This window comes from Panthera leo, chromosome C2 (genome assembly GCF_018350215.1).
Source record: "Panthera leo isolate Ple1 chromosome C2, P.leo_Ple1_pat1.1, whole genome shotgun sequence".
Taxonomy (NCBI): Eukaryota; Metazoa; Chordata; class Mammalia; order Carnivora; family Felidae; genus Panthera; species Panthera leo.
Window position 1 is genome coordinate 12,126,226 of NC_056687.1, and position 142,719 is coordinate 12,268,944.

At 49.5% G+C, this 142,719-nt stretch overlaps 2 protein-coding genes, 2 long non-coding RNA genes and 1 other non-coding gene across 5 annotated transcripts in view; 3 read left to right on the forward strand and 2 right to left on the reverse strand.

The window, feature by feature from the left end:
- Positions 1–717, reverse strand: part of OLIG1 (oligodendrocyte transcription factor 1) — an 854-nt gene extending 137 nt beyond the window's left edge. The window contains exon 1 of the mRNA XM_042955648.1: positions 1–717. This exon is cut by the window's left edge and continues 137 nt beyond it. Coding sequence (XP_042811582.1) covers positions 1–682 — 682 coding nt within the window. The 5' untranslated portion in view covers positions 683–717.
- A 7,860-nt stretch (positions 718–8,577) lies between these two features.
- Positions 8,578–8,685, forward strand: LOC122199004. The gene has a single exon (XR_006193285.1). It is a non-coding gene; the product is annotated as a U6 spliceosomal RNA (small nuclear RNA).
- Positions 8,686–41,936: 33,251 nt separating this feature from the next.
- Positions 41,937–43,012, reverse strand: OLIG2 (oligodendrocyte transcription factor 2). The gene has a single exon (XM_042903201.1). It carries the CDS (start codon positions 42,950–42,952, stop codon positions 41,972–41,974), a length of 981 nt encoding a protein of 326 aa, XP_042759135.1. The 5' UTR covers positions 42,953–43,012; the 3' UTR covers positions 41,937–41,971.
- A 1,512-nt stretch (positions 43,013–44,524) lies between these two features.
- Positions 44,525–45,517, forward strand: LOC122230390. Its single transcript, XR_006207400.1, has 2 exons — positions 44,525–44,861; positions 45,138–45,517. It is a non-coding gene; the product is annotated as an uncharacterized LOC122230390 (long non-coding RNA).
- Positions 45,518–48,046: 2,529 nt separating this feature from the next.
- Positions 48,047–96,548, forward strand: LOC122230270. Its single transcript, XR_006207365.1, has 3 exons — positions 48,047–48,157; positions 95,209–95,405; positions 96,120–96,548. It is a non-coding gene; the product is annotated as an uncharacterized LOC122230270 (long non-coding RNA).
- The last annotated feature ends 46,171 nt before the right edge of the window (positions 96,549–142,719 follow it).

The window sequence follows — 142,719 nt, forward strand, 5'->3', positions numbered from 1 at the left end:
GGCCGCACGGCGGCTCGTCCAGCGCCAGCGACAGGTACTTGGCCGGGCGCAGCGCGTCGGGAGGCCCCACGGCGCCGGGCGCCAGCAGCACCGAGCCGGGCGCGGCGGCCAGCAGGGGCAGGCCGGCCAGCAGCAGGCGCGGCGCCGCGGGCCCGGCGCCCTCGCCCAGCGCGCGGCGCAGCTCCTGCAGCGAGCTACCCAGCAGCAGGATATAGTTGCGGGCGAGCAGCAGCGTGGCGATCTTGGAAAGCTTGCGGCCAGGCGCGCCCTGGCAGTGCGCCGCCGAGTAGGGCAGGATGACCTCGCGCAGCGCGTCCATGGCCAGGTTCAGGTCCTGCATGCGCTTCCGCTCGCGGCTGTTGATCTTGCGCCGCAGCTGCTGTTGCTGCTCCTCTTTGGCGTCCGCCCGGGAGCCGCCGCCCGCGTGCGCGCCGGGCCCCGCTCCGCTCCCCAGCTGCTCGGCCGGCGCCTCCGGCTTCTCGCGCGCCGCCTTGGGGAGGACGGGGACCGTCGTGGAGGAGGAGGATGTGGAAGAGGAGGAGGAGGAGGAGGAGGAAGGCGGCTGCCGGTAGCCCACCAGCTCGTACAGGGAGGCCCCGAGCTGCACGTCTCCGGGCCGCTGTGGCCGCAGCATGGTCGCGGGGGCCGCGTTCACGCGCGCCTGGGAAAGCGCATAGTACATCTGGGGGGCGGTGGGGGCGGCCGAGGGCGCCCTTCAGTAACGCCCCGGGGTGGGCCCTGCGGCAGGCCGCCCCTCCCCGCGGGCCTGCGCGCGGGGAGTCGATGGCGGGGCAGCGGGCCGCTCCCGACCCCTTTAAACCGGCTTGGGAACCTGCGGGGCCGCGGGTCGCTGGGCGCAGCCAATGGGGGCGCGAGGCCGGGTCCAGGCGCGCGCTCATTGGCCGCCCCGCCTCGGGCCGGCGCGGAGGTGCCGCGAGCCCGGCCCTGGAAGGTTATTGCGAGCGCCAGTGAGGGAGTCACAGGACGGGACCCCAGAGCGGCGGGAAGGGACCGCGCCTTTCCGGGTGAAATGCGGTGGCGCCCGGAGAACGGGTTGCACTGGTGAGGCCAAAGGTCGTGTGCCTACCCCCTCCTCCTCCCTGCCTCTACTTTATTGTGCATATTTGTTTTATTTAATTGCAGTCCTGTATAAACACAACACTACCTTAACCACGGTAACGTACACATAGTGTTGAGTCCGGTCCCATTGTCGGGCACCCAGGCACAGAGCTCTTCATCTTGCAAAACTTGAACTCGGTGCTCCTTAGGCAGCGAGTCCCTACCCACCAGTCTGCAACCTTGGCAACCACCCTCCTTCTGTCTGGGCATTTGACCACTCTAGGTACCTCATTTAAGTGCAATCCTGAAGTATTTGTCTTTTAGTGACTGGCTTGTTTTATTTAGTACAATGCCCTCAAGGTTCACCCATGTTGCAGCACGTGTTCGAATTTGCTTCCCTTTTAAAGGCTAAGTGATGGTCCTGTGTGTGTGTGTGTGTGTGTGTGTGTGTGTGTGTGTGTGTACCATACTTTGTTTACCCATTTCTCCATGGAGGGACGGATGCGTTGCTCCCACCTTTTGGCTTTTGTGAATAATGCTGCGGCGAACATGGGTGGAACGTGTTTTTGTGGTTTTTGTGGGTTTTGTTTGTTTTTGTTTTGTTCTTTGTTTTAAATGAGTGATTTCCTGCCAGGTCTTGAGGACTAAAATCTGGGCTCAAGGACTAGAAGAATCAGAATGGCTGCAACTGGCCACTCCGTCTCCCCGCCCTCGGATGGACAGATCTTTAAGGGACTTAGGAGCTTTGGGGGTCATCTTTCTTTCCTCCCCGAAAGGGACATGTATTCATCCTATCCGTGACTCTGCTCTCTAAGCCTCACTCTTGTTTAAGCAAAAACTCACACAGAAATCAGCCTCTTACCAGAAACAAACAAACAAACATCCACCCACACACTCGTATCTGTTGAGGGTGGGACTATATCTTCCTCTTCCCCGAATAGCACTACTTGGTGGCTATGAATATGACTGCAGCCTTTCGTCACAGCCTGGGGAAGAGGGCCTTGGTATCTAAACCTCTGTCATCTGCTTAGCCCCTGTGGCCATGAAAATCTAAAATAAAACCAAGGTAGCATGGCTTCCAGGATCTAGTAATTCCAGGTGGCTAGAAGCCATCTATAGGACAGCACAGGCAGAGAACATGACCTCCATCACAGGAAGTCCTGCTGGACGATGCAATGTCCAGGGACCAGAAAGAAAATGGGCTCGTCCACCTTGATCCTCCTTGGGGCGAGAAGAGGGACGTCTGTCACCATGGGGACTATTTGCCTGGGCTTGCTGATTTCGGGGCTGTTCCCATTTTCTTCCACCAACATTTGCTCCATAGGCTCACCCTGATTTCTGCTTCCGACCCCCCAGCTCCTGCTCTGCCTGTGATATCGTGTCCATGGATCGGTTCAACCCCAATATGACTTTCTTCTTGAAGCCTTGATGATTTCTCATGTTCCCCCCCCCCCCATCATGTTTTGACAAACCATCGATAGCATTTCCCTTGACCTAGGTTGTTAGGTGGAGATCATCTCTGCATTTGGGTGTGATTGTTTGGAGGGTGGGGACCGCATATTCTCTTCCGTATCCTTCCGAAGTCCAGCCCAGTGCTTTGCAGCTACCGTGTGTCCAGGGGGGCGTCTAGGGATTGGTCTGAAATCTCTCCGGCTCACAGGCTGTCCCTTGAGATGTTCAGACTCCCAGCATGCTTTGATCCAAGAGTTTCCTGTGGGTTTCACAGCGAGGGAAGGAACCTGGTAGGAGCCCCTGACCCTCAGGAGGCCTTGACTTGACAAAGTGTTGGAGAGGTCGCTTGGGAAGAGAGACGGGGGCCTGGGCAGGAAGGAGAGAGACCAAACAAGTCACCTCACAATTTCCAGGCAGGTTAGTTCAGCAGCTCACTAATCATTTGAAAATCATTCTGCTTTTCGAAGCATTTTTACAGACATCCGGTGATTCTCGCAGGAGCCCTGTGAGCTGGGCATTTAAAAAAAAAATCCCTGCTGTAGGGGCGCCTGGGTGGCTCAGTCGGTTGAGCGACCAACTTCGGCTCAGGTCGTGATCTCACAGTTTGTGAGTTCGAGCCCCGTGTCGGGCTCTGTGCTGACAGCTCAGAGCCCGGAGCCTGCTTCGGATTCTGTGTCTCCCTCTCTCTGTAACCGCCCCCCACCCCCCCGCCACTCATGCTCTGTCTCTCTCTGTCTCAGAAATAAATAAACGTTAAAAAAAAATGTTTTTTTAAATCCCTGCTGTAGATGGTGTAACTGAGGCTCCCGGGGGGTAGTGGGTCTGTGGGGTTGACAGCGTGCCTTCAGACAAGAGAGGCAGAGCTGCACCATTAGTGGCTGGCTTCTAGAATTCCCTCCAGCTGGATCAGGCTTCCAGCAAGCCAAGAGGAGGCCATGATGGGGAGGGTTGGCGACTGGGGTAAAGGATGGAGGGCCAAGCCTGGGCCAAGCCAGTATTGACGAGTTGATGGATTCCAGCCAAGCCTCAGAAGAGAGGGCTCACGGGATCATGAACCCTCACCAGCCCCCTCTGGCAGCGCTCATCTTCACCCTGAGGACCCCCTCTTTCCTGCAGCTGAGGTATCATCCTGGCACGTTCCTCCTCCGTCCACATGCTAGGCAGGGGCTCTCGGGCTTTCCCCTGCCAGCAGGAAGAGGAAGTGAATGAGAAAGGGAGATCTAAAGCCTGGGACAGAGTGGCCCATACAGCACCCTATACATCTCCCTTCCAGAGGCAAGGGCGCCCCGGGAATCAAAGAGCTGGAAACACGCATGCCGCCCTCCCCCGCAGAGGGCCTCTCTTTACTGGGGGTGTCCCTGAGGGCTTCCTTGAGCTCTTGACCTCACCACCTTGCTGTCTTGGGAAGGAGAAGTCCCGTTCCCTGGCCAAGGTCACCGTCAGTCGGACATGCTGGTCAGTGAAGTGCTCTCCAGAGAGCCCGACAAGAGAGCTCTGGGTGGCCGTGCGGGCCCAGCATGGGCACAGGATTTGGCGCTTGTTGAAACTGGTGACTTGGATGGCCCCTTCTGCTGGACCGGAGCTCCAGTGGCATGCAAAGTGTGACAGCTGGCAAGGGCCAGCGAGTCATTATAGCTCCTGGCAGGGGCCCCGAGGGCCGTCTCGAGGGGAGGCAGCTGCTGTGGCCTCCCACATTCAGGACATACTTGGGGAACAACTTGCGTCCACCATAACAACCACTCTTGTCTTTGCCTAAAGGGGCCTTGTGTGTGTTTGTGTCGGTGACTCCTTTCGCCCCCAGGGAGGTGTGTGTGTCGGGCTTCCTTTTCCTTGCACAGAAACCTAAAAGGTCTCCCGCCCGTCCTCTAAGCCTGCTGGCCACCCCCGCTCTGGATCAAGAGGCTCGAGCCTTTGGCATGGCAGATAGTGGGGACCCGACCCCCTGTCGTCCCCGGGGAGACCGTCCTCTTGGAGAAGGTCAGCTGAGCGCAAAAGGTTTGTCTTTGCTGCAATGAGCCGTTTACGCTGGCTGGAGCTTGGACCTGCGATCCAACCAGAGGGCTCGCTTCTTAAAGTGCTACTGTCTTCAAAGACGGGCAAAATTCTTCGGAAAGTTGAGGTTTCAAGCGAGTTGTTGAAACACACACCGTCACGATGAGACGTGGCCGCCACCGCTGAAGGCACCGTGTAGCGGGTTTCATCCCAACACAACTGTGCCTGGAACGGGGAAGACAGGGCCGGGGGGGAGGGTGTTGCTGCAGGGAGAAGGGCCCTCAGCTCCTTTCTGGGTGGAAGAGAGTAGCGGTAGAGAACACGGGCAGGAGAAGGTGGATTACCCTCCGGAAGTGTTCTTGGATGGAGCAGCGCTCCTGAGAGACGTTTCGTTCCCTCTCACCTGCCGACCATCTTGGCAGAATCTGTGTTACACTTAGACACGGTTCAGGTCAAATAAAGATTCCTGCCGGGAAAGAAAATTGGAAAAGATAGGAATTTTGTTCATTTTCCAAAGGGAGCGCCGGTTGATCGAGTTGTTACGAGCTCACAGGATGCTCATAGTGACCTACCGTGTCATTGTCACAGTTATCCTCCCTTCCGGCGTGGAAGCACGTAGGCGGTAGGACAGCGTTCTCTGTTCTGGTTAAAATGCCACCTATGATCACTGGGTAGTGTGTGTGTGTTTCACAAATATTATAGGAACATCTATTTTATTTTATTTAAAAGTTTTGTTAACATTTATGCATTTTTGAGAGAGGGAGAGGGGCAGAGCATGAGTGGGAGAGGGACAGAGAGAGAGGCACACACACACAGAATCGGAAGCAGGCTCCAGGCTCCGAGGTGGCAGCACAGAACCCGACGCGGGGCTCGAACCCACGAACCACGAGATCATGACCTGAGCCAAAGTCGGACACTTAACTGACTGAGCCACCCAGGCGCCCCAGTGTTTATTTTTGAGAGAGAGAGAGAGAGAGTCTGCAAGGTGGGGAGGGGCAGAGAGAGAGGGAGACAGGATCCAAAGCAGGCTTCCTGCTGACGGCGGAGAGCCTGTTGCGGAGCCCGAACCCACGAACCACGAGATCATGACCCGAGCCGAAGTCGGACACTCAACCGACTAAGCCATCGAGACCCCCCAAGCTTATTTATTTTTAATAAATATCATCTGAAGGCCCGATTTTAATAAACTTTACTACTTAAGATTATTTCTAAGTCTAAACTTGTGACTTTTCTTTTTGTATGTGGAAAAACGTTGAAAGGAAGGGGAAACAATTAGACGGCATCTGAGTATTTTTCAGACTCCTTTTTAGGAATAAAGGATTGGTTTGGCTGTTGGTGACAGAGCTCAAGCAGATGGACATATGGGATTTGGGGGTTTTATTGATTTTGTATTTTTTTTTCAAACTCAGGGTGACCTAACAGAAATAGAAATCCTCATTGCTTTGGGCAGACCAAAAATATTCTCTGAGTCTCCCCAAAGTCAGGAGCTGAAGCCAAATGTTCCAAAGGCTTCCATTGATACAATGAAAAGAGACAATTTGCTTGGAAGGCTGTGGCTAATTTATAACACAATGTCCAATGTCATGGTTAGTTTTGTTGCAAAAATTTGGCAGTTGAACCTAGAGTCTCAGGCAGCCTGAAAAGATGCGAGCGGTTCTGGCCGCAGCATCTCTCGCTCGCTAGATGTTCCAAATGGTTCAAACAAGCCCTTTCATAGAGACGTGGGGCCAAGTGCGCTCAAAGGAATGAGGAAAACAAAGGTGGCTCTGAAGTCATTTCCCCGCACTGGGTGCAGCCATCCGGTTTCACTCTTTCCCCATTGAACGGGCAGGAAGAGTGGGGATAAAGAGAACAAATAGACCGATGTGTTTGGGGAGAGAATGGGGAGAGGCCGGGGCGCTGAGCTGCTAAACTTCCATTCTAGGGTTTCAGAAAGGAGTGAATGATGAATTATAGAAACCTGAAAGGTAATAAAATATGGGTCACTGAAGCGCTGAGGCCAAGTTCCTAAAACACCTGCAGAGACAGAAGGTTCTGGAAGTCAGTGTGGCCCTGCCGTCGTCCGGGCAGGCACCCTGCCTGAGGCACAGAAGGGGACTGTTCAGAAGCTCACCTGTTGTTTTCCCGTTGGCTCGCAGTCCTTCCCCGGCTGTAAGAGCCAGCGGCTGGATCTGACTCCAGATGAGACCGCCGGGGGAAGAGAAAGATCTCTTTCTCTTGAGGAGACCGGAGCTGGGAGGCCACCGCCTTCCTCTCCAGAAGGCGCTCTGTCTGACCTTGGAAATATTAGCTTGGGTGGTGACGGCTATCCACGTTACACAGGCACATCTCCTCTGCTATAATATTCCGAAGCTTTTCTGCTCAAACTCTCAGCCCCTTTATGTCTTACAAAGAAGAGTCCTGAGCCTGAGGTTGGGGATAAGAGCCAGCTGCCTTAGCTGTACTCCTTTGAGCCTCAGTTTCCTCGTCTGTAAAATGGAAAGAATAGTATTTATCTCCTAGAGTGGCTAGAAAGGTTAGAAGGAAATAGAAGTCACGGGCCTTGTCCAGAGTGGGGCACATAGTAGCTGCTTAGTAAAATGGCCACAGTAGCTGGTATTTACTGAGCACTGGCTATGTGCCAGGTACCCCCCAAAGACACTTCTTTTGTGCTTTTCATTCAGACTCAGGTGGCGTCCCGGTTTTGTGTCCTTTATGCACATGTTTTCTCTGCATCAAGGATCTGGGGGGTTCTAGCCCCTTCGGTCCCCGTGCTTGCTGAACACCGTGGATGTTCTGCTCGTGTGGCTCTGTTTCGGAGACACCGTCCTGGACCCACCAAACCAAAACGCAGCAGCATCTTGCCGAAGGAATTACAGAAGTGTGACTTCAGTCTCATCCCAGACAGCATCTGAGAGAGCTGTAGCAGGCACTTAGAGGCCAGACTGCCTGGCTTTGGCTTGTGTGAGAAATTTGGACACAGAGACATGTAAAGATGAGGGGAAGGATCCTGGTGATGCTTCTACAAGCCAAAGAACACCGGACGTTGCCAGCAAATCACCAGATGCTGGGGAGAAGGATGGGACAGACTTGGAAGGAACGAGCCCTGCTGACACCTTGATCTTGGACTTCTGGCCTCCAGAACCGTGAGACAGCACATTTCTGTTCCTTAAGCCCCACCTCATGTGGTACTTTGTTCCAGCACCAGAACTGACTGCCTAAGCTCTAAGGTGACCCCTCCTCTGGGGCAGTGGGTGGCCAGAGGCCAGGCTCTATAGTCAGACCAGGGCGGGGGGGGGGGGGGGGTCTCCCGCTCAGCCTCCCCCTTACAAGCTTGTGAACTTGGGCAGGCTTCTTGACCTCCCCGTGCAAGGTTAACTCATTTGCAAAATGAAACTCATGATTATACTTCTGTTTACAGGCACTCTTTAAAGCAAAGATTAGATGAAGCCGAAATCAAGAGTTGGATGCTTAACCGATGGAGCCACCCAGGAGCCCCTGAGAGTCTGTGTTTCTAGTAAGCTCGCAGATGAGGCTGATGCCCGTTGGAAGACCGTATTTTGAGTAGCGTGTAGCAAGGACCAGGGTGAGTCACCTGGTCCCAACTAAGAAAATGAGACTATGTAAGAATAGCGTTTTTAAAAGGAGCTCTCTTTCCTCATCACTTGGGCACATGGACGTCTGGTGAGGTCTCCACCATGTTTAAAGCAAGAGCAAAGTTGGCTATGGAGAAAAGGATGGGGAATTGAGCAGGGGTGGCTGCCCTACAGCGAGGAGGTGAGGTGGACAGATACAGATGGATGGACCTTACACCTGGGATTTGTCCTGCTCAGGAGGGAGGTGGTAGATAGATGAGATGTGGGAGGGGCAGGGTAGACAGGACGTGGGTCAGAACATGGGCCAGGCCCTCCTTCTGTGGGGCCCTTCACTCTGCCTGGAAGCCTCAGCCCCCGTCTTCTCAATTGGGCTCTTGGAGCAGATATGAACCTTCTCAGACCACCCATCCTAGTGGCACCCCCTCCCAATGGCCACTGTCACTCCCGCCTGCTTTATTTTCTTCCTGGCACTCGCCAGCAGCTAAAATGGCCTCGTCCTGTGCTCGCTTTGGCAGGCATGCATGCTAAAAGTAGAACCATACAGAGAAGATTTTCATGGCCCCTGCGCAATAATGACCTGTGAATTCGTGAAGCTTCCGTTAAAAAAACGAAAAATAAGATAAGAAATAAAACGACCTCGTCACTTACTTGTCTACTTACTTATGCATGTCTGTTTTCTTCCACTCCGGAGGGCAGACTCTATGGGAGCAGCATTCGCTTCTGTATCCCGGTGCCTTGAACGGGGGATAGGCCCCTCCTTGGTCCTCAGTGAATATGTGAATGAATGAGTACACGGGCCCCTTCTAGACAGACTGACCAAGTTCACTGAATGTCTGTGCAGAGCCCTGGGCCAGGTCCTTTAGAAAGCGTGGGCTCCCTGCCTTCCGGTGATTTATAATCCACCTGGGGATATGAGGTACCCATGTGGACACCTGACTAGCAGCGTCAGATGGCGAGGTTTGGCTGAGCAAAGAGGCCTGCCTCTGGGGGCCGGTGGAGGTCATCAGAGCTGCCCTAGACCAGAGTACCTGGGGTCTTGTTCAAGTGCAGAGCTTGGGTCAGGGAACCGGGGTGGAGCCCGGTTGCTTCTTTGGGACGCTGGGGGGAGCTTCGTTATGATCTAGTGCTCAGTCCATGCTGACGCTGCTGGTCTTAGGACCCTAGAGCAAGGGTTGCTCGAAGCTGAGGCTTGGAGAAAGGTCTGGCAAGCAGAAGGCAGGGCGGCATTAGGGGTTGAGAAGGGGCAGAACTGCCGGGGTAGGAGGGACTGGGAATGCGCTCTGATGGCTGGAATGGTGAAATGGGAACAGGATGGAAAGACAAACCAGGAGCAGGGGGTGTGGGAAGGGCAGTAAGGGAAAGTCCCCCAGCCACCGTCACCACGGCATACACCCCTCTCTGCAATTTTTAGGAGGGGTTCCTAGAAGAATTGAGACACGGTCCCCACCTTCCTCTGCTCTGTCAACGTTAGAACATGTTTTCAGAAATGTTGCAAGCCGGGATTGCCCAACAGGGTCTTGGGGGAGAGAAAGAGCAGGCTCTATGCCAGATGTTGCCGAAGGAAGAGTTTGCGGGCGGATGTTGTGCCTCGGCGGCTGCATGGCCAGTCCTGACCACCTGGGATGGGCACGTTGGCTTCCGAGGGATACCCTTACGCTTAGTTTTTGCAAACCGCGTTCACATCTCTTACCTCATTTTAGCCTTACTGTACCCCTATTGAAGTTGGGAGGGCCACTGCCCATTTCGCAGTTTTGGAAACCGAGGCTCAGAGAGAGAGGGAGTCAGGGCCAGCCCACTATCACTGGATGCAGAGCCCGAACTAAGACAGTCAGGGGAGGATTGCTCCCTGTTTCTTTCCCTTGCCTCCATGCTCACAGATGTGAATGTGTGCACAAGACCCGCAGCCTTCCACCAGAGACAGCCCTCCCCAGAAGTTGTGGACTGACGGTCTCTTGGTCAGCAGAGCTCTCTTGCTGTGACGGGATCCACTCTTGCCAAATGGCTGCTGGAATGCCAGAGTATTCTAGAATTTCCTGAGGGTGGGTTTGGCCTCCATCAGCCCCCCCGCCCTTCCCCCTTGGGAGAGAAAGGGGTGCAGCTGCGGAAACTGGCAGGACTTCCCACATTGCCTGGAGACTAAGGTCAGGGCCAATTTTATGCTCCTTCGTCCCCTATTATGACCTTTATTTCCCTGGCACACGGCAGCTGCTTGTGTCCAACGGAGGCGATGGGAAGTATTACATTGTTCGTAGCACTCCAGAGGAGTAGTAACACCGTACCCACTGACTTGATTCTTCCCGATTCTAACAGCGGGTCCGTTGAAAGTGGTACAGGGCATTTGGGGCAAGTTTTCACTTGCTGTGATAGAGCGGGGACTTGCCTGCATTTCTAGATCCTCGCATGCTCATCAGTAACGCAGGGCCGATGGCTTTTTACCAAAAGAATTGAGGCAGCTCTCACACTTCACATCTAAAAGCCTGCTGTGCTGAGAATACAGGGGATTGGAAAGGAGCACCGTGGGTACCAGCCTGGATCAAAACCGTGCCTCTGGCGGGGACAGTGGCTTCCAGTTTGCTCCCTGCACTGAGCGCGGCTGGAGCGAGCGGGCCACTCCCACTGGCTGCTTCCCCACGCCTCCGTTGTACGCTTGCTCTGAGCGGGTGTAAAACAGAATTGAGGCAGAGGGGCTTGCTCGCTGCTGCTGGAATGTCCCCCCGAGGATGGCGTCTGGGGCACCCCTCTTCTCTGCCACCTTTCCCCTTTACGGAATTCCAAGGCTGCCTCAGGAGTGTGGCTTCAGGGTATGTTCACGGGCCTCTGAAGGTTCACACCATACACACCAGCGGCAAACAGCCCAGACCCCATCAGCCACTTCTCTTTGCAGACATCCGCTAGCAACCTTAATTGTTGCTCTCTTCCTACCCTTTTCCTCTCCAGCTCCTCTCCCCACGATTACACCCAGTCCCAGCCCAGGCCCTGAACTTGCCTCCCAGAGCATCCCTCTGCCTTCGAGCTGACAGAACTCACCCTCTTCAGAAGATTTCTCTCTCCTCTGCGAATGCCCTTGAACCCATCACCGTATGTCTCCGAGTCAGATGCAGGGCATGGGGCATCCGGGGTTGGGTCTCAAGCTGTGTGGCCTCAAAACCCAGCCTCTTCTAAAATCAGTGCAAGAGGACTGTCTACAAACAGGTTCTGGGCCCTGACCAAGTGCCCTGGGTAGGATTCTGTGTGCCCCGTGGACCGTATTGCTCCCCTGGTCTTGAACTGGCCTGTTCCTTCTGCTGAGATGCTGTGTGGACATTGGAAACATCACACTGAGGCTCCATCATAGTTGCACCTCTGTGACAGCCTCTGCCCTAAGGAGGAGATGCTATCTATAGGGGAATTAATTGGTCATCAAATCTTAATCTTTCCAGTTCCCTGTGGTCATGGTCTGAGCCAGAACCGCCTCTGAATGCTCAGAATCAGGCAGCTTGCTCTGGGCCCAGGCTTTAAGGGCCCCACTCCAGTTGTGCTCTGGCTGTATCTCTCTCCATGGGGAGGGGAGTGCCTGGGGCCAAGGGGATGTGGCCCCCAGAGCTCATCCCCTCCCAGGCATGTGCATGAAGCCTGTAGATGGGAGCGGGGAGAGAAGGGAAAGGGATGCAGGCCATGGGGCCTTCTTTCTCCTCCTCCTCTTGGAGCCTCCCATGTTAGGATCAGCCTGGTCCAGCCCTTTAGTTTTCACTGTCTTCCGGACAAATGAGCAACACTCAAGCTTCCTCCAGTGGAAGGAAGACCACTCCAGCCCTAGTTCTTAACAAAATGTAAATCGGGTCAGGTCCGTGCTTCTCATTCAAAGCTTTTGGAGGCTTTCTGACATACTCAAAACGAAATCCAAGGACCCCAAAGCTCTACCCAATCCTCCCCCTGAGCTTTTGTGCTTGGAAACCGGCTGCCATTTTGAACTCCAGCACCTTTGTTAGAGGGCCACATGGAGAGAGAGGCCCTGCGACGACACGGGGCTCTGGCTGCCTCTCCGATGCCTCATCCTGCCACCCTCCATGCCCTGCAGCCCTGCTCCCCCCGCCCAGTCACTGTGCTCCAGCCACACAGCCCCCATGGGCCTTTCAGCAACATCCAACCTCATCCCTGCCTCACACCGTTGCTCTTACAGTTGCCTCTCCCTGGGGCACCCCCAGAGCCACAGGTTAGTCACATTTCTGCAGGTCCTCTCATCCCAGATCCCCTCCCTGCCCTATAGCCCTATAATGACTGGGGCCCCTTTCTCTGTAAGCTTTGTTTTCTGTCCTACGCAAAGTTATATTGCGAATATTTTGTTCTCAGGGCCTAGGACCGTGCCTGGGACTTATAAAGTCCCAGGTAAGTACTTTTAGAATGAATGAGTGAGTGAATCCCAGCCCTCATGTTCCTTCATCGCCTTTATACCGTTTTTCTGCAAAAACAAACATCTCTGCCACACATCTGTTTACAGATACCTTTGCAGATTTGGGGAAACTAAGTGTCCATAGTGGATACGGTAACGGAGCCCTGCTCCCATTCTCTGTTTCTCTTTTCCCATGTGGGGCATGGGGAGCTCCCACTGACCACTATCTTTCTTTCCTAGATTACTACACAGCCTCAGGCAGACAGTGCTTGCCTGCAGTCGGCCTCTGGTTATCACTGGACGCCAAATCCTGCGGGAGGCCGACTCCAGCCTGCTGTGAAGACGGCCAAACCTTTCCCTTTCCTTTGCTGGGCCTGTGCTAGTCCCCACCGAGAATCAGCACACTAAACAGCTTCCCATTTCTCATTTGGGACTTCCCCCTGGGACTGTTGTTATCAGGCTTGAGCAATTGCTTTCATGCTGCAAACTGCTTTTGTTCACTTTTGCACTAGGGAGAATTTTCCATTCTTGGCAGGATGGTGCTGGTCAGTGTGCGTCCTTTGATAGCACTCTTGGGTGGTTGAGAACAAGCTACGAATCTTCAGGGTCTGGAGAAATACGAAAGTGGTGCTTTCAAGCTGTGAAGTGTGGAGGTAGTTTATTCTACCGCAATATGAAATTGAAATAACCCCAACCCTTGTTTGCACATAGCTCTTGTCTGCATATTCTAACTGGGGAAAATATTTCCATGGGCCTGACCCACCCTTGACCACATAAAGCAGGAAGAGCTCTCTTTCCCTTTGGGCAGGGGCCATGGATCCGCATCGGTACTAGATTCCCCTGAATAAAATGGAAAACACAAATAACAGTAGCGGAAACAAGATACGGTTTCCCCCTCTCTCTTATAAAAGAAATCTAGGGATAAGCAGTACCAGGGCCGCTGTGGTGAGTGCCTGTAGCTGTTTGTTCTACTATCTTAGTGTTTGGCTTCTACCCTCAAGATCACCTCACAGTCCAGGGTGGCTGCTGGAGCTCCAGCCATTAGACCTACATTCCAAGTGGTAGGAAAAGGAATGACAGAGGGCAAAAAAGCACACCACCCAGCCAAATCAGCATCCTTTACATAGCCTTTGGTCTCATTAGCCAAAACATATTGATCACAGGGCTAAACCTAGCTGCAAGGGATGCTGGGGAATGTAATCTCATGGCTCAGCCCCCTGTAGCCCTAAATAAAACCAGGATTCTGGTGCCAAGGAAGAAGGGGTGGTAATAAGCGGCCAAGTGAGGATGAAGTTCTGATAGAGCAAGAGGAGGAAAAGAACAGCAAAGTAGAGGGGACCTTGTCCCAAACGGCTGCAGAAATAAGCTGGAACCTCGGAGCTCTCTGCTCCCTCCCACCCTGTGGGCTCTGTGAAGCCTGCCTCCCTGGTCTGCTTGTTTAGCCTCCTTCCTTCTCAACGGTGTCCCGCAGGGACTTCCTGCCATTCTAGCTGCTCCCAAGGAAGCAGGTGCTGCCCTGCGGGGTTCTTGCTCCTGTGGGCCAGGCTACGTCTTTGTCTTGGGTCATATCAGCCTCTCAGCTGCACCTGCTAAGGAAAGGGGCCCCAGTCTTGCAACAGCCTCTCTAGTGCCTTGATTTTGTCTTGATTTTGATACACGTGTGCATGTGCAAGTGTTGGGCTCCTTGTGTGACGTTCTAGGGAAACCACAGTGTAAGGCCACACTCTGCAAGACTCCCCCTGAAGTGAGTTACCCCCCTATTCTTAAACTTCCTGGGCTATTGCTTCTTAGATGGGACACGGGGAGGCAGAGGTGGCTTTGAACAGGAGAGGGTCTCTCTCTCTCCCCCTCTCTCTCTCTCTTTCTCGACCTGGTTCCCTTAGATGTTGAGGGATCTACATGGGCTGGAAGGAGCTTCTAGAAGAAGAAGAAAGATGGTGTCCACCCTCACCCCCAGACGTGGCCTCAGAAAAGCCAGGAAGGCACCCTATTCAGGACCCAAGTTGAGTACGATAAACCGTATGCTGCTTATTTTCTTTCCTCCTTCTGGTATCCTCAGGCTTCTAGTAAAGTCTGCTTGAAAGGCCCCACGTGGCCTCTGCCATTGGGTGGGAACGAACAGAAGACTGTGTGGCCCTCAGTCAGGCAAACATGTGAGCAGAGGAAGATATGGTCTCTGCTCTTGCTCCCAGCTTCTCTGGATGGTGAGCGGTGGGAGGGCAAGTCTCTGCTCTTGATGTCCAGCACCTGCCTCTGCAAGGACCACCCATTCCCCCAGGCTTTGCCACCCATGGCTTGACCTCATGGCCTTCACTCAACAGGCTCGTGTGGAGGGCCTCATGTGATCCCGTGCATCCTCTTCCGTATATGTAATCGAACCTCACATGCGGGAATTTGGGGGGTCATTGCCGACGTCACAAAATTAAGGTCCTAGTAATAACACTTTTTGCATCTTGGTCTTCTCTCCCATCCCGCTAGAATCCTGCCAAGTCACGGGCAGGGCTAGGACTCACCGGCTTGAGTCACGTGGCAGTCGGTCACCTGAAAGGGGAGGGAGGAAAAGCGAGGGAGAGGGGGCCATTCCGGCCAAGGAAACAGATTCTTCTCACAGGCTAACCCCACACATGCATGAAGGGAATGCCCAGGGAGCTTGTCAAGCCCAGCCCAGGGACCTCTGCCCAAATCTGGAAAAGGGAAGGAGTAGGGACTGTACCCCATGCTGTTCCGGGGGTGGCGACTGGGGGCAGAGGGCCGGTGGCTGCTGCCGCCTGCCCGCGAGGCCATCAGGAGGCCAAGGACTGCCCTCTTTTCAGGGACATCTCTGGCTGCCCGTTGGCCTACAAGACAGTCCACCTTCTCCGAGCCACCAGGACCGTTGATTCCCGAGGGGAACACGGCCAGACCCCCAGGATGGCCAGGACCGCCAAGGGTAATGAAACTTCTGCCCAGACATGAATAGATGTAAAGTGACCCACCAGGGGGATAAAACTTCCCTCTCTTTACTGTGGATCGTTTCGGGGAACCCAGCGTTATCTTGAGAACGGCGATTTCATTTAAATGCCAACTTTGGTTGCTAGAAAGAAAGATGCAAGGCATGGGGCATGTGGGTGGTGGGGGGCATGAGTGAACATGTGCCCTGAGCAGTTAGACCCAGCCGGGCCCCATGCTAAGCCTTTTACCCAGGTGGCCTCATTTCATTTAACAGCCCCACGAGGTTGGTGGTGGTATTATTATTCCTCCTTTCTCAGGTGGAAAAACTGAGGCTCAGAGAAGTGAGTTGCCCCCAGCAAGTCTGACTCACGGGAAGGACTTGATCTTTTAACAGTATCGTCCAGCCCTGGAGACAGAAGAGGCTCCCGGGCCACAGCTGGGCCCGATGCCATGGGCTCCCACCCCTTTCCTAGAAAGAAGACCAGGGAGGGACCCTGTTTTCTGGAAATGGCGTCAAACTCAAAGTGAAGAGACTGTCTCCGGCTCTGCCTTGCCCGTGACCTCTCTGGGCCTCCGTGTCCCTACCTGTGAAATGAAGGGCTGCCCTGGGATCCTTCAGGGGTCTTTCTACTTGATGGATCTCTGATAAACTCGTTCACACACAGAGGTGACAACTGAGAAGTCTCCTCGTATTTTTTTTTTTCCTACAAACCTTTGCAGTTCAGCTCTATGGATATTGGAGACAAGCAAGGAAATAGAAAGTTGGGAAATTATTGGTTGGGAGGCAGATGGATGGAGGCCCTTCAGGTAACCTCATGCAGGGGGCTGCCCAGCTTCCTTTCACGTGTCTAAGAGATTTGTAGACATTACGAAGGTTAAACATGGCTAGAGGGTGATCGCTCTTATTAATGGTAAAGACAAAATGGCTTTACAAATCTCTTACACCTTTGGAATATGCCTGAAAACCGAATGGCACAGTTTGTCAAGTGTCCCCGGTGCAGATAAGAAAGTATGGGACAGTGTAGAATTATGTGGGATGGTATAGAACAGAATAGAACAGTGTAGAACACTCTGGAACAGTCTGGAAGAGTAGAGGACTGGGCCAGTCCGGGGGCCGAGGCTCCTGTCCTTCTCTTGGATCGGCCATGTGACCTTCGGAATCTCCCGACCCCGTGTGCCTTGATTTCCTCCCCTGCATGCTGGAGTGATGGTAACCTCACCTGCTGACCTCATGGAGGCAAAGGTCACAATGATGGGAAACGCTGACAGAGCATTCAGAGAGGCCTGCCTTGTTGGAAGGGGTTCATGTTCTCAAAAAAAAGGACACCAAATCCTCCTTTACCCATTGAGGGTTTCTTCTAGGGTAATTATTTAATTCACGAGAACGTTCTCCACAGAAATAGGTACTTGGATTGACAGCCCGTCTATTTTCCTTCGTTCTAGGAGAGTGGCTATCCAAGACTGACTTATCCAAGACAAGAAACTCATTGGAGGCACCAGAGGTGGCATTCTTAAATTGTTCTCATCGATAGATTCTGACAGTTTTTGGCTTGCAGGGGGCGGGGGGGGCGCAGAGTGAAGTGATACCCTCCACACCGCTCTCGTGACAGCTGCTTCACGTTTATTCGTTCTCTGAAACAACTTTGGATAAAATGAAAATCAACTTTTGTTTTGTTTTCATCTGTGTGGAGACAACTTCCCACCCACGGGTCCATCGTGCAGCAAATGTGTTTCTGCCTAGGAGGAAGAACCAATAAAAACGCGACCCTTCGTAAGGTTGGTTCAGCGTTGGCTGATTATGAAGGCATTGCATGTGCCTTATGGATGCTCATCCTTGTGACACCTGGGAAAGGTGGGAGTTTTCCAGAAGTTGAGATTAAGTAGTGGGTGCCAGGTATAACTGGACGGTGGTGGTTAGCATCCAGGGTAGGATCCGCCTGACTCCGAGATCCAAACGCTTCCTTACTCTTTGCCATTCACTTGGAATCAGAGCGTCAACCCTGGGCCGACGCAGGTGGACCTCTCTCCTGGGGGCCTTAATGCCAAAGCTGTCTAGTTATTGGAAGCATTGCCCTGACGCCTGGTTGATAGTATGCCTTTCTTCAGAGATCCAGACTGGAGATTCCTGGATTCCCTATACCCTGTTCTAAAAGGGGGAAAGAAAGCTTGCCAAGGATGGGTGGGAGCTCTCCAGCCTCCGTGGGGCTGAACTGAGGACCGGGCATCACAAGCCGGCCTCAAACCATCTTACTGCTTATGGAGCCATCAGAGGGGTTGTGTGCCCCCCTACCTCATCCCCTCATTGGAGTCCTGGGCTGGCCCCTGGGGGTCCTGGATTCCAGACTTCGGTTTGCCACCACTACCTGGGTGATCCCAAGTCATCACACCTCTTGGGTCGATGCTTCAAGGGGTTCAGCTGTCCTCTTAGGTGGGTCAGGTTCTCACTCTTCAAAATAGGCATATTTTTGGAGACTTCAGGCTCCCCCAGACTAGACCCTGTGTAACCATAGGAGATGAAAACAGACTGTCCCTCTCCATCCGAAACTGATTTCACGATATCTTAGAGGTCACCGTGGATGCTTGGTGGGGGCCACCTACAAGATCGCCCGCCATAATGGCTTGCTCTTTAGCAGCTGATGAAAAGTCAGAGAGTTTCGTATTTTCACAGCGTCCACAAACCCCAATATCTCGTCAGTCTGGGGTTGGGGGTTAGAGCAAATGGTGCTTTCTCATTCTCTCTGAAACAGCGTGTTACGGATGGAATCGTGCCCCTCCAAAAATGATATGTTGAAGTCATCACCCCCGGGACCTCAGAGTGGGACCTTATTTGGAGATTGTGTCTTTGTAGACAAGTGAAAGGGGGCCATTATGAGGGGTTTGAATGCAGTGTCCTTACACGAATGGGGAACAGGGACTCAGATAGACGCACAGAGAAAAGGAAGACAATGTGAAGACACAGGGGGAAGCCAGCCAGCCACCAGGCAAAGGGCGAGGCTGGGAACAGGCTCTCCCTCGCAGCCCTCAGAAGACACCATCACCTCAGACTTCCGGCCTCCACAACTGTGAGACAATGCATTTCTCTTGTTCACGCCTCCCCACTTTGTGGCACTTGGTTGGGGCAGCCCTCGTGCACTAATACGTGGTGTGAGATGGTTTGTCGGCGAAAAGAAATTGAACGTGATTCTAAGAGGGGGTAGTGCCCCATGCTCATGTGGCCGAGTACAGAGGGCACATGACACTGGGGACCCAGGGACATTCCACCCCCCCTCCCCAGTTTCCTTTCCTGCTTTTTTCAAAGAGAAGGTGAGACATAGGCTAAGGCTTTTCCCCACTTGGTAGTGCCTCCCGCTTTCATTAATTTGAAGTTATATTTAAACATCGAGATGTTAAGAATTTAAGTTGCCTTTATTATTTTTTTTTAATGTTTATTTATTTTGAGAGAGAGGGCGTGAGTGGCAGAGGGGCAGAGAGAGAGAGGGAGAGAGCGAATCCCAAGCAGGCTCTGTGCCCAACGCAGAGCCCAGTGCAGGGCTCAATCTCATGACCGTGAGACCACAACCTGAGCCGAAATAAAGGGTTGACACTTAACGGAGCCATCCAGGCACCCCTCAAATTGCCTTTAAAATTAGCCGAGTCTCACCGAGCCTAGGATTGCTTGATCCGGGTCGGGAACTGTCGGGAACCGCCCAAAAGATAAACTGCTTTTCCGCCGCTGGAGTTTGCGACTCCCCAGCCACATCGTTCTTTGTGTTAAAAAACTAGGGTGCATCCGGCCCAGCAGACGCAGACCCACCCTGTTCCCGAGGAGAAAGCCAGCCCTGGCCTGGAAGTTGCAGGTGACAGTCCTGACCAGTCCGGGAGCCGATGAGAAGTTCATAGGCTGTTAATAAACTGGAACCAATCGGTGAATGCAAGCTGACCGTGCCGGGGGCCGGCTGGGGCCACAGGTCCTTGGGAGAACCCACACTTGTGTTGTGTTTATCTGCATATGGGCAGAAGCATGAAAGCCCCCGGCCCCTCTTGGTGTTTGTTACAGTGAATAGACATATGTCCCTCACACTAGCACGGGGAATATCTAATTAAGCTACACAATGATGGCTTATGCCCGGGGCTGTCACAAACAAGGCTCTGTCACTCTCCTCGGAGAACCACAAAATGGGAATTTGCTTTTAGGGCATGATAATGAATAAATTTGAAATATATTAAAATTGATTTAGATCCCACACACCTCCCCTTAAGACAAAACAACGCTAACAAATGCTGTTTTCACAAAAAAAATATTTTAAATCGCACGGGGGTGGGGGGGTGGGGGGCAAGGGGCTGGGAGGGGTCGTGGTGAAGGAAAGCTCCGGTGAGAGGCTGGCTGGTTGAGGACAGTGGTCGGTGTAACTTGCTTTCCCGTTGCTTTCCGTGAACGAGTTAGGTCTCACGGACGGTAGGTTGTGTTTTGCTCCCACATTAATTAACAGAAATGATTGGCATATCCTGCCTGGGAGCCAAAATGTTTGAGTTTTTAAAGGGCTGAATATGTTTTTCTTAGTGTTAGCCTTCCCTTCCCTTACTTTTTGCTATGGATGGGACTCACAAGCAGTTTTTATTTTCTTTACCGCTGAGTCGTTTGAGTACAGCCAACGGAAGGACCGTATCCTGGCGAAGACTCATGTTGCGGCTTTAAAATGGACTAATTTTTAAGAGAGGGACATTCTTATTTTGGTCGAGCACCCAAGAAATGATTTTCCCTGCCTTCCTGCTGCCAGGACCGGGAAAAAACTTTGTCCCCAGCGGGGGAAGCAGGAAGACGGGGAGGAGTCACACGGCCGGAAGGTGGAAAACTTGAAAACCACCTCAGAGAGTCTTTTGTGACCGAGAGCAGGACCGGCTACGTAATTTACAGGTCTCAGCGCAAAATGAAAATATGCGCCCCCCCTTTGTTTAAAAATCATTAAGAATTATGGGCATGCCTGGGTGGCTCAGTCGGTGAAGTGGCCGATCCCCTAGCGGCTCAGGTCGTGATCTTGAGGTCGTGAGATCGAGCCCCATATCAGGTTCAGCTCTGACAATGTGGAGCCTGCTTGGGATTCTCTCTCTCTCCCTCTCTGTCTGACCCTCATTCTCTCTCTGTCTCAGAATAAATACATAAATAAATAATCATTAAGGATTTCAAGACAGTGACAGCAGAGCCTGAAACTAAGTGGGGGGCTCTCCTAAACCCGGGCCCCGTGGGACTGACTACACAGATTGCACACCCACGAAACCAGTTCTGCCAAGAACCATTTTTTTTGTCCGCAACAAGAAGGAAGGGAAAGAGAGGTAGGAGTCGAGAGGAGATATTAAATCCTAAGTTTTAAAAACTTTTATTAAAATTTTTTTTAATGTTTATTTATTTTTGAGACAGAAAGAGAGAGAGCAAGAGAGCGCGTGAGTGGGGGAGGGGCAGAGAGAGAGGGAGACGCAGAATCCAAAACAGGCTCCAGGCTCCGAGCCATCAGCCCAGAGCCCGACGCGGGGCTCGAACTCACGGACCGCGAGATCGTGACCTGAGTCAAAGTCGGACACTCAACCGACTGAGCCACCCAGGCGCCCCTAAATCCTAATGTTTATACAGCCCATGAACCCAGAGAAGGTCTTCAGCTGATAAAAAAAATGGAAAATGGAGCCCCAGTGAATTTTGTTCATCCTCGCTGGATGAGTTTGGGGAGCACGGCAAGACTGCCTACAGAGATATTGTGTGCTTTTCTCGCTCCAGGTCCGACCAGCCTTTTCTTTCCACCCCAGATTCTGTCAGTTCAGAGAACTAGATCCTCCTAGAAACTACACACCTGACGAACCCATCAGAATTTGGGAGACAGAAGTAAAGACGGAGACATCCTGCCTCCTCTACAACACAGAAAGTACACATCTTGAGTCGTGTTCGTCCAGGTGTCGAGACCCGTGGCTGTAACCAGCTCTTGCCTGGCTGAGCAGGTGGGGTGCCGTGGCTTGTCTGTGTCGCGTTTGCTGCATCCGCGTGACACACACAGAGAAGAGGTGGCCGCGAGGTCCCTGCTCCCCTGCCTCGGACCCCTGCCCGCCCCACTCTCTGTGGGCCCCTTTGTGCTGGAAGGCACCCTCTCTTGGCTCTGCCCACGAGCTCACGTCCATGGGAGAATGGGTTTGTTTTCTGCAGGGCAGGGGTGTTGGAAGCAACCTGGCATATATTTGTTTTAATTGTGGTTAAAAAACCACATAACATAAAATGTACTCTCTTCACCATGTTTAAGTATACAATTCAGTAGCGTTAACTATGTTCGTATCGTACAACAGATCACTAGAACCTTCTCACATTTGTGGGGTTTTTATGCCAGTCCCCATGACCCCACAGACCTTGCACAGCAGACACCCAGAGGGGAAGAGGCTATAAATACGGAAGACACTTAATAAATGTCCTTAGATGAACAGGGCCACACTAAGCTGTGTAACTCAGGCCTCGTTTATGACGAAGCCAATTCCCTTGGCCCCAGACAAAGTTTGTGACGTGATTTTGTTGTTTCTTAGTGATTGTCCATTTACAAAAAACAAAAAACAAAACTTGGCAGTCTTTGGATTCTTTACTCTGATTTTTCAGGCAACTCTGAATTTGAATTTCTAAACAATCTCCTAAACGTGTCATATAGAAACCTTAAAACTCACAGAGCCTTAGCAACCTCTCAGCTAGCCCAGGGCTTACTTAGTTCAGTGCCTGGTATACAATAGATGCTTCACAAATATTTGATGAACGAATGAGTGACAGAATGGGGTTTCTGTATTAACGAGGAGAAGGAAGGATAAAGGAGATCAATGTGTGGGATCTCTAAACCTCTCTTACGCCAGTGGCCTCAGCCCTTTGCCAGAGATCCTGGTCCATGCAAAGCTGCTGGGGCATCAGGGGCAGTATGCAGGGACAGCAGGAAGGACAGAGGGTGATCCCAGGACCAGGTGACCAGAGACCCCTGACCTGGGAGGATTCACCTTTGGAATGAAAGGCAAGAATCTTTCTGGAAACAGAAGAGGTGGGGCCACCTGGGGAGGACCCAGGTGAGAGTGGGGCAGCTAGAGAGGAGGCCAGTGTTGCTTAAAAGCAGCTGAGGGTCGGGTGCCAGATGAGGAAGGAGGTTGGGTAACGATTCAGGCGGGGTGGGTAGGGGCTGCAAAGCCTCCTGGGAGGAAGTGTTGCAGGGAGGGCAGAAATCGACAGTGGCCTGGCTTGGGGGCATCTGGAAAGAAATCAGGAGGTGGGGGTGGGGCAGCATTATGAACAAAGCAGGGACAGGCACCAGAGCATCTGGGAACACGAACCTGTTGGCCTCTTTGGGCCAAAATAGAGCGGGACTTGGATGTTTACACACATCCTTTCCAAAAAAAATGAGAACAGAGCCTAAAATCATTTGCAAGAAAACCCTACGATGGCAGCCTAGAAGGCACGAGGTTTGGGCAAAAGAGCACCCCTTACTTATTCAGAAACAGTGTGGCCGTAGCTGGGGCGGCTTCTGCGGCTGAGGCCAAAAGCAATGCAGGAAGAGGCAAAACTCCAACATTGGCAAATTGTCATGTTTTTTGTTATTGTTGTTGTTGTTGCTTGTTTGTTACGGTTCCTCTGCACTAAGGACAAATGGTCCAGGTCCAATGACGGAACAGAAGCTGCTTCTATTTCTTCTAGATGAGTAGGTTGGTAACAGTGGAGCGACTCACAAGGTAGGGAAGCTTCATTGTGTCCTTACACCCCCCAGGACCCGGTGAGGGACATAGGACCCAGCCAAGGAGAGGTATTCGGGCCATACTTGCTTGCCACGGCCTTGGGATTTCCGAGCACATCACTGGTCAAGAAAGTTTGAAAGAACACTTGGAAAGTCGCCTGCTAAGTGAATTGACAATATGTGCCCATGGGCAAAGCATGTCCTTTCCTGGGCCTCAGTTTCTTCATCTTTGAGATGGGGTCACTGGAGCAGCCCAGTGGATCAGAGTCACCGGGTGATTACAAACATACCCATTCGGGGACCCAGCCCCTGGCGGTGCTGACTCATTAGATTGGGGTCCGGCCTAGCACGGGTGTTCGGAACAAACCAACCAACCACCCAGATGATTTTGCTGCACAGCCTGACGACATTTGCGAGGGACGACATTAGGGGGCAACCTGTCTTACTTCACAGGTCGTGTTGACTTTCCTCTTTCCGTCGTCAGAAGGACGGGGGAGTTCTCTGAGCAGAGCACACCCAAGTGTGCACTAACTTTTACCCTCCCCCAATGCCATGCCCAAATCCAGTCATTTTTCAGGACCAGTTTGAATCCTTCCTGAAGCCTCCCCACCTTTCGGACCCGTGGCCCGATCTTTCTTTTTCCGTCTCCTAGAGCATCCGCAGCATATCAGGTGTCTCATGCGGGTAGAGCAGCATTATTCAGTGTCATCATGCACCCTGCTGTCTCTTCCCAGAAGGGCATGGACCTTTTGGGGGGACCCTTGTCTGCCCCCTGCCCCGACACCATGATTGCTGACTGCAGTCGGGCTGCTCTGAGGCGGTGGTGGCCGGGTCAGCCACCATCACAGGATGGCTAATCATCACTTTGCTTGTGTGGGTTCAGCTCAGTTAGCGTCTGGTCCCCCCCGGTTTCCGGGGCAGGGAGCGGCATGAAACATTTTATTCATTTTAGTCACCTTCATGCAAATCTCCTGTGCATTTCTTCCTCGAGACTTCATTAGCCTGGAGGTCAGGGTGAGGTTCGTCCCACGACTTGATTAGATTTCTCAAATTGTCGGTATTTTTGGAAGCTTTCTGCTCTGATCTGGAAGAGACTCTGCGACAACCAACTCTCCTGGTAAGGGTCCCATTGTTAACAATGACCCATTGTTAGTTATAAACTCTCATCCCAGAAAACAAAATGGAAAGGAATGAACGCTCTGAATGAGGAACATACATATGGAGAAAGGCGGGGATGGAGTTGGGGGGGGGGGGGGACAGCACCATATGCCAGATGGAGAACGCCTGCTTCTACTGTATCACGTTTCCTTGTTTTCCAGTCTCCTGATCTCTGCCGTCTCCTCTGTTATTGTCTTGTAGTCCTTTTAAAAAATCATAGTAAGTGTCAGCTATTATGTTGACACGACCGGGCAGGAGAACGCCTGCCTGAGAAGTTTCAGAGAGAGAAATACTCTGCATGCCGTCTCGCATGTTTCTGAATCTGGCGCCTACCCTCCCTTTCTCGAAAGAGTTGCCCTGAATTTCGAAGCGACTCAGCCAGGTGTACTGGCAGTGCCTCTAAGTAAAGCTCTGTTTTATCCATTGGCTCCGATAAGGGCCCTTCTGGATGTTTATGGTGCGGATTAAGAGCAACCGGGCTCTATTTCAGAAATGAGGCTTTTCCAGCTTGTTGGCGGCTCTGAAATAGGCGTGAGGCAGGAGTCTCTATCCGCACAGATGCGCCTGGGCAGAGACTCCTGTCACTGATTTTGCCCTCGCTTTTCCCTTGAACTCTCAGTAAGTCAGCACCATAAGTCACGGTGGGAAACAGAGTGTGTCTTACTAAGATTTTAAGGGGCGGTGGGGGTGGGGGGTGGGGGTTGTTCTCTTGTCACTTGGTCAAACAGATCCGTCCCTGCGCTGAGCAGCCTTTGTGGCCCTCCTTTCTCTCTCCATCCCTTTTCAGGGGAAACTGTCATCTGTTATGCTTTAATTAGGTGTCTCTGAGGATGTGTCAGCCCGTTGCTACTCTCAGGGATTTTAATACTTCCTCCCAGTGTACCGTGCACATCTGATTTCCCCCCTAATCTCATAAATCTCCTTCCACCAAATATTAATCCAGTGGTGATTAGCCTTCTCTGTGCCCACCTCTCACAACAGTGGAATTTTTGTACGGCATGTTCCATGGGAGCAGTGTCTGTAACTGCTTTGAGCAAGTCCTTGGTCAACGCTGTTGAAAATAATCATCAACTAAGGGCAATGGTATCCTGGATTGGAGACCCTCCACTCCTTGGAACAGACAGAGGACATTAGTGGAAAAGCGGAAGAAACCCAAACAGAAGCTGTGGCTCCGTTAATATGTGTAGCAACGTTAATTTCTTACTTGTGCCAAATGCTCCAAGGGACTGTAAGATATTAACATCCAAGGAAGCGGGGTGAAGGGCACGTAGTAACTCTCTGCCCCATCGTGGCAGCTTTCCTGTGAATCTGAAATTATTTCAAAGTGAAAAGTCGACTTAAAAATCAGTATTTTTAAGTAACAGAAAATATAGCGGGAACATGTATACTTCTCACTATGCCAGTACAGCATCATCTCTGTAAGCCTGGGATCTTAAATCCCACGTCTGCGTGATCTCTGGGCTTCTGTTTCCTCATCAGTAAAACAGACGTAAGAAGAGTCCTAGAATCAGTACAGCTGGAAATTGTTCATGAGCCTGGCACATGCTCAGAGCCCAATCAATGTGAACGTTTCTTCTTGAAATTTCACTAAATTCAGTCTATACTTGCTGAGTCATATCCCTGTGGGCTGTCTTTTCATTGGAAACAGTTCCCATGTAGGAAACCAAACCAATCAAGCTCCTTACATGTTTGCATCTACCTTCCTTGGTTTCAAAAAATGTTCCAGAGACATCTAAGCCAAGTCACATACCTTTCAATCTTCTCATTTCTCATGGTTCGGGGGGGCAAAGTCTGTCACTGATAGGGAATTCTAAATAAGAAAGAGGTTTAGCACAGTGAAGGGTTCAGATCCAAAGGCTCGTGTGGCTTTTTCCTTCTCTGCTTTGCTATCTGAGCTCCCAATGTGAGTGCTAAATGGAAGAACAGGGGTTCCCAACTGGGGGCAATTTTGTCCCCCAGAGACCATTTGGCGATGTCTGGAGGCGTTTTTGGTTGTCCAATTGGGAGCGGGATGCTCTTGGCATCTCGTGCCCAGAGCCCAGTGATAGTAATAAACATTCTACAATGGACACGACAGCCCCCATGACAAATAATTATCCAGCCTGAAGTATAACAGCGGTACCCTGAGAAACCCCGAGTAGAGTAGCTAACCATTTTAATGAGCCAATAGCACTTTCCCAGTTGAGGTTGTATGAAGTCGGTCTCCCCTCCACAAAGAATGTGTTTCCCTGTGGTAGATCCTGGGAAAAACAAAGAACTTTCCAGATGGTCATCAAAGACCATGGGAAAGTTTTTGTTGATGGTAGGTATACCTTCTGAAACAGACTTTGGAACCCAAGTCTTCAAATATTCGAGTGAGGGAAGAAATGTGGGCAATTTAACGAGGGTGTCAGCAAAGGAAACGCTATGTGCTTTTCTTGACTACTCGTAAGTTATCAGTGCTAGTGATTTAGGCGGGAGGCTAAAAATGAAGAGGGAAATGAGTTTTATGAAGAGGACGGAAAAAGTCAACAGCGTTGTGGGTGTGGTAGGTGGGTTTGGGAGGAGGTGAAGAATAAAGCATGGTGATGCCAGATGGCTGTCTTGAAAGTCCATAACAGATTGGCCAACATGGCCAGCCCTGCGATCCTTCCAGAGTTTAATAATCTTGAGTGGCACGGAATGATGGTTTTCCTTGCTAATAGAGTCAATGCAAATAATGTTTTATGGTAAAAGACATACTTCTGACTTTGAGGAAATCCTCTGCATTTGGGGCCTGGCCATATTGTATTAGTCTAGGCAACAGAAATACAATCTGATGATGTACCTGGTGAAGCCTGGACTCCTAGAGCATTCTGCAGCCTCTTTCTACACCTAACCTCTCTAGTACAGTAGCCACTAGCCACATGTAGCTATTTAAATGAAAATAAATTAAAACTCAATAAAATTTAAAATCCCTTTTCTCAGTCACACTGGCCACATTTCAAGTGCTCAATGGCCACACACAGCTAGTGGCTACCATACTGGATAATGTAACTATAGAACATTTCCGTCACTGCAGAAATTTCTACTGGACAGAGTTGCTGAAATCTAGCACCTTCCTATTGCTTGACCAGACACTCCATCAGGATGGGAGCTTGCCCAACAGGGCACAGTGGAGCCGTGGTCCATCAAGAGTACCCATTTTAATACACCAAGAGAGCCCTGACCTGGAAATTCAAGAAACACGGAGAGATGGCTGATGGGAAATTGATTCTTAGGTGGAACAAAACGTATAAAGGCAAATCTAGAAAGAGGAATGAATGTGTAGGGGGCAAAGAGTGAATCGGGACATAAGGAAGCACATTTTAAATTTTGATTAGGCAGGGGCGCCTGGCTGCCTCATTGGTGGAGCACGTGACTCTTGACTCTTGAGATCGTGAGTTTGTGCTCCACGTTGGGCGTAGAGGTTGCTTTAAACAAATTTTTTTTTTTGAATTCAACATTTTTGTTAGGCAGAACTAGAAAGGTTCTAGGTCGCCAGTGATCCGGGCAAATAGGAATTTCAGAGTGTGTGACACATCTGGTCATCACAGTTCAGGGTCTGCACCTCGCTTCTATCCTCTTGGGTTTGGGGAGACTGGATTCCCCTGGATTCTCTGTGCCTGACGTGGGTCACGGGTTTCTTTTTCTTTTCCTCTTGAACATACCAGGAGCAAAGGTGTGTTTCAGGGTCAGGCTCCTTTCAGGCTGAAAGAAAAAGACGTGTCCCGGAATGAGCTCCAAATAGGCTACTGATTCTGAGTCTGGCTGGGGCCACACCCCTTCTCCAGCGAGGGTGCAGAAGGCTTGAAGATTGGGGGGGGTAGCTTCTCAAAGGCTGGGCATGAACAAGGGCCCTAAGAACAGGTTGGTTCACAAATGAATGGCTCTGTGGGGGCGGGAGCCTGTCCAGTCCCCCTCATGGGGTGAAGAGAGTCCCTTACGGACCTCTGGACTCTGCCCTGTAACACCGTGTGAGCAGGCCAAGCCCAGAGATCACCGTGGGGTGGAGAGGGCGTGTATGTCTCAGGCTTCTCATTTTAAACAAGGTAATGAATGTAAACTGTCCGAGACCCTACAAACCGGCAAGGGCTATCAAACTCTACTGGTTTCGTTAACTTGAAATTTATGCTTTCTTCACCACTCATGTGGAAATTCATTCCCCTTCCTTTAGAAAATGGATTTCAGTCTGCTATACCTAGCCTATATCCTACGTAATACAAGCTTCAGTGCCCCTCCCCAAAGCTTACCTCTGGCCCCCATTTCACTGGCCCTGTTAGTCTCATGGCCCTTCTTTTTCCGGCTTCTTCCGGGAGAATTCACACGTTCCAGGCTCTGGGGAATCCTCCCTGGTGTTGTCAACGATACCTCACAGACTGACCTGTGCTAACGACTTGCTCTGTATTCCCTCCCAGGCAACGGACATTTTTACGGGGCTTTCTGGAGACATCACGCTCACCCCAACAATGGCTTTAACCCAAGGAATGCTGAGGAGCACACACAGCTGGTGGGGAGACAGTGGGACACACGCCAGCTTCCCGGTGTTCCCCTTGAACATCACGAAAGTTAGAGGGACTTGGAAGACCAGATGGCCCGGGGTTCGCCTCCTTGTCTGTTTCAGAGTCGGAGCATAGAGGTCTGCTGTCCGTTCTGGCTCTCTCTGTGCTTCTCTGCCTCTGTGTGGGTCTGGAGTGACATCTCTGAGGTGCTGCCCTCCCTGGGCTTACTGTCATCCGAGGAGTCCTTGTTCCAAGTGAGTCCTTGCTCCGGGGACAGAAGCAAGGGGAGGAGGTGGGTGGCCTGAGCCTGAGCAGCGGTGCAGGTGAGGAAACATACAGACAGTAACTGACTCCCCCGTCCCGTCTCCCGGCAGCCAACCTGACCAGGCCTTTGCTTCAAGGGGCAGGGGGGAAGTGAGAAGCGCAAAGGCGGTGGCCAGTGTGGGCTTTCTTCCCATTTGCAGAGAATGCAGGGATGGAGGGTGTTAGAGTAGATCTGGTACATTCCACTTGGCTACATGTTTCCAGAGGAGTTTCTCTGGAGCCTTACTTGGTCGTTGCAAAAAGCTGGGTTTTGTTTTCTTTGTGTTTTGTTTTGCTCTGGGGGCGGAGTGACTTTCTCTCTGCAGTGATTCACTGAGATGTGGGGAAAGACAGAAGACAGGCCCTCAGAGGGGAGGGGAGAGAACTTTACAATGATTAAAAGCGTGAGCGACGTCCGTGCACTAACATGTCGGAACAACGGAGCGTGTATCTCCCGTTTGCGCACTTTCAACCGCACGAAAAGAACTTGTCAATTCTGTGACATGGTACCAACCAACCAACCAACAACGTCCCCCACCCCCCCCCCCCAATAATTATTCCTTTACACCTCTGCTCTCACATCAAGCCCTGTATGTGCAGAAGGGACAGGGCCCGCCCCCGCCCCCGCGCCCCGGACAGCCACCATGTCTCCATAGAGAAGCAGTGTTTTGATAACTGGGCCGAACTGGGAAGCACTGGGCTCTGCGTCCTGACCCAGGCAGGCGCGGCCCAGTGTTCTCACAGCCATCTGTTGCGGCCTGTAATGCATGAGCACATTAGCACATGGCCCGCCAGCAGACTCGACATTGTTCTCCTGGCCGAGTTAGTTCAGCCGACCTCAACAAAGGGGACAGTTTTGCATTCGGAATAAATACAACCACTGAGGGTTTTTTTTTTTTTTTTCTCCTTAGGATATTTCATGTTAAGGTTTAGGCAGGCCGTCCGATCTGAAACGTTGCAACCCCTGTCCCTCCCCCTCCAACGTGTTCTCATTCTGCTTGTGACCGTGACAGTGGTGGTTTGTGGGAGCTGCTAATTTGCCACAAAATACTTTTCCTCTTTGGGAGATGCTCCCATCGGAAAGGTTCAGCAAATTGAGTATTGGTTGTGCTTTTTATATTTTTTTTCAATCCAAGGAGTTTGCCTCCCAAAGGATTAGAACAAATCGTCCAACTAGGAATCTGTATAACGCTAAGGGTCAGTCTTACGCCTCAAGGTCTGGATCCTAACTGTGCTCAGAGCTCACCCAAGGAAGTGAAGAAAGCAGCAGAGAATGTTCCGGCATTAGTAAGTTTGCAAAATGTTCCAGCGTTAGTAAGTTTGTTGATCCTATCTGATAAATTATTTCAGAAAACCCCTTCTTTGACTCCTCTCCCAGGACCAATATAAGACCAGCCACCATGACGTAGCTGTTTCTAGCAAAGCATTTTTAGGAAGGCAGACAGAATTCAACAGCGCACTCTGACAGGGGCAGATATTGCTAGTGTTTTCTTCTGTGGGAATCCCAGCGAAGCTTCATGTCTCTTCCCTGCTCGTTAGGAAAGGACTTGGTGGCAATAATCGTCTGTGCCCATTCCATTGCAATAAGTATTTACTGAGTATGTACTATGTGCCGGGCAGTGTTCTACATCAGCGATCAGGATGAACAAAGATCTCTGCCTCATGGAGCTTATATTCCACTGAGAAAGACAGACGATAAACAGTAAAATAAATAAGTAAATAATACAGTATGGGGAAAAAGAAAATGAGCAGAGCAAGGAGGTTGGAAATGCCAGGGTAAGTTTGGAGTATTGAAAAGGAAGGAGGTGAAAACAATTATCTCAATTTACTGAGCTTCCGTATTCCAAACAGAAATGTAAAACATCTTTGAAATAATGGTACCTTCCCTGCATTAAAGTTCCCCCACCTCCAAGTTCAATTCCACTCAGACAGGATCAGCTGACCACCCCCCTTCAATCGGGGTAGGTCTCAAAGCTCTTCAATGCTATGAAAGTGCGTATCTCTTGGGGCACCTGGGTGGCTCAGTCGGTTAAGCATCTGCCTTCAGCTCAGGTCATGATCTTGCAGTTTGTGAGCTCAAGCCCTGCGTCGGGCTCTGTGCTGACAGCCTGGAGCCTGGAACCTGCTTCAGATTCTGTGTCTCCCTCTCTCTCTGCCCCTCACCCACTCACACTCTGTCTCTGTCTCTCTCCCATAAATAAAGATTAAAAAAAATTTTTTTTAAGTGCATATTTCTTTTTTTTTTTTACTTTTCTTTTAATGTTTTATTTATTTTTGAGACAGCGACAGAGCATGAGCAGGGGAGGGGCAGACAGAGAGGGAGACCCAGAATCCGAAGCAGGCTCCAGGCTCCGAGCTGTCAGCACAGAGCCCGACGCCGGGCTCGAAGTCACAAACCGCGAGATCATGACCTGAGCCGAAGTGGATGCTCAACCGATGGAACCACCCAGGCGCCCTGAAAGTGCATATTTCTTAAGTCAGTTTCTTTGGGGGCGCCTGGGTGGCTCAGTTGATTCAGTGTGTGATTCTTGATCTCAGCTCTGGTCTTGATCTCAGGGTCATGAGTTCAAGCCTCACTCTGGACTCTGCTTTGGGCTCCCTGCTAGGCTCTCAACTGAGCCTGAAGCTTACTTTAAACAAAAAGTAAGCTTTTTGTTTCTCGGTATGTTTCCATACTGTTTCTCGGTATGTTTCCACCCTGCCCAAAGCAGCAGATAGGATAACAGGGTGGTAAATGTGTACTGAATGAAAGACCAAGAAAACAGAGTTAGGATATCAACTTGTATACTTTCCCTTAGTTGAAACCTCATGACCTAGCTCAATGTCCACTTCTTATTTTTTTAATTTTTTAAATGTTTATTTGTTTTTGAGAGAGAAGGAGAGTAGGAGAAGGGGCAGAGAGAGAGGGAGACACAGAATCCGAAGCAGGTTCCAGGCTACGAGCCGTCAGCACAGAGCCCGACATGGGGCTCGAACTCACAACTGGGAGATCACGACCTGAGCCAAAGTTGGACGCTTAACCGACTGAACCACCCAGGTGCCCTATTGTCTGCTTCTTAACCATGTCATTACGAGGACCTATATGTGCTACAAGTAAGTTGGTCATTTCATCGCCAAACCAAAGTCGCTGAGAGTCTGGCTGGATACTCAAGAAGGGAATGGCTCACAAAACACTACGTACCCCTGCCATGCTTCTCATTAAGATTTGGCCTCTTAAGACCCAAAGGCAAAGACGTGAGGGGAGTCGGATCCACTGGAGGGCACTGTGCAAGTCCCAGGACTTGCAGTGGGGTCCTCGGCCCAGGGATGTGGCTGGCAGAAAAGGTGTTGGGATCCTTTCTCTGAGTGCCAGGGAGCACTTTGGACTTGCAAAAAGTCAGAGAGAACTGTAACTTGAAATGGCCCTTGCCAAACTTTTCACTTTACAGATAAGTAGATTGGGGCCCAGAAAGGTGAAGCCACTTACCTTAGAACACCCATCCTGCTCAGAGACCTAGATTATCAAACTCCTAGCCCAGATCTCTTTTTCCCACAATAGGTTGTGGAAAGGATGGGAGGAGTGACTCAGAAGTGAATGAAACTATTGACAGGTGAATAGATAAACAGAATGTTGTGCATACTTTCAGAGGAATACTACTCAGCCTTAAAAAGGAACACAGTACTAACACGTGCTGCAGCATGGAAGAACCTCAAAAACTTGCTGGGTGGGGGCACCTGGGTGGCTCAGTGGGTTAAGCATCCAACTTTGGCTCAGGCCACGATCTCGCAGTTCGTGACTTCGAGCCCCACGTCGGGCTCTGTGCCGACCGCTCGGAGCCTGGAGCCTGCTTCGGATTCTGCGTCTCCCTCTCTCTCTCTGCCCCTCCCTTGTTCATGCTCTGTTTCTCTGTCTCTGTCTCTCTCGGTCTCTCTCCTTCTCTCACAAACGTTAAAAACAATTTTTAGAACATGCCGAGTGAAAGCAACCAGACACAAAAGGTCGCATGTTGTATGATTCTGTGTAAATGAAGCATCTAGAATAGGTCAGTCCACAGAGACGTCCGGAAGATTTGTGGTGGTGGCTTGGGACAGGATGGGCACAGGGTGTTACTCTGGAGTAACAAAAGTGTTTTGGAACTAGATAAAGGCAGTATTTGCACAGCCCTCTGCGTGCCACTGAGTCGATGGCTTTAAAGTGGTTAATTTTATGTATGTGAATTTCACCTCGATCAAAGCAAACAGAAAGAGGTGAACATGTAGGAGGAGCTGGTAGGTTACACACAAAATAGGCTACACACAAACCCCCCCCCCACGGGGGGAGGAGGAGCAGATCTGTTAGTGGTGGGGGGGTGGTGATGGAGCCCTAATCGGGCTGGGGAGGGGAGGGGCATGTAGGAAGAAGGCAGAGAGGGTGGCCCCCAGGCTGAGGGGGTGGTCCAGGTGACTGCGGTTGAACAGCCTCTGGTTCTGTGCCTGTGCTCCCGTCCTTTGCGGGAACCCCGGGCTACACCAAGTCATTTCCTTCCTGTCCTGGCTGAGCCACTGGTATCCCAGTATCTTCCTTGGCTGCACTGGCCTCAACAGCTGAGCGAGTTCAGAGCTGGGGCCCCCTCCCCAGCCCAACTCCCAAGAGGCCCTGCCACTGTTCTCCCTGTGGCTCCCAGCTGCAATTCCAGAATAGGAAGAACCCTCCGTCTTCCAGCTGACCCCTGAGGGGCACGGAGAGAAGGACCAGCAGACATGGCTCTGAGGGAGGGGAGGGAGGGGCAGGCTTCGAGGCTGGGGCCTCGGCTTCATGGGCAACTTTCCCTTCGATTAATTCCTCTCTGATTCTGGCTTCTGTCCTTAAAAGGACTGGCGCCGGGTTTCCCCGTGGAGGGTAGGTCCTTTCCCACTATACAAAGACTATTCGGTGAGGACCAACGGAGTACCAGACCCTGGCATCTGAGGACGAGAATGGGGACCTCCCCCTGTCCTAGGAGGCTTGGGAACCAGACTCCATATATAGAACTCAGAGACACTCCAGGCCTCTCCTGGGGTCCCGAGGCATACAGCACTGCCCGCCCCCTGCCCCAAGTCATGCGACAGAGACTAACAGGGATCTTACCTCTTAGGACATTCCAGAAGGTTCAATGAGAGGACATGCCCCAGCAGCCAGGCATGCCCTGTGTACCAGCCCCAGGCCCAGGTTCTCCTTTTCAAGCCTGATGCCCTGTGAAAATGGTACCGGCACCATGCCGGTTTTGCAGATCAGGAAGCTAAGACTCGGAAAGCCCCCATCTCTCGTTCAAGGTCACGCGGCTGGTGGAGCCTGGCGAAGGTAGCCTACTACTACATATCCGATTACTCAGTCATGGTCTCATAGTGCTCAACCCACTCCACCGTGACCTACATATTCATGGATGCTTCCTGGGGGCCCAAGCTCACATCTGAGGGTCCAGATCAGGCAGCAGCCACCTCCTGGCCAGGCCCTTGGGCCCAGGGCCTCCATTCACCAGGGGCTCTGGGAGGTCTTGTAACCTAAGTCTGAATACAAATGTGGCGGGGGGGGGGGGGGGTTGGCACAACAAAAATGCCCCATCAGTCTCTAGGTCTCAATGCCCCCCCCCCATCAGTGCATGATTCCCGGGGGGTTTACACTCCTGTCTCAGTCCCCATCACTCCGGAAACCTCTTCCTTCCCTGCGTCCTCCATTGAGTCCCGTTGTTCAGAGGTTCACATCCAGCAGGCACATCTAGATACAAAGGCCTCCAATCTACCTTGGGGAAGCCTCACAATCAAGGACGGCAGACACTTCCAGAACATTTCTACACTTCATTGAAGAGAAGCTGTCAATTCCGTCGGTGCGCACACACAGAACACCCAGAGGACTTGTCTTCACTCGTGGCACAGTCCCTGTGGGCCAGAGATTCCCAGAGCCTCTGCTGGGAGATGGATCAGGGGACCCAGAGGGCTCTGCACCTGACTTAGCCGCTGGGCTGCCAAGGCCCTTTGGTGATCACACGGCCTGGTTGGCTCTACGGAAGAGGAAACCGGCTCAGAGAGCTCCCCCTCGGCTTCTGAGAGGCCAATCGAGCCCTGCCCCACAAGACACCTTCTAGGCCAAGAAGATTTCTTCTTTTTTTTTTTTTATTTTTTTTTAACGTTTATTTATTTTTGAGACAGAGAGAGACAGAGCATGAACAGGGAAGGAGCAGAGAGAGAGGGAGACACAGAATCCGAAACAGGCTCCAGGCTCTGAGCTGTCAGCAGAGAGCCCGACGCGGGGCTCGAACTCACGGACCATGAGATCACGACCTGAGCCGAAGTCGGATGCTTAACCGACCAAGCCACCCAGGCGCCCCGTAGGCCAAGAAGATTTGAAGATGAGCCAATGGCGCAAGGTCCTGCTCATGGCCCCTAGGTGGGTTTCTGCTTGGCCCTTGCCCTGGGCTCCAGGACTCGGGCCTTGAGGGCCCAGGGTTCAGAGGACCGAGCTGGGCTTGGGAGGTTGGCCCGTCCTAGGACGCCTAGAAGCACCTGGACAGGGATGCATTTCGGTTCTCAGGTCAATCAGGGAGGGAAGAGGTAAACAGCGCTCCCCTGGGTCTGTCTGGTTCATCCAGCATCCAGAGCTCAGCAGGGCCAGAGGGCTCCCAGCCGCTGCTGCAAAGTTCCAGCCTCACGGGTTTACGAGGACCAAGGATCAGTGAGAGCGAACTCGCGGGCATGAGCCTGCAAGCGGAGACTCGTGATGGACGCGGGTGCCTGAGCCCGCCCGTGTTGGGGGCCCGGAAGCTTCCTCAGGTCGGACGCTGTTCAGCCCCCAAGCGATCTTAGGCGCCTCCTCCTCCATCGGGCTGCCTCCCTTCCGGGGTGGGGGCGTAGGGGTCGACCCCTGCCACAACCAATGGGCCCAGAGGCGCTGGGGCTGCCTGGGAAGCAAAGGTCCCAAACGAAAGCCACCGCGGGCGCGCGCGGTCCAAGGCAGCCACTTCAAGCCCGGCGGTGTGGGCCGCGCTGGGGCACCCGGAGGGCGGGGCGGGGCGGGCCTGCGGAGGCCGGGGGTGCGCGTCCCGCGGGGACCGGGCCACCCGTCTGCGCCTACCCATTTTGCTCACGCGAGATCCGGGGGCGCCGGTGCACGGTTCTGAGGACCCCAAATAAAGACGCAGCCTCCAAACCCAGCGCCCGGCTGGGCCGTGTTAACTGCGCCACCGTTCAGGGGTTGCAAACTGGGAGCCCTCGGGCCAACGTGGCCCACATGCTTGTCTGTGGGGCCCTCGGCGTGTGGTCAAAGGGTACTCGAAGTCCCCCGGGAGGAGAGCGCCCCAGTTCCCCTCGGCTGCCACCACCACCTGGGGATGTCGGGCCGCGGGACTACGCAGGTGTTTCCCTGGGAATCCTGTACTGATAGGGGACATTGAGACCTAGAAGCCGCACGCCAGTGCCAGCGGGCATTCCAGTTTGCGACTCGTTTCCGAAAAAACGGCACGGGGTGTGGACTGCACCACTGGGTCAGGGCTTCGGCAGCTGTGTGGGCACAAAGCACAGTGACTGTCGGGGCTGCTGGGCGCCCTCAGACAGGGACCGCTCAGCTCACCTGCTCTGGCCCTTCCTCCGCCCGCGCCCCGCGCCCACCCCAGCCCGCTAATTATCGAAGGCTTTGCCGTCACCAGCCTCCCAGATGGGGGCATCAGGGACAGATGGGTCCAGGCACAAAGAGGGAGCATTGGGAGCGTCACCCAAGAGAGCGGGGGCGTGTGGGGGGGGGGGAGTGGGGTCGGGAGCTTCGAGGGTTTCCCAGGCAGCGTCTAAGAGAGTCTGGGGCCTTAATGCGGGGGGAGGTGGGGGGGCGAAGGGGATGGGTGAGATGAGCTCTGAAACGTGGGCTCTGGAGCCCGGCAGAGTCCAACTTTGCCGGCTGCGTTCACCGGCTACGCTCCTGAGCGATTCACACCCTCCCTGAGCCTCAGTCTCCTCACCTGTGAAATGTAGTGACAATAACACCATCGCCGAAGGGCTATGGTGAGAATTGAATGAATGAATAGCACACTACAGCTCTCAGCACGGTGCTCTGTACCAAAGAACCTGTGATACCCATTGGCGTCCCCTCTTCCAGCCTCCTCTGCCTGTCGTTACTATCCTCAACTCCCCAGAGACCCCTGGTGCAGCCTCCTTGCTCCCAGATAGGCCACATGTGCTCCTCAATGCAGAGGCCCCTCCTCCCATGAACCTGCGACCGACCTCGAGGTCCTGTTGCAATGAGGTGGTCCCTAAGAGAGAGATGGGGATTAGGGATGAGAGCTCCGGGGAATCCTTAGAGATCTGGCCCCCCATGTCCCAGCCCCTTAGGTCTCCATCTCTGTCCTGCCGGGGACGGGGGTTGGGGGGGGGGGAGACCCCTCGCTCTGACAGGGAGCAGGGAGGTTAGCCCCGGGATCTAGCCCAAGGGCTGCCTGCAGCCTCCAAACCAAGGAGAAGTATGCCAACCTTCGCTGTTCCAAAGGTCCTTCTCCCTAGCCAGGGTGGGATTCAATGAAGCAACCATTTATCCTAAGAACCATCAGGCCGGGACGGTCTGTCACCAGCCAGGGGTCTTGAGACCCTTGGTGTAGGGCCCCTGTCAAAGATCCCCCCCCACTCCGAATCCCTAATGGTACTGGGAGCCACTGGGAAACAGAAAGTGGCCCAAAGTTTGTACTAAAAGAGGGACTTACAATGAGAGGTGGGCGGGTATAGAGGATCCTTTGCTTTAGATGAACTTGGGGGGGGGAGGCACAAGGTGTTCACGTAATGGAAGGAGTTCAGGCGGTCAATTCTGCCTCAAAGGGAAGCAGACAGACAATTCTTCCGCACTTAGAGCGTCTAAGGGGCTTTAAAATCCAATGCGCTGGCCCCAGAGCATCTGGCCTTCATTGGTTCCAGTCTGGGAATGAAAGGAGAGGTCCTACATGCTGGGCTGTCCCCCGCCCCCGGACTGCCATGGGTGTCCCCGGTGCTTAGGTCTTCCTATAGCCATCTTTTTTGGGCATGGCACCTTGGGTCTCAGCAACACCTTTCCAGACCAAGAGGAACATTAATCTGAGGGAATGCTTTGTCCCTCAGCTTGCTGTCCCAAGAATGTAGAGCTTCAACTCTCTGGGTGCCCCCAGACAGACAGCCAGCAGCACCCAAGGAATTTTGGCAAGCCCTCCAACAGTATGTCCAGGGAATCATCGTTTCTGTGACTCCTGCCCAGTAGAGTGAGGAGGGAGGACAGGGCCCTGGAGCATAGAGACCTTGGAGGGGACTCTGTCCCTTAACCTCAAGTTGAGCTCTTGTGGGCGACTGGGGATTATCTCAGAGACCTTGGGGTCTGGAGACAGAAGTCCCTGGCTCTGCGGCTGAGAGCTGGGAAACCAGGGGGCCACGTGGAGGGTGGGGAAGCTGAGCTGTGGTTCAGTGCAGGAGGGAACCTCTGGGCTAATGCTGCCAGAGAGGAGACCGGCTGGGACAGAGCTCAGCGGACCAGGCCAGGCCAGGACTGTTACCCTACCTCCTTTTCCCTTCCCCTCTCTCACTGGGGAGGGGAGGGGGTCCTCCCCAATGAAGGGCCCTTGGAAGTCTGAGGGTTTTCATAATATCTTCTCCAGTGCTACTCGGAAGCCCAGGCACCATCCGGAGTCCCCCTCCCCCCAGGTCCCCGCCAGTCCAGGGCCACCCTCCCTCCAGAAGCCACCTGCCCTGGGCAGCAATATCCGCTCTAGTTCACCTGTGTGCACCTCTGCAGTGTCTGAGGATGCTCCTGTCTCACACGTGGTGACCGTGGTGACCGGGATCCCTGACGGGGCGCGCAGTTTAGGCGGGGTGACTCCGGGAAGGGCAGGGATCCAACCCCTCCTTCCTGGGGGGCCCAGGGCTAGCCCTGGCTGGGCGAACTTGGGTCTGGGGGGGGGGGGAGACTTGGTTTATTTCCTTTCCTATTACGTGCCTCTCTACATCCACCACGTACACCAGGCAAAGGCACGGGTACCCTCCAAGGCTTAGGCTTGGTGAAGGAAGCCGCTGCTGCAACCCAGCCCCCACCCAGCCCCAGTGGCGCTGGGTTCTCAGATCCCCACCCTCAGAGTCCCAGCCAATCCTCTCCCCACCCCCAGCCCCCACGACCCCCGCTGGAGCCAGACCCAGTTTTGAATTCTTAACAAATTTTATTTCAAACGGGATTTGCAAATAAAAGCTACTAGAACCGGCCCTACTCTCTTCCTGGATTCTCGTGGGGGGTCCCGGGGACCCTGTCCCCCTCTTTCTTCCTCCCCAGCTGCTCTGCCTCCTCTCAGGCTCCGGGGAAAAGCAGAGCTGAAAGGAGTCCTCCTGCACCGGACCCCTAGCCGCCTGCGGTTCAGGCCAGCAGCTCCATGCACCAAAAGCACCTGTCCCCAAGCTGGGGGTGGACCCACCCTCAGTCCTGGGCAGGGAGAGTCGGCATGGGTCGGGATCAGGGACCTCAAAAAATGAGGCTACAACCAGGGAAACCTTCTCCACCCCCAGGTGTCCCAGGTACAGGGACCTTCCGCCAAAGGCCACCAAAGACTTTGTAGGCAAGAGGGCCCCGGGCCAGGGAAGCCACTGCGTCTGCACCAGTCGCTGCTCTCCTGGGGGCGTGTTCTCCCTGAAGCCCCGCAGGCTGAGACACTGCAAAGTGGTCTATCCTCCTTGACCAGGAAGGCTGAAGCTTTTTCCTTTTTACCCAGAATCTCTTTATTAATTTTTTTACCCAAGACCTAAGTTTGTATCGCAACTTTGGGTTGTGAGGATCCCAGTGGCCACAAGAAGACAGAGGTGGCCCTGGGGGGGGGGGGGGCGGGGGATAGAGCATGGAGGCCAAAGCGCGCTGGTCAGAGTCTCACTCCAGGCTGGCCGTTCCCAGCACCTAACACTTTGCAGTTCAAGGCCGACGTGGGCGCCTGGGTGGGGTCATGCACAGCGCGAGGAAGGGAGAGAAGGGTTATCGGATCCCGCGCCCCCACGCTCCCGCGGCGCTCTGTCCGGACCCGGGGCCCCAAGTGGCCGGTCTGCAGCTGAAGCCCAAGGATTCCCCCTTCCCCCAGCGGGATGGGGGGTGGGGGGGGGGCGACTGCCTCTGAGCCGAAAGAAAAAAAAATCCTGGTAGGACGGGAGGCCTGAGCGCCGGGACCCCAGCCAGCCCAAGGCAAGGCCCTTGCCCCGGAGGTCCCAAATTCCGCGCAGGGAGAAACGTGTTCACTTTCAACGAACTCAATCCTCAACCGCAGGGAAAAGAAAAAAAAAAAGTTCCGGATTAGGCGTCGGAAAATCAAATTAACAAGAGACGTGTGAGAAACACCCTGTTGGTGGGGGTGGGGGTGGGGGTGGGGGTGGGGTGGGGTGGGGGTTGGCGCGGGGAGAATAGTCCAACGACCCCTTAATCTTTCTCCAGGGTGGAACCCACGAAATGGTTCCCAAATCCCGCTCCGAGGGCTAGCGCCCTGCACCTCCCCCCACCCACGCGGCTCGCAAACAGCCGACGGACTTGTCACTTTTATTTAAAATCTCAACACTCGATCATTTATTTCGTTTTTGCAACCAAACAAGTAATAAATATTATTTAGCACTTTTCTTTTTCTTTTTACAAAAATAAAACAGATGATACACTCTCTGCAGGACCGCGAGCGGAGGAGAGATGTTACGCGGCAGACGCCGTAAAGCCCGGTACCGCAACGCGTGGGAGGCGCCCAGGCAGTTCTCGGAGGCCGCGAGAAGCACGTGGGAGAGTTTGTCATTCGTGTTAAACGTGGCAAAAAGAAACCGACATATAGGAGGCCAGGCTCAGACTCCGGTGGGGCTGGCAGTCACGTGAGCAAACAGCTTCGCAGCAGCACTGGCCTCCTTATTGATAATATATTTACACACCCAAGAAAGAAAAACCTCAAAAGCCAACAGAACTCCCAGGTAACTCCAACCACATTCACAGCAACAGCCTTTGAGTTCCGTCAAACCCTCGGGTATCAGAATGACTGCCCCCAGTCGGGCAATAAACCAAATCACTTTGTGCTTACAGACGGAAAGAATGGGGGGGGGGGGGGGCAGGGAGGGGGAGTCTATCTGAAAATAACTAAAAAAAAAAAAAAAACCCAAAAAACAAAAACAAAAACCGCCCCCAAAGTCGACAGTTTTAGATTATTCCAATCCACAAGTGGTTCCAGTCTGACTTTCTAGAAGGCCTGCTTGTATTGTTGAATACGGAACATAGATTTATTAAAAAAACAACAACAACAACAAACCACACCCTCAAAAGCAATAGGGGCGACAGGCAGGAACCGCAGTAGTTCTCAGACAGTTGTGGGTTTACCCACATTGGACGAGACCGTCAATGCTTCTGGTACCGGATGCCAATTTTCAGCTACCTCGTAGCCCCTGGCTCAGGGCCAGAGACGACCCTTGAAGGCGAGGCCTGACGGCCGGTCCTGGAATACAGCTTCTCCCAAGTCTCCTACCCGCCAAGAAAGGAGGAAGGAGAGGAAGTCCCCAACGCGGTCCTCCCTCCTCCTCCTCCTCCCCCATGTAACGAAGGGCTGCCAGGGCCGAGCGCGGCCCGCATCCTAGAAGAAACCAATTTAAGAATCACTTTTTTTGGAAGGGGGAGGGGGAGGGAGGTGTCGAGGGAGGGGTGCACACAGCAGTGCCTTCTTTTACAATGGTTTCTTTCGGAGTAGCGCTGTTTAAAGCTAGAGAGGGCTGCACCCAGAGCGCACGGCCCTGTCACTCCCCACTGTCCGGTGCGCGCCCCCCAATTGCTTCGGTTCCCCAGTGCTGACGTCCTCATCATTGCGCCCCACCCCCACCCCCAGCCCAACGTCCTGTGATCTTGGGAACTGAGCTCCCGGGCCCCAGTGCCGGCCAGGCCTCGCTTCCCCGCAGCCCCCGGGTCCCTCCGTTCGCCAGAACGCGCCGGCGGCCGGCAGCTCACTTGGCGTCGGAGGTGAGGCGCGGCAGGCTGCCGGCGCCCATGGCCGACACGTGGTGGTGCGGCGGCGGCACCTGGCACATGCTGCAGGGGCAGGGCATGCCGCCCCAGTGCTGGAAGCCGCCGCCGCCCCCGCTGCCGCCGCCCCCGCCCGCCAGCGGGGCCGCCGCCGCCGCGGCGGACGGAGACTTGAGCAGGCCGTGCGGGGGCCGAATGGAGCCGACCGACGACAACCCGGAGCCGGGCAGGGAGGCGCTGGACACCGCGGCGGCGGCCGCGGCGGCGGCGGCGGCGGCGGCCGCGGGAGGCAGAATGGGGTGGTGAACCGCGGGGTGGTGCGCGGCGTGCGCGGCGGCCGCGGGGTGCGCCGTGGCGGCGGGCAGGGGCGCCGAGTGCGCCAGGCCGCCGCAGGCCGACGGGTGGAAGCCCGCGTGGTGGCCGCCGTAGATCTCGCTCACCAGTCGCTTCATCTCCTCCAGGGAGTTGGTGAGCATGAGGATGTAGTTGCGCGCCAGCAGCAGCGTGGCGATCTTGGAGAGCTTGCGCACCGACGGGCCGTGCGCGTACGGCATGACCTCGCGCAGCCCGTCCATGGCGATGTTGAGGTCGTGCATGCGCTTGCGCTCGCGGCTGTTGATCTTGAGGCGTAGCTGCTGCAGCTCGGGCTCCGTCATCTGCTTCTTGTCCTTCTTGGTGGACGACGCGGCCGCCGACGATGCGGACGACGAAGTGCTGGACGAGGCTGACTTGAAGCCGCCGCCGCCGCCGCCCAGCTTGTCCCCGGGGTGCGCGCCCGCCGCGCCCATGGCGCCGCGCAGCTCTGCGCTCAGCTCCGGAGGGCCGTCGCTCGGCGTGGACGAGGACACCGTGCCCCCCGTGAAGCCGCTGCCGCCACTGCCTTTGCTCCGGGCCGGCAGAAAAAGGTCATCGGGCTCTGGTGACGACGGGCGACTGGACACCAGGCTGGCGTCCGAGTCCATGGCCCCGAGGGATAGTCGCAGCTCTCGCGGGGTCCTCCCTCCCTCCCTCGGCCCTCGGAGCTTTGCGCACGCCTCCTGCGGAGAGGAGAAGAAACAGAAGAGAGAGATCTAGATCGAGCTCGAGGCACTCAGAAAAAGAGAGAAAAAGAGAGAGAAAGAGAGAGAGAGAGAGAGAGAGAGAGAGAGGAGAAGCTGCTCCCGCCTGCACCGCAGCGTGCGGTCCAGGTGCGGGTGGTCGGTCGTTTTGTGTCCACCTCGCTTCCTTCTAGCGGCAGGCAGGTGCGCACGAAGTAACCTCTCTCTTTCTCTCCCCACTTCCTCAGCTCTCATCCACAGGTTGTTTTATTCCAGGGAGCATTGGAGCCCCTCAGAGAGGGTGGCCTTCTGGATGCCTTCAATTAGGAATCGGGAGGCCGAATCCCCAGGGCTGGAATGGCAAGTGAGGGTTTTTCTTTGGGAGGACGGAGATCTAAATAGAGAAGTATTTATTTGGTTTCTCAAACGCATCGACCTTATCTCCATCGACACCGAGCAACAAACACACAGGCACCCAGCGCCCGCGAGCCTAGATAACGTGCGTCGCGTCCGGGGACCGCGGGGAGCTTGCCAGCCTAGCGGGACTTGGGCAGAAGGAGCTGTGGTCGCTTCGACTTCTGGCTTTTGGGCGAAGGGGGTGCTGAGGTGAGTGTGGGAAGGATCAGAGCGGCGAAGCACTCAGGGGAACCGGCGGGCAGGGGCGGGATCGGGGCCCTCTCTAACCGAGCTTCCTGGGTCGCTTGCGAGTTGAGGGGCGTCTGTCCCTGGGATACAGGCTGGGGCTGCTGGGGGGGGGGGGGGCGGGGACACTTACTGTGGATGCAATTAGAGGAGCTCCTTCCCAAAAGCCGCAGTGGAGAACCGGGCTCCGGGCGGTGATGTCGCGTTGGTCTATAATAAGCATCCGCACCTTTCGGGGCTCCGCCGGTTTTTTATAGCCCGGTGGCGGCGGCGACCGCGGCGGCGGTGGCCGAGGCGGGGGCGGGGAACAATGTGCGGGTCCTGGAGGGGCCGCCGCGCCAATGAGCTGGGCCCGCCCGGGGGGCTGGGAAGCTGATGTCATCCGGGCTAATTCCGCTCAATGAAACTCGCCCGGCCCGCACACGCCTCCTCCCCGCGCACAGCCAATGGGCGTCGGCGGCCGGGAGATTCTTGGGGAGGGACTGGAGGAGGAACCCGAGGAGGGGGTGTGCGAGGCGAGCAGGAGGAGGAGGAGGGGTGGGGAGGGCTTGCCGGGGAAGTACCGAGGGCAGAATGCAGTTGAGATAGAGAGGGAGCGTTGTCAAATTTCTGTAAAAATACGGTGACCACAGAGTCAGGCTGGAGGATGGCGTGGGCTTGGGGTTCTGCCGACGAACTAACCTGATACCCAAAGCGATCGGATCTTTGGGGATGCGCACGAATAACCGTGGCGATTCAGGCGCTGGGGCTGGAGTCTCCCCCTTTGCTTTTCATCTCCCTCTCTCTGGGTTCCCGTTGCCCGCCCCCCCCCCCCCCCATCTCAAACGTTTCATCAACACGGGGGCATTTGGAACCCCAAGGGTAAAGGACAACCAGGCGCAAGTTAAGCACGCTCCTCCGCGGGCGGCCGGTAGCGCCCCCAGCTGGGGGCAGGGCCTCGCGAGGCAGAGGGCAGGGAAGGACCTGGAGCACCTGCTCCAGAATGGCGTTTTGAAAGAAATCTCAACTCTTCGTAAAGTCGGGAATGGCGTGGACACAGGGAGGAGGTGTTTCCGCACAGTAACCGCGCTAACAGAAGGGCAGAGTCTAGCGCCCAAAGTGCCGCGCCCGCCCTGCGTGTCTTAGCTCTGGAACCGATGGTGGTATTTTCAGCATCACTCTTGTGGTCGTCTCCACAAAATGGGAAAATGAGGTAGGAGGGAAACGCTGGTTTGTCTGAAAAAAAAGAAAAAGAAAAGAAAAAGAGAGAGGGAGAGAGAGAAAGGCCGAAGGCCTGGGCAAAGACTTCTCCAGGCTTTGGGCCAGACAGCGAGATCCAACTCCTTGCGGCTGCATTCAGACCCCTTTCACCAATCGCAGCTTGGCTGCTAAGCCCGGAAACGCTTGCCCATCAGGGATGAAACCTGGTTTTAGAGAAGCAGCTAGCTGAGGTAGGTTAGCGGCACTGACGCACTCATCCATTTTACAGATGGGAAAATCCGGAGACCCTGTCTACAGCAAGCCCACGGACAACACTGCTAAGTCTTTACCGCGCAGATAACCGGCGTGGGCGGTTCCTGAGCAGCAGTGGCGGCCGTGTGTCTCTAACCTTTTCCCTAAGCTGGATTCCTTCCATCTGTACATTTCCAGCACGGAGGGTTGCTCCTGCAGACCGCGGACACTGGCCGTTTATACTGCGCACACACATACATACACAAACACACCCCGGCCCTCCCTCCCAGGGAGTGTTATGGCCTCTGTTTATGTGGTTGTTTAGGAACTTTTAATTTGCACGCACGGCTTGAAAAACAAAGTCGTTCGCCTTCGCGTTGGGAAGGCACGAAATAAACGAATACAAAAATAAACCCACGGGATGGCTCCCAGTTTCTGGGTAAGACTCTGATAGAAACCTCGCGGGCTCTCGCCTTCGCCCCAATCTTGTGCTTTCTGGAGCATTATTTTTCAACCCGTGTGTTTCCCAGCTGGCTCTGCAGCCATCCGTTAAATATGTATTTAAAACATGAAGAACTGAAGCGTGGAGATAGATATGTCGTCCAACGGTTGCGGAGGATGACCCATAACCGTTGAATTAGGAGAATCTGTCGCATGGTCGAACGCTGCGAGGGGGGGGGGCGGGGGGGGGGGAGCAGAAAGAGCTAGAGTATTTAGAGGATCGTTCCTTTGGGCCTCCCCGGCCGCAGGCAGTGAGGACATTCGTGGGAATGTGAGCTGCGGGCCACCAGCCGGGGCGTGGACTTGTGCGCGCGCCAGTGTATCTAATAAACACCGGCAGGCGCACTGTGCGCCCGCCTGGGTTGCAGACGCTGAGGTTAGTCCAGACGGCGGCAGCGGCACGTGTCCTGGAGCCCCGGTTCCTTCTTTTGTTGCTTGTCACCGGCCACTGTCCGCGCCAGAGTGCGCGCCCTGGGGTTCTTTTCGCGCTTGCTCTAGTTGAGGGGTCCGTTCTGGCACCGTGCGTACTTAGAAACAGGGAAGGCAGAGTCCAGAGGTAGGAGAGCTGGCTTATTGGCCAGGTTCCCGCGTGAACGCCCATACGGACGCTCCAGGCCCCAGCCCCGGGCAGTGGTGGCTGTTCTGGGCAGCGCAGCGGCACCTCGCGGTCCTGACTCCCGATGCCCGGAGCTTGGGCTGGCAGCCGTAGGCTGAGGACCCCTTCTCCCGGCAGCATCCCCCCCAACATTCCGTGGTTGCCAGAAAGTCGCTCAGGAGGTAGGGGCCCCCTGTGGCCCCCTGCGCTCCTTTAGTCCAGGGCAAAACGGTCGCCGGACCCATCTCTCTGGGTCTCCGAGTCCTACCCGCTCCGGGAATAATGCAAAACGGGAGCCCGGCCCCTGGCGCCTGCCCTCGTGCGTCCGGAGGCCCCCTGGCATTCGCTCTGCTCTTGAGCCCCGGCGCCCGGCGTGCACGGCCTGGGTGCGTCCCGGGCCACGCCGCAGCCCCTTTCCGGGAAATTGAGTGCTCACTTTGCCGAAGCTAATCGGCCCGGCTCCGGGCGTCCCTGGCTGGCCCGGGCGTCCAGAAGCTGTCGGCCTCCTCCGTCAAAACGGAAGACGTGTTTTTCCCTCTCCTTTGTGCTTCCCTCCCACAAAAGGCCGGGTGAGCGTCGCGGCCGGCCTTTGCTCAGTCGCCGGGCGGCCCGGGAGGAGTTTGTGCCAAATTCGCCGGGGCGGGCTCGCGCGGGGCTCTAAGGGCTCAGACCTCCCACTGCTTGCCGGGTCCCTCCCGGGCCATTCTTTCGCGGTCTCGCCTTTCCCTTCACAAGTTCCTGCACACTTTCAGGCAGCGGCTGGGCCAGACTGCCAAGGACAGCAGCGGCCTTGCTCGGCGTGGAGCCGGGACCGATGGGAGGAGGCGAGGCTGCGGGCACCGGAAAAGAAAGCAAATTAAAAAAAGCAGTTGGGCCATCGCTCCAGGCCCGGAAACCAGGAGGGATGAGGAATGGTGGCGTTTGGCGACGAGGGGGGCGGGGGGAGCCATGAGACCCTCTCAGGAGAACTCTGCAAACAAATGGCCTCTGTCTTCCTTGTAAAACTCAGACCCCGGAGCCGTCCACGGTCATCCCTGTCCGGGGACCCAGCGCCGAGCACCGGGCAGGACGCGTGGAAGGTGCTTGCTAAATACTTCTGAATGCACACGCCTGCAGAGGTGCACAGGGGCTGGTGTGAGACACGATTCCTAAAATACATGTAACGTTCTGTGTACAGGGCAGACCATGAGGTCTGTAATCTGGACTGTTGGAATATGGGAACCTTTAGAATGAATGACAAGGGCAGGGACTCCCATCTAATGGCCACCTCAAGGCGAGTTAAGTTGGGCCAGACGCTTAGTGGGCCTTGAGAGGCTTCATCTCATTTAATCTCTCGCTGATCCTGGGAGGGTCGTTTACTTACTTTGCTCACTCCCATTTTACAGACTGGGAAAACTGACCCTCGAGGGCGGTATGGCCATTTTGTCAAGGTCCTGGGAGCAGAGAAGCAGGTCCAGGCAGAGAGGGTGAGGGCGGGCATCAGAGACATCTTGAGTTGTCTGTTTTCAGTCTCAGATTCTCATCCCTAAAATGGGTTTCTAGAAGCTACTGTGACCTCAAAAGGTATGTCTGCTGTGAGATTGGGAGGAACGAGGGAGAGTCAAACGATACCCTCCCTTGGAAGTTTCCCTATTTTGCTAATACTCGTGTTATGGGAACCCTGAGTCGCTGAGAATATGGAGGAACCCCTCCCAGTCAGAAGAGGCTCAGCCTGGGTAGAATCTGGAAGGAATGCCCAGGGGCTTGGGAGAAGGGGTGCTGGGAGAACGAAAGGGAAATGACAAACCAAAAATCCCCCCCCAAAGAACCCCCCAAACTAATAATAGCCCCTTCTCCCTAGAGAGTTCCACCCTTTGAATCACCCACGTCCACGGAGGTAGCAATGGTTGCCATCTGCCCCTAAGGATCAGCGACATTGAAGTCAACCCGGTGTCCCAAGTTCACCGTGGAACAAAGTTGAGGTAGGACTGAGGGGCGACCAGGAACTAACTTCATAGCTCCCATTTGTTTATCTCACCCAACTTGTGCAACGGGCCCTTCGGTGTTTAGAAGGAGGCCCGCTGTTCCCATTTTACAGATGAAGATATTGAAGGCTAGAGATCAAGGCAGGGTCTGGGTTCCACCTCCAGCCCACTGGATCCCAAGTCCCAGGGGCCTTGATGCGTCAGTCCTGGGTTTCCATTTGCTCACTCTCCTCTTTCCTGAGACTCTAGGCGCCTCCCCTTTCCCCCTCCACCGCCCCTGCCCCCCCCCCCCATGCAGATTAATCCAGCGCGGAAGATGGGGTGAACAAGTTGGGGAGCACGGGTGGGAGTGTCCCTGATCGGGTAGCTGGCCCTGAGGTGAGGCGAGCTTCACTCGGGTATGGGGTGGGCAGGGCAGGAGGGACCTAAGACCCTGGGTAAGAGGAAGCGGCGGGCGTCGGAGCGCAGGAGAGAGTCTTCTAGGCTACAGGTGCCAACAGCGCGCGGCAGATTCCGAGGCAGGACCTGCGTGCGCTCCCCGCACCCCGTGGGGTCTGCAGCGGGGGCAGCTGCACGCGCGGAGGGCGCGGGGCCTCTCACCTCCGAGTGCCTGCTGTTCAGCTCCAAACACGGAATAAATGACCTTCCTTGCTGCATCTGGAAAATGTAGCAGTTCGATGCCTCCCCGTAGCCTTCAGGATCCCGTCCAGGCCCTTGACCTCGGCCTTCGGGTCCTAACCGGATCTCCGCCGGCTTCTCAGGGTCTCCCGCTCCCTCTCCCCCTTTCTCAGGACCCGGAGCGTCTGTCTATCCCGGGGCTCTGCCCTTTCCCCACCTTCGCCTACGCCTCCCCGACCCCTGCCCTCCTCCTGTCTGTCCGTCTGTGCCCCATACTACCCTCTCAGGGGTCTTCCCGGGAAGACCACCCCTCCCTCCTTGAGCTCCTGCGGCACCCAGAGCTCTCCCCACCTCCAGCAGGGTTCACCCCACTGCATTTCACCCACTGGCTCCCTCCCCGCCGGCGAGCGCCTGGAGGGTCCTCACGGTGCCAGAACTCACTTTGCATCTCTGAGCCCCAGAGTGGGGACAGGTCCCAAGAGAGCTCAATAAATCCAAGTAAGGGCCTCTGACTAGACAGTTACCCTGAAAGTTTTCTTGGACTTTGCACACACCACAAAAGACAACAATAACAATAGCGGCAAAGGTACAAGTCTCCCCCCTCATTAGACCAGTTTCAAAAATGCCTGATGAGGACCGTGCCGCTCACTCCTGGTCATATGGGTGGGGGGTGGGGGGGGCAGACAGCCCCCGACCCCAGGCAAACAAGTCATCCCGTAAGGCGGGGGGCGGGAGATGGGCTCCCACCGGCTTCCTGCCGCACTCCGCCCCGCGGGGAGGGAGGGGAGCGCGGGGCGAGAGGTGCGGCGGGGTCCCGGGGTACCCGGAGCTGGCGCGGCCAGGGATCCGGGCAGGGCCTCCGACGCCCGGCGCCCTCCCCCCGGCTCAGCCCGAACGCGCGGCCGGCCCGGGGCTGGGGGGTGTGTTTCCCCAACCAGGGGTCCCCGGCCCGAGCCCCCAGCTTCACGCGGCTCCGCAGCGCGGGCGGAGCAGGGACCGGGCCGCCGCGTGGGCACCGGGCCGCACCTTCCCCCGGTTGGGGACCCGAGGCACAGCCCTGACCCCTGCGCCGCACGCGCCACCCCCTTCTTGGGTTTGGAGAACCGGGTGGGGAGACAGGTGCCTGAGGGTTCCTTTTCTCTTCTTCCGCGTTCCCTTTGAGCGCGCTTCCTTGGCTTCTATCAGTCTCTTTTCTCCTCCCCCTCCAGCATGTCGCCGTTGAGTTTTGATTTTCCCTCCTTACTGAAATGACACATGCCAGGCTCCTGAGAGCCAGGAACCTCAGGCTGACTCCCCGCCCCCTGCCACCTCTCTCCGGACCCTGGTGGTCCCAGGACGCACCACACCAGCATTTAGGTGGGGGCTTGTTGGACGTACAGAGCCTTAGGCCCATCCAGACCTAGTGAGAGGGAAGCTACATTAACCAAGCTTCCCAGGTGATGCATGGCACATTAGAGTTCGGGGAGCCTTGCGCTAGGTATCTTGGGGGGTCGTCCTCAGGCGCCTACTCCCCAGGGTCCTTGGGTCTTCCAGCTCCAGACACAGCCCCTTTCTGGGGCGGACAAAGCTATTTCCTGGAGAGTCCACAACACCTCCCCAGCCACTTGTATGGTGCTCACTCTTACCCCCTTGGCCATCTGTTAAATAAAATTTAGTGCACGCTTTCACAAATGCAAGCCCGTTGTAAAACAAAAGTAACTTTGAAATAAGGCAGAATGCAAAAGTCGCCAATAGTCCAACCCTCTTCCCCCGCGACAAGTCACTGTCCAACATTGTGGCAACGTCCTTCCAGACTGTGTAAGGGTTTGTTACCGCCTTCTTTGATTTCTTAGCGCCTCTTGGACGGCCTTCCACATCAATACAAGATTCACCGACCCCTTTAACAGTATAGACCTGCACCAACCCATCCCCTTTAGATTCTCCCCTCCTTTGCCTGTTCAGCCTCGAAAAGCTGGTCAGAACCGGAAACTCTGAAAATGTGTTTCTACCCTGTGTGCCCTTGTGGTGGGAGGGACCTGGGGGTCCAGGCTCCTGCCCAACAAGGCACGGTAGGTGCTCCCTTCCTGGCTCCCGCTGGGCTCTCAGCAGCACCAGATTCTCCTCTGAAGAGTCTCTCCCTCCCAGCAGGTATACTGGGAAGAATTGGTTTCCACTTTGCTTACAGTCCGGGAAGCCGAACCCACGTCTGAGATGTGGGTTGGCTGTGTTCAGTGTGTGAAGAGAGCCTTCCTAGTCTGGGACCGTGACCAGGGCAGAACTTGGGGTCTGTGATTTTGGACGATGCAGGAGTTTTAGCCATTCAGTTCCCTTATTTTCTGTTCCCACTTCCAACCCCAAAGAGCATCCACTTCTGGGTTGACTCTAAGGCCAGGTCTAAGCAAAGAGGCCATTCTGCTTAAGCGGTAGGTACAGTTTTGACTAGAAGAAGAAAAAGAAGAGGAGGAGGGAGAGGAAGAGGAGGGGGGCAGAACGGGAGAGGAGGAGGAGGAGGAGAAAGAGAAAGAAATCACATCATATAAACCGCAATTCTCTCTTCTTTAAAACATGCTTGAATAGGCGCTGTGTAGCATATGCCTAAAATTAAACTCCAAACAGTTTAAAGAGTATTTGATTAAAAGCAAGTGTCCCTGGCGCTTCCTTCCCTCGGGTCCCCAGAGGAACTACTGTTACAGTTTCTTGTGTATTCCAGAAACACACACACACACACACACACACACACACCCCTAGGCCAGCACACCACCAACACACATATTTACAAACATACACCTTCTTCTCAAACACCCTCACCAAGGTGGTCAGAGGTGCAAGGAGCCTCTCCTAATCTCAATGAAGACAGTTTCCTCCGCCTCAAAAGCAAGCACCACAGCATCAGAATCTGAGAACACCAGCGTCCTGATGGTACTTTTTCTGCTCCCCTTTAATCACTGCAAGCTAGGACAGTTCAAGCCCCAGGTGACGAGAGATCAAGGAGCTTCCTGCACTGAGACAGCTTCTTCCAAGTGTCCCCAAGACAGGACTTTTAGTCACTGCCAGAAACTTGCAGAGGAGTCCTTTTTTTTTTCATATATAATTGCAAAATCAATAGTACGCCTTCTATCTGGAGGGCAACGAGGCAAAGAGATATAGACAGACATACCTTAAAGAATATATATAAGACCTCAAGATGAAGCTAATTAGTTATTGTTATTTTTGTTTGTTCGCTGAATAGGTAATATATTCACAGAGTTCAAAAAAATTTTTAAATATAACGAAAAGATTGCGGCCCTTGTCCCCCAGCCACCTTGTTCCCTTGCTTAGTCACTGTCTCGATCATTTCAGAGACAGTCGCTGCAAATGCAGGCAAAAATGTATGTTCCCCTTTTTATACAATTTTGCACGTGCTGTTTTCCCCACCTTGCTTTTTCCAGTTAATATTGGGCGATCTAAGTGATCTTGGAGATCATTTCTTCTCAGTGTATTAAAAGCTCCTTCCTTAAAAAAGTTCATCCTTCTGTAATATGGATGTACTGTAACTTATTTAGCTATCAATTTGTCTTATTTGTCTTTCAAATGTTGAAAGACATTTAGATTGTTTCTGATTTTTTACTGTTACAAACAATGCTGCGATGAAATACCTTGTAGATTATTATTTGCATATATGTCCTAAGGATAAATTCCTAGAATTAGTATCATTAAGTCAGGTAGTCTGTGCCGTTGGTAATTTTGATAGATGCTACCGCGTTGTTACTTAAGTAGTATCCAAATTTATGTTGCGATGTAGAAGAGATACAGCCTGGCTGACAGCTCATTTAAATGTTGAGTTTTTATTTTCCTGAGTCCAGAGAAAATGTGATCTCTAATTTGGATGTCAGAAGAGGTGACGGGCGGACCACTGTGACTCTGCAGGATAGAATAATAAAATGTCATTTCCCCCTTTAAAACGTCAAGCTACAAATTCTAATAGATTTCAACATCTGGTACCATTTCCAATCCTTCTCAAGATGTACTAATGACTTTTTCCACACAGTTGGGTAGAAGGGTCCAAGAATCTTTATGCTTTGGGCATGATAATTCAGATATTTACTGGGCTCCTTTCTTGTGCCATGAACTGGCCTGTGCAGGGGACCAGCAGTGAACAAAACAAATAGCATCTCTGCTCTCAAACCCGTTAACAAAAGTAATTACTATCATGGTTCTTAGTGTAATTTATTTTGATTCTCTCAGTGGCTGTGTGAGGTGGTTAGAGTGGGGTGTGTGGGATACAGTTACTGCCCCCCACCCAGCACACTGCTGATGGTTCCTCCAGATCTGTTCCGGTTTCTGTATAGGACTTCTGGCTGGACACGTGGCCACCGGAATAAGGACTGCGTTTCCCAGCCTCCTTTGTGACCAAGTTCTGGCCAAGGGGATGTGAACAGAAGTGGTACGTGCAATTTCCAGAGGCATCCTCCAAGTGAGGGAGTGTGTTCTTCTCGTTTCACCTTGACTTCCTGCTGTCTGGGATCCCGACGTGATGGTCAGGGCTGGAAGAGCCGCTGGAGTCATGAGGTGGCCATGGGGCCACATAGGAAAGAGCATTAGGAGAGAAGGAGCCTGGGTTCTTGATACTGTGGGGTTCCAGGCCTCCCCAGGACCCGTTCTCTGGTCTCTTAGGTGACTGCAACACCATCTCCCTGCTGCCAATGTCTTTGTTACATCAGTTGAGCCTGAATCCTAACTAATGCCCAGGGCAGAATCATAACAAGACGGGAGACTTGCGATATTGCATTGTATGAGGCCACCCTCTCTTGAGAGGAGGCTCTAAGGGAAGGGCGAGTGAGCACGTGTGGTCACGCACCGTGTCATTCAGGAAGTGGTGGTGGTGGTTGGACTCATTCTGGAGGCTTCTATAATGGATGGTGTGGGTCCTGATGGCCCCTTTACTCTTCCTGGTAGTGTCTTTTCATGATATGTAGCAAAGGCTCCTGGGCAGATAGCGTCGATGTTTGCCCAGATCCCTTTCTACCATTTCTCTGCACCCTTCAGGCTGTGGTGAGCTTCATTTTCAATGGCCAGCACCTCTGACTGATCTTTGCAGGGCCGTGCTTAGTTGCCTGGAGCCGATTTGCTGAATGTGGAGAGGGCTGATGGCACAGACCTTCTTACTTCTGGCTCAAGGCAACTCCAGAGCATAATTTCTACCCCAAGGATGCCCCGTGGGTTCAGGTTGAAGCCCAGACACTTTAGCACTTTGGCCTGAGATCTTTTCTTGGCTTTCTCCTCTGGCCTGGCTCCTCGGTGCCCTGGCACCGCTTTGATAAATCACTTAGCCATGAACACCCATGTCACTATAACCAGCGGTGCTCACACGGGAGAAGGACAGCTCTGTATCATGTGGCAGTCTGTGTATAGTGCCCCTCTGCCCAGATGGCTGCTCCAGCCACCTTATCTTGTTGCTTTGTCTTCCTCTCTTCTGTTGCAACCTCTCTTTTGTGTTGATGGCAGCCCCGGCTCCATCGGCAGGAAGGAGAGGGGCAAGTGGAAGCCACATCACCTTCCTTGAAGGTAAGGCCCAGAGGCTGCAGGCAGGACTTCTGCTCACAACCCATTGGCCTCTTTTAGTCACATGGCTACACCTAAAGGCAAGTGAGGCTGGGAAATGTAGTCTTCAGGTGAGGGGCCAGGGGTCACCAATTACAGCCAATGAGGAGCTCCCACACTAACAGAGATGGAAGAGAATGGATTTTGGGGGCCGGTGGAGTGGTGGTGGGGCAGCAGTTGCTGTCACACCTAGGAATCACTACGTTAAATGCTACAACTAAATTTTTGTATGGCTGCTGATGTGGGACTTGCTTCGAAAGTATCCCTTTAGCTGCTACGACCAATTCCAAGGCAGCCAGCTGTGGACGCCCCAAAGTACTGTTTCTGGAGAAGTCCTTTTCAACACCTCCAGCATAGTTGTTGGCGACCCAGGCATAGAGGTGGAAACTGAGGCCAACACAATGGAAGGGGGGAGGGTGCAGACAGAGCTTTGACAGAAAGCTGATGTGAAGTGGGTGGCACAGGTTTCCTGGAGATGGGCATCTCTGATAAGAAAAGGAGTGGACTCAGCATGAGAAACTGGGGGGAGGGGGGAGGCCAACCTTGGGTTGAATGGTGCCCCCCATATATGCCCATGTCCAAATCATTGGAACTTGTGAATGTAACTTTATTTGGAAAAAGCATCTTTGTAGCTGTAATTAAGAATCTTGCGACCATCCTAGAATATTCAGGTGGGCCCTAAATGAGTGACAAGTGTCTTTATCAAAGCAAGGCACAGGAAGATCTGAGACAGACAGAAGAGCAGACAGAGAGGAGAAGGCCATGTGAAGAGAGAGGGGCAGAGGCAGGAAGGATGTGGCCACAAGCCAGGGAGCACCTGAAACCATTGAAGCTGGGTGAGGAAAGGAAAGATCCTCCTCTAGAACCTTTGAATGAAACCCAGTTTTACTGACACCTTGATTTCAGACTTCTGACCTCCAGAACCATGAGAAAATAACTGTCTGCTGTTCTTTTTTACTTTTATTTTTCATTAAAATTTTTTTAATGTCTATTTTTGAGAGAGAGAGAGAGAGAGAGAGAGAGAGAGCACAAGTAGGGGAGGGGCAGAGAGAGGGAGACACAGAATCCAAAGCAGACTCCAGGCTCCGAGCTGTCAGCACAGAGCCTGACGGACGTGGGGCTCGAACTCGTGAGCAGTGAGTTTGAGATCATGACCTGAGCCAAAGTTGGACGCTTAGTCGACTGAGTCACCCAGGCGCCAACTGTCTGCTGTGGTAAGTTGTTTGGCAGACCAGGAAAAGCTTGCAAAGCAGGCACAGACTTCGGCTTGGAGATGGGGCAACCGTGCTGTAGATCTGTGAGGATAGAAAGGTAACTAGCCTTTGTCTCTCTGGGTCCACTCTCCGCTACCTTCACCCTGGTCTCTGCTCCTGGCTTCCTCTGGTCGGGCTCTGACAGCCTCGGGGAAGGAAGGAAACGGAGGCATTTATCTCCCAGGCTTCCCCCCTTGGAGGCCCTACAGTGGGAAGTCACTGTTCCTCCTATGGCAGTCTGTTCTGCCCTATTCTCTTTCTTCCGGGCTCTGGTAACCTCTCTCTCCCTTGTCCTTTTGGGCCAAAGGGTGGAAACAACACAAACACTCCTAGCTCAAATCTTACACTACCTCTTGAGGTCCCCCTACACCCCGGCCCTGTCTTTGTAAGTAGTCCCTTTGTAAATTAACCTTCAGCAAAGTATCTTATCTTGGCTGTGCTCTTTCCTGTTGGGACCTTGCCTGGCAGAGCTCACCAGGAGGCCCCCTCACCTGCTTTTGTCAAGGATGGGGATCAGCGTAGACGTGTAGAACTTCAGAAGGTGAGGGGCGAGTTTCCCGAGGGCCAGAACCCTGCCAGGGGGAGTTCTAGACATTCTGAAAGGCTAGGAGGGGCAGGCTTCGGGAACGGGAGCCAGTTTGCTACACAGAGCTCTGCGGAAGCCTTCTTTGTAGAAGAGAAATGTAAGAGTCCAGAGGGAAGGCCATGGGATGGCAAACGGGACACGTGACAGAAGAGGAAGGGATTTAAGCAGAACATAGAGAGCGTTCAAGGACACCTCCCTGGTTAACAGGAGACCGCTACAGTTTTCTCCGAACTAATTTATTAATCGTGAGTGAATTAATAATGCACCGATTATTTATTTTCTGATAGTAAAAGGCATGCAGGGTCCTCATTAGAAAGTTTTGAAAATATGGGCCTTCTAGGTGTGGCAACCTTGGAAAAGCCAGGGTTTTATGGTAGTGCAGGTGAGAGAGGATAAGGATCCTGTTGTGAGCCGAATTGTGTTCCCCACCCCCCAAATTCCTACGTGGAGTCCTTAACCCCCAGGACTTCAGAATGTGGCTGTATTCGGATACAGGATCTTTAAAGAGGTAATTAAGTTAAAGTGAGGTCATTAAGTTGGGCCCCGATCCACTAGGACCCAAAGACACAGATACACAGAGAGAAGATAACATGAAGACGAAGGCCGAAGGCGGCCATCTCTAAGCCGAGGACAAGAAACCAGTCTTGCTGACAACTTGATCTTGGATTTCTAGCCTCCACGACTGTGAGAAAAGAAATTTCTGTTGTTCGAGGCTCCCTGTCATGGCAACCTTGGCACACTGATGTAGATGCCAACCTCGGGCAGTGGCAGGGATATGGAGAAAAGGGGACAGCTGGAAGGCATTCTTAGGAGACCAAATCAGCAAGCTTTGGGGACTGACTCCATATGGACAGTGGGGTGTGGAGTAGCCTAGGGTCTTGTTAGTTTTCTAAGGCCGGGTAGCCTGATGGATGGGGTTGCCACAACTCATCGACCAAGATGGGGATTCCATGGGGGAGAGCTGGTGTGTGAATACGGTGAGTTGGGAGCCCATGTCTGTGGGGACGTCCGGTGGCCACATGGGGACGCTGTCCAGGGAGTCGAGCCAGAGGGCCGGAGGGAGGCACAGCCGCGCATCCGCGTGAGTGGAAATCAGCGGGCAAGTAGACCGGCTGCTAGACCCGGGGGGGACGCCAACATTTATTTTGCGTCTGGAAGGAAGAGCCCATCATCTATGGCGCTGATTGTCTGTCTCGCAGCTGTTCACGTTTATGAGGCTGATTCCAAAATATTGTTTGCCTCCTCTAATTTCTCTTTCAATCCATTGTTTCAGAAATTCCCCAGATAGGCACGGACCGACTACTCCCCAAATGCTAAATTGGTCAAATTAGGGGGAAGGCTGTCTGTTTAACCTACCCCTGTGATTATTTGGTACATATGGTGTTAGCATGCTGGCTTCCAGGCTCTACCATATGTGCAGGTAAGCGTGGAGCTGGCCGGGCAAACAATGAGCTGTGTCGCTCTCAGCGATCAACGTTCTTACCTCTTTGCACGCCGCCCGCCTCCCCTCTTTAAACGTCTTTTCATTTGAAAAATGCATACGGAAATGTTGTTGGAAATGTATACAGGTGGAAACAACTGTGTCGGCTGAGAACGATGATGCTATTCTTGTGATTATTGTTATCTTATTAATGGTCACAGCTAGCATAGATTGTACGATTACTATGCATCGGGCCCTACACTGTATCATTTTTAGGATATACAGCCTTCTAGTTAGATCCATGGTTCTTAAACTATGGAGGCTACAATGTTTGAGTTTTCTATCAAAGTGCAGGCTCTGGGTTCAGGCTGCGTGGGTTAGAATTCTAATATCCTCACTTGGTAAAACTCGGGCCATCCCGGGGAAAGCTACTTAGCCTTCCTGTATCTCAGTTTCTTCATCTATAGTAGACATTCTTCACAAGGTTAATGTGAGGGATCATTGAATGATATATGGAAAGCACTTAGAACAGAGCCTGGGACATAGTAAAAGCTGAAAGAATGTTAGCTGTAAGTATTCCAGATTCCTGGGAGTATTCCAGGATTTTTTAATATTTTTAAAATATTTTTTATAGGCATATAAAAAATAATATAATATAATATAATATAATTATATAATAAATATAATAAATATAATATATAATATATATAAATATATAAAATATAAATATATTTATATAATATATAATATATATAAATATATAAAATATAAATATATTTATATAATATATAATATATATAAATATATAAAATATAAATATATTTATATAATATATAATATATATAAATATATAAAATATAAATATATTTATATAATATATTTATATTATATAAATATATTTATATATTATATATTTATATAAATATATAAATATTTATATATATTTTTATATATATATAATTTTTTATATTTATATTATATAAATATTTATATATTTATATATATTTATATTATATAAATAAATATATAATATATAAATATATTTATATATTATATATATATTATATTATATATTTATATATTATATTATATTAATTATATATTATATTATATTATATTATTAATATAATAATATAATAGGTCATTTGTAATATAATATATAATTTACAATATATAATTTATAATATAATAGATCATTTATAATATAATAGATCACTTATAATAGAATAGATCATTTATAATATAATATCTTGGTGCCTCAGTTGTTCATCTAAACCCGAAGTTTTCTTATTTGTCTAATATTCTGCAAAACACCTGCACCCTTCTGTGCCTTTCTGTGGACTTTTATACAACCCACCATTCTGCATTAAGGCTAGATGAATGACCACGTGTTTCTGTTCGAGAAATTGCCCCCTCCTTTGAAAAAAAAAAAAGAACATGCTTGTGCCACGTCTTTCCCACAACACGTCTGGGATTTCAGTTACTTCTCAAACGGGGTTGTTACCGTGTTTCTGCTTTTAAACCCAAGCATTCGGTCCACTCTTCAGAAAGTTCTCCAAAATCCCTTCCCGAGTGGTGCCAGGCCCTCTCCTGCCTGACATTTTATTAAGAATTAAAAATAATGAAGCCGGCAGAGATACGGAGAGAGAGTCATTTAGAAACCTGGTCTCATGGCTGTTAATTTGTTGACAATGTGGTGTCTGTGGGGGAAGGGAGAGGGCAGGGAGGGAGAGGGCAGGGTCCAGCACGGCCATGCTCGACCAGGCCTTGCATTAATGGAGTAACAGCTGAACTAAGTGTTGGGACTGAAAACATCAAAGCCTGTAGTCTTTGAGATACCATTTCTTCTATTCCGCGATGTCAAAGGTGGCTGCGAATATATCCAGCGCTTTCTGGGTGGCATTGTTTAAGATGCCGGGCCCAGCAGATGGCCCCCAAATGCACCTCAGCCTGGTCGAGTAGGGACCACATATGATGGTATAGTCTTCTCATTAGCAAACAGGAAAAAAAGGAAAAAAAGGCAAGGATGAGAAAGGAGAGAGATGAAAAGAATACACAAAGACATTTACATATTTACATTGTCTCCCTCGCATTTCAAATTCCCCTTTAGCTGAAGCTTCCTGGGCTTGCTTTTCTCCTTCTGTTTGTATATTTACTTGTGCTAAATAGATTATGGTAATCAGGCACATAAATGCATGCAACTGTTATTATGGCATTTTAATCACAGAGTTTGTCACTGGAAGCCTTCATTAGAATTCTCATAATCTTACTTGTTAGTGTAACAAACAGTAATAATGCCAAGGAGCTTGGATTAAGGCAGAGCCATTCAGACTTTAAAAGAGGAATATGGAAATGTTGTCAAATCTCCGCATTACTTATTGAAATGTCACATAAACAGTTCGGACTCTAAATATCTTACTCATTATAAGGATAGGAAACCAGGCAACCCAAAGATAGTAATTATGTCTTTCTGCTGAGCCCTACAAACATATGCCTTCCAGAGTCTTCCTAACTCCCCGAAATAACTGGATGGTTCCATACAGAGTCCTGGCCATATGTTATTATTGTGAAAATCAGAACAATTTATTATCGTATAATTTCATTTATTCTACGCGAAGCGGTAAGTATGTGTGAACACGAGCCTGTATCAAAAGTTCCTAATTCTCACTGTCTTTCAATTTTGATTAGTTGCCAAGTTGGTAGGAAAGATCGCAGTGGTTTATTTGTTTGTTTGTTTTCCGAGGAGTCAATAGCATAGCTATATGCAGGAGAATAAAACACTCTTTCTGGAAAGAGTGTGGCCTTGCATACAGGTCTAAGCACGGGAACACAACAGATTGACAGATGACCATCCTGGGTTTGCTCAAGCCCCAAATTTATTCTTTTTGGGTTTTTTTTTTTTTTGAGTTTATTTATTTATTTTGAAAGAGACAGACAGTGTGAGTGGCGGAGGGGCAGAGAGAGAGAGAGAGAGAGGGAAAGAGAGAACCCCAAGCAGGCTCCGTGCGGCCAACGCAGAGCACGACGTGGGGCTTGAACTCGCTGACCGTGAGCTCATGACCTGAGCTGAAACCAAGAGTCAGAGGCTTAACCGACTGAGCCACCCAGGCGCCCCTCAAGCCCTGAATCTAGATGTGACCTGTAAGTTCTGCGGGAAGCCCTACTTCAGTTACCCGTGGCTGCATGACTAGCGGCTTCAAGCAATAACAGTGCATTGGGTGTACGATTTTGTGGGCTTCCCAGGCAGCGCTTCTGCTAAACTTGGCATTGGCTGAGACGCTGAGACGGCTGGCAGGTCCGACGTGGATTCTTAGCTGGGGCCTCAGTTCCTGCCTCCTGGGCCACCTCCCCACAGCTGCACGACAGCTTGGTTCAAGAAGAAGAACTCCCAGGGGGCGCCGGGGTGGCTCAGTGCGTTAAGCGCCTGACTTCGGCTCAGGTCATGATTTCATGGCTCGTGATTTCAAGCCCCGCATCGGGCTCTGTGCCGACAGCTCAGAGCCTGGAGCCTGCTTCGGGTTCTGTGTCTCCCTCTCTCTCTGCTCCTTCCCCGCTCATCCTCTGTCTCTGTGTCCTTCAAAAAGAAATAAACGTTAAAAAATAAAAAAAATAAAAAAATAAAAAGGAGAAGAACTCCAAGAGGCGAAAGCTGAAGGTACAGATCCCTTAAGGCTCAGCCTCACAAGTTACACGGTGTCACGTCCTCTGCCTTGAGCAGGTTAAAGTGAGCGGCCAGACCCGGCTCAGCGCGAGCTGGGTCTATACAAGGGCGCGACTCCCTGGAGACCTGGTTCATTGGGAGCCATCTTTGGACGCCGGCTTCCACGCCCCCAGGTGGGGGCTGTCCTAGCCGGCCTCCCCATCACCGTCGGTCTTACGTTCCAGTGTTTCTGGAACACGTGGGGGCAAAACCAAAGGGAGCCTTCTCCTCAGAGACGGGGTGCCAAGGAAGGAACCACCTTCCTTTACTTCGTCTTCTTCTCCAGCAGAGCCCTCCCCTCACCCTTGTCTCTAGGGGTCCAGCTCACAGCCACCGTGGCAGCACAGTTGTCCTTCTCGGGTCCCCCGCTACCAGCCACCACAGAGGGAGACAGATGGAGGTACGATCTCAGACGACCCAGGTCGTTTGGCCCAGAGGTACCAAGCAAAATGGTGCTCCTGTCTCTCCCTACAAGGCCTTGTTGGCCGGGCCTCTCATCTAGGCTTTGTCATCCAGAGCCATGTTCCTGGACCAGTCACCTGTTTCAGGAGCTGTCTGAGGAGTTTGTCCAAAAAAGGAGGTTCCCGGGACCTTCTCCTGATGGACCGAATCAGAGCCTCCGGGTGTGGGTCCCGGGACCCTTTCCTTTTAACGGGCTCCCAGGTTGATTGAGCTGCGCTCGAAGGTTTGAGAACTAACATTCTAGGCAGTCCTCTTTCTGGCTCATATAGCCCTGGGCCAAGGCTCTGGATCCCTGGAGAGCCGGGATCTTTCTGGTGTAAGCCATGAGTTCGACCACATTTACCTTTAGGTTAAAACTGGTGCCCAAGACCCGCTTGACCCATTTCGTCTGTGCTGCTGGCTGGGGGGCTCCCGCAGCCGCTCCCGGGAGGTTTCTTCTCGGTGGCCTCCCTGTGAGCCCGTGCCCTCTGTCCTTCTCCGGCCAGGCTGTCCTTAGTGCTTCACACCTACAGGGGCTGTTGCTGGATTTGTTGGTGTTGCCGGTTAGATGTGTCATTGGCTATGTCTTCCTTGTCGCAGCGGGTCAAGGCTAGAAGAACCTTAGCAACCAGCTAGACCCCAGCTGTCCTCCTGACGGATGGGAAGCTGACATCCCAGGAGGTGATGGGTCTGGCATGAAGCCACGTGGTAAGCTAGCGGCGCAGCCAGAACTTTCTGCCCTCCTCGGACCTTCCTTGGAACTGCCCTACCCTTGCCGCCTCCTGTTCCAACCAACCGCAAAAGCTCTCCGCCCCTCGACAGTTCTGCCCACGCCTTCATCACCAGCCTTCCCTCCTGGTCTTTTTAAGTTCAAGGGCCACTGTAGTCCCTTCTCATGAATCCAGGATCAAAAGCAATACTCACCATATCCTAGATTTCTCATTAGGGTTTCCTTAAACGTTATTGTTCCTTTAATATATTTTTAAAAGATCGCGCAGCGTGCCCACACGCCTCTGAGCCACCACGGTTCACAGCCATTTTTAGAGGATGGGTTGGGGTTGGGGTTGGGGGAGTGACCGTGACTTTTAGGAGAGTCCTGGGCAGCACTTTGTTGAGAACAGAAAGAAACGTGAGCTGTCTATCACGGAAAATTTCAAAACCTATGAAGATTGAGAGGACCATACAGGGAAGCCCCAGATGCCCATTAGCCAGCTTCAGCAATTATCAGCTCGTGGTCCGTCTACACCCAGCCCCACTCCTCTTACCTCAGATTATTCTGAAGCAAATTCCGGGCATGAGAGCAGGGCCAGCAATCTAAGGGTGCCGTGGCGATGACGTTTTCAGGTTACTTGCTCCTCCGGGGGCTTGGGTCAGTCCTCATTTACTGTTCTCTTGAAGGAGTCCTTGGCTCACCCTCAGCAGGGGACCTTCTACCTTCTCAGAGATTCTTCTGACCCATTGGTGCCAGAGGAAGCTGGCCGGCCTTGAAGAGTGAATCAAGGGCATCTTTCTTCCCACCCCACGTGACGTCACGTGGGTAACTTGAAACCAGCCAGGATGGGAGCATCGATGCCAGGGAAATTGTCAGGACTGTTTTGTTTTGTTTTGTTTTGTTTTGTTTTTCCCTTGGAGAGCCAGTTGTTAAAACCTCTCCCAGCATACGGCTGCCTGGGACCGATGAACCGTGCCTGGACAACCTCGCCACATCATGCTAGAGTCTTTCCCACAGTGGTTCTCAGCCCGGGATGCATGAAACCCACCCAAGGAGGCCATGCACTCTGAAGATGTTCATTCTGTCTCCTTCCCCAGCTTCCAATCGTACTTTCTGGGACATGGCAGAAACCTGGTAAATGTTTCTTGAGTGAATGAAAGAACATGACCATAAGGTAGTATCATCTATCTCTTTTATATGGATGAGGAAACTGAGGCACAGAGTTGTGAAGAAAGGGACCTGGCGAGTGGATAACGGAGCCAGGATTCAAATGCAGCTCTGAGACGCGAAGACTCAAATGCACACGGTGGGCCGAAAGAGCGAAGGTAATGGCCCCACAGCGTCCCAGGGCCGCTTCAGGCCAGCTGTGACGATGCCCTGGGTGAGCTCTTCCTCGGGCTCAGGGCAGTGACCTTGATCCGTTGTGAGCCAACCCTGTGACTGTGGCTTAACCGTGACAGCAAGCACAGCTGTGAGGCAGGGTTGCACGAGATTCTGGAGCATGGCTTTGGAGCCCAAAAGCCCTGGGTTCAAATGCCGGCTCAGGCATCTCCATTTCCTCAGATGCGAAAGGGGGCTTACTCTAAGGGGACTTCATTCGAGCCCTTGAACAGTACTGCGCAGTGCCTACTAAGGGCCTTGCACTGAGCTGGTCGCCGGGGGTATCGTGACAGGCAAAACAGGGTCCACGATCGCTATCCTCATGGAGCTTAAGGGACTCTGAAGAGTACAAAATCGGAATTCCTTTTTTAGTAGATGACGGATTCCCAATCAAAGCAACTGAAGCAAAAGGCGGGACCCGTGGGCTCACGACAGGACAGCTTAGCTCTCCTTCCAGGCGTGGCTGGACCCTGGTGCCCTCCCGCGATGCCTGGGATTCTGGAAAGCTGACTTCTTGGCTTGCCTTGCTGTTGTTTCTCCGCAGGCAACTCCAGGCTCCCACCCCACCAGCCCAGCCGCCCCAGGAGAAAGAGAATTTTCCCCGTCCAAAGTGTCCCAGGGCTGACTCCTACTGGCCAGATTGGGACACACTTGTTTTAGACCTGCCACTGGGATCCTACATCCACCCCTGAGAGGGGTGTGGGCAGATGTTCAACCCCACTGGACCTCAATGGACCGAGAGTGGGGAGCAGTGTCGCCCTTGACCCCTCTCCCCCATCGAGAAATTACTAGAAGGATGAGGAGGAAAAGAAGCTAGGTGGTAGCTGTTACTAATACAATATACTATAATGAGGGCTCCTTCATGCGACAGGTGAACTCTTCTCTCACGGGCATGCGGAGGCCGACCGTCGGCATGTCCTTGTACTCGAGGGGGTCGTAACAATACATGGGGGCGCAGCATTCTCAGGAAGTACTCATCTGAGTCTCCACTGCCCTCCCCCAGGCGTGGAACCAGAGCCCCACGAGGAAATGCACAGATAGGCAGCGGGGCAAGGTCTCGCTCTACCACCATTCCCACCTTCATGAACCCCGGCTGGGGTCGGCGCCACACGGAGACTGGGGCCCCGGGTCATCCCTCTGTCTCCAGGGGAGGCCGCTCCGAGCCTGTGGGGAGAGCTGAGGAGGGGGACAGCTGGTGCCACATCCTGTCTTCCACGGTCTCAGGCAGTTCAGTGGTGGCATGAACACTGGGGTAGAACACGGCGGTTAATCGTGAGGGTCAGGGGCTGGATCCCCCTCGTCTCCGTGGCCAGCAAGGCCACCTATGTCCTAGAGTGATGAAGAGCGCATGGGGTCGTGGATGCGGCCACAATGAGCACTTAGTTCATCGTTGATGACAAATGATGATGGAGATGAGGGTGGTGACCACAAATCTCATATGGCAGAGGCTCTTCAGTTCGTAGGCTTGGCCCCGACTGGAAGTCCATTCATCCATCCTCTGAAGGTACTCAGGGTCTCTCCCAGTGCCCAAGCGATTCCTCAAAGGGCTCCCTTGTGCATCTGCAGCAATCTTTCTGAGAGGAGCTCTGGTAGGAGCAATCCACTGATCCTTGAGAATTGCAGCCGGCCTGCCCTTCACCTGGCGGGGGCCCGGGCCACTCACCTGGGCCCCCATCCCTCACATGTAGAGGGAGCTGACCTCTCACCTGGCACTTCTGCTCCCTGCTGGGGCTTCCTGAGTTGAGGCCATATGACTGCATGTTAGCAGCTCTGCCTCCAAAGACACGACTGCTGGGCACCATGAACACAGAGCCCGCTAAAGAGGTCTTTCCAGCACGGTTTGCAGAACATCAGCCTCAGGCAATGCCCCTTCTAAGAAACATAGTGGGGAGTATCGCTTTCTCCTTTCCCTTCTTGGAGATTCCCAACACCCGGTGCTAATTCCCAACACCCTTTAGTAAATTGACTAAAGGCTCTGAGAGGTCCTGCAGTAAAGCAGCCCATTTGACTCTGTCTAACCCAGCATTTCCTGAACTTATGTGCCCTCAAGTCATATGCCTGCTAATACTTTGGGAACCTGAAGCATGCTATGGGAAACCGTAGTAGAGGAAGCACTGATGTCCCCCTATAATCAAACCAAAAAAAATAGATCCGGGAAAAAATACAATAAATTCTGCCCAGACAGCTTGATTCCACCAGGCCTAAGGGGAAACGGTCGCTCCCACAGGACAGCTGGAGGATCAGGGATCACACTATTTCTCTCGGGTGTTGATGCTATTCGTGTGGTCCAGATACGACCAATGCTCGGGGATGTGGGGTGGGGGTGGGGGGCACTGAAGAAGGTTTCGTCATTCTTAAAAAGACCCAACTCTATGAGACAGCCCCTGATCCTCAGCAGGATGTTCTTGGGTCTGGAACTGTACCAGCCATCCTACTAACAGCCTAAGGGTGAAGGCAGCTCACAGCGGAAGGCTGAGTCCACGCAAAACCTGAGAAAGAGAAACCAGACCACTAAAGTACTGAGGCTGGAGTTCACTCTGCCCAAGGACTTCATGTCCTGTGGCTGAATCAGTCCTCTCACTGCTTGAGTTAGTGAGCTGGAAGAGAGAGCTGCCAGGGGTCAGAGCAGCCAATGAGAGCAACAAGCCAAAAGTGTCAGAGGTAAGCCTTGAAGCACTTACTGCAAGGGTATAGTAGAGGCAAGAGTCTAAACCAGAAGCAGCACTGGCTTGCCCTGTTTTTTTATTTCTCCCACGGACAGTGCACCTGTCTAGAGTCAGGTGGATCTGTATGGGGTCCTCTCACTGTTGAGGGAGCCCAGCAGTTTTATGGATCCAGGGGTGGGAGGTGAAGGACAAAAGGGAAGGCCTAAAATTGGAGAAGTGCTGGGGACTGAGTCAGAGGGAGGCAAAGTGTTTTCAAGGCTTCCCCTCCATCGCCATAAGAAGGTGTCAGAAAAGGAGCCTGGAGACTCTGCCCAAGGAGCCCAGGAGGAGGCACCGGGATGGGGGTGCAGATGTGTGACCTGTCAGAGGCCACAGGGCCCTCTGGCTGTCAACGTGTCTGGTGTGGAGAGGGGAGCTTTCTCCCCACGCGGGGCCTACTGGGTAAATCTCGTGTAACTGTCTACAGTCAAGCTTTAAAAATCACACATAGATTTTCCACCAGGAGCTGAACTTCTCAAGTCAGAGATTCTGTTACTTGCCATGGAAAACATTACAACGGACACAACTGGGAACCTTTTAGCAGCCAGGGTCAGGAAACCCAACTTAGACTGGTTAACAAAATAAAGGGTACTCAATTAAAAAAATGATGGGCAAGGGATTGAAAAGACATTTCTTCAAAGATGGTCTCAAATGGCCAACTAGCATATGAAGAGACACTCGACATCATTCATCATCAGAGAAAGGAAAACCAAAACCACAATGAGACATCACTTCACATCCGTTAAGATGGTTGCCATAAAACAAACAAACAAACAAACAAACAAACAAACAAAAATTAACAAGTGTTGGTGAGGCTGTGGAGAAGTTGGAATACTTGTACGGTATTGGGGGGAGTGTAAAATGGTACAATGCTATGAAAAACAATATTGCAGTTTTTCAAAAAATTAAAAACAGAACTACCATATGATCCAGCAACGCTACGTCTAGGTACGCACCCAAAAGAATTATAAGCAGGGTCTTAAAAAGATATTTGCACTCCTGTGTTCATAATGGCACTATTCATTATAGGCAAGAGGTGGGAGCAACCCAAAGACCCATCGATGGATGAATGGACCAACGAAACGTGGTACATCCATACAATGGAACACAATGCACGCTTAAAAAAGGAAGTCCTGTCACACGCTGCAATATGGATGAACCTTTAGGACATTATGCTAAGGGGAATAAGCTGGTGACGAAAGGGCACATACTTTATGAGTCCATTGATATGAGGTATCTAACGTAGTCGAATCCATAGCAATAGAAAGGAGGATGGTGGTTCCCAAGGGCTGGGGAGGAGGGAGAAAGGAGAGTAGTTTAATGGGTACAGAGTTTCAATTAGTCAAGATGAAAAGTTCTGGAGCTCTGTTTCACAACAATGTAAATATACTTAACACTGCAAACACTGTGGTTTTTTAACCACAATAAAAAAATATGAAGTAAAGAGAATTTAGTCACTGATGAAAATGAAAATCCAGAGGAGGAGTGAACTTTGGGTTAGGCTTGATCCTGTGGCTCAGTTATGGGAGAGACCCTGTTTCTTTCTACTTCGTCTCTGTCTTCCACTAAGGCTGCCTTCTGTTGGGTTGTAAGATGGCCGCCAACAATATCGTTATTCATTGTGAGCAAGAAGACAGAATGTTTCTCCTGGCAGTTTTATGGGAAGAGCAAGGAATTTTTTCCTCACGGATTCCCAGTAAACTGCTTCTAGTCTCCCATTAGCTCAATTTAGATTATGTTTCATGAGCCGTTCACAGCGGCCAGGAAGATGGGACGTGCTGATTGAATTCACCAACCAGGGCTTGCTCTTGAAACTGAGGGCTGGGCTCACTTTCTCCAAAGCACATGGTCTATGCAAGAGAAGGCCATATACTCAAAAGAAAAAATGGGATGCAGGCAAGTGGAAGAGAATGGATCCCGGGCAGAATACAAGATGCAACTGTGAACGACCATGTGGCATTTGGGTTGCTGACATGGCATAAAAACATTCAAGTTATTTTGATGTGGGAGGTACCCGAAGCTTCCCCGGTGTCCACACAGATTGTCAGCCATTCTACTAAAGCAATGATGGTTGACAAGGACACAAGATGAGTAGACTTTTCTCAATATGTCAGCCACTCCCTGATTGTAAGTCAGTAGCTAGAGGTTGGACAGTTGGTACTGAATTTTTCTGGCCCATGTGATGCTCCTCCTCTTCCCTGCCCTTTGTGGGGTCAAAGATGTGAGCCTGAAGACAAACAGAGGGAATGGACTTGGGAAATACATGTGACCTGATCTCATCCCTGTTCCTGGAAGAGCTAATGTTCTGTTTCTGTGACTTACTAACAGTGTGAACTTGGGCAAGTTCTGAACCTCCCTGATTCAACTTTATGTATAAAACTGGAGTAAAGATGTGACCAAATCCACAGGATTGAGACAAAGATTAAATGAAATAAAGAAGTTGGCATGTCGAGGCACTTAGTAAATGGCCGTTATTGGGGGTATTAATTTACTGGAGTGCTTGGGATTTGCCAAGTAGCATGCTAAGTGCTGGAAATATAGGATGTCATTTAATTTTGCCAACAACTTTCTGAGGTAGGATTTTATTCCACATTTTATAGATGCGGAAACTGAAGCTCACAAGGTTATGTACTTTGATTTTGCATAATCAGTCCATAAGTGGATTCCAATAGGTCCATCTGCTGGCCTCAGATAGTATTTTTCTGCTACACTAACTTGTTTCCTCCAGTGTTGGTGAAAAGCCACATGTTCAATGGAGACCTGTTAGCCCCAAGGTGATCTGTGAGTGAGCTGCAGGAATTCTTGGAAGCCCCTTAAATTATATGTAAACTTATGTGTATATATTCATTTTTCTGGAGAGAGAGTTTATAGCTTGCATCCCCAAAAGGAATTTTTGTAAGGAGTCATATAACCAATGTAGATGCTTTCATTCTGTGTCCATCCATCCATCCGTCCATCCATCCATCCATCCATCCATCCATCCAATATTTAACAAGGTCATTGTTTTTTTTTAATATGAAATTTATTGTCACATTGGTTTCCATACAACACCTAGTGCTCCTCCCAACAGGTGCCCTCCTCAATGAACAAGGTCATTGTTAAATAGATGCCACTAAATTAGATTACAGGGTTACTTTTGAAAGATAACCTCTCAATGAGATAAAAAAAATTCTTACATGAGGAAGACTTGCTTCCCCTGATGTGTTGGTCGGTTTGCCTCTGGTAATTACCAGGATGTAAATTGTCATGTAGTCCCTTTATACTTTGGTGGCCAGAAAGCTCAAAGTGAGAGAGAGAGAGTGACAGAGAGATAGAAAGAGAATCAGCTTGTCAATTGTTATTTTTTAAAAAACTGCTGAGATTCTGATTAGGATTGTATGGAATCCATAGATCAATTTGGGAAGAATTTATAGCTTAACACTCTTAAGTCTTCTGATCTATGAATGTGGTATATCTCCACTTATTTTGGACTTCTTTAATTTCTCTCACCAGTGTTTTGTAGTTTTCAGCGTACAGGTCTTACATATCTTTTGCTGGATTTATCCCCGAACATTTACCTTTTTTTTTTTTTGATCCTACTGTAGATGGTATTCTTATTTCAATTTCCAATTATTTGTTGCTAATAAATAGAAATGCAGTTGATTTTTGTATACTGATTTTTGTATACTGTCTTCATATATTACAACCTTGCCAAATTCACTCGTAAGTTTTGATAGCCATTCTGTAGATTCCTTAGGATTTTCTATGCAGATGATCATGTCACCTGTAAGAACATGATTTATTTCTTTCTCTCCAGTATGAATGGTTTTTATTTCTTTTGCCTGACTTATTGCTCTGGGCAGGATCTCCAGTACAATGGAAAATTAGAGTGGTGAAAACAGGCATTGTTGCCTGTTTCCTGATTTTAGAGAGAAAGTAGTTATTCTTTCGCCATTAGAATATGTTAAGCTGTTGTGGTTTTTTGTTTGTTTGTTTGTTTGTTTGTTTTTTACAAATTCCATTTATCTGTTTGAGAAACTTCCCTTCTATTCCTTGTGTGCAGGAATGTATGTTGTATTTTATCAGACGCCTTTTTCTGCATCTCTTAGAATAATCACGTTTTTTTTCTTTTTAATCTGTTAATATGGAGAATTATATCACTTTCTTTTGAAAACTTCAACTAACCTTGCATTCCTGGGATAATCCTCACTTGGTTGTGATGCGTTATCTTTTCTATATATTACTGGATCCTGTTTTCTAAAATGTTGATGAGATCTTTTGTGTCAGGAGGGATATAGGTCTGTAGAGAGATATTATTAACTCTGTTTTATTATTAAGAAAATTGAAGCTCAAAATGATTACTAGACATATTCCATATGTGAATAGTTAACTTTTAGAAGGCCAGGATTGGAACTGGGTCTATTTGTTTTTGAAAAATTTCATGTTTTCTACCACAACTCACAGTTTATCGGTGGAAAAGATGTAAGGATTACCCTTAATTTTTAAATAAACTCATTGATGAAATAAACCAAATATCAATATAAATAAATAATATATAACATTTACATTTATTGATTCCAACCAATGACCGACATATATAATACTACATTTTAAGTAATACCCAAGGACTGAATACTGGATACCGATCCCCTGCAAAGTGAAAGCACCTGCTGTATACAATAGCTGGAACTTGAAATCACATGCTGGAATTAGGCAAGGTGATTCATTCAATTAGCCAACAAATATTTACTGAAGACCTGCTCTGTGCTGGAGTACTATTCTAATTCTTGGGGTGACAATGGTAATGAAATTGTCAAAATCCTTGCCCTTGTAGACTTCGCATTCCAGGAAGTGATGGAGCAGTACCTCCAGGTGAACTTAGGGATGAATACGCTACAAAACGGAAAGTGGGAGAAAGTCTGAGGGGACAGGTTATAAAGTGTGTTTGTACCTCGTGATACCCTCTACAGGTGGCACAGCTCTCAGGATAGAACCATGCGTACTCTTGCCTAGTGGGTGCCAGGCTCTAAGGCCTTCCTTGTCATTTGTTTATTCACTGATCTTTGCATTTATGGTAATAATCATGTTTATAAAAATAGAGAGTAAATTACGAAGTTCTCTTTGATCCGCTGATTTACGAAGAGTAAATTAGGAAGTTCTCTTTGATCCGCTTCGGCATGTATCAATACAGGATAGCCTTGCTTCATGTATGCCTTCACCCACTACCCTTCTTCCTGGATAATTTTGAAGTGAGCCCAGGTATTAAGTACTTATTTATAAACATTTCATTATATGCATCTAATAGATAATCATCATTTTTAAAAAATGTAATCGTAGTATCTTATCATACCTAAAAACACACTATTTCATATCCTTAAGTGTTCTTATTTACCTAGTTGTCTTATAATTTTTAACATATTGTTTGAATCAGCATCCAAAAAATGTCCCTCTTGTGCAATTGCTTGAAATAATTTATAAAACTCCTTTATCTATAGGTTTTCCTTCCTTCCTTCCTTCTTCTCTCCCTGCCTCTTTATCTCTTCTTTCTTTCTTTCTTTTTCTTTCTCTTTCTTTCTTTCTTTCTTTCTTTTTCTTTCTTTCCTTTCTTTTCTTTCTTTCTTTTCTTTCTTTCTTTCTTTCTTTCTTTTTCTTTCTTTCCTTTCTTTTCTTTCTTTCTTTCCTTTCTTTCTCTTTCTTTCTTTCTTTTTCTTTCTTTCCTTTCTTTTCTTTCTTTCTTTCTTTCTTTCTTTCTTTTTCTTTCCTTTTCTTTCTTTCTTTCTTTCTTTCTTTCTTTCTTTCTTTCTTTCTTTTTTTCTTTCTCTTTCTTCTCCCAAATATTCTCTCGTTGTTGTTACAGAAACTGGATTATTTGTCCTATAGAGTTTCCGACAGCTTGGATTTTGTTGATTGTAGCCCCATGGTGTCATCTAACATCTTCCTCTGTCCCTTGTATTCTCCCATTTTGTGTGTCACTGTGTCTCCAGTCACTTTTCTCCCCTTTGGTTTGTAGTTATTTTCTCAATTCTGCCACCTGTTTTTTCCAAACTTCTTTTTCTTCAATCACCTTATTTCTGAGTCCGCCCCCCCCCCCCCGCTCCAATTCTGAGGTATGTTGTGCTTTCATGGCATCTCTCATTTTCTTATTTTTGTTTCACTTGTTTTGGAATATTTGCCATGTTTGGTAAGGGTTTTTTCCTGGCCTGTTTCCATTGTTTGTAGGAATTTTGTTCTACCTTTTTACTCTTCAATTAACTGTTTTATGGGTTTTCGCCACAGTGCTTTTCTGTTGTTCATTCTCTATACTTTTAGGAGCCACGGGTATGCCAGGACAGTCTCTCGAGTTCACAGGTTCTAGAGCTCTCTCTTCTGTTGGTTTTACAAAGATATAAGCAAGAATCTGCCAACATTTTGAGAGCTACCTCCTTTGTTCCTCCACCTTCCTCATCCAGTTTATCTGGCTCTTCTTTTCTTGCCTCTATCCTTTTGCTCTGATGGTCCTCTGTGCAAGGCTTTGTATGAGAAGGGAGTTCGTTCGCTTTGAGAGGGCCCCGAACACTCCAACACCCTCAGATCTTATTACACTGAACCACATACTGGGTGTGCAGAACCCTCTCCTTGTTTCAGCTGCTACACTCGGATTGACTTGCTGGGCCCTCCAGTGAACACCGACTCATGATTTTCTGATTTCCCCCATACTCAGCATCTCCAGGACCACGTCTTCTTTCCTTCTGTCTGTCAGCACTGATGTTCCTACCACACAGATCTTGTACTGTAGATGTTGTCCAGACCTGTTAGTATTTGGTGTTTGGGGGAGTACCTCATTGCCTAGATTTGTTGTAGACATTGTCCCTGCTCTTAGCTTGCTGTTCCAGTTGCTCTATTTTATGGGGAGATTTGGGAAGATTCTAAAACTACCCAGCCATCCTTCATTCCTTTTTACCTCCTCTTGGTGTCAGTGTGATATCCCAGGGGAGTAGGGGAGGGGTCAGTTTGGATTGGTTAGAAGTTTAATTCAGTGCAATATTCCAACTCAGGGATGGGTTTTCTCACAGGCCTTGGAGCCATGGCTGTGGCTTCATTTGTTGCTTTCTGGAAAGCAAATGGGGCAAGGAAGAGTGGACAAGGAGGAATGCCAAGGGACAGCAGTTGGCTTGGGCATAGGCGTTAGAGCCTGCCAAAAGGTCAAAATACTGAGTTCAACCTCTGACACCTCTTCTCCCCTACACTGGCCAGTTTCTCAAGGTGAGAAAGAAATCACACAGGAAGTAAAAGGAAAACAGTGCTAAAAACAAAAATTCTAGTGAACTGCCTGGGAATCCCCCAATATCAAACATCCCCAGATTTGCATTTGACTCCAGCTTTGTATTGTTGGGGGAAAACCACACAGCTTCTCTCCCAGCCGCACCCCCCCCTCCCTCCACCCCCTCTCTCCCCTCCCCCACCTCTGCCTTCACTGCGTTTTCTTGTGCTTCCTGGGTGGTGCAGGGTTGTGATGTCTTGAATACCAAGAGTGAGGCTGAACATATGTGAACCTTTCCTAATCCTGCTAATCTTTCTTCAAAAAAACCTTTCTCCAAGTATAGGCAACATCCAGATTGTAAAAAGAGAGCAGAGCGAGCTTGAGCATTTTAATGACAAATAATCTTTGTCCGAGGGGGAGGGAGCGGCTCGCTCAGCTGGAGATGAGCTGATCAACTGCAGCAGGTAGAAATCACTGCCGTATTACCTCATGTAATCTCCACCATTCAGGGGCAGCTGAGGGCTGAATGAAGGAAGAAATCAACTTTGCTTTTAAACCGAGACTTTGCGCCCACGACGGCTATTAGGCGGTAATTAGTTGTGACACAGAATTACCAGCCTCACAATGGAAGAGGCAGCCCTACGAGGCCTTTGAAGCTGATTAGAGAAACTGAATGGATGCTCCTTGGCGATTGAAAAAAATCTGTTCGGATGCGAGCGTGAGTGAGGACGTCCCTCCTCTCTGTCCCTTGCTCTCTCCCTGCTCCCCAACATTGAGCCTCTGCGGAGAGTAGCTCTCTGCCGTTGGGCACACGTGTTTCCAGAAGCTCCCCTTGCTCAAGATGGACCCAGATACCTTTTGGTTTCTGGATTTCACCAAACCGAAGGGAGGTGATTTGGTAGATTCCATTGACAGAGCAGATTCAGGGAGACTTGCCAGGGCAACAGACAGATCCAAACCAAAACAAAACAAAACGAGAAAAGGATATGGGGCCAACTAAGGCAGCCCATCGTCACACGTGGCTCTGAGAGATAGAAGCTCACGGAAATCAGTATGGTCAAGAGGTTGGTACGTCCAGGGCTGGGGGAGTAAGACCCATCTCCTGGAGACCAACTTGGCAGGTATGTGGCTTGTTTGGCTGGAGCCTCTGGTTCTCTAGGCTCAAACCCCCAGGGGGAAGGTTGTGGCTGCTGCTTCCCCCCACACTGGGGTACCCCCTAGACGGCAGCTGACAGCAAAACATCATCCCCCTTGGAGGTGGGCGGGTCCAGGTGGTGGGGGTGTTGCCCAGCCAACTGCTCAAGGCTGCCTTTGCTGAGGTCTCTGCCGGGTGAGAATGAATTCTCCTGGGGAAGGCGTTAGGGGTTGGGAGCCTACTCCCTGGTCCCTTTCTTGGAGAAGCCAGACTGGGCAGTGAGAATGAAGGCTCCTGGGGAAGGCGTTAGGGGTTGGGAGCCTACTCCCTGGGTCCCTTTCCTGGAGAAGCCAGACTGAGAGACAAATTAAATAACCTCCGTAGGTTGTAACAATTCTCCTCTATGAAATAAAGCCACTATTTCAAGTAGCCGTGGAATCACCTTCGGCGTCGTTTACCCATGTCCCTGGCTACGTTCGTCACACTCTGTAGGCAGATACAGCCAGATGATAGCTAGGTGATATTGCAAATATATTCTCAATACGGTTCATACATATTTAGAGGGGATTGCTATAATTAATTTAATATATGTCTGTAAAATCAAGGAAAGTCCTCTCTGCTCTGGCCTCCTGCACCCAGGCATGGAAGAATACAGTTTCTCCATTTGGTGATTGACTGGCACTATGACCTGAGAAAGAACCACACCTCTGGGAGGCTCTATTTCCTTTTGTATAAAGCAGAGATGATGAGCCGGTCCACCTAAGTGCGTGATGATATCCTGGAGCCCTCAAAACATGTTTGGGGGTACGCTGAGACACCAGTTAGGATTCCCGTATTATGAGCCAGGCTGATTATTTCATAGCTTGCCAAAGGAAGGGACTTCTGTTTCTGCTTCAGCTTGAAATTGCGTTTCTACTAAACTTTCTTGGGTTGGGGACATTTCTGTGGCTTCTATTTTTCCCCAGTTTAGATGGGAGTCATAGCATTGGTACTTTGGTTGGGTTTCTTAGATGATTCTCAGTTCAGCCTCATGTTACAACGTCTGCTGCTAAGTTTACACCTTGTCGGAAAGCGAATCGATTCCAGAGCTTGGAGCCTGGCTTCCCAGTCAGAAAACGAAAGGACACGCACTTGGAGAACTCTGGAACCACATATCAGGGAATAATCAGCCCTGAGAGTCAGAAAACCCAAGTCCTGACTTCGGCTGTTCTTTTCATTAGCTCTGAGCCTTTGCATTATTTACTGACAATTGTGTCACCGGTAAAATGGAGAATCATATAAAATATAGGTAAAAGCACTTTATAAAATCCAAAGTAGAATAAAATCATGTGAATTCAGCCCCAGGTGGACATAGACACATTGTAAACATTTTGTAGCAGAAACGATTCCAAGTTGGGAAGTAGGTTATAGGTATACAAATGTGGACGGGTGGGTGCATTTGTAATTCCAGAAGACGAGGAAGTATAAACGCTTTGAGGGCTGGATATTGATCTTCTCATCTTTGCGTCTGTGGTACCTCATGCAGCACCTGGATGTTAGTATGTGCTTAATAAATATTTGTAGAAAGGAAGAAGGAGGGAGAGAGGCAGTGAAAGAGAGAACTGGAATAACTTTGATGCCCAATCTCTCGGGGCTTTAAATAAATAGCTCTCTTGTTTTGAAAGAATGTTTAAAAAAAATTCTATGGGAACAAAAGCCTTAAATGAATATGTAATTGGATAACATCATTCCAAATTAAAAACTCTCTTTGTCAAAAAACGTTATGTATTTTTTTAATTTTTTAATGTTTATTTTTCTGAGAGAGAGAGAGTGCGCGCAAGTTGGGGAGGGGCAGAGACCGAGGGAGACACAGAATCTGAAGCAGGCTCCAGGCTCTGAGCTGTCAGCACAGAGCCTGATTCAGGGCTCGAACTCACAAGCCATGAATGAGATCATGATCTGAGCCGAAGTCGGGCACTCCACCAACTGAGCCACCCAGCCACCCCAACATCCTGTATTTTTATAGTTGAGAATAGTTTACCTATACTGTCCGGTTTTGCTTCGTTTTAGTTGCAAAAACAATCCTGGAATTGTCCTACATTAAAAAAAAACCAATTCGCATAGAAAACAAGAAGTAGAAGTTCCCTTTCTCCCACCACTTGATCCCAAACTCCTCCTTTTGGGAAACCTCTGTTAATGGTTTGATAGACAAAATATCTTTTTATTGGCTTTATCATTCATTTATAGCCCATCTGATACCTGCTTCCAAAAAAAAAAAAAAAAAGTTGAATAGTTTATGAGGAGTATACATAGTTAAAAGGGAAATAAAAAATGGAAAGTTGTGGGTGGAGGGGGAAACATAATAATATAATCTAGGTGAATGGAATTACTGTGTGTTGTCATTTATACGTTCATAGCATTCATTCAGTGCACGTACCGTGTGCTGGGCACTTAGATCATTGTGATAAACAAAATAGAACTCTGGTAGGGGAGTCAAATGTCAAGCCACATGTAGGGACAGACTCTCAGAAATGCTATGGAAGAATGTTTCTAGATGGATTGATGCTATTCAAAGGCTTCCCGGGGAAAGAACATCCTAACTGAGCCCTGAAGGATGGGGGTCAGTCAGAGGAAAAGATGTGGAGAAGACTTGGTGACCGGAGGCACAGGGAAAAAGGCCAGCGAGGCTGGAGGCCATGGAGCCAATGAACAAAGGGAGACCTAAGATTGGAGAGGAAGGGAGGGGGCGCGCAGTGCATGGATTTGCGGGCCTTCACGTGGGTTGAATTGTGTTCCTCCCAAAAAGGATACGTCGGAGTCCTAACCCCCAGTATCTCAGAGTGTGACCTTATTTGGACCCGGGGTGTTGACAAAGCTAATCAAGTTAAAATGAGGTCGTCAGGGTGGACTCTAATCCAAAATGACTGGTGTCTTTATAAGCAGGGAGAATCTGGTCACAGGGAGGCATGTGTAGGGACGATGCCATGAGTAGAGACACAGGGAGAATATGGTCACCTACAAGCCAAGGAGAGAGGCGTGAAACAGACACCCAACATGTGGCATTGTGTGATGTGGCCCCAGCGAACCAATGCCGCCATGCTAACGTGTTTGTGATTCATTCTAAGGGCAGTGAGACCCCTTTAAGAGTTGCAACTGGGGAGTGATATAATGTCACAAAGGTCGTACTAGCAGCTGGTGAGGCAGAGACTGGCAAAGGCAAGGATGGATCTTTTCTCTTGCCCCTAAGGCAAAAAAGAAAACAGTCATCATTTACATAATTTTGAGGAGCTAACGAAACTCACAAGTTTTTACAGAAAAAAAATTTTTCCACTAGACTGAAATCTACAAGAAGTTTTCACGTGGTGCCCTCATGTACGGATATAAAAAAAACAATGTCACCTCTACTTTTTTACCCAAACACGAAGCCATTCTTCACAGATCCCTGTTTGTTATACTCTTCCTTTGTCGAAAGCCTAGAGCCTGATGTGAAAGCATCCCTTCCTTGGGGTGTTTGGGGTATTGGAAGATGTTTCCTCTTCTTTGAGTACCCACATTCTGTTGTTGTTGTTGTTGTTGTTGTTGTTGTTGTTGTGTCAGCTAGGTCAGTGGTTAACCAAATTTAAGGGTGTTTACATTTAAGTAATACTTCTTAAACCGTTCGTTTTGTTTTTCAGTTACGTTTTATTTCCTTTATTGGTTCCCTCGGTTTTCTTATTTCCAGTCATCCACTTTCTCGTTTTTAGCCTTTTATTAAAAAAAATTTCACACTTCTAGAAAAGTTGCAAAAACATACTTTTCCTTCTATATACTTTCCTTCAGGGTCCCCAGTATGCACATTTGATCATCTTTGCTTAACCAGTCTTTTTCTTCCTCTCTCTTTAAATATATTCTGAACCCTTTGAGGGTCAGTTACATGAACTTTATCTTCACTTGTGTTATTGTGTTCAGAAGTTTCTTTGCTACTCAGGTATTATGGTTTTTTTTTAATGTTGTCATCTTTTGTGAAAGCTTTTTTGTATTCATAGGTTGAGGGAAATATGTGTTTCCTGGTTCTCCCTTTTGGTTCTTTTTTATATGCATTAATTTTATCTTCTCTATGATTGCTAAAATTATCTGCCTAATTTTTATTTTCTTCTGGCAATGTTTCATCAACTATAGGTATATTACAGGCTATATTTTTCTTATATCTATTTTGGTTTTCCTTTTATATATATCTTGCTATTCTGTTGTTCAGTACATGTAAATGAAATATTCTTATGCTTCCAATGGTGACTGTATCTTGATTTTTTACTTAGTGTTCTTGTTTTATGTGAAAAATACTTTATCTGACTCCATTACAGCAATCGCTGCAGCACACGGTGTTTCCTATGGTATCCTGAATCAGCAGCATCAAATTGCAAATCCTGGGCAGTCAGAAAAATTTCAGAGCATAGAGAAGGACATGATTAGGTTTTCTGGAGGGGACATCTTCCGAATGGCACCCTGAAATGTAATTCTATCCTCTTCAGAGACACGTATTCTCCAGGGAGGGAGATAACAGCACCAAGAAAGTTGGTGGTAAAACCAGGATGTTCTGTTATTAGAACTCATGTACACAAATCACTTGGTGCAAAGGAAGCTTTTACTCCATGGCAGATGTGCTTGGTTCTCACAGCAACCCCACGAGGTGCACATTATTACCTCTAACTTACATAGGAGGAGATTGAGGCTTAGATCAGACAATGAAAAAACTAGAGGATCCAGGATTCAAATTCATGTCTTTTGAACTCCTGTTCCACAACCTTGCCACTGCTCCATATGGCCTCCTGGTGTGGTACCCTCTGTCCTTTTTAAAAAAGCCATTCGGGGGCACCTGGGTGGCTCAGTAGGTTAAGCGTCTGACTTTGGCTCCGGTCATGATCTCACGATTCGTGAGTTTGAGCCCCATGTCAGGCTCTGTGTTGACAGCTCAGAACCTGGAGCCTACTTTGGATTCTGTGTCTCCCTCTCTTTCTCTACTCCTTCCCCACTCATACTCTGTCTCCCTCTGTGTCTCAAAAATGAATGTTTAAAAATTTTTTTAAAAAGCAGTTCTTTTGCTGTGTTCTAGAACACAAATCCCTCTAACTGTGAGCAGAATCCAGAGGGACAGGGGCACAGCTGGCCCCCGAGAAGGACTCTCACTGGTTACCTGACGACAGAAATGAATCACCCCAGTGCTTCTCAGCCTTTCATCCCCTTACTGCCTTTAGTATCTCTTATTAAGGAAATAAACCTGAGAATCCATGGCAAGAAGGATAAAGAATTTGTAGACTTTTCCATTAACTCTCTACTCTCCCCCAATCTTACCTTTATTTCTGGTGGCTTGGGGCCCCTTTGAAACTCCATGTTCCTAACTTCTACTTCTGTCAGGATTGATTTATCTTGAAATCATTAATCTTGTTCTCATGTCCCCATTCACTTACCTGTTTTTAAAAGTGTTTTCCCTTTGCTTACCCAAGTGCTCTGGGGTGATTTTTGCTCTTGTGGAAAACAGTTAGTGATTTTTTTTTCAATTCTTTGAAGACTTAGGTCTTAGCTCGGGTGGCCACAGACTGAGGGCTTAAACAACAGACATTTATACCTCAAAGTTATGAAGACTGAAAGTCCAAGAACAGGGTGCCGGCATGGATGGGCTTTGGTGAGAGCTCTCTTCCTGGCTTTCAGATGGTTACCTTCTCACCATGTCTTCACATGGCAGAGAGAGGCAGAAAGAGATAGCTCTCTGGTGTCTCTTCTTTTAAAGGCACTAATCCCATTGTGGGGACCCCATCCACATGACCTTATCTAAACCTAATTGTCTCCCAAAAGCCCTATCTCCAAATATCATCCCTTTGGATGTTATAGCTTCAGCATATGAATTTGGTGGGGTGGGGTACACAATTCAGTACATAGAAACTTAAAATATTCTTCTTTTGCTTTAAAAAAGTTAATAGTCTACTTGGTCTGGATATTGTACCTGGGATGATAGATCAATTTCATGTAGTTTTGTCTATATTTGTTGAAAAGACACTCTCTCTTCTTTGCCTATCCCTCATGCTATCAATAAAACCCAAACCACACTAGGGAAAGAAACAGGTAACATTTTATCCCATTAAATAAAATCCAATATGAGAATACTTCAATGTCACAGTTTCAGGACCTGGGTAACTTTGTTTGTTTGTTTGTTTGTTTGTTTGTTTTTAAGTAGTTTGGCACATGGCACTCACTCAACCAACTTTTGTTGAATGTCTCCTAAATGCACAATTTATATGAAATATCTATAATAGGTAAATTCATAGAAACACAGAGGCAGCTGATTGCTGATTGCCAGGTGCTGGTGGGGGAAAGGAACAGGCAAGGGTTTCAGTTTGGAGTGATGGAAATGTTTTTGAATGAGGTAGACGTGGTGATTGCATAACATTACGAATGTACTAACTGCCACTGAAACATTCATTTTGAAATGGTCACTATTATGTGAATTTCCCTTCAATAAATAAATTAAAAAACAGACACAAAGAAAAAAACCTAAAGGGCATAGCCTCTCCATAGGGTCAACCAGGAAACTACCCATATTCCTTACAAATTCTTCTTTATAAACGACTTCTGAGCCTTTGGAGGAGGTGAGACTTCCCCTTTTAGGAAAAGCATGCATTGTGGGTTGAAATATGGACACCCCTCCCACCCTAAAATGATGTGTTGAAGTCCCCCAGTACCTGCAAGTTGGCCCTACTTGGGAATATGGTCTTTGTAGATGATTAAGATGAAGTCATACTGAATTAGGGTGGACTTGGATCCAATATGACCGGTGTCCTCATAATGGCAGGAGAGACAAACAAAGATGAAGGGGGAAGAATGCCACGTGCTGATGAAAGCAGAGTTTGGAGCTATATGGTTTCAAGCCAGGGAACGCCCAAGATTGCCACCCATCGTGGACTGAACGTTTGTGTGTCCCCCCAAATTCATATGCTGAAGCCCTCAACCTTGATGTGACATCTTTGGAGGTGGGGCCTTTGGGAGGTAATTAGGTTTAGGTGAGGTCATGAGGGTGGATCCCATACTGGGATTAGTGGCCTTATAAGAAGAGGAAGAGAGACTAGATAGAACACACTCTCTCTCTCTTTCTCTTTCTGTCTACCACATAAGGACACAGCAAGGAGGTCATCTGCAAATCAGGCAGAGAACCCTCGTCAAGAACCAAATCACCTGGCACCTTGATCTTGGACTTCACAGCCTCCAGAACTATGAGAAGTAAATGTCTGTTGTTAAACTACCTACCAGTCTATGGCATTTTTTTTTTTTTTTTTTACAGCAGCCCGAGCTGACTAAGACACTGGTAAACACCAGAATAGAAAAGAAACAAGGAAGGAATCTCCTCTCTGGGTTTGAGAGAGAGCATGGCCCTTCGGTCACCTTGATCTCAGACTTCTCGTCTCTGGAACTGTGAGAAAAGAGATTTCTGTTGTTCTAAGCCACCCGGTTTGTAGTACTTTGTTATGGTAGCCCTAGAAAACAAATACAGTATGTATACTATTCCTAGTAACAGAAAGGATTTAAGATGATTTATAAGAATACAGTATATATAATAAGAAAAAATTAAAGGCAAGAGTGAATGGCAATCCCAGGGATAGAGCATTACAGCCTCATGCTTCGAAGGCTCTTTGATTCTATTCCATTCCAAATATACAGAGGTGATAGGGCAAAAAGACTCAAGAAGAGAAACCTAGAAGGACACAATGGATACCAAAATTGGGTTACATGTCCTTGGACCAGAAATGAGAGAAACCCAACCTGGAGGTAGGGGTGAGCGCCCAGGAGTGCTGACCTCTGGGTTGGGATATAGGAACGGCAGTTCCAAGTTTAACTCCCGTGGAGAAGAGGGACTCAAGGTGTCCCAGGTGTGGTGGGGGACCACTGGGCTGGGGCTCCTCCGGCTGTGAAGGAGACTGAAGAAGGCTACCACAGCCGTCTGGGCTAGTGTTTTCGGTGAACTGTTCACCCAGGGAAGTGGGAGGAAGCGGAGGGAGCTCCCAGCCATGCCCCAGGTTCCATGTCCCCATAGCCTCAGCTGCCATGTAGCCTCTGGCTCTGGTCCCAGGACCTGAGGCTCGAGGGTCCAGTGAGTGAGTGATGGTGTGGGCGGGGGGCTGAGCACAGAAGACAAGGAAGGGACTCCCCCCCCCCCCCACTGAAGATGACCCTGTGAACTAAAATTTCAAATGAAGAAATTGAATGCTAAGAAAAAGTAAAAAAAAAAAACCCAAAATCATTATTTTAAGTCAACAACGTGGAAAATAAACTCAAAGAAACATCAGTCATAACAAAATCTGAACACGGCTTTCAAATAATATGATTTGGGATCTCCCGGAGGTGAAGGATAAGAAATCAAGAAACGGGCAATGGCAGAGATCAGAAGTACAGGTGGCAATTTTTTTTTTAATTGTTTTAAATCCTTGGAATGAAAACTATGATCATCGAAGTACAAAACTCACGAGATGGAATTGAACTCCACACTGGAAGCGACTGACGAGAAATGGTTTACCGCAGGGAAGAATTTACCCAGAAGGCGTCTTTGACAGGGAAATAGAATAAAAAATGTGAGAGTGGTTAAGCAACTTGAAAAATGGGTGGGGAGGCCCCAGCATATATCTCATAGGCGTTTCAGAAGGAGGTTGGTGAGAAATTCGGGTGAGGACGTTCCAAGTTAAGGAGGGGACACAAACTCCCCGCCGGCAAGTTTAGGGTAGCTGCTGTGCCAAACTAATCAATCAATCCCTGTTTCGGCACAAAGTAATAAAACAGAGAGATTTTCAAAGCCAGTCTTACAAAATTATAGCAAGAAGACAAGTACCCACAAATAAGACTCAGGCCGAGAACAGATGTCACATTAGCAGAAGTGGACGTGGGAGGTGGCAAGGGTGCTTTCCAGGTTCTGTCTGCTCCAGGAAGGTTCCATCCCGATCACACTACTTTGGAGGAGATAGCTTAAACCAAGGTTGTGTCAGTGCCACAGAGTCACCCGGTTTATGACAATCACGGAGTTGCCAGTCGCTTCTCCACGGGCCTGAGAACCCTGGAGGCCTCTGTCTTCCAACAGGGGCCAGGGTGGGGCACAGGGTGAAGCTTCGGATGTTACTGGAAGCGTGGCTCAGACAGACAACGTCAGTGATGAAGCTGGGGTGGCGGGGGGGAGCTGGGCAGGGAGCGGGTGGGGAGTGAACGCTTGAGGTCCCGTGGGACCGATGAACTGGTCTTCCCGACCAAGAAGTTAGGATTTTAGTTCAGTCTGAGACCACGAATAATACGCTTTCTTCCTAGTGTAGCTTGAGTGCCTAGGTAACAATCAGCCGAGCCTTCTACAGATGGAAACCATTGCTGGGAAGACCGCATCGAGAGCTTTGTGGTGATGGTAATGAACTTCGGGTCTCGAGCCAGCTGACTTGGCTCGGAATCTTGACTCCGTCACTCATGAACGATGTGACTTTGGCCAAGTTTCTTAATCTCTCCTAACCTGATGTTACGTATCTGTTAAAAAAAAAAAAAAAAAAAGCTGGTGAGTGTCTCCATCCTTTAGGGTGACGAAGAGAGCTCAGTGTGGTGACGAGTATGGAGTGCTCTGCACAGAGACTGGTACCTACCGAGCACGCTATAAATAGAAGCTGTTGGTGCTGTTTTGGTTTTGTTTTTAAAGGGGGGGTGGTGGTGTGGGCGGCTTTGTTAGGTTCCCACAACCAGCGGGCGGGAGAACTAGGGTCTGAATGGTCTCCCAACACCATTTCTTATCGCTGATTTTTCCCTCTGTGCGTCCTCCCCGTTTCTAGTTGCTTCTCTTTCCACTCTGATTTCTCTTTGCTCCCCTTTAAAAAAAATTCCCAGTACTGAGGAGAGTCTCTGTTGTTAGCCACTTACACAATTGTGCGAGTCGGAGTGACTAGTATCTCCTTTATCTGGGGTGGGGGAGGATTCCAGCTGGCATCTTCTCTCCAACCTTGGGATGAATATACCGAATCGCCTCGGGAAAAGCTTCCGGCAACACTGAGCAAGTGTCTGGGGTGGATGGGGGACCCTGTTCTCACGCCTGAAGCCCCAGCATTCTTGCTGTGTTAGTGCTGTATCGTCAGGGTCTAAAAAGTAGACCTTTTTTCACTAACCCTGCTTGCTTGTCTCCCCCCCTTCCCCCTCTTCCCCCACTTCTCTGTTTCTCTCTCTCTCTCCTCTCTCTCTCTTTCTCACACACACCTGTGATGGGTTTTTGTAGAGAAGAGACACAAAAAAGTCCATTTCAGCAATCCGTCTAGATACGCGGCGGGGAGAAGACAATGTAGTTGAATGACACAGCCCGTTATATGACCTCATAGCTCTTTTAAATGACTTCTTTTTCAATGGTTTCAAGCCTACAGGGAAGTTGCAAGAGCAGGACCAAGAACCCATGTATCTGCTTCGTGAGATTCCTCGACTGTGAACATTCTACCTCGTTTATCCCGTTGATTGTGTTTTTCTCGCTGTCTCTACAGACGCGCGTGTGTGAGCGCGTGCACACACACACCATCATCAGGGTTTTTCCGCGCCATTTGAAAGCAACCACACACCCAACCCCCGTGAATAAATTCTCCCGTGTGTGTCCCCCCCCCGCCCCCCCCCCCCACCGAGGACCCTTGTCTACACAACCATTGTATGCGTCTCCCAGTGAGGGTATCACCATTGACGTGCCCTATCCTCCAGTCCTCCTCTCCCGCTGATCTCTCTTCTTTCTTGCCGGTCCAAGATCCCATCCAGACACATGTATCGTATTTAGCTGTCGCCCCATTAGTCTGTTTTGCTCTGTCTTCCCTTGTTTCTCATGTCTTTATCAGTTTGAAAGCATAAGCTTTTTTTTTTTCCCCAGTATATGAAGTTTGTTGTCACATTGGTTTCCATACAACACCCAGTGCTCATCCCAAAAGGTGCCCTCCTCGATACCCATCCCCCACCCTCCCCTCCCTCCCACCCCCCATCAACCCTCAGTTTGTTCTCAGTTTTTAAGAGTCTCTTGAAAGCATAAGCTTTTTATTCTGTGGGATGACCTTAGCCTGGGTCTGTCCAATGTTGCTTTGTGCCCAGACTCAGGATATTGATTCTTGGCAGGGAGACCCCAGGGATGATGCTGCGTGCCCCCGGGGGGTAACTCATCCGGAGGCACATGGCGTCCACCCCCCACCCCTCCGGCGTGAACCCTAGCCACCTGGCCAGACTGGTATCTGCCAGGTCTCTCCACTGTGAAGTCACCATTTTCCCTGCATGTATAATTAGTATCCTGTGGGGAGATAGTCTGAGATTCTATCTGGTTCTACCTTCGGCCCAATTAATTGCGGCTCTGGTGATTGCCATAGGATGATCTATTTCCATAATCCCTTCCATATTATGAAAAGCTTCGTTGTGACGTAATTCGCCGATCAGACAATCCATGTAAGGTGTACAATTCAGCATTCACTTTTTGTGTGTTCACAGAATGGTGTATCCGTGCCCTCAGTCGGTTTTAGAACATTTTCATCACCCTCAGAAGAAACCCCGGGTCTGGCACTTCCGGTATACCCCAACATCTACAGCCCTTAGGCGCTGATTTACTTTCCGCCTCCATGCATTTGTCTGTTCCAGACATTCCGTATCACTGGAATCGTATGACGTGTGGTCTCTTGTGATTGGCTTCCTTCATTTGGTGCAATGTTTTCAAAGTTCATCCCCGTTTCGTAGCTCGTTTATCAGTTCATAGATAAAAAAAAGAAAACACCTCACTGGTGAGGCTGCAAAAACCGGTATGTAGACAAAACATGGAACTCCATGCTCCATGTCGGTTAAGTGCTAAATGAGGGACAGTCGTTGTCATTGTCCCCGCTCTTACCTGTCAGTGAAATGCAGAAAGAGGGTGAGGGAAGGTGAAACCCAGGAGGGAGAGAGATCTGGAGTGTGTGCACTTAAGAAAATGTTCTCAGCTAGTAAGGCTGGTCTGGCCCCCGAGGGCTGACACTCAGGATTTGAGGTTTCTGGAGCTCACTCTCTAGGCACCTTACAACGCGGAACCACACCAGGAAATGGGAAATAAGCCCGCAAAACTTTTAAAACCTTCCTGTTGTACAAAACACGAGCACTGAAATGCATGCCTGCTATTCAGAGGAAAGTGCTTTCGTGCTTCATAATATTAAATTATCGTGTGTTGTTTTTTTTTTCAAAAATTTTTTCTCCGTGAGTTCAAGCCCCGCGTCGGGCTCTGTGCTGACCGCTCAGAGCCTGGAGCCCGCTTCAGGTTCTGTGTTTCCCCCTCTCTCTGCCCCTCCCCTGCTCATGCTCGGTCTCTCTCTGTCTCAAAAATAAATAAAAACATTAAAAAAAAATAAAAATAATTTTGTTAATGTTCACTTGTTTTTGAGAGAGAGAGAGAGAGAGCGTGAGCAGGGGAGGGACGGAGACAGAGGGAGACACAGAATCCGAAGCAGGTTCCAGGCTCCGAGCCGTCAGCACAGAACCCGACACGGGGCTTGAACCCACAAACTACGAGATCATGACCTGAGCCGAAGTCGGACGCTCAACCGGCTGAGCCACCCGGGAGCACCTTAAATTATCATTTTAAAAACAACCAATAATTATTGTGCATTTACTATACTCCAGGCCCTGCCCTGAGCATTTGCTTTGTGTTACTCTGTGTACTCCTCTCAGCAGTGCCCCAGAGTGAGTGCTGTTTCCATTTCCGCCTTACAGATGAGGAAATCGAGGTGCAGAGAAGTGAAATAATTTGTCCAAGGGTCCCAAAGCCAGAGTTTTGACACTTAACTCAGGGGCCTGTGGACAGACGTGGTTATCTGATTTCACAAGCCGGTAGAGAATGCAAAGTAGAATGAAGGCAAGGTGCTCCCGGCAAGCAAAAGGGCCACCTGAGGGGCACAGAGAAGCTAAAGCTATAAAGAGCAGACACGAAACTTCCCCCATCACCATGGCCCCGGAGTGTGCAGGGGGCGTGGGGGGGAGGTGCAGGAATGGCCCACAGCGGCATTGTCCTAAGGGTTCGCGGAGCACTTGCACGCACGTTCTGTTCACTTGACCCTGAGTCAATAAAGAAAGTCCAATCCAATGTGGTATCTTCTGCTTAACACCAAGGTTGTGCGGCGTCTGGGTGGCTCAGTCAATTAAGGGTCCGGCTCAGGTCGTGATCTTGCAGTCAGTGAGTTTGAGCCCCGCGACCGGCTCTGCACTGACAGCTCGGAGCCTGGAGCCTGCTTCAGACTCTGTGTCTCCCTTTCTCTCTGCCCCTCCCCCACTCGAGTGCGCTGTCTCAAAAATAAATAAACAAATAAATAAATAAGCATTAAAAAAATTTTAAAGACAACGTTATGTGCAACACAACTGAGGAAGAGAGATTCCCATTTTTGAAAACTTGCAAAAAAATATATCTATTACTTTGAAAGTTAACTGAGGTCAATAGCATAAGGAGCCAGGTTATAAAGTGCCTGATGCTGATAAGAAGGCATCATTCTGGGTTGATGGCTAAGCACCGATTTGAGGTTTCCGTGTTTTATATAAAACTCCCTTCTTCAGACTTCAAATCAAGGGTGACGAACTCATTTTTCATGAAAATCACTCTGCCCCTCCCTGTTCCCTTCCCTTGCCTTCCCTTGCCTTCCCTTGCCTTCCCTTGCCTTCCCTTGCCTTCCCTTGCCTTCCCTTGCCTTCCCTTGCCTTCCCTTCCCTTCCCTTCCCTTCCCTTCCCTTCCCTTCCCTCCCCTCCCCTCCCTTCCCTTCCCTTCCCTCCCCTCCCCTCCCCTCCCTTCCCTTCCCTTCCCTTCCCTTCCCTTCCCTTCTCTTCCCTTCCCTTTCCTTCCCCTCCCTTCCCTTCCCTTCCCTTGCCTTCCCTTGTCTTCCCTTCCCTTCCCTTCCCTTGTCTTCCCCTCCCCTCCCCTCCCTTCCCTTCCCTTCCCTTCCCTTCCCTTGCCTTCCCTTCCCTTCCCTTGCCTTCCCCTCCCCTCCCCTCCCCTTCCCTTCCCTTCCCTTGCCTTCCCCTCCCCTCCCCTCCCCTCCCTTCCCTTCCCTTCCCTTCCCTTCCCTTCCCTTCCCTTCCCTTCTTCCCTTCCCTTCCCCTCCCTTCCCTTCCCTTCCCTTCCCTTCCCTTCCCTTCCCTTTCCTTCCCCTCCCTTCCCTTCCCTTCCCTTCCCTTGCCTTCCCCTCCCTTGCCTTCCCCTCCCTTCCTTTCCCTTCCCTTGTCTTCCCCTCCCCTCCCCTCCCTTCCCTTCCTTTCCCTTCCCTTCCCTTCCCTTCCCTTGCCTTCCCCTCCCCCCCTTCCCTTGCCTTCCCTTCCCTTCCCTTCCCTTCCCTTCCCTTCCCTTCCCTTGCCTTCCCTTCCCTTCCCTTCCCTTCCCCTCCCCTCCCCTCCCCTCCCCTCCCCTTCTTTTTTTCTCTTTCCTTTCCTTTCCTTCTGTCTTCTCTCACCCTCTCTCACCATCTCCCTCCCTCTCTCCTTTCCTTTCTTCTCCATTTGGTGGACGCTAAGGCTGGGGCCTGGCAATTGGACAAGGGCAGGAAGAGGTGGCCATGAAGCCACACAGGATCTGAGCTAAGTGGCTCAGCAGCAGCAGCGGTGTGTCTTTCTCTTGCCTCTCCCGGAAGGCAAACCATGGGACCTCCTGGGGGCTCCAGCCCATGGGCTCAGACTCCCGATTCCCCACAGCCATTCCTAGCTCTGAAGGGGAGGGACCCTCCAGCACCCAGTCCCTCAGGGGACCTGCTCACGCTCACAGTCCAGCCATAATTTATCGGAGGGGTCCCGGAGCAGAGCGGGCGCCGTTTTTGTCTTAATGGTAATTTACAACTGGGCCTGCCCTCGTGGTCACCTTCCCCTCTGCTCAAGTAGGTGAACACAATGTCTCCGCCTTGGTCGCCACAGAAAGGGGGCTTTCTCCGAGGGTGCCATGAATTGGCCGCGGCTGTGCCCCTGACAGCCGGGCAAGGGGCGATTAGCCGGCCCAGATGAGAGCCATTAGCCAAATGGAGTGTGCCATCTTCACAGCACAAATATTTTCCCCGACCATAATACCCTCTTAAGGAGATCTCAAGTGGCCTGGCCTTGTCACCAGCTCTTCTAGGCACACCACCGACCGTTTTTACTGCTGCTGGCGTTTGCGGGGAGGAGAGGGCAAGAGGAAGGCAGGGCCTAAGAGCGTCCCCAGAGATCTTGGCCCTTGTGGCCTATTGTACTTTCTCTCGAGGACAAAGGACCCCCAAGCCTTTCTCCAGTGAGTCGCTTAAGCTTCATCAATAAATCAGAGCCCAGCTATAGCTACTCAGACGCGGCCGAGAGATCCTGAGGGCCCCGGCGATGGATTTCCTTTCTAGGATATGTAGGATAGGAGAGAGTTTGAGCCTGACGCATTTTGTTTGAATTCTCCCCCCACCCCTTTTCTTTGTGGGCTTTTCTCTTTTCTGTCCGGCTCCGTGTGGAACAGAAGATGCGTTTGTAGGCCTGAATCAGGGGGATTGTTTCCATCATCAGACCATTCACGCCTGCCCCTCCCCTGTTGTAAAACACCAGCCCGGCCAAGGAACAGCGGCCCCATTGTGTGGTGCCCCATACCACCCAGATTTCACCTCAGCCTGTGCCGAGCCCCTTTTTTGTTCCCAGTCAAAAGAGAGCATTTGCTCGGGGGAGGGGAGGGGGGTTCCTGTTGCTTCTACTAACATGGAGGTTAAAGGGAAGATTGATGGGAGAAAGTTCACCTAGAAAACCAGGATGAATTTCTGGCCGGCCAAGGCCAGTTGTGTCATTGTTCTGGGGCCATGTTTTTTGTTAATTATCTCTCACTCTCTCCTTTTATCGAGGAGAAAAGTAGCAAAGCAGGGAGAAAGGAACAGGATATAGGGGTCAGGGGTCCCACTGGGCCACCTAGGAATTCCATTGGAACGGCTAGAGGGTGGGTAAGGCCGAGGGTGAGTCTTGCGTAGCTTGGGGGTGGAGAAGACTGTTGGCCATCCAAATCATAACGACTCTGATGCTGTTGTTGATGTAGAAAACTTCCCACCACCCGCCCCTTACTCCAGCCCCTGCACCCATCTTCCAATTCCTAGAGTCTTTATCTTTTTTCCAATCCCCTGCTCACTGTCCCCAACTAACTCTCTCTCTCTCTCTCTCTCTCTCTCTCTCTCTCTCTCTCTCACACACACACACACACATACACACACACACTTTTTCCTTTTTATTTTTAAGTCCCATGCACTGTAAGGGGGATTTCAGAAAGGAGGGGAAACACACACACACACACACACACACACCGAGAGAAAGACTCAGAAAGTTGGTCCAAACAAGGACATGTTGTCAAGGAAATAAACCTTGGTGAGGGTAGGCATGGAACCACAGCTGCTGAATTTGGCCGGCCTCAGACGCTGGTGGTAATGACAATGATTCTCAGTGGCACTGCCCCAGCTCCAAACATAAATAGGGCTCAGTCTGAAAGGGGAGGAAATGAAACAAAACATATCCTTGGGTACCACTGGCAAAGAAATAACATCAATTTCAGTTTGGGGGGAAAAAAAAAGCCAAAGAATCTCCCTGTTTCCCCACATTAGCAAAGGCAAATTCATAACTGGCCAACAAAGTACCTTTGAAATGCAGCTGCACTCCACGAACACACTGCCTTTTTCCACCCAGAGAGACAACCCTGTCTTGCCCAGAAAGAAAGGGGAAAGAAAAAAAAAAAAAAGCACACGCTATTGAAAACCCACCAGAGAGGGTGAAGGAAGAGGGGAGGGGAGACGCTGGAGGCGGGAGGCAGGGGAAATGCGGGAGTCTTGGCAGATACAAACGATAAGCTTTACCTCGTATAATGCAACCTTCTTTGCCTTTCCAAGAGGAGGCCTGTGATGAATGGGCGCACAGTTCCTCCGGAGAGGGGCCGCACACAGGCAGCTGTTGGCCAAAGGCAGCCATGCGGCCAGGAAGGAAGGCCGCTGGGCAGGCCCCGGTTCCCAGGTACCGGGCTGTCGGATCCCAGCGCCTCCAAGGACCCAGCAGCTGCTGCCCCCTGGGAACAGGGGTTCTGGGACCGGCTCCCGCCAGGAGGCCTGGGGCCTGAGCCAGGACCCTGGCGGCCCCGGGGGTGAGTCTGTATGAGAGCATTTTGGGATGAAGTACAAAGATGGAATTCTGCTGTGCACCCTACCCCCCCCAAACCCCCCCAACTCCCCCCAGGATGAGCCATGACTGGAGGCTTGGCTAATCCAGCTTCCAGAGATCAGAAAAGGACTGTAAACATAGGAATACGAAATCAGACGTGACTAAGATTATTTGCGTCGCCTGGGAAATCACAGCAAACTACAAAAGTTAAAGGCTGATAAATACCATAAACATCGCACGATCCAGAAACAGAATATGATCTCTCTGTCTGTATAGATGCGTATATATTTATTTAAAAAAAAAAATTAACTGCTAGACACAACTCTGTGATACTTCTGCACAGACTGCTTCTCACCTTACCCATTTCAACCCTTGTCTTTCCTCCACCAAACACCCGGTGCTGGGGCCGGGCACCAACACATGTGTCTGTATCGTCTTATGATTTCTTGTCTTTTTTTTTTTTAAGTTTATTTATTTATTTGGAGAGAGACAGAGAGAGACAGAGAGAGAGAGAATCCCAAGCAGGCTCCGCGGGGCTCCATCTCACAAACCGTGAGATCGTGACCTGAGCTGAAACCAAGAGTCGGATGCTTCCCCGACTGAGCCACCCATGCGCCCCTGGCCTTCTGATTTCTGACCTGCAAGTCTTGTGACCTCTTGTCACCCTGCCGGAAGCCCCACCTGGTGTGCAGCAAGGGTATTCCTGGACTCCATTTTTTCACCCAGGCGACTAGCAGCAGCATCACTGAGAAGAAAAGCTGGTAGAAACAAGATAAAAGGGCCGGCCAGATGTCCGAGGCTGGAGACTCCAGCCTTTTGGCTTCTGTAATCTTGTTTGCCTTCTGTGTCCACAAAACGCCCGGAGAGCACCGCTGATAAGGGTCCCCCTCCACCTTTTCCTTTTGCCTCTCAGCCCCCTACCCTCCCAGCCATGAAAGGAGGCTGATGCCAAGGTTCGGGCCTCAGCCTTTGGAGGTGACTCCGCTGGGCCGGCACCGGTGCGTAATAAACAGCCTTTTCGGATTCCCCGAGTGCGTGGGGCTTGTCTCTTCCGGGGCGCCGAGTCTTTGCTGTACCATCACGACAGAGAAGTGACTGCCAAGCACACAGGTAAATCCCACTAGACTCAACCTAACCCCCACCCCCATGAAACCGCCCCTGAGCTGCATCCCCAAAACCCTCGCGGCCACTCCAGCACCCACAGACACGGGGAGCAGTCGGCGTGGACAGAGACGGTGTTCTCGATCGACTGTGGTTGAAACATCTAACGTGCACGTGCAAACGCATGACCACGTGAACGAGCTGGTAGGACCCTTCCCAAGCCTTGGAAAGGACCGTGCCAGTGAAGGTCCCGTACGCTCAAGTTTGATTAGCTTCCGCCTAGAGCGGCCTCTGCCCGCATGGGTTACTCGGTCAATGACGGTACCTACAGAACTGGGTTTGTGCGCACGGTACTCCTCCTCCGTGAAGCCTTCCCTGATAGGCACAGAGAGAAACCCCTGAAACACACTAGGATACTTTAACCTTCGACACCGCTCATCCTTACTGGGATCCCAGGGACCGTAACTTGCTACAGGACACAGACTGTGTCTTGTGCCCACACGAGCATCCGAGGCAGCAACCACAGCATGTGGGTCTCAATAGATGCGTGCCGAGACAATAAGAGAACAAATGAATGACACCAGGGGAAACCCCAAGGTTAGCTGGCTTACCTGGAGAGGGTTGGCACGTCCCCACCCTGCTTCGGGGTGCCGCGTGAAAGGGACTTGGAATAAGGAGTCACTACCAGACACGGACAAACTGCTGTGGCCAGAGAACCATGGCACTTCTCAAGGTCAAGAAAAAAAATTCCCCTGTCCGTCCACACGGTGCCTGAGAAGCACTGGGTAGACAGAGATGTATTTTGACGAGCGTGTTATCTGTTCGTTCCTGTGCAAAGGGCTGGGAATTACACGGTGAATGAAGGAAGACGTTTGGGCCAAGCATTTTGTAGAAGCTCATACGGTCCACACAACAACCCGATTGAGGCAGGCTCATTACGCATGAGGAAACAAAGGTCTCGGAAAAGCGAGGTGGCTGGCCCAATGTCCCATAGCTTTGAGGAGACCGGACTTGGTGTGCAAACCCAGATTTGCCTGAATACACTAATAAACTCACTGCCCAGCTGGGAAGACGGCATAGAAACGAATTAGCATACGGTGGGGGTGAGCCCTCAGCAGATGTGTGCATGTGCTGTCTGGGGATAGAGGAAGGCATATCTGCGTCTACTAGGGAGGGTGGGAAGAGTGGATTTGGGGGCGTGGGGTGGGCACTTCTCCTCTTCTTCAGCCTCCTCCTTACCCAGGGCCATAGCTTCAGGGCTGGATGACTTTCCAGCCAATTGTACGTGTCAGATTCACACGCATTCCAACACAGTTTGGAAAAGAAGCACTTGGAAACTTAGCCTTGCTTGCCAACATGGTGATCTCTCTATAGGCCAGGCTGCTTTGGCATTCATTTTTCCTGGATTTTATTATTCAAGGTAACAGGAGATGGGAGAGGGCTGGGAATGAAAAAGTTTTGTGGGGAGAGAGAGAGAGAGAGATGGGGAGGGCTGGGAAGGGGGGAAATGGAAATCATCTGGCTGCCATGTTCTGAATTGGCCACTGACACTGATGGATCTTCTCCTTGGAGTTGAACAAGCTATTTACCAGCCCGCAGGCCCTCGCTCACACAATTCCTCACTCTAAATGAAGGGTCCACTCTAGCAAATTACTATGCCTTTCTCTAGTTCATCCTTCTCGGTACTTGACCTTCCCACTCTTCCACTAACTCAGCCCTGGTGTGCCTGGAAAGACACAACTCCCAAGCAGAGAGCTAGAGGACACCAGCTGGATCCCAACGTGTCCCCACCCGGGTGTCACCATCAATGGCATCACCCAGCAGCATGCAAGACCGTGGCAATCCAGAGCCGTGTGGCAGTCGGCAGTGTGCTGGTCCAGTCACGAGAGTTCATGCTGATCCATTCGCCCTCACGTCTGCTGGGGAGTCCAAATGCTCTCCTCCCCCCCGCCCTCCGCCCTCTGCCCTTCTGACGACTCCAGTCTCCATTCTGGCCCTTCTCTTCCTCCGGAGTGGCAGTGATGGGAGGTGGGAGGTGGGACTGGATGTAACTGACTAATGTTAGATGCGCTCACACTTCCGCCTCCTGGTTTCTACTTTTCCACGATCCAGGTGAGTGGAGCCTTAAAATGTTGAATCGGCATGTTCTTGCCTCTCGTGCCCTCCCGGCTACAAAACGCCACGTTTCTCTCACGTGGTGGAGCTGAGGAGAGAAGGGATGCCCGCCCAGCTGAGGCAGATTTATTCCCCAGATAACAAGGCGTATGCTCCCCACGAGGCTGGTGCATTTAGACCCTCCAACGCAGGCAGTAAGTACATGGTCACATTCGAGTCAATCAAGGACTTTTGGAAAATGTTTTTATTTATCGGGGCGCCTGGGTGCCTCAGTCGGTTGAGTGTCCGACTCAGCATTTAATCCCAGCTTGGGTCATGAGCTCGCGGTTCCTGGTTTCTAGCCTCACATCGGGCTCTGTGCTGACAGCTCAGAGCCTGGAGCCTGCTTCAGATTCCGTGTCCCTCTCTCGCTCTGCCCCTCTCCCACTCATGCTCTCTCTCTCTCTCTCTCTCTCACTCAAGAATAAATAAACATTAAAAAAAAAAAGTGGGCTCCATACTGACAGCAGAGAGCCCGACATGGGGCTCAAACTCACAAACTGTGAGATCATGACCTGAGCAGAAGTCGGACGCTTAACAGACTGAGCCACCCAGGCACCCTTCAGTCGTGGTTTTTAATAGTACGCTTACTCTGTAAGAGCCACCGTGTCACAGAAATCCTAAGGCATATTTTTAAGCAGGAACGAGATTCAGCTGGGTTGGTCACCAAGAATTCCGGGCTAGTCGGGCAGTTTTCTTTTAACCATGCGAAAGTGCCCTGACACGGACAAGCCGCTCATTTCTCTGTTTGCACAGTATTTCCATAAAACGGAGCCAGGCCTCACGCAGAATTTAGAAAGGAGGAGAGACTCTTGCCCCTGTTATTCTGCTTTCACTCCTCATCTCTCTTTTCTCTCCCTATTCATAAGACAGCTTGAGACACAGGAAAAGCAGAAAACCACGGTGAAATAATTGGAAGTCTTCGCAAGAGGTCACACGGAGTCACATCTCTGCTGCTCGACATCAGGGCTTTAGGCATCGATAAACTAAGTGAGTGTTCGTTGCCCTCAGTCTTACTCGGAAGCAAAGTTTCGAGCTTCGTGAGTGGGTGAACGTGTTTATAAAACGAAAACTGAGTTATCCGCCTCCGGTGTGCTGATGAGACTAACTATCTCAGGACCGATTTCTTTGTTGTTGTCAGTATTGAAGCTTAGCCGGGCCCACAGATATTCAATATACAAAGGCATTCGGCACAACTAAGCATTTGATTCAGCCTGTGTTTTCTGTGTTCTTTTCCTTTCTGTCGTGTCCTAAGCATTAGTAAGCAATCAGCGACTTACATGGCTGCTTATGACAGTACTCCCCTGGGTATGTTATTTAATCTCAGTCAATTGAGATGGAAGAAATAAAAAAAAAAAAAAATACAGGGAAATCCTATAACTCAATGCTGATGAGACCCCGGGGGGGGGGGGGGGGGAGGTGGGGAGGAGATATTTCATTCTTTGAAAACTGGTACAATGCCTTTTGAGGGCATTTGACAATCAATGCAGGTCAAAGGTCATAAAAATGCTTGTACTCTTTGACCCCGTAATCTCATTCTTTGGAATTTATTTCAAGGAAGTAATTTAAAAAAAAAAAAAAAAAGAAAGAAATGGTGTATGTATTGATATATTTAGAGCAGTGTCATTTATGGTGGTGAAAAGCTGCAAATAACCTGAAGGTTTAGCGACCGCAGCGGATGAACTAATGAAATGTCGGTATAACGGGACATTACCTATTTCATAAAGGGGACGAGTCATTAGGAACATGGAAAAGAATGCAATGTCATCTCCACGGAATTGTCAACATGATGTTAGGACGTTGCAAATGTACATAGAAATCTAGTGGGAACGTGGTGAAATCAGGAGAGCAGAAATGGGGGCAAAATTTGTTTACATTGAGAATGGCCATTTTTTATGTTTTAACTTTTACTGACAAATGATAGCTTTAAAAAAATTTTTTTAATGTTTATTTATTTTCGAGAGAATGTGTGAGGGGCAGAGAGAGAGGGACACAGAATCCAAAGCAGGATCCACGCTCCGAGCTGGCAGCACAGAGCCCGACGCGGGGCTCGGACCCACAAACTGCGAGATCGGGACCAGAGCTAAGCCAGACGTTTAACCAACCGAGCCACCGAGGCGCCCCAACAAGTGATGGCTTTAATTTGGAAGGCAGCTACTATGGCTCTATGCCAGTATTAAGATTTTTCTATTACCTTGTTCACTCATCTATCTGTTGAACGTAATCTTTATACTTTGTTGTATAACTTGGGTTACTAACTTTAAGTGAAATAATTCTAATTCACTCATTGAAGTGAAGTAGAGAGACTCCAATCAGAACAAAGTAGGGGTGAAAGCACGTACAAAAATAGCTCCTCTTGATATGGAAGGGCCATAAACTCAGGTCAAGTGAGTGAAAAACCACCCGCCGCCAGTCCCGCTTCTAAACCCAGACTGTGACGATCCTGACACGTATGACTTCTCAGACTGGCTCACGTGACCCAGGAGAGGGGCTGTTATTCCCGAATAAGCTTTCTCGGAGAGCAAGAAGAGCCAGCCGTCAAATTTAAAACAAGCACAAACCATCGCAGGGCCGGGCCTTGTATGTGGCAGGGCGGGACACTGAACAGCTTTATATCACGGACAATACCGGGGCTGTGTCGAGAAAGAAAAGGCGTTGCATGTTGGTGGGATGCTGCCTCTGCCCCCAAAACTGATTGGCCACCTTTATCCTTTGGGTCGGTGCAAGGAACCGTTTGGCTCCCAGACTCGAGGTCTGTTCTCGAGGGTTCTTCATCAATCACGCATTCTGTTTGGCCCACACTGGCCGATTGGATCCAGCCCACCAGCTGCTGTGGAGATGGCTGTGTGCGTGCCCGCAAAGTGGGGGGCACAGATGTGCTCGTGGTGGGGGCGGGGCAAGATGCTCCTGGGAGCCTCTGCCGACAGTGTGCTTTCCGACTCGCCCGACCGCAGAAAAAGAACTTCCCCAAATTTGCTCCGATAAGTAGCGAAGCAGGGCTGTTTACACAGATTTTGCGGGGAACCCGGAATAATGCCTGATGAACTGGCATAATAAAGCAAAAGAAGTTTCGTGTTAATGACATTTCTAAATGACTAATTCACTTCTTTCCTATGGGGCCAAAATTCGCTTTGAAGCGAACAGTTGTAAGCAAAAACTACTTTTCAAAGTTTGCACATGTCTCTGCCTCCTAAACAGAGTTTTATAAACACAGATTGAACTTTTCTTGATGTTTTTCACTAGAATTCTAAACTTACTTGTTCATGTGTGAATAGCCAAATTTTTGTTTTATGAAAGCATTCTTTTTTTTTTTTTTTTTTTTTTTCTATTTAATGCTGCCCTCTCTCATTATCAACTATCTCTTCTGGGCAGTCCCCTTTATATTTTCAGAAGAAAAGCTATGCCTTTTATTTACTCAAAAGCAGCAAAGTTTATTGAATCCATAAGTCAAAGACTCGGATATAATGTAAGCTCTTAACCACAGATAGAACATGCAGAAGTCGAATATGACCTTGAACTCCCCGGGATGGATTGGCTGGGAGGTCATAGCGGGACCCCCTGCTTGAAGGCCATGAGGACCCGTTACTGGTTAGCTCAGCCAGCCGACAACACTTGTTCAATGCTACCGCCTGGCCCACCTTCTGGAATGCATGTTTTATTACTGAGCAGAGACCTGTCTACCTGATATGTGGTAAAGCTGGTCTGGGCACAAGGAAAAGGCAGATATCAGAGAGTGAGACCATGAAGAGGTTTTAGCAAGATGATGACGTATATAGGATTTATGTAGTGCCACCTTGTGTGCAAATATCCATTAATTTTTTCTGGGTTTGGGTCCGTCCTCTCCTCTTCCTCTACTTCCTTCTCCCCCTTGTCATCAGATCCTACCTGGGTACCCCTTGTGAATAAAGATATGATCATATAAACAGACCTGCAGGAATCAATTCTGAGGCTAAACAGAAGATGCTAATGTCCTCCTTTTACAGGCAGGAGAGACGGATAACTCTGAAAGACCTTGAGAAAGAGAATTATGTAGTCACCAAAGAGAAACAAGAACGAGGGAGAGAGAGGGAAAAGCATCTTTCCCATTTTCCTTCTATGTGGATCTCAGACGAGGAGATTCCCGGGCCTGGCACCAGCGGCCACCAGTTGAATATTCACTGGCAAAATTGGGTCCTGACTTTCCCAGTTTGGCTTAATTTCCCTCGTCCTTGATTTCTAATTCTAATCCATTGAACATACGCTTATTTTTAAAAGGAAACCACCAAAGGGGAAAATATATTTAGGGAGTGGAAATCCCCAACCTCCATGTTTTTTGAGCAGCAGATTTACCTGCTTTACCATTAAATCTTCAGGGCACATCTGGGGACATCAGTGTCTGTGACTGTCGAAGAGAGGCAGCGATCTCTTTCTCTCCTGCAGTTATATGCTGTTCCTAAATCACGTGAAACATGGCTATGGGTCCGGGGAGAGCGCTGTCAGGCTATGATAGGAAACAGGGTCCCACTTCTGGCCAGGGCTTGGTGTCCAGTTGTCAGACAGCTGGTGGAGCAAAGCGGGAGGTCTGCCGGCCTTGTCCTGGGATGCTGGGTTTCCGGGGGTGGGGAGGTGAGTGGCTGTGACACTCCAGAGCCCTCCACAAACTCCAAGGTCCTCTATGGACGTCTTCTTGGCATTTCGCTGAGGTTAAACTATTGCTTTGGAGGACGAAAACCACTGCTGTGAATAGTCAAGCAGAAGTAAGAACTTTGCCGAGGCTCAAAGGATTTAATAATCACAAACGGAAAAATCGTAAGTCTACGCTGCAAAGCCGGGAAGATAGTGATCAAGGTAGATAGACGAGGTGAACTGAGGAGGACGTGTCAATCAACTCGAGCTTTCCCTCCCTATGAGGCCCGATTCCAATCTAATCCTGAGAACACATCAGATAAACCCAAACCGAGGCATGCTGCGGACTGAATGTTTGTGTCTCCCCACCACCCGGTTCATATGCGGCAGCTCTAATTCCCGACGTGATGGTGTTAGGAGGTGGGACTTTGGGCAGGTAAGTTGGTCCACCGGAAGGTGGAGCTCTCAGAAATGGGATTAGTGCCCTCATAGGAGACACGGGAGAGAGATGATCTCTCCACATGTAAGAATACAGCAAGGTGGTGTCTGTAGAAAGCACAGACAGCAGCAGGTAGAGGGTCCTGGCCAACAAATTCTAGCTTCCAGAACCGGAAGAAATAAGCGTTTGTTGTTTAAGCCACTCAGTCTATGGGACTCTGTTACAGCAGCCCAAGCTAAGAAAGGGGGCATTCTACCAAATAACTGACTAGACTTCTTCAAAAGCGTCAAGGTCATGAAATCAAGGGAAGAATGGGGAACTGTTATGGGTTGGAGGAGGCTAACAAGACACGAGGACTGAACGTAATGTCGTCACGATGGGGTTTTGTGGCGATGGTGGGGTTCAGAGCTGACGGGCGAGAGAGAATCCTTGAGGACGCCTTTGGTGCAAAGAGGTGATTTGATTAAAGCATGGGGACAGAACCCAAGGACAGAAAGAGCTGCCCTCGGGTCGTGACGGGTAGCTGATTATCTACCCTCAGGTTGGGAGGGGGTCAGGGGTAGAGTCAGTCTCTAAGGAATTTTGGAAGCAAGGTTCCCAGGACCTTGAGGGCCTGGCTGTTGTTAGGAAACTGCCATTTATTACCGTTTAGTAAAAAAACCTCAGTCATAGGACCCTTCAGATGTATATCAGGGGGTCCATAAGCTTGGAGTATGATTGCCAGCATATATCTTGGGGGAGTTGAGATGAAGTTTCCAAAGGAAGTTTTATATGTTGAAGTAGACTTACAGGATCCTGGGGGGTCTGGATAATGTGAAGCCAAAATTCTCTTTTGGCCCCAGCAAAGTGTCATCCTCGAGGCAGCTGAGCTCCTAGAGGGAGGTCACTCTGCCTGTTTCAAGGACTTGTCACTGGGCTGTATAGGCAGTAAGGGAATTTAATTTTTCATCTGCCTTAGTTTCCCCCCATCACCGTGGCAAGCACTCAAACCCCTTTCCTTTGTTCTTGGGGAGCCAGGAGTGTCCGAGGACCCTCACACAGATCCCTCCTGGTGGGGGACGGTGAAGCTGTCAGCCTGTACTTTGCCCTCAGCTTGCCCCACGCTCCCTCATCAGTCATATCGTGGGTTGGATCCTGGAACCGAAAAAGGACATTTGTGGAAAACCGACGACGTGTGGATCAGTTCTGCTCTTTGGCGAAGAGTATCCGGCCACGGTCCATTTCTCCATTTTGATAAATGCCCCGTGCTCACGTAAGATGTTACCAAAGGGGAAACTGAGTAAAGGTGCACAGGAGAGCTCTGGGCTATTTTTGCAACCCTTGCGTAAGTATAAAATTATTGAAGATAAAAAGAGCACTGCTGTGATTCGAAATGGCCACTGGAAATGTCTATCAGCATTTCGGGGAGCAAGTAAACAAAACTGCCCTGAGCTTCTAAGAAAGAAAATTGCTTCTTTTCAGAAGGGGCTGCCAAGAAGCCTTAACGAATATGAGGCAGGCTTAGCGCCCTCGATGTGGGAAAGAAACCAATAAATTATCCAGGCTGCTAAGGAGATTATCAATGGTTTTTACTCCTCGATCCTGTTTACATCTCCCCGCTCATTAGAAGTAATGAGGATGTGCAGGTTGAGACTCAGTCAGTTTTAATTCACTGTTCCCGTTTTGTTTACCGTCCTGTAAAACTTCCAATTCAATAGCAAGAACCAAATTGAAGTAATCAAATCAAGCTACTGTTATTATGTAAAGCTATTTTCTTGGACCCCTGCTTTGAGTAAATGATTCCTATTAACATGCAGATTTGCTGGGGATTACCAGAAAGTCTCTCAAAATAATCATCAGAAGACCCCTTTCTAAAGAATACTTTTCTCTCTGATTTGGACCAGGATTCAGTCCATAAATCTCTTCCTTCTTCTACCGAGGGACAATTCGGGACAACTCCGTGACCAGGATGGGAAAATGAGGACTCCTCATTTAGAGCTGAGCAAAACTGAAAATCCAGACTCCAGCTTCCCCGTGTGTTCTGCTGATTGTAAATTCTGTCACAGCTCAGTCAGAGGAAGGAAATGCAGGGGTGACAGTGTGTGTGTGTGTGTGTGTGTGTGTGTGTGCAGAGAAGACAGGAGGAAGGTGTGAAGTCTCTGTTGCATTTTGACTTGGCTGCACTAGGTACAGAATTTCGCCTAATGGAGGGAGGGGCAGCACAGTAGAGCAGGAGAGGAGAAAGGGCTGCACGGTCAGACTGCAGTTTGCAGTGTCTACGCTACTGTGGCTTCCCAGGAATGAGTTACTTGAACTCTGTGAGCCTTGGTCATCTTAGCTATGAAACAAGGACATTAGTTATAAGTACCTCTCAGGGCTGTTGTCAAAATGTAACGAGCAAATCCATATAAGGGCTTAACTCATGACAGGGCGAATATTGCAAACTCAGAATATTCCTATCTGATTTAAAGAGTAAAAATAGAGGGGCACCTGGATGGCTCAGTCGGTTAAGCATCTGACTCTGGGTTTTGGCTCGGGTCACAATCTCCCAGTTCGTGGGTTCAAGTCCCGCATCGGGCTCCGAGCTGACAGTGCGGAGCCTGCTTGGGATGCTCTCTCTCTCTCCCTTTCTCTGCCCCTCCCCTGCTTGCTCTCTATCCCTCTCTCTCTCTCTCTCTCTCTTAAAATAAACATTTTTAAAAAATGAAAGTAAGAGTACAAATATACACACACATATGCTACTTCTGTATATACGCATACATATAATCTCTCCTTATTTGTAATAGGAAAAATTAGAAGCAATGTCAATGCTGAAGGGAAGCAGAATATGCCACCCCAAAATATGACTGTTGGAGCTGAGGACAAGCCACCCCAACATATGCCACTTTGATACGCTGATTACTGTGAGCTGAAGGCCCTGGAAAACAACAGGTGCAGGGAAGTCTCTCTGATCTCCTTCGTCTGCCTGAACACATCTCCTCCAGAAGGAACTCGGTCGTCATCCAGCCCCTCCCCAGCGTGTCTTCGGCAGGGCATATGACTCTCGTCACAGGAGACGAGACTAGAAGGCGGCACGGCACCCGGACTCACTCTGTCCCAAACCGTCAGACCCCCACCATGCCTTCTGAGGGCCCCTTCTGCTTTCCTAAAACCACCTGCTGTCCCCCAAAAGTCCTACCTCCCCTCTCCTTCCCCTCTTAAGAGGGCATTTAATCTTGAGACCTAAGCCACCTCGGGGAGTTACTCGCAGTTCCCTGGATATCTCCCACGTGTCCGGGAGGTAGACGTGTTCATAAACTTCCGCTTGACTCAGCGATAAAAAAGGATGAGATCTGCCATTTGGGGCAGCGTGGAGGGACCCACGGGGTAGTATGCTGGGTGACACAAGTCAGACACAGAAAGACACATACCATATGATTTCACTTATATGTGGAACCTAAAAAGCAAAACAAATGAAGAAACAAACAAGGACCCGTAAATACAGAGGAGAGAACAAATTGGTGGTTGCCAGAGGGGACGGGGTGGGGGTGGGCAAAATGGGTGAAGGGGAGAAGGAGGTACAGCCTCCCAGGTTGGGAATGAGTAAGTCATGGCCATAAAAGGCACGGCATAGGGAATATAGTCCGTGGCCTTGTGATAGCGTCGTATGGTGACAGATGGGAGCTACACTTGGGGGGACCACAGCACGACTATAGACTTGTGGAGTCACCGTGCTGTCTGTACCCGAGACTAATGTAACGCTGCGTGTCAACCAAAGCAAAACGCATTACATGGCAACAAACAAACAAACAATGTGTTTTTCTCTTGTTAATCTTCCATTACAGGGGTCTCCGCTAAGAACCCAGAAGGGTAGAGGGACGATGATTTTTCCTCCCCTAGAATGCGCGTCAATAGGGAAATGGCCAAACGAGAGAACCTCCACTCATTGATGAAACATTATGTACCCATTGAAATAATTACTCTGCAGTCTCTGAAGCTACGGGGCGATGTGCAGGGGGAAAGTAATGAACCGCTGTGCGGATGATCCTTACAGCTGCAAAAACACAAGTGTATCCGGGCAAACAACGGAGAGGGAGTAGAGAGAGACGATAAGACAGTTCTAGCTGAGTTGTGCCGTCGTGGGCAATTTCTGCCCCCTTGGTTTTTCAGCTTTTTAATAATAATTTTTTTTTAGTTTTTTTTTTTCTAATGTTTTATTTATTTTTGAGTCAGAAAGAGACAGAGCGTGAGCAGGGGAGGGGCAGACACAGAGAGGGAGAGGGAGACACAGAATCCGAAGCAGGCTCCAGGCTCCGAGCTATCAGCACAGAGTCCGACGCGGGGCTCGAACTCATGAACGGCGAGATCATGACCGGAGCTGAAGTCAGATGCCCAACTGACTGAGCCACCCAGGCGCCCCTTAAGTTTTTGGTTTTTTTGTTTTTTTTTTTAGCAAAGTGTTTAAATAAAGAATAACAGTGGGAATGAGAATTTAGTGGCTGCTTTCATCAGGATATCCTAACTTCTTATGGCTCTCCTGCCCTCGTATGCCTGCTGTGCCCCATCCCCACCCCACCCCCGCATCTAAAGGTGACCCTGTGCTTCCTTTGGAGATTCCCATTTTTTTTTTTTCCTAGGAAGAAGGCTGTCTGCACGTGGCAGCTTCTTGCCCGGACTGAGTGGAGTTGAGATCCAAACCCAGTTCTCAGGCCAAGCATTCGATTTGAAGTTTGGGGAGGATATTGTCCCCCGACCCTTTTAGGGATTTGGTTTTTATACTTACTACGCTGACATCAATATCTGAGCCCATTTTATTTACAAAACGGACTTCGTCATGGGCCAATTCTGACGTTGAGAGGGGCGCCTGGGTGGCTCAGTCGGTTGAGTGTTCAACTCTTGATTTAGGCTCAGGTCATGATCTCACAGTTGATGAGTTCGAGCCCCGAGTCAGGCTCTGCACTGACAGTGTGGAGCCTGCTTGGGATTCTCTCTCTCCCTCTCTCCCCCTCTTCCTCTCTGCCCCTCCGTCGCTCGCTCTCTCTCTCTCTCTCTCAAAGTAAATAAAATTTTTTTAAAAATTCTGGCATTGATCTACTTTCAACAGTAAGTGGTAAAATTAAATACAAAGCTTGTAAACAAGACGTGATATTATACATTTCATTCCCAGAGCTATTAACTATGACTGATGCTTCACCATTCCCACTGTCAGGGGTTTCTCTCCTGTCTCCCTTGATGAATGCATGTGCTGGAGATTTGGAAGTGGAGCGTAGATACAAGTTCAAATGGGCTGCATGTTAAACATGTATGTATTATCATCCTCCACCACGAAGACCGAACCACTGAGAAAATGGATTTTTTTTTTTAGTGTTAGAGTCACTTTAACAATCGTTCTATCTTTGAAAGCATCCTTTAAAAAAAAAAAAAGCAGTAAACAGTATTGAGAGAAATTCAGGGTGGAAGCAAGGAGGAGTCTAGGGAAAATGTTTTCTTTGTAACTTTGCCAAAGTTCTGATCAAATGTACGGGAAAGGTGCACCCTTTTTGTTTATTTATTTTACAACCACAGCAATTGGGTTTGTCTACGGAAGATCACAGGTTCCCAGATTTGTGAGTGAAAGGCTATCTTAATCCTGAGTGCATATTGCTATTTAGAGCCCTCAGCACAGAGCTCATCAGAGCCAAAGGCTCAGGGATATTCCCGGGCCCTTGGGGAAGAGGCTGTGGGTTTCATTCCCTCCACCCCTTTTAGTCCTTGTCTTCTCCCAAGAAGACAGTCAGCCAGTTAGATGTGAGTCCTTGCCCCAACTCTCCCCACCTCCCCAAAATGGCCCATGGAGGTAATTTGCACTTTCTGCATTTTTTTTTTTTTTTTAATTTCAGAAGATATTCGGGAAGAAAGAGAAGAATCTAGAGGCAGGCCACTAGGTTATGAAGTCTTTGATGGGGGGACCAATCTCTATGCACCTCTATGTCTCCGTAGCCTAGCACAGAACCTGATGAAAAGCAATAATACTAAAACAAAGTAACTCTTATTTACTGAATTCTTTTTTTTAAATTTTATTTATCTTAGAGAGAGCAAGAGAGAGTGAGCAGGGGAGAGGGGCAGAGGGAGAGACAATCTTAAGCAGACTCTATGCTCAGCGCAGAGCCTGATGCAGGGCTGGATCCCACGACCCTGTGACCGTGACCTGAGCTGAAATCAAGAGTTGGCTGCTCAACTGACTGAGCCACCTGGGTGCCCCAAATGTCTATTTTTGAAAGAAAGAGAGACAGAGCACGAGTGGGGGAGGGGCAGAGAGAGAGGGAGACACAGAATCCGAAACAGGCTCCGGGCTCCGAGCTGTCAGCGCAGAGCCCAACGCAGGGCTCGAACTCATGAACTGTGAATTCATGACCTGAACCGAAGTCGGATGCTTAACAGACTGAGACACCCAGGCGCCCAGATAATTTTTCGTATAGTATTAAGGTAATGAGGCTCCAAGAGGTATCTGCCCGCAGAGCCAGAATTCAGGTCTCGGGGCCAAATCCCCTGCCCTTAACCCCTGGGCTACACTGCTTCAGAGCTCTCGGTAGGTGCTCCGTAGATGTCAGCTGCCTGGATAAAAGAACGCCATTAGAGGAGTATTACTAGCCTATGTTGTGAAAGCAACTCAGACTTATTCTGTTCTAATCTACACTGCCTTCTTGGCCGGAACTGGTGTGGAGCCTTTCAGGGCCAGACCCCAGACCCTCCCACGGAGATGCTTACTGTCAGGACTGGGTCTGTGCAAAACCCCATGCAGGGCGGATGTTCAGTGTTCCTTGGGAGCATGTCAAGTACAACTTGACTGTTTGGTTGTTTGTTTGTTTGTTTATTTTATTTTTTTATTTATTTATGTGGCCTGGATTACTGGGAGAACCTCAGTATTACTAGGAATAAGGAAATCTCACTCCATGAGGGAGGGCAGATACTTCATCTGCAAGGTCCTAAAATTAAAGATGCCCCCTTAGGCAGAACCTGTGGGCGGGTCATGTCCTGGAAGTCTGGGTGCAGTTCCTTTGGATTGAGTTCTTCCTCTGCAGTCTCAAAACTCCAAGTCCCGGTGGTGAAAGCAAGACCCAGAATGATACATTTAGGTGTTGATGTCAACTCAAAGCCCAAACCAAAATAATGCTTTGTGTTGCCCCTGGATGCACGTAAAAGTCCTACATCTGGAGAAGAAGGTATTGGCAAACAGGCTCTACCTTCCCACAGAAAGAATGTGGAGAACAATGGGGTGGGAAGGAGGTGGTGGTGGTCAGAAAGGGGTCTTTCTTTAAAAAAAAAATACAGTGCGGGGCGCCTGGGTGGCTCAGTCGGTTAAGCGGCTGACTTCTTCGGCTCAGGTCATGATCTCACTGTTTTTGAGTTCGAGCCCCGCATCGGGATCCGAGCTGACAGCTCGGAGCCTGGAGCCTGCTTCGGATTCTATGTCTCCCTCTCTCTCCACTCCTCCCCCGCTCGTGCTCTGTCTCTGTCTCTCCTTCAAAAAATAAATAAACACTAAAATTTTTTTTTAAATTTTTTTTTTAAGAAACACCAAAAACAAATACGAAAACATGTTAACAGTTGTCAGTTCTGGATGATTACATATAATTCTGTGCACTTTCCTGTGTCTTTAAAGTTTAAAAAAAAAAAAAAGGCACAGTGGCCCGATTTACATCATTTCTCTGAGTGAACAAAAGGACACAGGGCAGTTTCCAGCAGCTGGTGCCTCACGGCTATGCCGTCGGCTCCCCGTGAGTGGTGAGCTTTCAGCAAACCCTGGAAAAGAGGAGCCTCACGACTGTCTGGCAGGGACATGTAGTCACCAGAGGGGAAAATCCCAGATTTGAAGGGAGGACCATTCTAGGACAGTGCTTTTCAAACTTTCTGTGTCCAGAATAAGCAATAAGTTTTGCATCACGGTCCCATGTGTGCGGGTGCCTCTGCGTGCATGGAAACTTACGAGAGAACACTTTACGAGACACATCCTAGCTACAGACGATGCATTCTGATGTTTCTTTCTTTCTTTTCTTTTTTTTTTTTAATGCTGGTGGAAACCCATTAAATTGATTTCAGGATCAATAAATGGTTGGTGACCCTCAGTTTGAAAAGTACCAAAGGGATGACCTTTCAGAGTCCTGGGAGGTCAAACGCTCCGTGCCTCCTTTCAGACAAGTTGGTCTCTTTGCCCCTCTTCTCCTTGACCTACCCATTCTTCAGGCTTCTGGTCAAATCCCCTGTCTTCCAAAAAGCCTCCCTGATGCTCTAAGGCAAAATGAATTTCTTCCTCTGCTAGGCTTCCTTTCACTTTGTGCTAGGTATAACGCCCCCCCTTCCCCCCCCACCCCCACATTTCGCATTTCTTTATCCAACAGGTGTTGTTTTGGGGTTTTGGAGTTTTTTTTGTTTTTTGTTTTGTTTTGTTTTTGTTTTGTTTTGTTTTTTGTTTTGTTTTTTTTTTGTTTTTTGTTTTTGTTTTGTTTTTTACACTTAATCATGTGTTAAGCACTGTTCTAGGCACTGAGAATGCAGTGGGTAACAAAACAAACAAAGCTTTGCTCTCATGGCGCTTGGATAAGACCCGGAAGATGCACACAGCAAGGAAAGAGTTACGTGGTTGTATCAGATGGTGATATAGGCTGGTAAGCTTTATCAGCCACTGGATATAAAAGCCGGTTTCCACCCCCTCCAATTAGCAGCTAGTGCCCCCCTCTTAAATTTGGATGGCCTACCAAAATCATCAGGCATCTGAGGAAAACTCCAATGGGAAAGAGGAACACAAAAAGGGTAAAGATGAACCCAGAAGAAATAGAGATAATTCAGTAAACGTTTCAACAAGTATACACTTCGAAAAGAAAATGACCTTCTCAGGAATATAAAAGAAGAGAGTCTTTCGTGAAACGAAAACAGGGAAATACAAAAGTGGATCAGAGAACCAGAAGTCTTGAAAACTAAAATAGAATAACCGAATTAAGAAAGAAAAGCTCTCAGTAATAGGGTTGGAAAATATAATCAAGGAAATCTTCTAGGCACACATCATCTAGCAACACGAGGTAAATTCCCGAAAAAAAAGAAATTGTTGCAATTCCCTGCCTCAGGGGAGTGAAAGTGAAATTCTAGAAGTGGAACTGAAAACTGTGTTTATCCCTTACCATGCATTTAAGTACTGTTTGATTTGTAAATGACAGAATGTATGACGACAAAAATTAAAGTTACTCTTTTCAAAGTGCCGACGTATTTTTCAAGAAGCACGGAACAAAAAGTTTAATGTACTTTGAGCGATACAGACTCTTATTATATATGCTTTGGGGACTCAATATACATACATGACATTGAATACTTAAAATTCTTATGTCGATCCGGGCTGTGGGGGGGCACGGTGCAAAATTTAGTGAATTTTCCTAAAAGGCAGGATGTAGTCTAATTGGGTTGGCTGGTGGGTGAGGGGGCAGCTTGCCCTTGGACAATTGTCGGGAAGCTATTCAGGACTCTAAGCTTTTATTTCCCTAATGACCTTTTCAGACTACCGCAATCTTCTCACTGGGGTTACACAAGACTTTGCACGGCCAGGGCTTTCACACATCTCCTTTAAGAGACAGAAAGGTTACACAGCGAGGACACTTTATACCAGAAATAAGTAAATGGCTGGTGGGATCGCCGGGTCCCAACTAATAGCAGGAGGAAAGGACTCTATTTGGACTTTTTCATCTTATATCAGAAAATGAGGCGGGGGGGGGGGGGCGCACACCACACACGGAGAGAAGGGAAGGATCAGCATGATTTAGGGGCATTGTTTCCTCGCACCTACTTCTATCTCTGCTCCCTGGGGAAAGGAAAGGCTGGATGAGTCAGTCTCTGGGTTGTCTAGAAGCTCTAAGGATTCTCCAGCAACTTTGCCCAGTTCCCCTTGTCACTTTTTTTTTTTAAGTTTATTTATTTATTTTGAGAGAGAGAGAGAGAGAGCGCGCGCACACAAGAGGGAGAAGGACAGAGAGGTGGGGGGAGAAAGAGAGAATCCCAAGCAGGCTCTGTGCTGTCGGCACAGAGCCGGACACGGGGCTCAAACTCACAAACTGTGAGATCCTGACCCAAGCTGGGACCAAGAGTCGGACGCTTAACTCTAAGCTGAGCCACCCAGGCGCCCCGCTTTTTTTTTTTTTAAGATCCCCCTGTCCCTTTTTATCCTGCCATTGAGACATCCCTCCCCAGCGACTGTGGGCATAGCACGCTGTTCCTTCCTCGGGGTTAATGGCCCATGGTGGTGTTCTGGAGACGGCAGTTTGTAATGTAAAGAGGCTGAATTGTTTGTTGAACAGTCAAGTGACAAATTATTTAATTAGCACATATGTCATTTGTCTCCACAGCTGTGATCATTGGTACTAATTGCAAAGCAGCCTTAATTTATTGTAGATGTATTACTCCATGATGCTAATGCGGTCATTACAAACGGCCATTATGCCCCGGTATCATGTTTGGAAATGAGAGCGATTCCACCACACGGGGACAACCGCGCTTCCAGTCCCCGCCGATACGCGCAGTCGCTACTGTCCCCGATCGCAGGGCTTGCAAAAGAGCAGCGCTCCTTCGGCCATTGCGTCAGTCCACTTTTGAGGGTCACAGCCTGGCCCCGGTTAACGCAGCCAGCCACCAGCTTTGTCAAGCCTACTGCTGCTTCCACCTGCCCACCTGCAGAGTAAAGGCAGCGGGGACCCTGGCACTGGCCGTCCACGAGGTGTGCCCTCCCTCCCCTGGCCTCACCCCCAGGGGAAACCTCTTCTCTTCTCACTGCCCTTAATCAGACGGGCTTCCTGGAGCCACACGGCGAGAAAGTCAAAGCAGCGTGCCCACCTCGGCACAAATCCCGGAGGCCAACTGGGCTTTAGCAGCTTATTATCAAATACCAATGCGCAGAGATAGCAATCCGGTGTCCCCGGGAACAGGAGCCACACTTGTCACTGCAGGCAGAGGCCACGCACGGCAGGAGTGGGGGCGGGGCCCGTGGTGGGCCCTGGGCAGCTGAAAAGTGAGCAGATACTCAGTGGGGGAGGAGGTGACCCTCTCCCCACACCTTCCACGAAACACTGTATTCGCCTCTAGTAAAGGCAGCGGGTGTCAGGCTGGGGAGTCTGGTTTGGTTTTAAACGTGCCCCGAAGAACGTGATGCGAAACCCATCGGAGGACGGGCTGTGGGGAGCAGGACGTAGGGCCACCAGACTCTGTCTGGTGTCACCGGTGACGTCTCCTGGTATAAGCTGGAAGTTAAAAGGGGAGCCAGCACAGCTGGGGCATGGGAACCACATGTTCACCAGGCAGGCTAATTAATGACCTTTCTGGAAAGCAGCTACCCATCTATTTTCTCATTATCCTCTTAACACCCCTGAGATGCGGGCCGAGGAGTCCGCCTCCCTCACAAGGGAGGGGCGCAGGGGGGCTTGGAGGGGTGGGGGTAGGGTCCCCAGATAAAACAGAGGACACCCACTTCAATTTGGATTTCAGATACGTCACGCATCACTTTTCAGTCCTCTTTGTTGACCTGAAATCCAAATTGACGTGGACATCCTGTAGCTTTAGTTGCTAGATCCGGCATTCCTGGGTGAGAAGAAGGTGAAGAAGGGGACCAAGGCCAATATATCTCTTTCTAGAACCCTTGGGTTGGGGCCCCCAGGGTGTCAATCTGACAGCCCCCCCTACTTCCAGCCTGAAACTGCAGGAGAAATCTACAAGCTGGGGAGGCACCCGTGCGGCCCCTGCAGACACCAGGCAGCTGGACATCAACCCGGATGCCACTGAGGTTCCGGAAAACGCCTCCCTGTGACGCGTGGGCCTTTCCTGCTTGGTGCCCGCAGGCCCCTGCCTCCCCCAGCACGCTTCCTCAGTCAGCATCTTGGATAAAAGGCGTTATTAAATCAGGCAAACGTCAGCCCCACAGCTCAGTGGTAAGTTAACCAGACAACAAGGCTGGACGGACCCAAGTCCTCCTGGCACAAAAGGGAGCCTCGGGGGGTGCAGGCAGAGGGGACAGTCACCAGGCCCTGGCCCTACTTTTCAGGTGGCCACTGGTCAGAACTCTGTCAGCTGTGTCTGTCCCCCAGACGGCAAATTAACAACAGCAAATGTAGCTCTATTCTTCATTTTCCTCTCTCCCCCCCTTCTCCCCCTTTTTACTTTTTTTCTTTCTTTTTTTTCTTTTTCTTGTCAATGTGGAATACAAGGCCACTGCCAAAAACATATCCCACACAATCAAACATCAGATGGTGACTCCTTTCCCACAGCTTGTGTGAGTGAAAACAGTGAAATTATACCCATGTTTCGGCGGCGAATCCCCTGGTGTTCTAGCAGAGGCCAGGCTCACACCGGCCCTTGTTCGCGGCTTTTTGTTCCTGCGGCCGCAGTGTTTTTAGCGCCGAACGCCATTCAGCCGGCATTCAGCATTGTATGTCACTTCACATATGGTTCATCCGCTCCAAATGTGTGCATGTACCCAGAAAATGCAGCTTTTCATTATGTATTCTCTATGTAACAGAAAAGATTAAGATATAAGCCTGGTGAATGCGGCAGGAATTAGTTGGACAGATGAATAAGGGAAAAATGAATCTGGAATGATGATGGATTTGGTCTAATGATTGTGGGAGGGCGTTAAGAACTTGCTGGTAGGTTTCAGCCCTTTTAATCCCAGGCTGTGTGTGTATTTTGGCAGGAGAAACGCTCCTTCAGAACTCCATCTCGAAGGGTACAGTAAAAGACACAGGCACGCACACACACACACACACACACACACACAGACACGCACAGAAACCCCTCAACCTGGGACAGACCAAAGACTTCCAGGAGGCTGGGTCCCCAGAAGGGTCTGCCACCTTTCTGGGGAGATCCAGAGGATTCCACATTTTAACGCTGAGCTTTCAAAATAAAATAAAAATGGCAAGCCTTCATGCCACTGATGATGCCTTCCCCTTGTGTTTTGTTTCATTTGCTTCGTCTGGACTTAACTAAAGCATCCAGGCCGGGAAGGGCAAACTCTCGAAAACAGGTTTGATTTTGAACGATCCACAAAAGCTAAAATGTTCTCAGATGCTTTTGTTACGTTGGTGCCCAAATTAGAAAAAGGAAGGAGAAAAAAAAAATAAAAGCTCCGGTCATTTAAAAACGCGTCAACTCGGTGCCCTTTGAGACAAAAACCGTGGTTAGTTACAAGAGTTGGTTGATACGATTGTTTTCGATCTGCATTTGCAGAAGGTGTAAGTGTTTCATATCATTCGTTTTATGGCTTCACGGGAAGCCAGGAGAGAAAAAAAACTTTGCGATTTAGGCTTACTTGCTTCCTACCACAGTTTCCAGGGAAAGATTTTTTTTTTTTTCCAGCTAATTTTGATTGAAAATCAAGATTTGCATCACAATAGAGATATTTCAAAAGTGTAAATACAAAAGCCTACAACTTCAGAGACCTCTTGACCAAGAGAATCTAGCACATTGTCTCATAAAGGCTTTGGGAAGGGGCTGTTTTCAGATTCATACTAGAGGAGACTGTTCACTGCTGATTGCAAAATTCACACGGCAGACTCTTCTAGAAACGCATGTGTGACTATTGGATGTGGGAGGAGAGGACTGTGTATATCAACACATCAGCTTTTAAGGAAACTGTTTACATAACTTAATCCACGGTGCTTTGGGGGGTGGAAAGGGAACAGATTTATTAGACCGTGTGACTACTTTGCATCAGAAATAAACCTTTTAGACTTTCACAAAATTGGACAAAAGCTCCCTCTTTGTGCTGTCGCCTATTTTATCGATTTTGGCATCCCCTTGCGTAACTGTGGCCCAATAATCGGAGAGATTTGCCTATTTTAACGCGGAACCCAACCTAGGAAAAGTTGCACCCGTTTTTTTCCTCTTTCAATTTAAATGCATTCATTTTACGTTTTTACTCACGACGTGATCAAATATTTCGGTGACTCCGCTGTCAGGCTGATAGTACTCTCACAGGAATGTTAACAGCCCCAAAGTTCCTTTTCCATAACTCAAAATGCGAGATTTTTCTCACGTTCCCCCATTCCTACCATGTCGCCCCACGCGCATGGGGCAACTGTTCATGTGAATCAAGAAATGTTTGTTTCGAGGCTGCGGGTTCTGTTTTCCTTCATCTATCCCAGGATGCGGGCGCGGGGAAGGACGAAGCATATGACATCAGTGAAAACATCGTTCAGTTTTCATCCAAGTTGGTGTCTTGATAACACCTTAAGGAAAAAAAAAAAAAAAACAAGGGCTGCCGCGTGCCTTGTTTTGTCTTGTTTTATGTAAGACTTAATACGTCCGAGCCATTTTCCTCCTTGGCTGTCGGTGGGAGAGCAAGGGCTTCAGGTTCTAAGCATTCCAGGACAAGTTGTACAAAACTGCATCCCTGTTTAGCTGTTTATTTTCAGGCAATTCCTGGGGTACCTTTTCTCTCGGGCCCCTCGTAAGTAGCACAATGAGGCATAAAATCTCTCCTTTAGCCTAGATAATCTGGTATAATTTTCCACAATACCTTTCCCTTTATTCACAATGGGAGTTGTGTTTCCATTTCAAACAGTTTGCATCTACATAATAAGCACACACGCTCTCTCTGGTCTTTTTTTTTTTTTTTTTCCTCATCCCAGAAAATGTAATTGCATTTTAGAATCTCAACAAACAGGCTGGTGGTGTTGCGATACCCAATCCGGAAAGGAAAACGGTGTCGGCAGAAAACTGAGATCATAATTTGCCCGACGGGACGAAACGGCCACGCCTTCTGCATTGTCCTCGTGTATATTTGGGGCTCTTATCAATGTGCTGGCTTCTAAAGTGTCCTTCCATGCCAACTACAGGGCTGGAGCGTGGAAAATCAAAAAACAAACTGGCATGTGGAGGGGCAATAACTTTTCCCGAAGAAGGGAGGAATCTACAATCTGCCTGTTATTTCAGACTTCCTTCTGGTTCTCTACAGCTTGCAAGGTAACAAGTGAAGACGGGTCGCTCACCTTCCGTCCTGCAGCCTCGGAAAGCAACAGAAGCCTTCTCTCCAGGAATTAGAAAAGGAAACCTGTTTGCTTTTAGGGTTTCGAGTCCTCCCATAGAGATGAAAGGGAAATTAAAGTGAGTTACCTCTGTGGAGTCGCCAAAGTACAAACGGGTCGCTTTATCTGGGCTCTTCAGAGCTCTTTAAGATGTGAAGGTTTGGAATGAAATCCCCATAATACTTTCATTCACCGAGTCAAGATTAATAGCACTGGTGTTGTGTCCTTGGAGGGGAGCCTCCAGAAGGCATTTGGAAATAGAAATCGTCTCGCTTTGAAACGCTTCCTCCACAGCACGTATCAGGAAAAAATGGATTTTATTTTATTCCCCAATAAAGATTCCTTTGGCATCTGACTTAAATTCATTTAATCCTTTCCCCCATCCAGCCACGTTTCCCCACATCTGATTTTTACAACTCAAATATTACTGGTTTTGCACCCTTTCTCTGCTCCCCGGCATAACTCGTAAAAGAAGTCACTGGTGGGTGATATGTTGCCCTCATTTCTTAGCCACCTTTTATGGAAGCCTGGCCCTTGTCCTCCCCCCACCACCCCAGCCCTAGCGGTCTATAACTATATTTGACATCGCTGTATTTGGGGTCAGGTGTAATCTGGGTTTGCTTCTCTTCTTACACGTGTTTTAAAATAAAACCGGAGAGGGGCGCCTGGGTGGCTCAGTCGGTTGAGCGTCCGACTTCGGCTCAGGTCATGATCTCGCGGTCCATGAGTTCGAGCCCCGCGTCGGGCTCCGTGCTGACAGCTCAGAGCCCGGAGCCTCCTTTGGATTCTGTGTCTCCCTCTCTCTCTGCCCCTCCCCCGCTCATGCTCTGTCTCTCTCTCTCTGTCAAAACTAAATAAAACGTTAAAAATAAAATTAAAAAAAATAAAATAAAACCGGAGAGAAGTCACTTTGGATTCCAAGTAGATTGGAACTTAGATTCCAACTTACCTTTAAGTTAGTAGCACAGATGTGATTTTATTTGCTTTTTGTGTCGCCCTAGAAAACAGAATGAAATAAAAAGAGAACCCGAACAATTGCTGAGGGAAAGAGGTAAGTGGCTCTGGGCAGGTAGGAAAACGAAGGACTCTGAGCTGGGCGATGATGTGTGATGTGAAATTCACACTGCTGTATCCGGCGTGAGGCTTTTCTCTGAGACTCCTGGGAACCTCCCGAGCAACATTTCAGACTTTTGTCTTCCTTTTGCTGGCCTTCGCTCTTCCTCTGCATCTGAACGTAATTTGTTTACAGTGACAGTGCCTTTCGGCTGATCTTAACCACCACAGTCTGTGGGCTTCAGGGCCCCTGGGCTGTGCACTGGGCGATAAGTCCTGGGGAAACAGCTTAATCCCCTACAAGCCCCACTGCAAATTCTGTCCCTGGCATTGTGTCTCGTAACCAGCTTGGGCGAATACCATATTGATCCTAAAAACGTGCAGCGTCTTAGCTCGCAAGTGCTCCCTTTATGGAGCACAGACAGCTAGGCCTTTGGAGCAGGTATCGCATATTAGGACAAAGAAAGGGCAGAAGGGACGAGCTGAGACCCGCAGAGAAATGTGTGTGCTGATTATTGTCAGTTGGTTTGGTCTTTCTGTCAGCTGTCTTACGGGTGTCTGATTAATCCTAGTGGTCGCCCGGGGCAAGCCAGGATTTCATCTGATCTAGGAACAAAACTTTTCCTCTCTTGGACAGAAGGTGGTCTGTCCAGGTCAGGGTATGGGTCATTGGAAGGGCAGCCATAGGAAGCCTGTGTTTTCACAGCAACCACTTGCTACAATTAGTTATAAAAAAAAAAAAAAAAAAAAAAAAAAAAAAAAGCTAACATACGGCGAATTGACACTTTTGTGGGTCCCTTAGTCTAGATGGTGCAATTGTTCTGGAAGACAATGTTAGCATCTTCGTTTGAAAGTGGAGAATACAACCATATTTCAAGGAGCAGAATCACTACCCTCTGAGCCATTTGGGGTCTCGTTTCCTTCCATGTCTAGATCTTTATTCGACTGCTCTGTGCTAAATCCAAGTATATTGAGTGAAAATGCAGAAATGAAGAAGGGGTAAACGGAGCGAGACTGCATCTGTGCACTGTCCTGGCCAGCTCTCCAATGGGGCTGACAAATCGTTTGCAGGATTGAAATTGGAAGCCGATTCCTTGAGTCTTGGGACAGAGGGCCCACGGATTCTGATGGAGAAGTCTGGACATCCCTGATATCGATTCTGTTCTGCTTCCTTCTCAGCGGAGTCCCCAGTGTAGAGCTGGGCACCTATCCGACTGGAGTAACACTACCTTTCACAGAACCGGGAATATGTGTGGCCTTCTGACTAAATTCTAGCCAAGACTGAAGGTAGAAACGGTGTACGCCTTCTGGATAGTGTCTTTAAAGGGAAAGGGATTGGGGCGCTTGGGCGCCTCCGTTGGTTAAGCGTCCAACTCTTGATATTGGCTCAGGTCATGATCTCACGATTCGTGAGATCAAGATGATTCCTGAGATCGAGCCCCACGTCGGGCTCTGCACTGACAGCATGGAGTCTGCTTGAGATTCTCTGTCTTCTTGTTTTCCCCTCCCTGCTCATTCTCTCTCTCTCTCTCTACCTCTCTCTCTCTCTTCCCCCTCTCCCCAAAATAAATAAACTTTAAAAAAATAAAAGGAAAAAGACTTCCCTTCTTTGTTCTTCCTTCCTGCAGTCTGGAATGCACATGTGATGGCTGGATGCCTGACACTCTATGAATGGGTATGTGCTAAGGAGACAGAGCAGCTGCCTCTGACCCAATGGAGGAGAGCCATCTTCCCAGCCCTGGGCACATGAGGGAGAAAAAGTCTTTTTTCTTTTTCAGTCTTTCTCTTTCAGTCTTTTTCAAGCCGCTTTTATTTGGGTTTCAGACAGATGAACCTAATTCTCAGAGATGGAGGTGCTCAAGGGATTCTCACTTAGTCCTGTCAAGTCCAGATCAAAGTTCTGAAATGTTCATTTCAGTCTGAGTCTCTGGACTCAACTGGAAAGACAAAATGAAAAGATAAAACCCAGGGAATCCAGCCCAGGTGACAAGCTAGCTAGATTGGAAGCTCTCGTGGGCAAAATCTGCCTCTCCAGGAAACAAAGCCGGAGGGTAATGTGGGCCCTTCAGGCTAATTGTATAGATAAGGAAAACTGATTCTTAACTAATGTTTTTCGTTTTCAGCTGGTTTTTGTAGCTTTGTGTGGATTCTTTACCTGGCTAGACAAGCCCCAGAGATATTAGGAAGGGAGAGAATTCAAATGCATAAATGCAAAAACAAACAAATAAGGCTAGAGTCCCCCAAAACTAAATGCACAGTGGTGAATTATTTGAGCCTCACTAGTTTTCTCTTATAAAGTGGAAATGATATATATTTAAGAATTTTGCTTCCAACTGTATGTTTTCTAACACAAAGCAAGGCCTGGACTGGTGTAGCAAATTTACATAAACCACTGAACCAATAAGAACTTAAGTCCCTCTACATAGCTAGTTGTTAATATCCAGCAGAGGTAGCCGGGACCACCCCTAGGGAGGTAATCCAGACATCAGACATCAGCAATGGATATTCTCATGCAAAAGATTGAAACGGACCCCTACCTCACACCATACACAGGTTTAATTCAGAATGGATTACAGACCTAAATATAAGAGCTAAAGCTATGAAGATTTGTTTATTTGTTTGTTTGTTTGTTTGTTTGTTTGTTTATGGGCACCTGGGTGGCTCAGTTGGTTAACTGTCCGACTTTGGCTCAGGTCATGGTCTCCTGGTTAGTGAGTTCGAGCCCTGCATCGGGCTCTGTGATGAGAGCTTGGAGCCTAGAGTCTGCTTCAGATTCTGTGTCTCCCTCTCTCTCTCTGCCCCTTCCCCACTCGTGCTCTGTCTCTGTCACTCTCTTTCTCTCTCTCAAAAACTAATAAATATTTTTTGAGAGAGAGAGAGAGAGAGCGAGCAGGGGAGGGGCAGAGAGAGAGAGAGAATCCCAGGCAGGCTCTGAACTGTTAGCATAGATCATGCCCTGAGCCAAAGTCAGATGTTTAGCTGGTGGAGTCACCCAGGAGCCCCAGAACTATGAAGCTTTTAAAAATAAACATTGGAGTAAATCTTTGTGACCTTGGATCAGGCCATAATTTCTTAGACGTGATACCCAAAGCACAAGCAACCAGAGAAAAAAGTAGATAAATAAACTGTACGCATTGAAATGAGAAGTTTTTATGCTGAAAATAATGCCTTCAAGAAAGTAAAAATGCAACCCACAGAGTGGGAGAAAATATTTGCAAATCACATATCTGGCAAGGGATGAGTATCCAGAAGGCATAAGGAACTCTTACAACTCAATGAAAAGACAAATAACCCAATCAAAAACTAGACAAAGGGGGGCGCCTGGGTGACTCAGTGGGTTAAGCTTCTGACTTTGACTCTTGTCATGATCTCACAGTTGTGAGCTTGAGTGCTGCGTCAGGTTCTGGGCTGACAGCTCGGAGCCTGGAGCCTGCTTTGGATTCTGTGTCTCCCTCTCTCTCTCTGCTCCTCTCCCATTTGCGCTCTCTCTCTCTCTCTCTCTGAAATAAATAAAAATTTAAAATTAAAAAAAAAAACGTTTGACAGAAGAAGTTGGACAATTTAGGCCTTTAAGCTAATAGCTTCTGGTGTTTCCCAGCCCTAACCCCTAAAAATAAAAATCAAATATCTACTGAGAGTTTGATGTGGAAGCCTAAAAACTTTTTGTAATAAAATTAAAATGCCAAACTATCTTTATAGCCCTTGTTGTACACCAAAGCCTTTTCTTTTTAAAAAATAAATTGTTTTTAATGTTTATTTATTTTTGAGAGAGTGTGAACAGGTGACGGGCAGAGAGAGGGAGACACAGAATCCGAAGCAGGCTCCAGGCTCCGAGCTGTCAACACAGAGCCTGATGCGGGGCTCAAACTCACGAACTGAGATCATGACCTGAGCTGAGGTCGGACGTTTAACCGACTAAGCCACCCAGGCGCCCCCAAAGCCTTTTCTAAGTTCCTTATGTATATTAATTTAACCCCCTCAACAATTCTATGAAGCAAGTGGTCGAAGAAACAAGCACAGAGAGGTTAAGTGACTTGCCTGAGCTCACCCAGGCATTCAGTAGAGGAGCAGGGCTTTGAACTTGAGTCGTGTGGCTCTGGAGTCCATGTTCTTAACCGTGAGGCTATTCCACTCCCTGTCATGGAATAGATTAGGGTGTCTTATGAGAAAACAAACGGAACAGTCACATCTTCCCTGGGGGCCTGCCGTGTGTGGAAGCTCAGTTCCCTAAAAGAATCCCAGCTGCCACACGTGCCCACCTACACACTCATACACACTCATTCACACGGGTCTCCTTCCACTACCAGGATAAGCCTCTAGGTCTCCGTCAGGGGTGCCGTTACTCAGCAAAGCCACACAAGATAATTAATAGCCGTCGATACCCCCAGATGTACTCACTTTATCGCATTACCCGGCCATTCTCCCAACAAAACCACGACCTAGTCTTTTCTGGACAGGTTTTTCTCTGCCGAAGGTGGAAAGTATGCTATGGGATTCTGTGTGTTTCATGGCACCGCAAAGGTTTTCTCCTGCAGAAGAGCTCAGAACGCTTTTGGAGAATGACCAAAGGCGGGAGAGGGGAAGAACCACCAAATGTTTTTCAGACTGTGTTCTGATGAGCCCAGGGGTTCCCTGGTGGTATTGCAAGGTCAAGTGCCAGGGGATCAAGAGAAAGCCCATGGAGCAGCAATGCCAAGAGGGGCCCTTCTCTGCACCCGCTCTGTCGCTCTGGTTTTTTTGTTTTTTTTTTTAATCATTATTTATTTTTGAGAGAGAGACAGACAGAGTGCAAGCGGGGGAGGACCAGACAGAGAGGGAGACACAGAATCCGAAGCAAGCTCCAGGCTCCGAGCTGTCAGCACAGAGCCCGACGCGGGGCTCGAACCCACGAACTCTAAGATCATGACCTGAGCCGAAGTCTGATGCCTAACTACTGAGCCACCCAGGCGCCCCTGTCGCTCTGTTTTTTATATTTTTAAATGAGTCTGCTGCTCAAACAGTATTTGAAACCCTCTTTCCTAGGGGACGACAGAGGACTACCCTCTCCATGGCCCCGCTAAGCCCACAGCAGGCAGGCTGACTCAGAGACACGGCCACTTTCCGTCCCACTTCAGACCCTCATCCCACCCCCTGATGATGTGTGATGCAGGGGCCACGGCCCTTCCTGGAGGGCCTGTCTCTGTTACTCTCCTGAACCCAAATTAACCACGGGAGAATGTGTCTGTTTTTAGGTCATCCATGGTGACCTGTCACCGGGTCATGTTCCCAGTGCACATATCCCCGTGCTCCTAGGGAGGGAGGGTAAACTCAGGCCAGTAGAGGGGACCTGGTGATGCTGGCAAGACCTTTGGAGATCCTTAGGGACACTGGTTGCCACCTTCCCCGTGCTCCTTCTTACGGGGCACAGCGGTTCTCCAAATGCGTTCCCCCGGTGGCAGAACAGCGTCACCTGGGAACTTGTTAGAAAAGCAAATTCTTAGTCCCCACCCCAGACCTACTGAGTCCGGAACTCTGGAGGAAGCCTGGCCGTCTGGGTTTTGACAAGCTTCCCAGGTGATTCTCCTGCTCGCTGGAGTTTGAGCACCTGGGCTGTAGGTCCCTGAACCAGCAGTGGCCTTCTGCTCTCTGTGTCTATCCCTCTGCAGAAATGTAGGCGAGTGGACCCCACACCTTGGAGCTGCAAACAGTTGGGGTGGGGCCCGCGGAGAACACGTGTATTTGTAATGTTATGACTTGAGGAACTTGTTCAGACCCAATGAAGGTGTCGGAAAAGCAGTACCCGTGTGCTTCCCATTCCTGAATAAACCCTCAGAGCCTTCTTGTATGTAGGTCTTACAAGAAAGAAAACATGGGACAGGTTTCTTTTTAGTTCTACCAAAAAAAAAAAAAAAAAAAAGTCAGTAATCCTGGGAATACATTGAAAAGCCTCGGGATGCCTTGGAGCCCCAAGCCACCAAACCGGAAGGGAGCAGAGTCAGCAGGTTTGGGGAAATGTCCCTTCTTTCACGTGCCAGCGGGAAGTTCTAGTCATGTACTTGGAAAAGCTCATTTCCTTTTAAAAATAAGTCCTTGGGGAGGTGCCTGGGTGGCTCAGTCGGCTGGGCGTCCTACTCCAGCTCGGGTCGTGATCTCACGGTTGGTTTGTGAGTTCCAGCCCCGTGTCAGGCTCAGAGCTGACAGCTCAGAGCCTAGAGCCAGCTTTGGAATATGTCTCCCTCTCTCTCTTTTTTTTTTTTTTATAGTTTTTTTTTTTAATGTTTTTCTTTATTTTTGAGACAGAGAGAGATAGAGCATGAGCAGGGGAGGGGCAGAGAGAAAGAGAGAGAGAGGGAGACACAGAATCCAAAGCAGTCTCCAGGCTCTGAGCGGTCAGCACAGAGCCCAATGCGGGGCTCGAACTCACGGGCGGCGAGATCACGACCCAAGCCGAAGTCAGACGCTCAACCGACTGAGCCACCCAGGCGCCCCCCAAGGTCTGGACATTTAACCAACTGAGCCACCCAGGGGCCCTCTTTGGTTATTTTTCGAAACACGAAGCAAGGCTTCTAAGATACTTAGGTTGTCATTTTCCTTTGGCAGTGTGGTGTCTGTTGCAAACTCCTTTGACTTGTTTTTCTTTTTCCATGGAGGCTCTCTTTCCAAAAGAGTGCAGGCATAATCCCACCTTCCCCCACCCCGACATGTCATTTCTGTGAAAACATACTAGTTTATGTGTGCACGATGGAGGGAAATCACTTTCAGAAAGACATTCCGACCCCGAGCTTTGAATCATGTTATTTTTATACACCAACAAAGAACAAATGCATTTCTCAATTATGAAACCCATCTGTGAGGTGCCTTTCAAAGCATGCAGTGGTGCAGCCAGGCATTTGATCAAATTCCTAAATCATCTTGAAACAGTAGTTGCCCCCTGCCCCGCTGCACGCTCGCTTGTGCAATATGATAGCGTTGTCCGTTTCGCTTTTTAAGTTAAACACGTTTTCCATTTATTCCAACTGGCACCGAAGTGACTCTGAAACGCTGAGGGTGGCAGTAAGCAGTGATAACAGCCCCTTGGGACGAATCGTCACCAGTGAACTTTAACATGCCAGCTGTTGAGCTGGAATTGGTTTTCCCTGGCTGAAAAGAATACACCCCTCCCTCCTGGGAAGAGTTCGCTGGATGGGCCATCAGCACTGTTTGGAGTCAATCTTGTTCTCAGGACTCCATAGCCATGATGTCAAAAGCCCCGAAGAGACTTTAGAAGGCATCTGTCACGGGTTGAGCTGTGTGTCCCTCCCAAAGGTGTTGACGTTCTAACCACCAGTACCTGCGAACGTGGGTACCTCCCTTACCTGGAAATGGAGCCTTTCCAGATGACCCAGTTAAGACGAGGTCCTAATCCGATACGACGGACGTTCTTATAAAAAGGCAAAATTTGTATGCAGAAACAGGCATGCACACAGAGGGTGCACCTCGTGAGGATGAAGGCAGGAACTGGGATGATGCATCTATAAGTCAAAGATCGTCAGCAACCACCAGAAGCCAGGGGAGGCATGGAGCGGATTCTCCCTCCCGGCCCTCAGCAGCTACCAGCTCTGCCGACACTGTGGTCCTGGACGTCCAGCCTCCAGAGGTGTGAGAGCATCAATTTCTGTTGTGCAAGCCCCCAGTCTGCAGCACCTTGTTAGAGTGGCCCTAGGACGTTCATACGTCCCAAGAGTCTCATATAACTAGGTCGTTAGGGTAGACGAGTCTTCTTGGAACCTGCCTTACAGTCCACCTGTACTAATCTTACTGCCACAGGAGATCATCGCAGGCCTTGCCTTGGGAGGCCATTGTAGCGCCACTCTCTGAGGCTTGTTTTTAAATCAAAATCTCCCTGTCAAGCGCCAAGGGGCTGCGAATATGAGGGTGGCCAAGATTCAGCCCCTCTGCCAGCCGGACTCCCCGGGGCAAAGTTTCATCTGGAAAGCTTTGCCGAGCCACTCTGAGCAGAAGGAAAAAAAGGAACTCGTGTTGGTTCGTGAGGGGTTGAGATGAAAGAGAAAATGTTGACCCTCCAGCTTCTTCCCCCAGCCCCTGAGATGCACCAGCAGAAGACCAAGAGAACACCTTGGTGTCACCTGGGCGTGTCTTCCTCTCTTGAGCGCCCTCTGGTGTTCTCAAGGAATGACAGCAGTAGTTTATTCTACAGCCTGGAAGATGCCCGAAGTTACTAGAAGTTTCTTCATTTAGAAAGCGGGAGGAGATCTTTGGGGTAGCTCACTGGCTGAGTTCAGTATCTAACAACCGTCCAAGGACAGCAGAGGTGGCAATCCCGAGCTCAGAGTTTAGATTAGTTTCTCACTCCTCCCAGGGCTCTTTTCAACCTTAGATGTTATTGCTGGATAGATGTACTCTGTCTGAGGTCCACTAACTTTTCCCACACCCTCGCATCAACCCATTCTGAGGAAGAGGAATGAGAGTCCGATCCCACGCCTCTGGGCCCATCTGGAGAGATGGGATAGTTTCGAAGGCTGTTTCTCAGCCTTGGCATGATTAACATTTGGGCCTGATCATTCATTCTCTATGGGGGGGGGGGGGTGCGGTGAGGGAGGGGTTCTCTGCCTTGTAGCCTGTATAACAGCACCCTTGGCCTCCACCCACTAGATGCTGGGTGTGACTTCCTTCCTTCCTTCCTTCCTTCCTGACTGTGACAACAAAAATATTTCCAGATATCATCACACATCCCGTAAGGGGTAAAATTCCCCCTCGGTAGAGCCAATGCTCCTTAAGCTAAAAAAAAAAAAAAAAAAAAAGCATCTTTCACTCCAGGGAGATGGAGCCACCATTCATAAATCTCTCTGTGATTTTCGGATGTCATGCAGAATCTATTTTAGCTAATCTGATGCTAACTTACTGTGATACCACGGGTCCAATTAACAGAACATAATGTTCCAATCTATGGCCGGAACATAAGCGGCCAAGATATATGCCAAATACATATATAAATACATATATGCATTTAATATGTTTATTACATATATTCTATAAGGGCATCGGGGTGGCTCAGTCGGTGAAGCGTCCGACTTCGGCTCAGGTCATGATTTCACAGTTCGTGGGTTTGAGCCCCGCGTCGGGCTCGGAGCCTGGAGCCTGCTTCCGATTCTGTCTCCCTCTCTCTGCCCTTCCCCCACTCACGCTCTGTCTCTTTCTCTCTCTCAAAAATAAACATTAAAAACGTTTTTAAATATATCCTATAATTTACATAGTATTTTATATATATTTTAGTTGTTTAATACACATCTATTTAATGCTACAAAATCACTACTCGCATTCAAAAATTATTTTCAGGGCTTTCACTTCATTCAGAATGCTCTTTCAAATGTTTTCGTATTAAATTCTCGAAATAACCCTATAGGCTAGGTTTATTTTCCTCTGCATTTCAATTGTAGAGGGACTAAATCACCCGAGTGAAGTCACAGAGCGGGAAGACCTTGTTGGGGACGGGATCTGTTTCCACAATTCAAAGCCATGTTTGTGACACTTCAGTGGCTGCCTCCCCGAGCTTGGCAAACAGCCCTGTGGCCCGCTGTCTTCCTCTGTGACACGGCGACTGCCTGGGAAGACCCTGTAGGTTGGTAGCATTAATAATTAATTGTATTGCAGCCCAAGTGTCCATCAACTGATGAGTGGATAAAGAAGAGGCGATATGTTACACGCAAGGGAATATTACTCAGCCATGAAAAAGAATGAAATCTTGCCATTTGCAGCAACATAAATGGAGCTATAGTATTTTATGCTAAGTGAAATAAGTCAGTCAGAGAAAGACAAATACCATATGATTTCGCTCATATGTGGAATTTAAGAAAGGAAACAGATGAGCAAAGGGGGGAAACGAGAGGGAGGGGGCAAACCAAGAAACAGACTCTTAACTATAGAGAACAAATGGATGGTTACCGGAGAGGAGGTGGGTGGGGGGACGGGGGAACTAGGTGATGGGGAATAATCATGATGAGCACGGGGTGATGTCCGGAATTATTGAATCGCTGTATCATACACCTGAAACTAATATAACACTGGTAACTAACTGGAATCAAAAACATAAAAATAATACGGATAATAATTAAGGGCGTTGGTGAGCAGAAGTAGCAGCCGATGTTACTTGAGCGCTTAGTCTATACCAAGCACAGGGCTAAGCCCCGTCTCATGTCCTTTCAACAATATCACGAGGCAGGAATCGTCCCCGTTTACAGCTTTGGAGATGCAGGAGTAAACTGCTAACAACCCACCCGGGTCACAGACTGGCAGGTGGGCAGGAAACTGATCCTCCCCCGGACCCGGGCCCCCCAGCTCTTCTCCCAGGGAGGGGGAGCTGTGCTTCCCTGACTCTCCACTGGCAGACGCGAATGCCCAGTTCCCTCCCTAATAGCCACATATCCTTCGAAGAGCCTCAGTCGCCACATTTTGCTTTGGTGCCCCCCAAACACCAGAAAGTTGTTCTTAATCCATACAGATTTTGCGCAGTGTCTCTTAAGCCATCATGTTCCCTCGTCAGTGCGAAAACCCAGTTCGGGGGCCAACATAATTTTCTTTCCCTGAAGGGTAAGGGTTGTATCGTCGTAATACTGGTGGTAATCGCAGGGAACAGGGAACACCAATTGCGGGAAAATTAATCATCAGGAGACTCGAGTTCATTTCATGAGAAACACTTGGAGTGGAGAGAAGGAATCTCATGTAGTGGCCAAGTGTTAGATTCATGCGGCTGTCCTAACCAAGTGACACACACTGGGGTCTTCGAGCAACGTCAACGTGTTGATTACCTTAGACTTCTAGAGGCCACAAGTCTGCAAGTAAGGTGCTGGCAGGGCCAGAGTCCCTTCAAAGTCTCTACAGGATGATGCAGCTTCCGGTGGCACCCGCAATCCTTGCTTGTGGCCGCACTGCCCCAATCTCGGCCTCTGTTTCCGCGTGGCTTCTCCCCGTGTCTGTGTGAAAGGCACCAGTCAAGTAGGACGAAGTGCCCAGCCCCTCCAGCACGAGGTCTTCCTAACTACCATCAGCAATGACTCTGATTCCAAATAAGGTCACACACTGAGGTCCTGGGGTTTAGGACTTCAGCATGTCTTTTGGTGGGGGATGCGATCCCCCTAGAGCAGGTCATATCAAGGCTCACCCCCTAAATCTAACAGACTGTGACCAGGGTTTATGCAGTATTTGGCATTGTTTCGGGATGATTACTAGGAGTTGAGACACCTCTGAAGTTGGCCTAGTCCTATAAACATTCAAGAGGGAAACAAGGAGAAGTGAACAGAAATGTCCCTTGCTCCCTGTCCCTCTGGGGGAGCAGAATGGGGAGACAGGTTTGCTTGGTGAGAAAAGTCGCATAAATGTTACAGGAAATGCAGATGACGAGGGGGAGTCCCACGATACACTTTCTTGTGCCCATGAGTCTGGGAGATTCGATCAATTTAGGGACAGGGCCTGGCACATTTTTATGTTTTTGTTTTTGTTTTTGTTTTCTGGAAACCAGGTACAAGAGAAACATGCCGCGTCCCTCATGCGGGATCTGGTTGCTTCTGTCAGAGGCGCAAGGCAACGGCTGCTGTCCTAGATTGTCAGCATCTGAAGAGATGCAAACAGGACCTAGTCACAGGTGGTGTTTGCAAAACGGAGGAAGGCCCCTCACAGCTGGGCGAGGACGGTTGGCCACCCAGCACATCTTTGGCGGTCGGTCGTCTGCAGCGGTCCCCACGATAGATTGTTACGTTACTTCACCTTTTGCACTGCCTTCAGGCAAAACTTTCACGCGCCTTATCTCAGCAGAGTGGTGGCCAGCCTCCGAGATGGCCCCCAGCCTCCGAGATGGCCCCCACCCTCCAAGATGGCCCCCAGCCTCCGAGATGGCCCCCAGCCTCCGAGATGGCCCTCAGCCTCCAAGATGGCCCCCAGCCTCCAAGATGGTCCCCACCCTCCAAGATGGCCCCCAGCCTCCGAGATGGCCCCCAGCCTCCGAGATGGCCCCCAGCCTCCGAGATGGCCCTCAGCCTCCAAGATGGCCCCCAGCCTCCAAGATGGTCCCCACCCTCCAAGATGGCCCCCAGCCTCCGAGATGGCCCCCAGCCTCCAAGATGGCCCCCACCCTCCAAGATGGCCCCCAGCCTCCGAGATGGCCCCCAGCCTCCGAGATGGCCCTCAGCCTCCAAGATGGCCCCCAGCCTCCAAGATGGCCCCAGAGATTCTCGCCACCTCCTATTCACACTCGCTGTGGTGCCCTCGCACAGGAGTCTGGTGACCTGTGTAACCAGTAGGTATTTCAGGAATAGAAGTTCTTCAAGGAGGGCAGCAGGAAACTGCAGCGGGAGACCTTTCAGGGAAGACTGTTTGCTGCCTGGAAGGTGGGAAGCATGGATCCCCTTCGTTGGGGACTGGGATGGACCTGCCTCTGCGATGGGGTGGACTCAAAGCTGGCAGGGGGCCGCCTTGAGTTCTTCACATCCCTCCACATACCGTAGATCACACCAGCCACGTGGGGGACACAAACAGACCCTTGGCTGTGAATTTGTCTAATAAATCAATGGTCCTTCACATGTGAAAGTAAACCTTCCATCAGTGAGCTCTGCCCTGTGAGTGTTTTCCCTAGTGAGTTGGTTCTCAAAGTTGACTACGCGATAGAATCCTTCTGGGAATCTGTCAAAAATGCAGTTTTCAGGGCCCCCCCTTCAGGTAGCTTTTCGCTAGATCCCAAAAGACAGTTCTTACTTTTCCAAACCGCTCCCATGATTTTAATTTGCAAACAGGTTTGGGAAGCAACCTGGACCGAAGATAGGCTACTTGAGTTCTCTAGATACCTTTGGGCATCTAATCTAACCTGGCTAAGACTCGGTTTCCCGTCCGTAAAACAGGGGTCGTATTAGTTTGCTAGAGCTGCTATAATAAAATATTACAGCTGGGTGGTTTAAACAACATCAACTTATTTTCTCACAGTTCTGCTGGAGGGCAGAAGTTCAAGATCAAGGAGTCAGCAGGGCTAGTTTCTTCTGAGGCCTCGCCCCTTGGCTTGTCGATGGCCATCTTCTCCCCCCTGTCCTCACCCGGTCTTCCCCCTGTTCGTGTCTGGGTCCTAATCTCCTCTTCTTTTAAGGACACCAGTCAGATTGGCTTGGGGTCCACCCTAATGATTTTAATTTAATTACCTCTTTAAAGACCCCATCTCCAAATACAGTCACATTCTGAGGTCCTATGGGTTAGGACATCAACATAGGAATTCTGGAAGAGACACCGTCCGGCCCACATCATATGCTCATTGTGGGGATTAAATGAGACAAGGCGCTTGAGGCCTCAGGGGAGTTGTATGCAATCAGAAGATGAAAACTCTTATTTTCCATCCCCTCCAATTTTGGTGGCACTGTGTGGGGAAATTGCCTTTAAGATGTGAGTGACACACAGGAAAACTTGGTCTTGTCCCTTAGGCGATAATTCCCTTAGAACATCTGGTCTGCCCCACCCCCACCCCCACCCCCACCCCCACCCCCACCCCGGGAGCCAGTGCAAATCCACCTGCCATGGAATGGTGGCCCTGAAATCCTAGCAGCTGCAGTGGTGAAGCCGGGTTCCTGGAATCTGAGCTTAGCACTTAAGACTGAGTTTCTTTTCAAAAGAGCTGGAGGCTCAGACACTTGTTGCCCTTAATCCTTTTTCAGAGGGAGGGGAGGCACAAAGCCCCCACTGTGGGTTTGCGGAGGGCTCTGGTAGATTTGCACACTCGTCCTCACTCGCCTCCCTGCGAGGCGGGTACCAGAAGTGAGACCAGCAAACCCACACACACGGTGGACCACATAATGAGGCAAAGAAGAGAGGCCAGGGCCCCACAGAGCCTGCGGGAGCACCCCTCGGTGGGCCTGATTCTGCCCCTGGGGTGCCACCTGCTCTGAGATGCCACCGCACAGTGAAGTCACCACCCTGCACTGTGTGAGGGGACCTAGACTTCCCAGTGCCCACTGTTGCAAAGGTTGGGCAAAGGGGTGGGTCCCTTTACTTCCTCCTCACTGATGAGGGTGTTAAGGTGGAGGGAAGAGGGGAATTCTTGGAGCCCCCAAGGCAGGCAAATGTAAAGCGTACAACCACAAAACCCAAGCATCTCCAGGGTGGCTCCGTCACCTCGGGGGGAACGAACAGCACCTTCTTGTCCACACCCCGTGCTTTGGGGCCCGGAGTCTCCTTTCACAGGACGGGCAGATGGGACAGAACCTGGATGTGACTTTGGAGAGGTGGGCAAGATACACTCCATCTCTGGGTCTCCAGTTCTTCTTCCAGTTGGATCCATTACCTTGACTACTCACTCTTTTCCAGCTCTCGTGTGTTATGGTTCCACAATTCTATCTACATCCAGACTAACTAGACTTGACCTTCTCGTTCAGCCCAGTTAGCAATCGAGCGCTGGGTGTGAAAGGTGACCTTCACTTTTGAAAGGAGAAAGAGACAGAAAACAACATGGCGTCCCAGGAAACCAAGCTTGAGGACCCATAACTCTGTCCGGAATTATGAATAGACGCAAGCTGTCTCGAGTCCTTCGGAGAATAGCCCAGGACAGATCCTTGGGACCCAGCCTATGCCGTTTGATTCGATAGGTTTCAGGTAAGGGCCAAGCGTCTATATTTTCACACACCAAGTAACTCGAAAGCTCACCACAGTGTGAAGGCTGTTGCTCTAGACCATCTGCCGCTGGCCTGACCTCCTTTGTCTTGCCTTGTTCCAGACTTTGAGCCCACTGCTCTGAATGAAATCATTACCGCCCTTACAAAGTGGACCTAACTAGCCTTGGTCTAGATTTTTCCATGAACAGATCCTCACAAAGGGACAGATGAAGATGATGGTCCAGGGACCCACGGAATCTGTATTTTCATAAATGCTCTGAATCTCAGCAGAATGGGCAATGGGCCCCGCGGTGATGTGATTCCTGGGCCTGGTTCTGCTTTGAGATGACTCCAGCTTCTACCGTGCAGAAACCGTGTGCCCCTCCATCAGGCATGGAGTGGGCCCTCACTGCCTCCTTGGGGGGTGGGAGGGCCTCGTTTGATTAAATCAGAGTCTCCGCGGTTCCTCTGACAATGAAATTCCTGACAAGGTGAGCCATTTACGATCATTTCTGGGTGAAATTTGTTGTTCTACGACAGTCTCTAAAATAGGATTTTAGGAAAACGCCCTCTAAGAAAGGATATACCCTAGAGGATACTTGAGTTTTTTCTTTCTGTTTTATTTTTCTAAGAGCCCAGATAGATTCATTAATCATGTATACACCAGCTGTTCAGAGAGCACCTAGTCTGTGCCCTGCTTTATGCAGAGTGCTGGGGCACAGTGATGGTCAAGGCAAGTGCATCCCGGCCCTCCTGGGGGCCCATAGATACTGTCTTAGAGCCAAGACTGGAGAGAACCACGAGGTGAAATGAACCGACCCAGACAAACCTGGGGAGGGCCAGCCCAGACAGAAGTCCCTGAGCTGGGTCCTTCTCCGAGTCTACCTTCTGAACTGAGGACATCAGGGAAATAGGGATGCCCGACACCCACAGGAAGCATGGCTAAACATGAATTTTGGACAGCAAATAATTGTTTAGGGAGTATGCCTCAAATATTGCCCTGGGAACTCAGTGTGGTTATCATGATCCCTATTTTATGAATGAGGAAACCAAGGCACCGAGAGGTTAAGTGACTTGCCTAAGGTTACACAGCCGAGATGTTGCAGATTTAAACTCAGGTAGACCAGCACCAGAGTTGTTCCCTTATCCTCCAACTCCAGCGGCCTCACAGCAGGGAGGGGCGGGTGATACCCCCCAGCACCAACCTGCTGATCCAGATTCAGGGGTCTCCAGAAGAACCTGGTGTGTTCCCGAGGCCACTTGTGCCACAAGTCCCCAAAAGGAAGGACCAGGCTTGTCATTCGCCATTGTATTCCAGCACGCAGGGTAGAGTCTGACTCAGACAAAGGCGCTCAGTAAGTATCTGTTAAATACCTGAGTGAACGAATAATACCAGGAATATGTATTCTTTGCAGAAAACTCGGAAAATATGACAAAGTACTTCTTAAGAACCCAACTTTAACCCCTAGAGAAGACCACCGCTGATATTTTCTGGCCTCAGACATTCTGAGTAGACACACTTTGCGGTCAGAGCCCTTGTCGTTCAAGTCCTGCCCTTTCCCTCAGCCTCTGCTCCTTTTCCTCTGGAGTGTCTCTGCGGGTTCTTTCTCAGAAAAGGATGTCCTACTCATCCACGCTGAGGGATAATTGAATACTAACAGCTGAAACTATCGCCTTAACCAGGCAATGTATGTTCTTAAGAAGACGTAAGACTTTCAGCGAGAAGGATAAAGAAGCAGCATTCATTTCTCTTCCTCTCGTTCCTCTACCTGAGCTATCCCAGCGTCGACTGACACTCAGAGTTATCAGATCTGAGATCTGGGCCCAGCATTGTCACTACTCAGCCACGTTTTAACCTGGAGCACATCATACACTCCCCCAGCACTTCTCTGTAAGGTAAAGTAGGTTGAGCTGGGCATCAAGAAATCACCAATGGCCAACACTTCTCCATTAGAATGCACAGAAATCATGCATATATATGTAACATGTATTTACTTAACGTTTTATTGCAAAAACGTCCAACAAACTAAAAGTAGAGGAAATAATACAAGTAACCTCTATGTACTCATCATTCAACTACAAAAAGGGTCCATTCCTGGACTTCTGATTTCATTTATACCACCACCTTCAAGCACCAGGTTAATTTGAGGCAAATCCCAAACACCATACAGTTTCGTATGTAAATATTAGTGTAAACCTCTAAAAGATAAAGACTCTTTTTTTTTTTTTTTTTTAAGTAAGCTCTATGCCCAATGTGGGACTTGAACTCACGACCCCAAGATCAAGAGTCACATGCTCTATTGACTGAGCCAGCCAGGCCCGCCAAAGAGAAGAGCTCTGTTTAAAGAAGGTGATTATCGTGCCTGAAGAAAAACAAAGAACACCTTCAGTTTTCATCAGATATAACCAGTCAGTGCAACTGAATGTGTGCGTATTTGTGTAGGTGTCTTCAGGACTTTTATTTTGTGTGCTTCCAGGAACCAAATCTACAAGTTCCAACTGAGCTCTTCCTATGCAGTCAGGGGCTGGACGCAAGGTCTGGTCTGGTTCCTTGTCCTCAGATGAGCTTGGAAAAATCAAATAAACAATTCAGAGCGGCAAGCACTTGGTGCATTGCTAGGAAGGGCTCCGGACACCTTGCGAGAAGAGGGTGAGACGGAACAATGAAACTCATCTTTGGGAAGCCTGACCCCGTTCAGAAAGACTTCCTGGTGAAGATGAGTCATAACCCGGGGCTTGAATTTAGGAGGACTCGAGAAGCCTGGAGGGACAAGTGAAGGGAAACACTCAACTCATTTGACCTTGCAAGCCCAGTTCTGTGAGGCCTGCAGACCTGCATCAGCTAGAGGTTATACCCCTCTCTTGTTCTTACCGCACCTCTCCTGAAATCTGCATAGGACTCTGAGACTCTGTGTGTGTCATTTGGGGGGTAGATGGCATAGTAGAGGGAGACACAGAGGTGGAGAGACTCATTGAGAAACATGCACTCAATACGTGTTGAGTAAACCCTGGCGGAAGGTGGAGCCATGAAGCCAGCATCACGTGATGAATCTGAATAATTTTCATGTAGTTAATGAAGCCAAGTGTCCCCTGTTAAGGACAGGTCTAAGAAAGAGGCAGCCTGGAGCACTGAGAGCATCCCAATCTTGGAACTGGTTCTTTGTTAAGCAATGGCCTGCTGGTCCCAAGAAGTTTTTAAGACAGTGTCATTCTCCTACACCCACTCTATACCCTGGGGCCATGTATCTCTTCCTTTTATTTCAAAATTGTTTTAATTTAGTTTTTTTTTTAATCAAAGTTATAAATCCACAGAATTTAGAGAGTCAGATAGGTTTGAAAAGCTCACCATGGACAGCAGTTCCTAAACTCTCCAATCTCTTCTGCCATTACCTAATCCCAAGACAATCCCTTGTTTCACAGATTCTCCTGCTATTTACATCTATGAATCTGTAGGAACATGATCTTGTTGCTGTTTCTTGATGTTTTGCCTTTGGCATTGATTATTGACTTCCTCTACAGAGAAAAGGATTTTATTTCCACATAACACACAGTATGTACACGCACATGCTCACATGCACGTGTGCATACACACACACACACAGGATGCATTTTCTCCATTCTCCCTCTATAGTTTAATTGAAATGTTGGAGATTAAGTGCAGTGGGAAGTATAGGCTTCCACTTATGGAATAAGTCACAGGAATAAAAGATACACCATAGGGAATATCATCAATGATATTGTAATAGCACGGTGAACATAGCGTCATGTACAGAGATGTTGAATCACTATTTTGCACACCTAAAACTAATGTAACATTGTATGTCAACTATACTCAAAAAAAAAGAAAAAAATTTTAGAGATTAATATTAAAGTTTTTACATTATTATAACTCCCAGCTGTGAATAGCTGGGCCCCAAATGCTGTATTTATCTTTCCATCCCTGAACAACTTATGCTCTTGTTAAAGTTAACAATTACTTTATTTTTTTTGTTTGTTTGGTATGTTTTAGTAAATCTATCCCTAAACTCTGCCCTCTTCTCAATGTGTTCACACAATAATTTCATCTTTTTGGAGAAGTCCTTTTGGACCTCCTGATTGGTTACCTTCTGTGTCTACTATCCAGCTGTTGTATTAGAGGTAAGTCCACCTCTTTTGTGATGGAACCCCTGTTTCCCAGACCCTGCATCTTACTCTTTTTAAAAATTTGACTCCTTTTTTAAATAAAAAAATAATACCTCCAGTAGCCTCCTTTAAGGCCCTGCATATCTGAAAACATATATATCATACCCTCACATTCGGTGAATAGTTTTGCTAGGTATAAAATTCTACTTTGGAAATATCTTTTTCTTTCGGACTTTGAAATATTTCCCAGTTGTCTTCTTTCATACTGTTGTTAGAAAGTCCAATGCCATTCTGATTTCTGATCCTTCATATAAATCCTTTTTTCTCCTGGGAAACATTTAATATCCTCTCTTTACTCCCAGTGTAATGAAATTGCACAATGATGTGTCTTGGTGAATCAATTTTCATCCACGGTGCTGGATATAATTAGAAAATTTGGGAACTTAATATCTGGGAAGATTTCATGAATTGTTTCTTTGAGGAATTTCCTCTGGATCTTCTTTCCATATTTGGACCCCAACGTTCTGGTGTGGTCCCATAATTTCATTATTTCTCTTTTATTTTCTCTATGTGTTTTTGCTATACGCTCTTAGTGATGTCCTTAACTGTTTCTTACTTCTGCTCTTTCCAAGCACTTTTGTTTGTCCTCAGAATTTTTTTTACAAATCAGAATCCTATTCTTTTTTTCCAGTTTTATTGAGATATAAATGGCATACATTGCTGTGTAAGTTTAAGGTGTACAACATAATAGAATCCTATTCTTATTTCAAGGATGCAATACTTTCTCCTTACTCTCTGAGAATATTAGTAATAATTTTTAAGCATTTTCTTCTCTCTATATAACTTCCATAGCTTCTGTTGCTTCCAAGTTACTTTCCCCTCCTCTTTGGTTCTGCCTTTTCTGTTCTCAAACGGCCCTTACTTGTCTCTTCATATTTACAAGTGGGGCACTAAAAGCTGATGGGAAGCTCTGTGCACAAGCATAGGGCATGACAACTATGGGCTTTGTTACAGTGATCTTCCTGGGCCATTTTCCTGGGGGACCTTGGATTTCAGTATCTTTAAGTCTTTTCTCCTGTGTTGTTGGAAGAGCCTCAGTGAAGCCTCTTATGATCTCTCATATGGAATCTATAGCCCTTGCTACCATTATTCTGGAAATGATCAGGAAAATAGCTGGAGATCTCAACATTCGGAATGTGAGCATTTGTCTGGTCTGACTTTACAGAACAGGAGAGGAAGACTGGAGATGTAACTACTTCTTAGAAGGACTTTTAATCAGTCATTCTGCTTGTAGATCCACCTTTACTCCCATGTCCATAGGTCCCTAAGGTCACCAGCTCCTGAGCAACTGAGTTGCTTTTTGCTGTTCCCATTGGGAGCTTATGATTCAGCTTTCTCAGCTCTGTCACATCAGTTACCAAACATACTTTTGCTTTCCAGCATCCAACCTTCTTGTTATTATCACTCCTGTTTTCTTCATCCTATAGATTTGTGTCTTCAAAATACCTCGTCTGCTGTCATTTTAGGAGGGTTTCAAGAGGGGCTGGAGACTAACCCTTATGTACCACTTGCCATCTTTGAATAGAAGTTTTCCCTTCCCCCTATCTCCACACAGTGGCCTTGGCTTTAGAACTTTTCCTGTGCTCATCATAGCAACAATCAAATAAGCAAACAATGAGGCTCCTGGGATTAAGTGTCAGACTCTTAATTTCAGCTCAGGTCATATCTCACAGTTGGTGGGTTCAAGCCCTATGTTGGGCTCTGCCCTGACAGCAAGGAGCCTGCTTGGGATTCTCTCTCTCCCTCTCTCTGCCCCTCGCTCAAGCATGTGTGTGTGCACACGCACGCATGCTCTCTCCCTCTCAAAATAAATAAGGAAACTTAAGAAAATAAGCAAACAAAAATAAAACTAAAGTCCATTCCAATATCCATTGTCATTTAATTAACTTCACTTTCACATATAAAGAAAAATTTGCTTCCCCACTTCTCCACTTACTTTAGATTATCTAAAACAGTAATGAAGGAAAGAAAAGAGGGGAGATTCTGAAGTAGGACTTCAATGGTTCTCCCCATTTCCAAGAAGACAACAGCTGCCCAGCATGTCCAAGAGATCCTGAGGTGTGCGAGCCATTTTGAGGCACACGCGCTGCCCCCTGGTGGGCGAGCTGGTACGGCTTTCAGGGTTCTCTCCAAGCTTTCGGAGATGGTGATGTTGTAAGGAAAGTCCAAATACTATTGCCAGAGGTGAGCTTTGAACTCAGACCAGGGGAGAAGAGGTGGAAAGAGGTTCTAAATTTAAAGTTATTTTTCATTTTCCACCAATCAGTATGTCTATGCCAGCATCAATCAGTACACCCACTGTGTGTGACTTCATAACTATCACTGGGGGGGTGGTTAGCATTACCGAGGGAACAGCTAAGTATTTCCCCCAAGTCTAGAATGTCATCACCCTGGGCAGAGGGAAAGTACAGGTTTTAAGAAAGAAGACATGTCATTCCACATAAAAGTCACCACCAGTCATTTCACCCACTACCTTCTACATCTGTGCTGTTCCAATATGGTGGCCACTAGCCATATGTGACTGTTCAAATTTTGGTTGATTAAAATTAAAAATTCAGCTTCTCAGTCACTCTAGCCGCATTTCACGTGCTTAACAGCCACGTGTGGCCCTCATATTGGACGGCACAGATAGAGAACATTTCCATCACCGCAGAAAGTTCTGTTGGATAGTGCTGGTCTAGAGCTCCTAATGGTGCCAGGAATTTCCTTTGATTCTTACAGACTGAATTAATCACAGCCTCATCTATGTTCCTACAAGTCTTTGTTCCCTCCCCTGCCACCACATTTATCACAGTCTGGCTTGAAATGCAGCTAGTTAAATAATAGGCCTGTCTCTCCCACTTGACCATAAGCTCATGAGGGCTGGGACCAAGCTTATGTCATTTGCCATTATTCCCAGCACCTAGGGACAGAGACTAGCAAGCAGAAGTTCCTGAATAAATGTGCTGAGTCGAATGACTGAACTGTAAACTCCCTCGGCGTGGGAATGAAATCTTCTCAGTTTCTGTCTGTCGGGACAGACAACTGTATTGCCCACAGTTCCTTGGGCCAAGAGGGAACCTCAGGAAACGTCTGCTGGGTTGTCGCATGCTGTCACGCCTGCCAGCCTTAGGATGTACCTTAGCATCACTAAGACAAAAAGCCAGGTGGCTGTGCCCCCCAAGCCTCCAAACTCACCAAGCTCCCCCTCACCTGCGTCCTTGCACATTATTGTCTCCTGGGGCTTTGCCACATCCCACCCGATGTCTTCCTGCTTTGTAGCCCCCATCTTGCATCGGTGAGGCAGGTCTGATCACGCACTGCCCAACCCCCATGTGTGCACGCGCGCGCGCACGCACACACACACACACACAGGCACACTCACGCAAACACATGTGCGCTTCATGCTTGTCCTTTGACCTCATTTCTCCTCCCACCTCACACCCAGAAGAGCGGTTTCCAGACTGCGGTGTGTGTATCCCCAGGGGCTGTCCAGTGTGATCTATCCTCTGGAAAGCAGAGAAAAGATGTTTGGACTTCTGGGTTTTTATCTGATTTGATTTGATTTTAATATTTGTTTATTTTTGAGAGAGAGCAAAAGCAAAGGGCAGAGGTGAGGGGGCGGAAGATCCAAAGCAGGCTCTGTGCTGTCAGCAGACAGCCCGACGCGGGGCTCGAACTCACGAACCTTGAGATCATGACCTGAGCCGAAGGCAGACGCTTAACCAACTGAGCCACCCGAGGCACCCCTCTGGGTTTTTTTCTTTTAATCTCGCCATTTACAATTGCCTTATTGTGCCATATATTTTAATATGTCAATAATATATTATTGTAGTAATATATGCTTTTTAATAAAATAAAGACACATATCTGGAGTATGACCTGAGTTACTTTTATTGATAGGAGTGTGTGTGCAAAAAGGCAACTGCCCTAGGCTACCTCGTGCCCTTCTTCACGGTCTTGCATTTCGAGGACCAGCAGAAGCCCCCTCCTCCCTGCTCACTCCAGTCTACTCGGGCCGGCAGATTTTTGGGGAACTGACACCGAGCCCTTACCAACCCCTATTGTTTGAATTCTCATTGCACCTCCGAGTGGCACACTATACTTGTTCTTGAATTCTCTTTGGGAGAAGGAGGTTCTCCCAATGAATTCTCATTGGGAAGGAAGTTCTTGATCGTCTTCAGGAACTGGCTTTGTCTTTCTAAGCAAATGACAAATAGCATGAGCAACTTCACGCGTATTTTGTCCTGGAGACCCTCTTAGAAGGGAAGGGTGGAGAGAATACCCAGGGCAGTCGCACTTTATAAATAAGGACACAGAGTTCCAGGGAGGTCAAGTGACCTGCTCAGGGACACACACACGCAGGTAAAAGTCTGCGCCGGTCAAAGATGGGGACCACGGATTTGGACAGAGATAGCTCCCCCCACGTGGAAAGGACCATGCTTCCTAGGATCTGCACTTCAGCTCCAGAAAAGCAGCTGAAAGCCAAGGTTATGTGTTGCCTGCCTGCCTTCAGCTTGCCACGCCACCCCGGAGGATGAGGCTTGAAGGAAGTCTACGCACAGAGGAGGTGTCAGCTGCTAACTTGACAAAAGATAAGAGCCAAGGTCACGACCTTCTAATGGCAAACCAGCCTATTAGTTTAGCATTATGTGCCTCCAACGTCAGAGCCAGGCCTGGTGGCGATTTGATTTTTTATTATTCAGGAAGCCCCTTACTTGAAAATGAGAGAACCTTCTAGCAACTGCTGGAAATCCCTGCTTTTTAAAATAATAAGAAGAATCTTCACCTAAGAAACTTGGCTCCACACTCTCTCATGTTCCTCTGTGCCCTTAAGCTGGCGGTAGAGCAGAGCAGGTAAATGATGTGAACCTGTGGGCTTTCAAAAAAAAAAAAAAAAAAGAAAAAAGAAAGAAGATGCGAATCAAATGTAAATGATGATCCCATTAAACGATGATTTTCATTCAAACTCAACAATACAAATTTCTCAGACTTTGCGATTAGCCCCGCATCACACTTTGGCTCTTAAATTTTTTTAACAGTTAATTTGTGATATTCTGCGATCATTTTAGGATTGGGGGTTGGATTTCTTTTTTTTTTTTTTTTTTTTTTTTTTTTTTTTTTTTTGCTTTTTTCTTTCTCTCTCTCTCTCTCCTTTTTTTTTTTTTTTTTTTTTTTTTTTTGTGTTAAGTACTGACCAAAAAAATCTTGCTGCATTCAGTCTCCTGAGAATGTTGGGTCGAGTTTTTTGATCCCTGTGGCTCATTGATTTGCGGGCTGATGTAGTGCGAGGGGTCCTTATTAGTGGCGTCTGTCCCTGCTGTAATGTTTTTGTTATTTTTCCTCATTTGTTCACTCTGACATCATGTCATTACAGAATGGTGCTGTTCAGGCCCTGCCTGGGCTGTTCGTTAGCGTGTGTTTAATGAGCAGCTTAATTGAGCTGTCTAGTAGGCCACCTGTCGCCCTCCGGACTTATTAACATACTAATGGCCTGACATTGTATTCTCTGACAGGCAACAGGGCTTACTGATTTGATGTCTGGACATGAGGATTTTATGCAGGAATGAGAGCGGGCATTGGGAAGGAGGTTTAAAAAAACGCACATTAACTCTTTGGTATCTCTGTGTTTATGGCTTTCTTATGGAAAAAAAAAAAAAAAAAGTTCAACCCATGGCAGGCCAGGAAAGCGTGTTCTGGGGAGGAAGCCTTGCCCCAGTTGTGGTTCTCCAGGAGAAAATATGCTCCGCCAGAGAAGAGCAGGCTTTGTTGAAGTTACAGTATTATTGTCCGGGAAGCACTTCAAAGGGGAGGTCTGCAGCCCCTGGGGGAAAGTTTTGCGCCTAGACTTTTCTCCGCGGGGGCTGAACAAATGAAAAGCAGCCATGCTCCGTCTGAGGGGTGGTCTCTGTTGCCCTTGCCTTTTGAATCCCGCCGCGGACAGGATCGTGAGCGCCCGGCTCCAGGGGGAGGGCTCGGAGAACAGGCCGCAGCTCGCACATACGTGTTGGCCAAGAACACTTCTGTTTGGGCCTCTCTTCTGTGTGGTCGGCTGCTGCCCCCCGCCTCCCTCGCGGAGGTGGGGGGAACACCTCGCGTCCCGGGAAATCTCAGGGATGGGGGTCTAGAGCGTGGGGCAGCCCTCCGGTAGGGGCTGGACGTTGCTCTCCTGTCCCCTTAGCTCTTCTCCTTGGCCGTCCCCTCCTCCTACAGTGTCTGCACAACAAACAAGCATATACGTAGTTGTCACGAAGAACCTCCTTTAAGATTTCAGGAAGGGGTCACGGCCAAGGGCTGAGCTTGGAGGTGGTGGGGTGGGAGCCCGTGTGGAAGAGCCCCGTCTGGGGGCTGGGGTTGGCCACAGAGGCCCCCAGGTCCAAGGTTCCGGCCAAGTCAGCACAGGAGCTCTAGAAGTGTGGGTCTGCAGAGAAAGCTGGAACGTGTTCTGGGTGTGGCTGCTTGGAAGCCGCATTCCAGAACGTGGCTTGTGGAACCTACAGCCAGCAGACCTTTATGGGAGATCGTGAGTTGGTTCCTTCCTCCTGGGTCCTGAGCCCAGGAACGCTGCTGGGAGCAGGCACATTTCCTGTCCTTGCTAGCACCCAGCCAGGGGGAAGGAGGGAGGGAAGGAGTGGGGAGGTGGAGGAGGAGGGAGGCAGAAACCCACATACCATCTATCTATTCACTTTCCTGTGATGGTGATGATGACTGATGATGATGATGATAGCCTTAATTTTTATCTCTTAACCCAAGCCTTTTATTTTTTTATTTTTTTTTTATTTAAAAAAACTTTTTTTAATGTTTGTTTATTTTTGAGAGAGAGAGAGAGAGATGGAGTGTGAGCAGGGGAGGGGCAGAGAGAGAGGGAGGCACAGAATCCGAAGCAGGCTTCAGGTTCTGAGCTGTCGGCACAGAGCCCGACGTGGGGCTTGAACTCACGAGCTGTGAGATCATGACCTGAGCTGAAGTCAGACGCTCAACCGACTGAGCCACCCAGGCGCTCCAACCCAAGCCTTTTATAAACATGATTTCATTTAAGTTTTCTATCCCAGGGTTTCTCCAGTTCAGCACAACTGACACTTTAAGCCACATGGTTCGTGTTGTGGGGGACTGTCCTGTGCTTTGTGGAATGTTGAGGTGCCTCCCTAAACTCCACCCACTAGATGCCAGTAGCAAACCCCAGCCTGACTGTGCCCATCAAAAATGTCTCTGGACATTGCCAAATGTCACCCCGGGGGAAAAGTTGCCCCCAGTTCAGAAACACTTCTCCAGAGGTGGGTGTGCTATCCTCAGTTGGTAGATGGGAAGGAAACACTCAGAGTATAAATGGGGGGGGGGGGGGAGGGTGATGGGACTCCACCATTCATAGCTAAGATGTAGGAGGCAGAGCAGGGGTTAGACTCAAGTCTGTTGGATCTCATATCCCAGATCCTTCCTTTGCACAATCCTTCCTGGGCATGATGAGGGTGGGTCCAGCTGTGGCCAGAGATGGGTGAGCTGTCCGCATCCCAGTGCTGACCATTGGAGAGCTATTATCATTTGGGTATTTTGCTAAGGATTTTATGTATCATATTGTAAAATCTTCTCAATATCCCTTTGAGGTGGGTACTGTTATTATTCT

Coding starts and splice junctions, on each gene's coding strand:
- OLIG2 (XM_042903201.1), bottom strand. CDS start 42,952: ATGGACTCGGACGCCAGCCTGGTGTCCAGTCGCCCGTCGTCACCAGAG.